General features: G+C 46.4%; 2 protein-coding genes across 2 annotated transcripts; one reads left to right on the forward strand and one right to left on the reverse strand.

The window, feature by feature from the left end:
- Positions 1–23854: 23854 nt before the first annotated feature.
- On the forward strand, positions 23855–64711 carry LOC119445234 (metabotropic glutamate receptor 4-like). The gene is given in 8 exon segments (XM_037709557.2): positions 23855–24138; positions 24200–24344; positions 26506–26779; positions 41787–42049; positions 44425–44870; positions 44872–45664; positions 48118–48252; positions 64124–64711. Coding segments are annotated over 5 exon segments (1857 nt in total). The 5' UTR covers positions 23855–24138; positions 24200–24344; positions 26506–26546; the 3' UTR covers positions 48240–48252; positions 64124–64711.
- Positions 64712–70160: 5449 nt separating this feature from the next.
- LOC119446761 (E3 ubiquitin-protein ligase RNF34-like) lies at positions 70161–93571 on the reverse strand. The gene is made up of 5 exons (XM_037711301.2): positions 93404–93571; positions 92486–92851; positions 84402–84659; positions 78839–79094; positions 70161–71975 (listed from the first exon to the last, which is right to left on the reverse strand). Exons 2-5 carry the CDS (start codon positions 92846–92848, stop codon positions 71803–71805), a joined length of 1050 nt encoding a protein of 349 aa, XP_037567229.1. The 5' UTR covers positions 92849–92851; positions 93404–93571; the 3' UTR covers positions 70161–71802.
- Between the last annotated feature and the right edge of the window lie 50608 nt (positions 93572–144179).

Here is a 144179-nt window from a genome sequence, read left to right on the forward strand (position 1 = left end):
AGTCATGGTCAGAAACGTCTTCTGTTGACGCTTGCAGTCAGTACTGCCACATACTGATGACTGCAGGTTTAAAGCTTATTTTCATACCCATAAACATCTATGTAAGCAGACGCAAGGGCCACCACTGGCGCAACTCAAGTGATGCAGCACAGCACGCGAAGTACGAAGGTTGTCTGTCCGCTTTGTACTTGTGCTATTCCCTCTTCTTTTGTCTTCGCAGAACTTGTTCTCGAGTTTGTCGGTTCATATACTATACAAGACGGACACAAGAAAGTTGACACGATAAATTTAGCACTCGTGCTGTCACCCTTCTTGTGTTTGTCGTGCTAACGCTGCGGTTCTCCTGTCTCGGTTTTATTTCAACGCAAAAAGTAACAGCGCATAATTCATTTACTTCACTTTCTTGGTGCTTGTAGCGTAGTTTGATAACATAATTGTAATTAATTATGTGGACAATTAGAAAAGAAGGGTGACAGCACCAACTCCGACAAATTACATAAGTTTTACGATTCACTGTGACCATTCAGTTCTCAAAATATCACCCGGCAAGCAGTGACCGGCGCCATACCAAGGAACAGGCATCTGAAGGAAATTATTTATTTTTATTTAGGGGGCATTCGTGCAATTAGAATTAAAGAAGCAGACACCGACTGCGGAGCGGAACAACTTCACCGCTTATATGCAACGGGGAAGAGTATAGTTGGAAGCGAAGTAAGCTGTACGGTCTACTATAATGTGTCCCACTAAAAGCGGGCAGCTTTGCCGAAGCTAGAGCTTGCATCAGACAATATGGAGGCAAATTTTCATAGCCAATCACAGGTGACTGCGCGTCGCCCACTCACAGTCCAATCACATTTGTTAGCCACGCCACTGCAGAGTACGGTCGCAAACATCCCGAAATTAGTGGGACAGTGCCGACATTTGAGTAGATGTCCCGTGTCCCGACTTGACCCCATCAGACAGCCAAATATCTCGGCTTTTGCTTTGTTTTCTATTGGATTACAATTCGATTTGATAACCAGATTTACTTTTTATAATGCCGGACTGCTAGTTTTCGCATTCTTCGTTTTTTGTGTTCTGCTTCACTGTCATACACATAAGGGTGGTTTAGTTTGTCGTAGTTCTAGTTCTGTTGTAGGCCCTAGTAACCATTCACAGTACCGTATTGGTAGCGGCGTTATTCGGGCAACTATACTACGCCTCATCATCATCATCATCATCATCATCATCATCATCATCATCATCATCATCATCATCATCATCATCATCATCATCATCATCATCATCATCATCATCATCATCATCATCATCATCCTATATCTATGTCCACTGCAGGAGGAAGGCCTCTCCCTGCGATTTCCAGTTACCCCTGTCTTGCACTAGCTGATTATAACTTGCGCCTGCAAATTTTCTAACTTCATCACCCCACCTAGTTTTCTGTCGTCCTCGACTGCGCTTCCCTTCTCTTGGTATCCATTCTGTAACTCTAATGGTCCTCCGGTTGTCCCTCCTACGCATTACATGCGTTGTAAATCGCGACATGGTAGGACTAAGAAAATGTGTTCAACTTTGTGGCACGTACAGACTGGCGGCTCCTGGCAATGACAAGATCGGTCGTCGCCCATACTTATGTCACCTACCCTAACACTAGCACATGCTGAATTTAAGTTTTATTTTTGGTAATAAATATTCTGATCGAACGCCGCAGATTTTATGAATGATGTGATATCCTGGAGCCTCACTCGTGTCAACATCAGCGTCGGCATCGTCGAACCAGCACGCATCCACTTGCTCAGGTCTGTAAACCTAGTAAAAAGGTTTGTCGAACTGGACTGCTTGCACAATAAAAAAAAAAATCACGTCGATGCTAAGCTTCTGTACCTCAAAACCTTAGACACATAAAGCGTTTTACGTTTTACAAACAATGCCGTTAATTCATGCTTAGGTTGCTTAAGGACTTTGTGAAAAACAAAGTAAAACGAATCTTTAGTTCGTGACCCTTAGCGGCCATTTCTGCTCGATGTCCAGTTACACCGTGGTGGATAGGCAGTGGTGGTGAGAAATATTAGCATGCTGAGTTCATGGAACTTCTCTGTGCCTGCCCATTGTCTTCCAGCAACTGCGAACGCGCAGTTCCGACTCCTCACGGTAGCTTAGTGGCGTTGCGCTGCTGAGGTCGAGGCGGCCGCATTTCGACGGGCACGAAATGAAAAAAAAGAAAAAGAAAAACGCTCGAGTACTTTGAGCAAGATACTCGTTAAAGAACCCCAGGTGCTCAAAATTAATCTGGATTCCCCCAATACGGCGTGCCTAATAATCGTATTGTGATTTTGGCGCGTAAAACACCGGAATTTAGTTTCAATTGTATTACAGTGACGATCACATGCCAGTGTTCACGTGTACTAGCTTACCAACATAGGTTTTGCTCCCGGCACAAGCAGTGCAAATAAATTCAACTAACGACAAAGCCGCCAGCCGGTAGCGATAACAGAAAGAGTGGTACGCAAAAACGCTTTGTTTAAACGTTATCTTATTTGCCGACACCACTGGTAGCTTTCACCACACTGCACAGTTCTAAAGGAAAAGAGGTCAATTCCAGCACATGGCGTTCACGTGGAGCTCACTTGAAGCGCTCCGCTGACTCTTGGAACTACCATGGACCATTAGGTTGTGTGCCAAAGGCGTCAGCAAATGGACCGGACAAGCCGAAAGGGCCTTGTCAAATGACCCGACTGGCCGTCTGTTTGCTGTTGGCCACTTGTGTGCACTCCCCTGCTCTTGTTTCCACAAGAGGGAGAAGTGCACATTAAGAGGAATTCGCAGTGCTTCACCCTTATAGAAGGCGCTGCTCTAGCAATGCGTTGGGAGTAGTTGGAGGTGCTTCGTATACCATAGAAGAGTTGTTACGGCATACCCGACAGCTTAGTACTTAGTTATTGATACTTCAAGATAGATAGAAGCGATGAGAGAAACCCGTTGAGTGCGCCTTCTTGGACGGCGACAAGCGAGCACCGAGCAAGTCGGAGACCATGCACAATCGACACACACGCCGAGGTATCGCACTGCGACAGGGAGCTGTTAAGGAAATGCGCCAAATTGAGTCATCTTCTTGCTTACTCTGCCTCAAATATCAGGTATTAGCATAACGTTTATTGCACGACAGTTCAGGCTCTTCTTTTTTTAATTTTCCGTTAACGTGCCTGACGGTCTCATTCTGCCGATGGTTGTTGTTGCATACATACAGGCAGATATATCTTGACAGTGTGGTCTGTTCCGGCCAGTGCAATCAGGAAATGGACCGCGGTACCGTACACGCGGACCGGATCGAAGCAACGGAAAGGTCGCTTTCTGTGCACACCAATGGAAACACAAGATGGCGCCGCCTGGAGTGACGATGCACGGTTGTGACAGCTGCGTGTCGGCTATACGGATAGAGTGCCGGTGCCGAAGGACGTCGTCACGGAGCGCTCCTTCTGCATGGCGCCACCGCAGATTAAAGGCGACCGATCTTACTCGAACCCGCCGCGGTGGCTCGTAGCTATCTATGATACTGGGATTGTGAGCGCGAGGTCGGTGGTTCGATTCTCAGCAGGCGCGGTCGCATTCAGGTGGGGAAGGAATGCAAGAACGCTCGGGCACCGTGCATCGGGTGCACATTAAGAACCCGAGGTGGCCAAAATCACTTCAGCACGGTGTCTAAATTCGCGCCCCAGCGACGGCTCCCTCTGGGTAACAAATACAGGTCTCGCAGGCCATGCTTTAGCTGACTGAATGCGGCGGAAGAGGATGTGAGAGCCTGAAAGCCTTCGTGGGCGTGAGGTTTTGCACATGTCCTATTCTCGGGGATGGCGTCCCCTAAGACCCACTGTGCAGTTTCGGGACGTTAAGCCTCATAATTTATTTTATTTCTCTTAATCGACTGATGACCAAACTTGGAGAAGTGGAAAACAATCACTGGCTTCCGTGCACGTTTACGTTAACGGAGCATGAGGTAGCCAATGTGTCCCCATTGCTCAAGTACGACGTGTGTTGAAAAAGAAAACGAACTTTTGCTATAACATCTTTGCTTATTGTACAACAATTAAGCACTGTTCCCCTCAAAGTAGTCCCCTCTACTGGCAATGCACTGTTCCCATTGTTTCTTTTCTTTTCTTTTTTTTTTTTGTGAAAGCCTCCCGGAACGCACTTTCTGGGATGGCGCGTTTCCTTTCAAGGTGGATTTAAGTTTGGGAAACAGGAAAAAGTTTCCTGCGGCTAGGCCCGGAGAATACGGTGGATGAGGCGCAACGGGAGTGTGATGTTTCGCTAGACAGCTGCGGACAAGGAGCGACGCGCGAGCCGGTGCATTGCCATGGTGCAACATCCAACTCTGATTTTTCCCACAATTCATGCCTCTTACTGTGCACAGAATCAATATCATAGCCATAAAACCACGTCTACGATGTTCTTAAGGAAGTTTTCATTCTCATTGGCAGTGGCAAGCAGTTCCTGGTTGATTTAAACATGGGTCTGTTTCTTATCGTCAGTCAACAAACCCGGCACAAATTTTTCACTGACAAGACGCATCTCAAATTTGTCACTCAAAATTTGATGACATGATCCTACGCTGATGCCCACTTCGTCAGCATCTTCTCGAACAGTTAAACGACGATTTCCACGAATCACAGCACGAATTCTCAACATGTTCCTCACCTGTTGAGGTGGAAAGTCGTGCAGGCTTGGGATCGTCACCGACCGAAATTCTACCATGATCAAGAGAGAGAGAGAGAGAACGAGAGAGGAAAGGCAGGGAGGTTAACCAGAGGCGAGTTTCCGGATTGCTACCTTGCACTGGGGTGGGGCATATCAGGGTTGGAAAGAGATCAAAGACAGAGAGATATAGATATATAACGAAACAAAAATATGAACAGGTACGAGAAAAGGCGTTCCAGTCAGAGGCGTTCACACAGGCCGGTCGATCTCAAGAAGCGCAGTAGCACTTGCACGGCCTTCTGATACGATGTTAAGTCGTGTCGATGTTGCAGCATTCCTTCTTCCGATAGAGGCTGGTCGTCCAACTGGTTCAGCACGACAAAACGCCTAAACTCCTCATGGCACTGCGTGTGACTCATACAATCCTTCTCGTATGCTTAGCTAAACAATTGAAATGTCTCTGTGAAAGTCTTGCCAAGTTTGTAGCAAAATTTCACACACACACGTTGTTCTTCAAGCACTTTTATTGTCACTTTGGCACTAATCCGACGAACAGCTTCTGCACATGCTCGCTTCAGCAGTTGTAGCTCGCCAACTAACGGTCAGAGCGAAACACGGCAAATGGCAGTTAGCTGTCTAAACCTGCCACTACTTTCGCTCAGTAGCCGCAGAGTGCTCCCTCTACCGGTTGGCGCGCTATTTATAAGTTCGGTTTCTTTTTGAACACACCTCGTATCGAAGTGCAGCAGTGAGCGACGCTCTGCTAGTTGTTGCATGGTTTCTGAAGTACGACGCAGCGCAGCAAGACGAAGACTAACAGGGAGAAGACAACACAAATGTTGTGTTGTGTTCTGCCTGTCAGATTTCGTCTTGCTGCGCTGTGTGTGTATGTGCGTGCGCGTAAGGGAGCGCGCAGATAAACTTCCGGTTTTGCCCAGAAAAATAGCCCTCCGAAAAAAAAAAAAAAAGTCCTTGAGTGGCAGGCTCACTGCTGTCACGGCGTTCGCAGTACCGTTTATAGCGTATGCGTTTATAGACCAGAACTTGCAGTGCTTCTAGGGGGCAGCCATGCTTTGCTGGTGACTGCGGTGACGGCTCTTCGCCGAAAAGAACGAACAAAAGAACAACCGTGATAACGCTCGGCCTGTTCTTATCGCACTCTTTCCGCCAGTGTTCGCTCGTCATTGCTTTGTCGTCAGCTGCCCCGTCCTTACATTGGCAACTCAGTGCGGCCTGCGCAGACAGCTGGCGACTGGGGTTGGAATTAAGTGCGCATGCTCTAAACGGGTTGGCGAGAGCAAGAGGTCTATATTCTAACCTGTTTCACGTCCTGAGTACCGTATATGTGCACGGCGTTAAATGTATTCCAGAACAGGGAAAGTAATCCAGTTCAAGTGGTAAAGCGTTCTTTCGCAACCCTTACGCTCATTTATTAGGCGGAAAACTGGTGATGAGTAGCGGAGAATATGGAGGTCTAGTTTCTTTCCTGAAGAGCATATAAACTGCGACACCGGTATTTCAGCGTTACGTCACAATTTTCAGACTACTTTCTTGCACTTGGGACATTCTAGCGAAAAACAAAATTTAACAGGACTTCTTAAGTTGAGTCTCTAATTCAATTAGTCACAATCTTATGAAGCCAATAGACTAGGAAAACCAAGGAAAGCGTAGGGTACATTACTCGTTTTTAGTGGACGAAAAAAACTAATAAAATCGGGCCGCTCGGTTCCCACGTTTAAATTAATTTAAATTACAATGCAATCCTTTCTGTCGATGAACAAATAACTAGGAAACAAGAGACTAGGGCTGCTAATATCGATGAATTATTAATTGATTTATCGATTAAATGTATCCCACAAAATGATTAATCTTCATCAATGTCCACCTTTCCTTTAATTTACTTAATGGATTAGGCCTGTTCGATTAATCGTTTTAGAGAGTTCGCGAATATTTTGAAATTGAACTAGAATAGTGACTGTGCGGCTGCGGTAGAGCGACTGTTTTCCCGAGTTCCGAGGGATGCCGAGCCGAGCGCTTCCCTTCTCTTCCCCCACACGCCACCCGAAGCCGGAGGCTTGCCCTCGCAATTCACAGTCGTTGATCGTCGTGGCCACTAAAGACGTGACACAACATGCGCGGATTTGAAGCATGTATTTCACATAGCGATAGAGTTAACGTCGGTTCCAGCAAATCTATAGCGTCCGAGCATCCATTCTCGCATGCCGGTAGTGTGGCCATTCAAAGAAAGTGTCGGTTTCACCCAAACAGCCCAGCCAATTGACATTGCTTCCATCCGTAGAAAAGAGCATGTGGTTTAAAATGCGAAGCCAGCAATTTTATTTTCCCTTGTGAATATTGCAGTTTCTCGCATATTTCAGTTAGACTTCCTTCCCCTTTCACGTTTACCATTTTTCTTATTTATTGTTTAACTGTACTGTACAGGGATTCACTAGTGCCATGTATCTTATTTAATTCTGTGCTGAGTGCTATTTTATGACATATACTGCTTATATTCTCAAAATCCACTAGTGCCAACTATATTTAGTTTTTAACAAGTTAAAGATTATCATTTATCAAAAGTTTATACACGTGTGTTTCAAACTTGGTTTCACCTCTCAAACATTAAAATAGGGTCCTAGAAAAGTAGATAACTGTGTTTCAAGGCTTTTATAAGTGCCCAGCAAATTTTTCTATTAATCAAATCATTCAATTAAAAACCCTGCATCGAAAGCGATTAATCGATTAAAGGCTAAAATGATGAATGATTAATGGTTAATCGAATAAAATTATTCATCGACCATCCCTACAAGAGACTTCAAGGTACATGACATCACGGGAAGCTAGTGCGAGAGCTATAAGAGGCAGTCGCCACCCGTTCTACGCTGTCGTTTTTTTTTTTTTTTTCTCACTTACCAAGTCACAGCTTATGGTTAGAGTGAGGTTTTCGGTATTCTACAAACGTAATTTACTAAAAAGATCCTAACCTGATATTCTCTTTATAGTCTTTTTTACAGTATTCGAACTTCACCCGAGAAATGAAACGAGGATAAGCTGACCGCTGGCTAGTAATACTTATTTTTGCTCGATAAGGTTGGTCACTGCATTTTTTTTCTTCAACCTTACTTTCGTCTTCCGAGAGTTGCACAGGTACAGCATTTCTGAGCGTATCTTGTATTTGCTGCGTATGTTTTTTGATGTCAGATTTTACGCTTACTTGTAATAATGTTATTCTAAAATGCGTCTTAACTAGAGCATTTCATATTTGCCTTACTTGGTATGTTACTGCGTCAAATAACACTGCGCTTATTGTCTCCCTATTGTTGATATTCCAAATAAGGTGTTTGTGTATATAGAACACATATTCAGTGAGCTGCATTGCCCCGCTCACTTAATGTCCTCCGCGGGCTCCATAAGGCAGAAACAAAGAAGAAAAACAAACAAATAAAGCCACCTCTCATTATTTAATCATGTTATTTTTCCCGAAGCTTCATCCAGGATGGATGACAGGCGGCACCACCCAAGCAAGCTGATTACAAGCAGCCTTGCTTTGACGTTTCTTCAAATGTGTGCTTCGAGAAATAAAAGTAAACAGATCGTTATTAAATCTACACTTGTTATCCCGCGGTGTGTGTGCGTCGCTATCAGTTTCTGAAGGCGATCTTGTTTATGGATATCAGATGCATACTGAAGAAAATGTCTGCATTTCGAGACGCCGTTTTATTTTGATTCTTTATCGAAGCCTGAGAACGAATAAAACTTTATCGATAGAAAAAAAAAAAACATATGGTGGGATTTGCGCGCACCCTATTGAAATGCAAAGGTTGGTGGCAGGGGGAGGTGGACATATTTCCCGACCATTCTAAGCGAAACACCATGTCGATGAGAGTGCGCCCGACAACGACGTCTTCTCTATCTCTCTCTCTCTCTCTCCTATTATGTGTTTCGTATATGGCGCATTTTGATTGTCATCATTTTCCTTTTTTTCTCTCTCTCTTTTTTTTTCGGGAACGATGCACGAATTGAGTCCGCAGCCGCTCTACGTATGCGGTTTTATGCGGCGGGTTTCAAACAGCTGCCGTACGTATAGCTCTGCGGTGGCGCGTTCGGCTGGCAGGGAGCCACATACAGACTCTCCAAGACTGAACCCGACGTGGGATCTTTCTTTCTTTCTTTCTTTCTTTCTTTCTTTCTTTCTTTCTTTCTTTCTTTCTTTCTTTCTTTCTTTCTTTCTTTCTTTCTTTCTTTCTTTCTTTCTTTGCTCCGGCTGATATCGTTCACGTTCAACGTCGTACATCAACTTAGAGCAGGGCCTATATAAAAGTGGGCGTCTGATCGAACTGCGTCCAGTTTATTTCTTTATGATGTAGGAAAATGGGAAGATAGGCTTCTTTAGCACCGACCATCCCGAAATCCCAGATTCATTACTCAGGCATATTGAATAACAAAGAAAAAAAATCAATGAAAAAAGATCCAAACACGCAGTAGGCGCACACAGATAGAAGTCTAGTGACACAAAAGTGTCGCTGTAGGGGCTGCATCGGGCATTTTTGTTATTTTCGTCGTCGTTGTTGTTGTTTTCAACTACTGCTCGTACCAACAAGGGGGGATTGGGCAAGGTCCGTCGGGGAAACTGTAGAAATGGCATTATCTTCGCGCTAACCTGGAGGCAAAGGATAGCACTATGCAGAAAACGCAGCATAAGTATTTGAAAAGTGATCAGGACGATTTTTGGTGGACCTATAAGAGAAAAACAGTAAATTTGTGTTTACACTGTGTCAATAATGTGTTTAACACGTCAGTCTTCCCGTATCAACAATAAGATCCTGCTCAAACTCACAGACTTCCTTTCTGGAATAACCCAGGTCGCTTGCAGAAAAAATAAAATACCGTGATGTTCATGATGATCTTCTGTGGCACCTACGCACACAAGGTTCGTTGATTGGCTGTTCCTCAGAGAACAGGCGCACCCGACTGTGTGGGATCGGCTATGAATCAGGCGGTGCATGGGTTTAAAAAAAGTAATACTAAATTTCAGGAAAATAAATTGAAACAAAACAGGTATCTTGTAATTACGAAGTTAAAGACGCCTATTGCAACTACATATTACAGCAGCGTTCACGTGCTCATTGTCGTCTTTCGATCTTCGAAGTATGACTTTCTCTTTACAAAAAGAGACTGACATGCCGGCCACACACGCACGCGCGCGCACACACACACACACACACACACACACACACACACACACACACACACACACCACACACACACACACACACACACACACACACACACACACACACACACACACACACGCACACACGCACACACGCACACACGCACACACGCACACACGCACACACGCACGCACGCACACACGCACGCACGCACGCACGCACACACGCACGCACGCACGCTTGTTACATATACTTCAACATTTATCTTGATTTTAACCCGTTAGAACTTGCCCAATATGTCTATTGGACTGCGCATGTGTCAACTGGAAAGGACTGAACTAACACTGAAATCGAGATTCTGCTGGAGCCGTTCGACTTGAAACTGTAAGTTTTGTTAGTATATATACGAAAGACAGTGACCAGTGCTTACTCCTTTTTAACGCTACACGTTCACTCAGGTCAGTGATTTACAGATTTATATTGCTTCAGGAACAGTTACGACCGATTTGTGTCGCAAAGCTTGCACAGCTTCTCGGCCCAATTTAACCACTATGCGATATGAGCCAGTATGATTAGAACGGACTGGTATGACGAAATGGCGGACTTGTATGATTAGAACAAGAGAGAGACAAAAATATAAAGTAATGTAAAAAAACAACGAGACAAAGGGAGAAAAGAAATATAGGCAGATGGACGGCGATATTCAATGGTAAAATTTCCATTGCACTGCAAGTATTCCTGTGATTGTGACCAAGAGAAACGCTATATCAAAACCTGAATGATAAGCTCACACAGTTAACATATCCATTAAGCAGAATTTCTCAATCAGTCGTCCTAGATATGAAAATTACTTATTGATTCGGATTCTTTACAGAAGGAGCCAGACCAGATCGTCAGACCAGATCTGTGCTTATGAAAATTTAGAGTGGGAACACGACGACAAAGCCTCGTGACTGTGATTTCTACATGTCATGTCCCGCAGAATATATTGCTTCAAAGGAGTAATGCAAGTTGGTAGTCGACCAAAGAGGTTAGTAAAGATTCTGGCTACTCTTTAATAACAGCAAAACTTTGAAACCTCTGTCCAAACACTGATTTCATAACTTCCTGCGAGGGAGATTGTTTGTACGGCGAGACCACCTGCTGTTTTATCGTGATCGTTGTTGTTGTAGCATCAATACGTGACGATCGTCTCTGCCGCTTCCTCTTTCTTCATCGGTACTGACACTCGCCTTCTTTCCGTGTCACGAATTAAGAGATAGAATGAGAGACATTACTTTTCACTTAAAAAAAGGAATATTTGCAGGCGTAGAAGTGTCTGTCTACGTGCTACTCTGCAAGGGAGGGATAGATGGGACAGAAAGGCTTTAGAAAAAAAAAAGAGGGTAGGAGAAATTATAAAATAAAAATGAAAAAAAAAGGAATACAAGAGCACTGCACGTTTTACAACCGGTCGTAGCTAGTCTGAAAGTATTAGGCACTGATGACCTCGTAGCCTCTGCGCTGTTCCACTACAATGCTCCTTTGGAGTGAGAGCTGCGAAGCGTGCTACGGCGTTCGAGATCGCGCTCGAGATTGGGCTCGAGAGTGAGACAGAATGAGCTTTAATCAGGAGAACGGTTCGGCTACCTAAGCAGGGGACGGTGATACTGATGAGGGCCATAAAAGAAATGAACAAACAAACATACAACCAATTTCTAACGTGGTATATACGTCGTACAGCGCGGACAAAACAAAAGGACCAAGAAAGAAAACACATGACACGTACCTCGGCCATTGTTTTGTTAGGGCTGCAGACCATGTTAGAAATAAATCTTAACTCGCCCAAACTCGCATCTTGCTTCAACATACACCAGAACCGGCCTCGCGCGCGAACTCCCATAGGATTTGCTGTCCGTAGGGCAACAGGACTAAGGCTGGCGTATACTTCATGCGTCAATTGAGGTGATGCCACGTCCTTTGTGCTTTTACCTTACACGGACATCATCCTATAGAATATTACGTTGAACTGAGTTAGTAAACTATGGTTCTCAAATAGCAAAACGGTCACTGTTATCGCGAGGGGTAGCTTGGTAAGACAGAATAGATGACAGAATGAAAAACGGGGGGCGAGTCTGGCGCCACTGCTCTGTATTTCCCGGACTACATCGTCATGACGTCATGGATTCTTGCAGAGTCTATTCGGGCCTAGTTTTCGTTTATTGGCTAAAAAGGACTACACAACATTTAGCGGACCCAAAGACTCAACCCAGCAAGTTTAAATGGCTTTTCTTGCGTCAAAATTGATCTAAGTACGAGAAAATGCTTTGCATCAAAGAGAAAACTGTCATACACCCGAAGCTACAAAGAATACCCACACGGGTTTCATTTGTAGATTCGTGGTAGACTCTGGTGGATGACATTTTTGCATCGCGTCAAACTTCATCCACCCTTGCCACTTACCGCAGGACTGATTTACCAGAATACTTTAAGGATCCGTGACGCCACATTGATTCGTGGCGCCGAGGTAGCTAGGCTACCAGACGATAACGCTAACCAGATGGTAGGTTCTCTTTGTTGACGCCTGACATTTTCCATCTAAACCGATGTCGATGATTCGCAGTGGAGTTCGTCTTGCTTTTCTAGCTAATTTTCTTGGTATCAACAGGATTTCTGACCACAATTTTCACTCCGCAATGAGTAAACAACCATCAGTAATGCACAATACTTTATTTTAGTGATCTCAACCCGTGTATATTAAATATCGCTGCCTACGAATTTTTGTAACGAGACCTTTCTTTATTGTATACATGCAGTAGCTTGATACCGGCATCCCTATAGTAATTGAATGCAAGGGGGCAATACTCTCAATTTTCGGCGACTCGGATTGTGTCTTCCAAAGCGTAATTCTTATTTATTCAGCAATTTATAAAAGCGCTTGTATACAGGCAACCAGTAAATTAACATTTGCTCTTCCCGTTATTACAGCAAGAATCTAAACAAATAAACCCGCTAGACTTTCACAAAGTTAAAGTTAATATTTGACGAATAATTAGCCCTGGTACGAAAATCGAGCCCTATACCAGTCGCACACAGGTCGCTCTATCAGCTGAGGCTAGCAGATGGGAGTGTGAGTTAGAATTAACGGCCAATGCAGGCTGCTCGAATGCAATGAGGTCCACCGGTCAGGTGCTGGATTGGATCAGAAGCTCACTACGGCGTGCACCTCGTATTATAGGAGTATATATCTTTGCAGGCTATCAGCAACATTAATGATTAAGAAGTACCGTTATTATTATTTTCTGCAGTGAGGAACAAATGCAACTCCACGATCAGCTTGCATTGAGTGCAGCAATTTATCAAAAAGCGAACTAGTCGTTGGTGAGGTTGCAGCAGGTAGGGTTTGCTTGCAGGTCGGGTTGGCTCCATCGCAAGCGACACATGCCAGTCACCTCGCGCTCGCGCGTCAACGCTACGTCGGACTATAAAGTTGCCTTCACTGTGGCAGCTTCACCCGTGAGACAGAAATGTCCTGCTCCTCGTGTGAGGTTTCGAGGGCAGGCACGAAGCGTCACGCACTCAGAACGAAACAAGGTGGCCGAGCTCGCACCGCAAGCGGAAGGCCGGCCGAGTGCTTGTGTGCCCACCCGTCCGGTTTTCTCGCTGCTGACTCGCCGTTCCCGACATCCACAGCCATCACAGCGCATGCTCGGCCGTATTAATTACGCCGATCGGCTTTTGTGGGAAAGCCAGCCTGCGGTTCCCTTCGCGTCGGCTCCTCGCGAGGATCATCCGGCGACGAGCGAACACGCCTCCGAGGCAAAATTATCGCGCTGACCCCGACATTACCACACGATTACGAGCCCATTTCGTGCGTGACGCTCCCGAGTCATCTGGCGCGAACGCTGAACGCACTCTCTTTGTGTGTGTGTGTGTGTGTGTGTGTGTGCGTGTGGTGTGTGTGTGTGTGTGTGTGTGTGTGTGCGTGTGTGTGTGGTGTGTGGTGTGTGTGTGACGTGTGTGTGTGTTGGTGTGTGTGTGTGTGTGTGTGGTGCGTGTGCGTGTGCGTGTGCGTGCGTGTGCGTGTGTGTGTGTGTGTGTGTGTGTGTGTGTGTGTGTGTGTGTGGTGTGTGTGTGTGTGTGTGTGTGTGTGTGTGTGTGTTTCGCACATGCTGTCGTTCTTTATACCCTCGTAGAGCACTGCACGGGCTCGGGCTTACCCGAAAGCCCGGGCCCGCCCCAGCCCGTGGGCCGAGCCGAGCCGGGTAGAGCAGTTATTTCACGGGCTCGGGCCGGGCTCGGGCACGGCGTGTGGTTTTTGACCCGGACCCAGGCCGGGCTCGGGTTTTTTGACAAGGGCCCGGGCCGGGCTCGGGCATTCTGGTGGTGTGCATGTAACGTGCAGCTAGTTATTCTCGGGCGGCTCAACTCTGAAAAACATGTATTTTTCGGTCTCGGGCCGGGCTCGGGCCTAAGGTAAAGGGGTGGCGGGCCGGTCCGGGCGGGTAACGTAGATTATTTCCGGGCCCGGGCCGGGACCGGGTCTCGCCATAAAAGTTTTGATCGGGCTCGGGCAGGCAGCCCAACGTAAAAACGGGCCCGGGCCGGGCAGGGGCTGAAAAAATCGGCCCGTGCGGTGCTCTATACCCTCGTGTGCTGCAGGTCTTCTGCCTCCTGCTCGGATGTTCAAAAGATTGTTGAGAATGGTCGTGCGCCGTTAGACGGACAGGAGTGCGTATAAATTTCTTCACTGTAATAAGCGATTTGACGCCTTCAGTTTCATCATAATTAGACTTCGAAATTCCAAGTAGCACACAACCTCAGCAGTAACGAACTGAGAACAATCCCTTAAGAATGCATCTAATTCCATTTGTGTCATTTTCTCTCTATATCGACAGATTACTGCCAGCACAGCCTATTGAATTTCATGCACCCATGATAAGCATTTAGATACGATACAAAAAATTTGAAATGTATCACCCTTACCGGCGTTAAATTGAGGCGGAGAAAGCGCTTGTTTGAGGCAGGCTCTTCGCACAGAAAGTCTCAAGCGGCCATACGAGTCAACGGGCAACTAGCCAGCATCTGAACTTTCAGTTAACTGCAGTAACCGTCACTACAGGCTAGATGATTTGGAGATATGCGAGAGCAAACCTGTTTAACTTCAGGTTACACAGAGTTAAGTTTAAAGCAGGTGGCATTTGAATTACGTTCTACTTGAAACAAAGATGATCACTTGTAAGCTTAGCACGATGCGCTGTTTAATGAAGTAGATGATTTATTTATGCAGAATTTTTACTTCCTACCTCCCTGTTATTAATTATCTCTTTATCTACATATATTACCTAGTTAATGTCTCCACGTGCGGAGGTATCGATTATTACACATTGTTTGTGATGAGGAAGAAAGCTTGGTGAAAACGGTGACTAAGTTCCTTATCAGTAATCTCACAAGCTTCTAGTATTTTTATCAAGATCGCGTGATATACAGTAAATTATTTTACATATTTCCTTCCGGCAAAGAAAGAATTCAAATTTATTATGGTGAACAGCTCCTCTACTGAGACAACTGCTGCTGGATCTGACCTGCATGTAACAAAGCGATGCTGTTAACGACAATATATGCGAAAATTATTGAGATATTGGCCCAGGTTGGTCGTAATTATTTTTTCTAAACACTTAATATCGATACAGCGCAGTAATTGCTTCAACTACGCCGAGGACGTCGGTTGCCTGATTTGTGCACGAGTACAACTTCAAAAATCTCCACCATGTCCGGGCAAGAGGCTATAGGGCTAATGCATGAATTGTGATAGTTGTTCGCAGAGAAAGTAGGTGTTTTTTTTTTTTTTTTTACAACTTTCATAGGGCTACATCGTCGTGACCAACCACATTATTAGATACAGGATCTGAATTATTTCTGACATACTGCCACTTGTTGCAAGCACGTGACAGGTGTTATTTCTGCGTGTCGTGAGTTTTTTCAGCGATTCAGAGCTGTTCGGGCTTAGTTTCCAAGACACGGTATTTAGATGCGACGTCTTGGCCCGTACAGCGGAGGTTACGAGCGATGTTAATATCCTATGCGCTGAAGAATATAGTGAACACACTCCGCAAAGACTCTCTCCCGTCGCGGGCCGTGATCGCGCGGTGTGTGCCCCACGCCGCGATCCATAATACCGGCCACGCGCCGACCTGTGGCGGGAGGCGCAGGAGGAGGATGCTCGCACATCCTCCGGAGTGCGGCCGCGCCGCGGCGTCTCCGGCGTCGCGGTCGGCGCGCAGGCGCTGCGCCCTGCGCCAGTCGGGGCAGCGCGCATGGCGCGGGTCGTGCTGCCGGTGCTGCTGCTGCTGCTGCTGGTGCGGCCGCCGCCTCCCGCGGTCTGCGCGGTGGCGGCGGCTGCTTCGGCGGCTTCGGCGGCGGGCGTACCCGTGTGGCCCGTGAAGCGCGCCGTGGTCATCGAGGGCGACGTGATGCTCGGCGGCCTCATGATGGTGCACGAGCGCGAGGACCGGCTCACGTGCGGACCCATCATGCCGCAGGGAGGCATTCAGGCGCTCGAGTGCATGCTCTTCACGCTGGACTGGGTGAACCGGCAAGGGTACCCGTTCTCGCTGGGCGCCTACGTGCTCGACGACTGCGACAAGGACACCTACGGGCTCGAGCAGGCCGTCGACTTCATCAAGGGTGAGCCGCCGATGTCGGGGGGAGTGGGCTTCGCCGGCCGCCGCCTCCTCCTCTTCCTCGAGTGCTCAGCGGGCCGCGCTCTCGCTTGGGCTAGGTTTGCCTTCGTGGCATCTACGCCACGGCCGCACGAAGGCGCACCTCGTCCGGGCGAGCGCCGGCCGCCGCCATCGATCGATACAACGCGGGCTGCTGCCCGCCTCCTCGGCTCCCGCGTGCACGCCGGACAGCGCGCGTGCGAGCCACCGGCCGGCGGAAGAGTCCTCGCGGCTCGGGCCCGCCTCTGCGCAAAGCCCGCATTGCTGCCTTTCCCGCCGCCGCAACGCTCATCACGGGGATGGCGCTATCACGGCAATTAAATGTGGCCGACGCGCGACAAAAGAGACAAAACGCGGCTTGTCCCCCCCTCCCCCGCGAATGGCGCGCGAATGAGCGAATGTAGTACAGCAGCCTGCATCGTGTCATGAACGCTATGCTTTCAGAGCGGACGCGCAGGCATGCAGTCGAAACCATCGACTCACCCGCACCGATACTCTATATACGCCTGCTCAGAAGAGCGCGCGTGGGCGCGATTAAGTTGGCCGTCTCGCAACAGGTGCGCGTTCCGTGCGCTACGAGTCTGCGCGCACGTTAAATGGATCCTGCGGATGTCAAGAAGGCGTAGCAGAAGATCAAAAAGAAATGAAAAAAAAAAGCGAGGGAAGAAAGGGAGGAAAAGGGGAGTGCGTGAGTTTCGCATGGTCGAAGTATAATGCGGTTCGCAATGGCTACACAAAGGCTACCGCTTGTACGAATATCGATGTACCAATCATTTTGAAACATCGTCTTTCAAGGTATTGCTAACTGCGCAGAGAGGCATCGTGATAAATGTCGTGCACAGTTACGTCCGTCTTGCCCGGTGAAAGGGAGCACAGAGAGGTCCTGGAGACGCGGGAAAGAGATACAGCACGCAGGAAGCCAAAATCTCGCTTCATTTTCCTTCTCTTTCCTGCGGCAAAACTAAAGAGTGGAGCGCAGTCAAAATTGATAAGAATGAGGCGGAAAGGAACCCTGAAAACTTTCTTAGAGCAAAACTCCAGGCGCGGCAACAGCATGGAGACAAGAAACCTGCCCGTGCCGAAATACGCATACGGCTGGTTCTCAGCGATTATAAGATTCCTGCAAGCACGACAACAGTTGTACCGAGCGTGCCGTATTTATAGTTTTAGTGCACCGTGAAACCTGTACAATTCAAAACTCTGACCACAGCTCGCTTTGTGTTTAAGGTCACAGCTGATAATTAGAGTGTACCTAGCTTGCAACGCGTGTGCTATGTAGAATCAATTCAGGTCTGCTCCAGTGCGGTATCTCTTCTTTTGTCCTTTAAGCCTTGCAATGAAATAAAGTCACCTCGTTCAGCGCGTAATGACTATATGTAAGTGGCATGGTGCCTCTGATGCCGGCGTAGCTGGACTGCATGGAGAGTAGTAGCCCTGCGCGGCGCGCTTTGCGTCATTGTGTCAAGAGTGTGTTTGGGGCGAGCGCGTGCTGGTGTGCGGTGCAGGCTCGATAAGCAACATCGACGACGGCACCTACCGCTGCCCGGACTGGCTCGAGCCCCGATCGCATCAAGCAGACCGTCATCTCGGGCGTGCTCGGCGCCGCCTCGTCGGTCACGTCCATACAGGTGGCCAACCTGCTGCGCCTTTTCAAGATACCACAGGTGCGTGCACCGGGCGCGAATTTAGGGGAGTTGCACAATGTCTCTACCAAATACCGTCGCCTTTTTGCGATAAGTCCGAGCAGCTCGAGCGCGATGCATCGCTTCTGTATTAGACATCGCGCTTTGATATCTTTACTGGGGAGAACGGGCGCTTCAGCCTGTGCTGTCTTTGACAACTGCCGTCATTTGCAGTCCTATAATAACGGGCGCAGTGGTCACCCCACAATGCGTAGTGTTGCATAGTGCATCGAACGCACACGAATTCTCTGAAGTCGAGGCTACAGATCGACAATCGCCTCCTACCCGACGATTGAGACAAGAGACACGCGATCTGCTGCTGAGGTTTTGGGTTCGACATTTTGAGGTTTATTTCAGACAACCAGACAGCAAAAAAAAAAAAAAAAAAAAAGAAAGAAGAAAGGGCGGAACCTTGTGCGGAATTTGTAATTATGAAATATTTCAGGAGCGTGCTCCTCCTCCTCGACCTGAGTTTAGTCTTTCTCTGTTGGCACTGAAGAGGCACACCGATGACGAGATTGACGGTGGAGGACTGCGCTCAGATCATAGGAAGATGTACCGGCAGTGATCTTTGTCTCACGGCTTGATGAAAACATGTCAAGCACAGGATCTGATGTAAGTGTCGCTTTCCACTTGGAGAATTATTGCTCCTGTGAGGTTTCCTAGACCAATTATTGCTTTGAGGACAGTATGGCAGGATAATTGCTACAGCAGTACAGACACGTTGAAGGCGAAACGGCCTAGATAAACCCTTACCCATCCGACGTCGAACTTGGCCTTCGAGGATGGTCTTGGTTCTCTGCGACAGCTTTCAATTTGTTCTTGTTAGGACGGAGTTTTCTGTTTTCAATGATAGGTTCCCGGTAAAACATCTTCGAGACACCGCACTAACACTTCTCTCCGTTGAGGGTGACCCTATATAGCACAGCGGATGCTTTAAATGGTTGGATGGAGTCGCTCATAGCGTTGCGTTTTTGTCGATTCCCAAATGGGCATGTCAAATGTCTAATGGAAATGGGAATGTCAAATGACAATGTCGTCCATGTGACAGGCAGTGCCGTCGAGACCTTGGAAAACGTCGGCTACGCGTCATTGTTCAGAGGCAGGGTAGATACCAAAGACCAAATGGCTGAAGCAAAACCAACCGAATGGTGTTATAACGGTGGTCAGGATCTTGCTTCTTCCGCTAAGATATATCTACCAAATTCCTCAAGTTGTATGAATTTCACCTAGCTCCGTCTTGCAGTATTCCAAGAACGCCACGACATCCGCTTTCATCGTCTCGAACAGAACTAGCGGTACGTGAAGGGGAGACGTGTGTGCAAACAGGATAGACTCAGGTTTCAGCATGATTTCGTATTCCCGCTCTGCTCTTTCAAGTCCTTGAACCACGTCTGGGGTATCCTTCTTCTCCTTTGACTGGGAAAGAAGAGAAAGATGCATGCTTTAATGATATGCTGGAGAAGTTAGCCTGGCTGTTCGCCTGACATGCTACTCCAGGGGCTGGGTGATGATTATGATATGTACACGTGAGTAACACTTAACAGCGCGCACACACACACACACACACACACACACACACACACACACACACACACACACACACACACACACACACACACACACACACACACACACACACACACACACACACACACACACATATATATATATATATATATATATATATATATATGTGTGTGTGTGTGTGCGCTGTTAAGTGTTACTCACGTGTACATATCATAATCATATATATATATATATATATATATATATATATATATATATATATATATATATATATACGCAAGAACATCAGCAGCGCTTTTGTGGCGCGGAACGCGCAGATGGTGCTCTGCCATGGGCCGAGAATGTGCCGCAGTTCCAAGCCCGAGTCACGTTGCAGGTATAGATCCGCCTTCAAAGAATACCTCTCTAACGCGCAGCGGCAGCAGTTGCACAAAACATGTTGCCGGTCTTCAGGGGCGTTACATTCAGAGCACATTGGCGAGTCTGTCAGTTGTCAGGAGTCCGTTAGGTCGGGACCTCGTTAAACTGTTCGAGCGTTTAGTCCCGTACTCCTCCTTTTCAAAGGAAATAAAATATCAATGATTTTTTCATTGAAACTTGCACTTGAAGTAGTTGGTGTAGGCCACGTTGAGTATGATGTGGTGTACGCATGTTTGGTCTTGTCTAACTAGACTCGGAAAGAAGTAAACCAGGCCGGCTGACAGGGGCTGACTTGCGAAGGAACGTAATATGTGGAGGAGGAAATGCGTAGACGTCTTCAACACTCTCTCGGCCGTTAAACTTAAATGTGAGCGGTTATTCCGGAGATGTGGACCGTCTTCCTGTCAGGTCCTTGAAGTCACCGACTATTTGACCAGCTGCTGGTACTGTCGCTCTGGAATGGCAGTCTCGCAGGCACCCGTGTGAGTCTGCTTGAGGACAAACTTCCCATTCTTAGCAAGCCTTTAAGTAGTACGGTCAGTTTGCTGTGTGGTATGTAGCATTTTTGTGGTCCGCTAGACGCTCCCTTATGCCTCTTTCTACACTTGTTGCATGTACAGGCAGGACACGAAGCCCTAGAGTGACGCCCGTTGCCTCACCAGTCATGCGAAAGAGCTTGCTTTACAGCGATGCTTTGAGGCCACGTGCTCGGTATCAAATAAAGAAGAGAAAGCAATGCAACCTGCGTCAGAGTCCCCATTCTAAAGCGAAGCTTGGGCTGCCTAGGCGCTGAAGTGTGCTGTTGGGTCGGTCGCTACCTCGGCCGATATATATATATATATATATATATATATATAGTTTAGAAAGAAGGAGCACACATACAAAACCTGCATGTTCAGTTACCAACGAAGAACGCCGATGTGCTAATAGAATGGGGAATCATATTTACCAGATTCTTTGATTTCTTTTCTTTTCTTTGATTTAACCACTCAGCGTGTGTCATTGTGTGCCTGCCACTCCTCCAGAATGGGCATTGTCCCACTATGACACAAGAGATAAAGAATCCCTAAATGTTGCTTGATACGTGTCGTACTTTTCTGTGCGCACTCCTGTCATCCACTTTGTTTCCTCGACAAGCGTATCATACATCGCCTTAGTCCTCGTGACCTCGCAGCGTCTATATATCTCGCGCTGTGCATCCGCGTGAATTGGAGTTTGCGTTTCCGCATAGCTTGTGATGAATGATGCAGCGCGTAAAAAGAAAATTCTATGATAATAAAGTTCTGACCTTCATGGCGGATAAATAAAAACATTCCATGAGATTACTCGTTACATAATATCAAAGCAAACAAAACTGTACGCATGACAGTGCGGTGACAGTGCTGTCGCAAATCTGTCTATGGACGTTGTGGGGTCTCACACATGCTCTTGGGACAAAGGAACGACAACACAGTAGTGCAAACAATCACAAGGGCATTTATTGCGCCTTTCATACACCAATGCACACTAGCCGAATTACTACCAATAGAACATTCACATGGGCGCGCGACAAATCAAGGAAGTCCAACTCACCGCGACCGGATAGCGAGCGAATATGTTAACCCCATGCTATGATACCATCGCCTAGTCGTTCACGTGTACAGTCACGCGAACGGTGGTGCGCTCGAACGATCCGGGTTCGTCCACACCGGTGTCCTGCTCTTAGTCTCGCGCGACGGTCGCGCGAAGCGGGCCGGCGCACGCGCGATGCGTTCGTGCGTGTTGGCCGCCGATCCCAAGCCCAAGAGAGAGCGCCTTCGACCTCTTTCTCCCAAGTCACCCCGCCATTCGGTGGCGTTAGCATCGCGACACTCGCGCCATCTCTCGCAATGCGCCGCAACCACCACGACCGCCGCTGGCACTTAGCCACGCGGTGAAGCCGGATTACAGGAGACGCGTGAGAGTCGCGCATCCCCACAACGTGCAGAGCCTTTATGTAAATTATTTCCTTGATTTTTGTGTAGTAGCGCTATCGCTCATTCGTGCGAACATCTTGTTTAAAAAAAGTGTCATAATATATATATGTAGTTCAAAAAATAGAAGGACGTAGGAAAAACATAACAGGACTTTACTGACGTTCCGGCCGGGGTCCGGCCTTCATCCGGACCCCGGCCGGAACGTCAGTAAAGTCCTGTTATGTTTTTCCTACGTACTTCTATTTTTTGAACTACTTCTGTGCCGGCTCCTGTGATTTTTTGCTTCACTGATATATATATATATATATATCCACCGTACTATCGACCAAAAAAGTTTACGGACTACGGGACCTCAGAAAACGCTTAATATCCGAGCAGCCTTTAAAAGTCGCCAGTAAAACTCTACATCACAATGTTGTTCGCATATACCAGTATACAGAGGCTGGAAATGGGAATACCAGGCTGCGTTTTGAGGCTGCGGAGATATTCAGCTTCTTGTCAGATCCCTTGGTCCGTAAACTTCTTTGGTCGATAGTACATCTTAGAATCTATGTGTGGTCAATTAAATGCTTTAAAGCTCCTTTCATTTTCTGCAACGCGTTTTGCAGCGTAACGATTACGCGCCGGTCTGAAAAATGAGCAGGACGTGGAAATTTCCACCATGTGGATTACACTGGCTCCGGGGTCGGCTCAGTTTACTATCGCACATATAGGGATGTTCCAATAGTGAAATATCTCAATCGAATTCGGATATCAGAGAAATACGACCAACAGGCCTATGAACATTGACGCCCATGTACGTGACCATTCAGAATTACATGTCTGGACAACTGATGAGCTTGTAAACGCCAAACAACTGCTTCCATTATCTGGGACATCATGGAAATGACCACAGTGATACAAGCGAACAGCATGCTACCAGATGCACGTACAGTGTTGTGTTCGCTGAAGGATAGAAGTATGATACATTGTTTTAAAAAGATGCAAACATGGTGAGGGTGCTCAAATAATTAATTAAATGGAAAATGAGACATCCACCCACCTATTACATCAAATAATTAATCAGCACAAATTCGCATAAAGGCTAGCTAAAAGCGAGCCACTGTTATTGAATGATTGGAAATTACTCAGCAAAAATGATCTGCCCCGTGCGTTAGCTCCGGAACTGGTGCCCCTCCACAACGATCGTAGCTCTCCTGCAGGAGAACCATTCGGAACACTCCGCACGTCCATTTTTTCCGTCTACTTTAATAAGTGTTCTTATTCATTGTACATTCCAAAGAAACGAATATTTGTTAACTTCGAATAGTGAATTGTCGAATCGTATATGGATCGAATAGCAGGGTATTTTCGATTTGCACTCGAAATTTCAAATATTGGGACACTCCTACTATTGCACTATATCCAGAGCCGGCCCACCTTTCTCGAAAAAAGCCGACCGAGCAGACACGCCAAACCCCTGGAAGGGAGGCACAGAACGATTCGCATTAATAAACTTGAAGGCGTATAGTTGTACTGAGGATATTTAGGTACCGCTTGTCTTTGGTACGTGGTACAGACAGGGATACAAGTAAGCTGGTTCGTTAAATGAGTACTTGTCCTGTGTGTGAGCCATTTCGGCAAGACAGCCGAAGCAGCAGCTACGGTCAGGAAAGTCCGGGAAGATTGGCCTAGCAAGCTCTGCTCAAAAAGGAAAAAGAAAAAAGAAACGGCGACGCTGCTTTTCCAACACCGCTTCGTGTTCGCGTCCGTAGTGGGAATACCTACACTCGGTCAGCGACAAAGCAGCACATTTGAACGCGGGTCTGCGCAGGTGAGCTTCTTCTCGACAAGCCCCGAGCTGAGCAACAAGAAACGCTTCGAGTATTTTCTGCGCACGGTGCCTTCGGACGAGAGCCAGGTGAAAGCCATCGTCGGCATCGTCACGCTGCTCAAGTGGACGTACGTGTCCATCCTCTACGAGGAATCCACCTACGGAAATTCGGTGCGTGTTTCCGTCTATCATGCCGACGAGCCGCATTTTCAGCAGCGTCCACACTCCGCAGGCGTTCGACGTGCTGGAGAAGGAGCTGACCGACCATAACGTCTGCATCGCCACCAAGGAGAAATTGACCAAGGACTCGGGCGTGGCTTCCGAACGCACGTACGACGGAATCATCGGGAGACTACTCGGCAAACCGCGAGCTCGAGGTACGACGCCAGCCAGTGCAGTGCGAGGGGGTGCTGATAAGTATTGAGTCTTACCCAGAACAAAATTGAGCGAGGAAGCTGTAACTTGTCAACGTATTCTACATATTCACACAGGAACTCACTAGAGCGATTTGCCCTGCTTCTTAAAGTCCCTGCAAATACAATTCTTCTGGCTGCCGGTGTAACCACCCATCTGCAGCATTAGTTGCCTCTAGAACACTTCCAATTTTTTGTCCTTTTACGAGTTTTACGAGATTCCGGAAAGATGATAGTCTGAAGGAGCCATAAGGGCATCCCTTCAAAGCCTGAGGAATTCAGATTTGCCTTGTTTCAGCTGCAGTGTGTGATGAAGCATCGTCATGCAGCAGGATGAGAGTTTGGAGAGCTTTTCTCGACGTTTTTCCTTAATGCATTGCCCCAACTTTGACAATAAAGCACAGTAATGTTCTGCCTTAATGGTTGAACCCAGTTGGAGGTTGTCCATTAGCACAACCCTCTTCGTATCCCAAAAGAACTACTCATGTACCGTGCACCCAGACACGAGAGTTTTTTGCATTTCGCTTCCATTGAAATGCGGCCGCCGGGGCCGGGAATGGAACCCGCGACCTCGTGTTTAGCAGCGCAACACCATAGCCGCTAAGCCACCGCGGCGGGTGATCATGTCATAGATGACTGTCAGATTTTCAGGCATAGACAGAAACAGGCTTTCCACTGGGTTCCTCACTTTCCACACCGAAGTTGCCAGTTTTAAGGTTGATAACCCAACGTTTAAATGTAGCATATGAAGTGCCACTGTCGCGCAATGTTTGTGACATTTCATGGTGGATCTACTTCACACATTCCCCTTGTAGAAACAGGAACAGGTGGTCATATGCTCTTCCACTACGAACTTTTCTGAAGGTGCTGCCATGTTCTCTATGGACCTGAAAAAAACATAATCAGCTTAAAACATCGGTAGGTGATTTTTCCCCAACTGAACGTTCACAAATAGGCCAATACATCCTGAAATTTACAGCTACGCAGCTCAATTTTCTTCTGGATAACGCTGAACTCATCAGCACCCCTTCATATACTTAACTGCACAAGTTTGCTATTACATACAGTATTCGAAACGCTAACTTTCTCGGACGCCAATAAGGAATGTGCTAAATTCTGCAAGTGCGCTTTCCCGCTCATCTAGTTTCGGCATGCACAAGATGTAGGACTTCGCCCTAAATGTGGAGATAAAGCACGAGCTGGTTCCGCCATCCCTTCCTTACTACATACTCGCTGTTTGCGAGCCTACGCTCTACTCAATGGTGCCATGAATGGTGTCGTCGGCCATCCTCTGTAGGACAGTCTATTGCCGTAGAAACGTATTTAGCATATCCACTATTGCACGGATTAGCGGTGCTTGTATTGCTCATGAAGTTTTATACTTTGTAACAACATCTCTCAGGAAAGCCAATTATGTCGTTCACCGCACTTAACTTTCTTAAGACCCATGTTGTCATGAACACTCAAGGCTTGGAAAGCCGGTTGGAGGACGAAGGACCGGAACTTTTTTTTCTCCAAGAGAAACGCAGTATCGAAAAAAGAAACTCTCGCACTTTGCGGTGTAGCAAAGCTTCGTGCACCTACGGGAAGTATGCGGAACATAATTACACTGGCCAGCGCCCACTATGTTCTGGAACGACGTTGTTCGGCGCACTTAGTGCCGAGTCAAGTCGTTGGCGCTATAGTTGACTATAGTTCTGAAAGTTTGCCATGGTAAGCCTGCAGTAGTGGCTCAGCGGTCATGACATTGTATAGTTGAGCTGGAGGTTGCTGGTTCAATTCCCAGCTACGATGGGTACGTAACACAAAAACACCCGTGCATTTAGCCTCATAAGGCATCCTACACGGCAAGAATCTGGAGTCTCCTTCTCACGAAGCAGGTGTAACATTGGGGAACAAAGCAATCTTTCTTTAGGGGCAACAAAGCATGTTTAGAGTCGATTGGTTTGTTAGCATGAACCACGGATATTAACGGCCTTAGGCGCAGCGGAAAGGTGAAATGAACGGTCTTGGTGGCACTTAACACTTGGCTTAACTTCGCAAACTTAACAATGCGTCCTGGTGGCAGCATACGCACTCCAACGCTTCTTCGCCGGTTCGCTGACGGCGCTGTCGCTCGCTGCAGGCGTGATCATCTTCGGCTCGGACCAGGAGGTGGCGGGCGTGATGCGCGCCGTGCGGCGGAACAACGCCACGGCTCACTTCGCCTGGATCGGCAGCGACGGCTGGAGCGCCAGGGAGCTTGTTTCCCACGGGAACGAGCCCCAGGTCGAAGGCACCCTGTCCGTGCAACCCACGGCGAACGCGGTCAACGGCTTCGACGAGTACTTCCGCGGGCTCACGCCGTTCGCCAACTACCGAAACCCGTGGTTCATCGAGTTCTGGGAGCACTTCTTCCGGTACGTATACGGCCTGCATTCCTCGAGCGCTCGCTTTCTTCTTTTTGTTTTAATTTCCCTCGAAGCACGCTGGAGTGAGAGTCCCACACCGGAGGCGCGTTAAGAGAACCTCTTTTTGGTGGTGGCGGTGAGAATGCGGCACCCGTTTAGCGTTGCTCAATGCTTCCTTCCCTGCTTTGTTTTTCTCTGCGTTCTTTTATTTTGTCAACACCCTAATTCCCATAAATAAACCAAGAAATAAAGAAAAAACGCACTTGCCCTAAATTTTATTGCAGTTTTACAAAAACCGAAATAATGTTTGCCTTGTCAAAAATCCTAGGCAAATAATAATTTCAAAAAAAAGTGCTAAACTATGAACGTTTTTTTTTCCCCTACTGGGGAGAGCTAGTCAAGCCATCTCGTCTGGATGGAAATAAAGTCTTCTGGTGATGATGGTGATGATGATGATGTCCTCAGCACATGGCTCGTACCCACTTCGGTTCTGCTCTTCTTCTTCTTCTTCTTCTTCTTCTTCTTCTTCTTCTTCTTCTTCTTCTTCTTCTTATTCTTCTTATTATTATTATTATTATTATTATTATTATTATTATTATTATTATTATTATTAAATACCCGTAAAGTTAACTTTCATGTCTAAATTCGAGCGTAATACGTCATATGCGCCCAGATCAAGTACACTGCCAAGCGCTCCCATTTAGAATTGCAATATAAGTATGTTTCTCTTGCGGAAGTACGGAATATCCGGGTAGCCGATATTCTAGTTGACATTAAGCGGGAAAAATGGAGCTGGGCAGGCCATGTAATGCGTAGGATAGATAACCGGTGGACCATTAGAGTTACAGAATGGATACCAAGAGAAGGGAAGCGCAGTCGAGGACGGCAGAAAACTAGGTGGGGTGATGAAGTTAGGAAATTTGCAGGCGCAAGTAGGAATCAGCTAGTGCAAGACAGGGGTAACTGGAGATCGCAGGGAGAGGCCTTCGTCCTGCAGTGGACGTAAAATATAGGCTGATGATGATGAAATATGCTGTTTTAAGGTATGCGGATTAATTAATTAATTAATTAATAAGTATTCTATTTATTTCAAAATAAAAAATCATAAATCGAAAGTCTATCACCGTGAAGAAGATGCAAGAAATGCAGCAAATAATGATAAAGCGTGCACAAAAGTAGTTCATACAATTCAAGTCAAATTCTTGCGCGCCTGAATAAAAGTTCTGCAACCATATTTAACAAGAATTTGGCGTTTTTAAATACAGCCAACATTTTAATTTATTCACGTTAACAACATTGTCCACGGTGAGTACAGAGAAGTCTACGGGCTATGTCTCGTTGCACTTTGTCTCGAAGCCTGTACTCGCTGAGAAAACTGTTGAACTACGAGTAGACATTGCGAACAACGTGTATAATGTGGATGTAATCAAGAGTTCTACGGAATGCCGTCTGGTCAGGTAAAATCACTATTAAGTAGAACAGCTGACTGACCAACGTCAATGTCAATGACCAATATCACTGGCATTGGGCAGTGACCTGTTCTACCAATGAAACGTGTACTTTGGAAACCACAAATGCTTACCAAACAGAGAGATAAACAAATATTGGCTGCTTGTAAGCAATAGTAGCAGAAGCGCATAAGGCACTGCATGCTTAAGATCATGTGTCATCTTTCGAGGGTTCGTCTCAGAGGACATGTGGGCGCACTTGTACACAAACCCTAACCTGCCTGCATTATAGGCTGCATACGCGTCTTCGCACGCTTTTGGCTTGTCTTTACGCACCGCATTTGTTCTTTTTAGTTTCCATGCTTCAGTGAAAAGAAATACGAAAGTATTAGACAAAAGCACTTTTACTAGGGTTATTCGCCGTGAAAGTTCCGAAATGTTTGCCGATACAAAATATACCAAAAGCTATCCATACAAATATACCAAACGTGTCCACACGTTGCGCCAATGTGGCACAGTAGTTAATCGAAGAAAACGGCGCTTTACGTAGAGTGTGGGCGTTTTCCAGACGTTTTTCGAAGTCCCTTCGGTGGCATTGGACTCTTCCGTTGGCAGTAATTGCGTTAAGGAAATCAAAGAGTCACTGCAGTCCGGGGATATTAGAGCGAAGCTCTTAGGCGCCCGTTCCTGCGGTGAGCGGAGGAGGGTATGACGAAAGCGTGAAAAGAAAAGCATAGTGCCGCGCATGAAGGGCTTTGCGGCGACGAGATGGCGCAAGAGTAGCGCAGGTCATGATAAGCAGTCGAGATCAACAAGATGCATTTAGAGTATTGGTGGAAAAAAAAGCAGGGAAGAGATTGATACGATCTGATTTGATCTCTTACGGTCAGAGGTAGCGGTACGAGGTAGAAATTGAGAAAAAAGAAGACTAATGAAATGTATACAAAAATGCTAGATAAAAAACATGTATAGCATACGTGATTAAATCAAGCAGGCTAGGTGTATATTTGTCAACGTCCCGTTTTAAAGGAGTTGCCATTAAATCATCATCATCGTCGTCTGTTGGAAACAAAGCGCTGCATGAGCAGAGGTTGTCTGCGGCGGCTGCTGTGAATCGCGCCCACGCGTTACCCACGCTCTCTCTCTCTCTCGCGATGTCCCGTTTAGCGAGGCAGTCGCGCCGCACTTCCTTTCACTCCGTTTGCAACGTGCCGCACGAGACAGATTGTCCGCGCCTCTCAATATATCGCGAAATGAAAACGCGTGTACAGCTGCGCTCACATTTCGCATTTAGGGGGTATCGTTATCATCCGTGAATTTCTTTTTGCAAGGAGTGCGTAAAACATCAACGTGCTAAGGAACGTGCTTGTAGCGCCAGCTTCGAAGAGCACAATTTAAATCGTTTTCACAAGCAGAATGAAAGAAACGCGGACATAAAATTTGACATAAAGACATTCGAAGAACTGAAGATAAAATGTGCAAAATAACAAGCTCACGAATTAACTTTCTATAAAGAAAGAAAAAGCGCAACGACACAGTGGTCGAAAGAAATGCGACACACGCGCTATAAATAATTATTTCGCCCACTGTCTTTTTTTTCGGGCTGTTTTTATCTAAAATGTGGACATACCAAGCCACCCGGCTCGCTGTTTTGAAGGTCCTGGGACAAAGCATAGTCAAAATTGATTGCTAAATGTGGGCTAATTCAAAGCCAGGCGAAGCGCTCGTTCGCCGCGCAGCTTTCAGCAGCGCATGCATTCTTGTGTTTCTCGGTCACAAAAGTCTTTGCTAATTTTATATATGAGTCAACGAGGTGTCGTTGTCGTCGTTGTTGCTTGGTCATGTCTGTTGTGTCAGCGTTGTGATTGTGCCGCAGCCTTCACCATCATCGTCGCATCGCCTTAGTCATAGTAGGGCCATCGTAGTATCTCCATTGTCGCGCTCTTAACCACTTTGTGCAGGAAATGACTGAATGATACCAAATGTGTTAGGTCTGTTATTAATGCATTAGCACTCTTAGGGTACTTGACCCACTTTCCGGGGGCTATGTATCTATGTATGTATCCATCTATCAATGATTGTACCTATGTATGTTTATTTGGATCTGACTGTTTTCCTGCCTACCTTGGTCTCTGAGTAGTTTCTGGTCGATGGGTAGCACATCGGGCAGCTACGCTAAAGTGACAGGGTTCGAAACCAACCATAGGACCAACTTGGGTCCCTTAGTATGTGGCAATGTGTACGTACGTGCAGCTCTTCGACGAACCTCTTTCACGCCGACAAGGGTCACTGTAGATGCGGAACTGGTGAGGTACCGCTGTTCCAAAAAAAAAAAACCTCTATAACGCACTGGGTATGTACCACTAGGTCTGTGCTAATCTTCAATGAACGTCTTTGACGCCAACTTGGGTAATTAGGTATGTGCCACTGGGAATGTGCTACTCTACAACGACGAAAAAGATCCCTTAATTATATTTATCCGATGTCGAGTGGAATCGAACACACGTCACAAGGGTTCCTCATGGAAACCGGTGACATTATCAGTCTGCGCCACAAATGCACTGGGCATGTGCCGCTCTTCAATGAATCTCTCGCCAACTTGGGTACCCGAGTATGTCGCACTAAGTGTGCGGCAGGCGAGGGTACAATTCTCAGCGTTCGCAAGCATCGGCGCGTCACGCTTCTCGGAGGCCACACGCGGGCTTATCGGCAGTGCCACTAGATGGCGCAGCGTACCCAGAAAGAAACTCGATTGCCGCATGACGCGTTTGTGAGCATTCGCACGCACCGGCGCGCCATGCATTTCGGAGGCCAAGCGCAGACGTCGCGGCGGCGGTGCTAGAGGGCGCCGAGTGATCTTAGGGAAGCGCGAAAGAGGAGTACCGCTACAGTACACGCCTCACCCATAACGAATGCAATACGTTGTGTCGCTATATTGATTCAATACTAAACACATTACCGTCGAGAGTCATCGTGAGATGGGTTCCGCCAATTTTTTTTCTCTGGTTTTAAAGCTAAGCTTTCGTTGCATCTTCCTCGTACTTTGTGTGTGCTGGCTGCTGTTCTGTTGATTATGCAACAAACTGAGAACCTGGGTATGTGCCACTGAGTGTGTGAATATTCTTGGCTAATCTCCCAGAATGTGTAGGCGCCACTGGATTAGGTCTATGCCCGAACAGGCGACTTGGGCCACAGGGCATGTGTCACTGGGTAGATAGATGCCCGAGTAAGCAAGCAGAGCAAGAGGGAGGAAGCGAAGAAGTCAGGAACAGAAAATTGAAGACGTCAGCTACAGAGAAGCGAATAAGTCGGCATCAAAAGCAACCGAGTGTGGAGCAAGAAGTAGAGTGAACAAAACGATACCAGAACGTGCATTAAGCGAGGAGCATTCAGCTACAGAGAATTGAGTGAAGGCATTTCAGAAAACATCAAAAGAAAGCTTCGCGTTATAAACCGATTTCTTCATATGCATATAACCCCCCCCCCCCTCTCTTTTTATACCTTCATATGTTTTTACAGGCCAATCTGATCACGGAGTGAACTGGAAAACAAAAACAAAAAATACACTGATTTTTTCAAAGTATAAAAGCGTTTTATTAAATGTACTACATAGTGTACTTATCTTGTACCCCACGTCCCCAGCGACATCTAGGCTACGCTTACGTGCCATGACAACAAGCATTAGCTCCAAACTCTCTTTAGCGCTACTCGTGTGTGCAGTAAGTTTGCCAAGCAAAAACATAAACTCATGTTCTGAGAAGTAGCAGCCTATCTTTTACAGGCTTTCCTTGCCTTCTGCCTGTAAGGGGCAATTTAATTTTTCGTTCGATTTAACCTTACCAACAAGAAACTCAACAACCTCGTGTCGGCGTGTGGGGCCCGGGGTGTGCAAGAAATTTCGCTGAATTGTTTACCTTCCTCTTCGAGCAGGCACTTAGCGAACACGGCACTCTTGTTTTCCTAAGGCTGCTCTTTTTCCCAGACTCTAGCGATCCGCAGGCGCCGTCTTTGAAGTTTGATTTTTCATAGCTTGATGTTGCAGCCTCAACCACCTCAGCGCTGTTGAATTTATCCCCGGACATCGAGCTAGTAGAAGTGTTTGCCGTCTTGGTGGGAATATTGTCAATTTTGTGGCAGATTACCGTTCTACTACCGAGTTATCGCGCAATATTTATTTTGCTTTCCTCTGCTGTAGTACGCGGTTTTTCTGCTCTATTCGGTGGCCATGTAAATCGTCTAATGAGGATCAGATCATCCTTATCCTCTTTTTTATTAGCCTCCCTAGTGCGCTCCTTTCTACCGAGGACGCAGCGCAGTTTGAAGATTCTGCTATAGTTTTCCGATAGATATTTAGCGCTTAATTTACGGACCAATATATTTTGGCATCATCGTGATATAAAAACGCCACATGTAGGGCACCGTTACCGGCTAGAGTGTACGTGGTTCTTGGTAATAACTGCTTCCATTTGTTGCTGATCTCGTCCGCAACAGCACCCAGGGACAATAGGAAAGTTTCAAAGACACAACTTTACAAATTCGCCGTGTTCACGTTAATGTTTTTTTTTTTTATATACGAAGAAGTGATAGAGAAAGTGCTCTCTGCTGTTACATTAGAAAACTATATCAGAAATGGGAAAAGTAGACAGGTGCGGCAATTCTTGGAGTATCGCCCAGAGCGTTCTGTGATGAGAGGTTTAAGGAAGTACACTTCACGCACCCTGCTGCACCATTCGTCCAATGCTTTCGTGCACATTGCCTTTCCGTGTTATCGTTGGCGTCTTCAACGCCTGCTTGTTCGCCGCTTTCAAAGTCATTGCTGCGCTTAGGCGATGCATAAGCGAAAAAAAAATATGCTTAAGAGTGCAGTCTTCCTTATATTCTTGAGCACCCAAACGACGAACTGGCACTATCTCTTTATCATTTGACTTAGTCATTTCGAAAGGCAATCAGCCGCCTGCGTAAATTATTCACGTGCATTTATAAAACACTTCTTTCTGCGTAGGGCACATTTCTTTCCACTAAAAAAACACAGCCAATCGTTACAGCCTCTCGTAAAATGTGTTCAGAGCCGGAGGGCTCGAAGTCTGCTAATCAAGAAAAAAATGTCAGTGAATATCTACTTGGACTACGAAAAATATTGGATTATGCAGTACAGCTCCTGAACGCGCGTTTTGTATAGAGTTACCCTCTAAAGTTTTCGTTACATCCCCATTTCAGTGCCCCTAAACGTTTATAATGTTTATCATTGTCACCTCTCCGACGTTGGTGTCCTTTTACGAGAGTTGTTCCGGCCAACGTTTCTTCCTTTCTCGCCTTCGTAAGAACGGCTAAAGGAACCGACGCGCTCACGCTTGCTCTATCTTGTGACTTTCTTCCTATCTGCATCAAATAAACAATGGTGAGAAAATTGCTGCTTATTTCTCGTTGCCAGATCCCGCACCCTCAGTTACTCCTGTAAAGGGTGCACCGCCGTAAATACAGACATGCTGAGGCAAAGCTGCCGTACGGCACACTTTTGCGAAATGGAGCGTGCTCGCTTGGACTAAGCATGGCTGGCGCGCACGAGGCGACCGTGTCTGCAAGGCGGCTTCGCTGATGCCCAAGACGGGAGCCACGACGCCCAGCAGTGCAGGACAGGAATCGCAAGCGTACACAAACTCAAGCAATCGTTCCCCACAAGCGGAGAGCCGCGCCTGGAAGGTCGAGCCATCTAGCATGCCGCGGGTCTTGCAAAATATGCTAATGCCACCTTTGGGGTAATTTGCGTCGGGTCGTCTCTACGCCGCGCGGATGGTGAAAATGCTTAAATGCCGCTGTACTCGGACCTGGGCGGCGTCATATGATATCCCGGCTGCAGTTTTTCCCCTTCGCGTGGTTTCATCGTTGCGCCATTATGATTTAGTGGGGCTACCATTTCGCGCTGTGTCTCGTCGACACCCAAGTACTGAGCTGCTGTGATTCCTTTTTTTAAAATATATTTTAGAGTTCCTTCACCCTGTAGACGAGATAAATGCCACGTATCAAATAGATGAAACGCGAGCAGTACGCGCATTAGCGCTGACTGAGTATTTCAGCCAAGGCCTAAAGTCAACGTCATTTTTTAAGAGCTTTAAACGTGAGAGTTTGTTGAAATGAAGACTTGTAACTTATTTAAGTTTATTTCTGGCCACGGCGGGCAAATTCGTAAAGAGAAACGGAAGGGTATTTCTGGTATAGTTTAATTAGTATAGTCATTATTTATTAGTTTGTTTGACTATCAACAACTCAAACCAGCGTATTAAAAACGCGGCTGTAGGCTATTCGTTAAGATCCCCGTGCTTCAACCCGGATTCTGAAGCATCAAAGTGAGCCTAGCACATATAATACGTTGGGAGTCACACGGTTAGTTCACCCTATAATTTCAGGGTGATTAATATTAACTGGCAGAAATTGTTCAGATTCGATCATTACAGTAAGAGCATCGCCAGATAAAAATTCTGCCCTATATTTGCGGTCCCCAATCCGTAATATTATCAGATGATCATTGGTGATAATTATATTGAAGTGGTAATAATGTGAGCGAGTTGGGAGTAAGTAATCAGTGGCAGGCAACAAGCTAAGAAAGCGCACTAATAAGGCTCAAAGGTACGTTTCCACAGCCTTTAAACTAATTAATTCATCTTTTCCTCGCTGCTATAGCCTCTTACCCGTATCAGTGCATATATTGTGTTTGTTAGTTTGCTTTTTGTTACTGGTTGCTTTTACCTTTTCATACTATCAATTTGCAAATGTGCGCATGATTCAAGTACAAATTGAAAGACAGCACTGCGTCTTTTGGCGTCTCTCTTGCCGTTCCTTGGTCAGCGTGCTTTTATCGCTGGTTGCATGCCACGGGTTTACTGTATTGGGCATTAGTTTAGCGCTCAGATTATCGAAACGACGCGGCTATTGGAAGTGAGAAAATCTCGTTCGCAGATTACTCGTACACACGCAAACATTGCCGCGTTCGAAATAGAAGCTCCGGAAATGACTACTATGAGCGCGCGATTTTTGGCCCCACGAGGTAAGTGCTTGTGGTGGTGACGAGGGCGATCGCCATAATGCCACCTGTGTTTGAGTTACGCGCTGGTACGGCATCTCAGAAGTGGCAATAAGAAGCTAGCTTTGCGTGCGCGTGTAGCCGTACTACCGTCATGCGCAGTGACCACATAAACCGGGTGTTTCAGCAATCACTTATTTTTTTAATTGTCTGTGGCACTATAGCACAATTCTAGTCCATGAGCTGGTCTACTCTAAGAGTTGGACATTACTTACAAGAAAAAAAATCTTTAATACACAATCTACTAATTAGGAAAAATTCACGAATTAGGTTTTTAACCAATTACCTTATGGCACATGCATATTGCAATTTACAAATTCTAGCCGGGGAGTTCGCAAAGAGGATACACTTGGAACGAATTCTCAAGATGACACCAGTTTCGAGATATTAATTTCCGAAATTTGCGGAGAAATGCATTGGCGTTCCAGTTACTTTTGTGCTTCAATTCATAAAACGACGTTTTGTTAAAGAAAGTAACTGGAACGCCAATGCATATTTACCGCAATTTTGACGGCGCATAGTAAATAGTGTCATTCACACAATTATGTTCAAGTGGATATGCCTTGCAGTCTCACCCGCTAGCATTTCTAAATTGCAATGTGTTCCATACCGTAATGATTAAAAAGTTTAATTAGTGAATTTCTGCTCATTAGTCGATTATTCATTTCAATTTTTTTGTGCAAGTAATGTCCGTCTTTTCGAGTAGACCAGTTCATGGACTAGAAATGTGCTATGTGCCACAGGCAATTAAAAAAAAATAAGTGATCGCTGAAACACCCTGTACATTGAGTGACGTCATTATGATCACCATCTTGTTAGACTTGGGCATATCAGTGTTCCGCAAGAGGAGACTCGCCCAAGACATGAAGTTCTAACGCCAATTATGCACCCTGTTGTTCAGAGTTACTTGCGTCATCATAGTTTTTAACTGCGTCAAAAGAGAGAAGAGAGAGACCGACAGATATAAAGAAAGCGAAAAGAAAAGCAAGAAAGGGAGAAGGCAACTAATACCTTGCGTGATTATTAAATTTTTTTCGGTTTTACGCTCAACATAAACCAACGCAATGCTGGAGCTTCTCTAAAGATGCGTAATTGTGTTGCATGGTCACGAAAACAGACAAACACGAACGGCATGACTGCTGATTTCGGGTTTTGTAACCGCTTCATTGTACTTTTTTTAGAATTAATGTGCGATCCCTTATTTCTTTATTTTATTTTTTACTCCCCTCGTTGCGAGGCACGAAACAAATAAATGAAGATAATTGGCTCTCCACTATCAAGAGCCCCGATGCCGGGGCGCACCTATGGGCTGTCCAGAGGGCCCACGATGCGGCGGTCGGGCATGGCCTGACTGTCCCAACGTGGGAGCGACCCGCTGCGCACTGAGTCGCGTACCTCAGGACTTTCATTAAAGTTTTACATCCATCCATCCATCATGTATTCCTGGATGGGGCGCTTAGATGCAATCGCTATGGGCCTTCAGATGGTACTGCGCCATAACCTGTACTATATTTCATCTTAGCTTGCTCCTTTAAATATGCAGTAGAATATCCTTACGCAGAGTTATATGACAAACGACTGCTTTGCATTCATATATATCCAAGATTTTCTGATACCATTTTCCAAAGTATTTCTTTGTTCTTCCCTCTTTAATTTTTGTTTTGCTTCAACCCTTCATGTCAATCGTATGGCGCGAGAATTTTTTAGTGCATATAGTTATATTAATTTAGTAGATTAATATTTCTCGCCTCTCTTGTGTACGACGTGTAAATGACGCATAGACACCCACTGGCGAACAAACGGAAATCGATGCGCGGCATTTCAATGGATGCGATGTGTTGTTTCACGTTGGCATTGTCGCCAGGATCATTAAACTACAAGAATACAATGAAATAAATTAATCAAATTATTGAAATAATCGAACGACGTAGCAGTCAGCCTCACCGTCAACCATGCAGATGAATTGTCTATTTCTACAATACAAAATGCAGTGCTGTGGCGGAAAAGTGGAGCTCTGTTAATTTTCTTGTGTTCGCGGAAAGGTTTCGCCAGCGACGCTACCGTCATCATCACCACCATCATCATCGTAGTCGTCGTCTTGCGCCAGTTGACATCTTCTTATGACTGCAAGTTTTCTAACTTCATCACACCACCTATAGTTCTCTGCCGTTCTCGACTGCGCTTCCCTACCCTTGGCACCCAATTCGTAACCCTAATGGTCCACCGGTTATCTGCCCTATACGCATTACTTGACCTGCCCAGGTCCATTGCTTCCTCTTATAATGAGAACTCGTGTATCGGCTGCCACATTTTGATTTCAAATCGACAGCGCTGTGTTCCTGTCCCAACGTTACTCCAATCAGTTTTCGTTCCAACGCTCTTTGGGAGGCCCTTAACCTCTTCTCAAGCTTCTTAGTTAACCTCCAAGTTTCTGCTCCATATGTCAGTACCGGTAGAATGCAATGATTCCACACTTTGCCATCATTGTGCCATAAGTCCAGCTAATTCTGCTCGTTTTCCGTAAGCGAATCTCGTTCAACACGGTGACTTTTCAAGTGCACTCCTGTTTCAGACAACAGGACAAACTTCCGCCGCTATAGTGGCGCTTTCCGGGTACCGCTCGTCATCGCGGCAACGCACTCATTGTGATGCGTGCACGCCAGTGCAAGACTCGCTAAGTTCGACGCAGTTAGGCGAAGTAATACCGGATGGGCAACGTCCAAATGGCGCCTATATTTACTGCCGGTGAAACGGAAATCGATGTAGCGTGAGTTTCGCTTCGCGGCAGGTGTTACTTTCGTGGAGCCCCAAGACCCGAGCAGACAAACATGGCGTGCTCTTGTTTCCCCGACTTGCGATGTGTATCAATAATTGAACGCTCCTCAGCGAGCGTTACTTCATTACTTCACCCATTAACATATCGAGCCCTTTTCTCGACGCCGCATGCTGGGGCTTCGAAAAGTATGGCCTGGAATAAATTAGTGTCTTCAACGTTTTCTTTTTCAGTATACTTATCCGCCTCGGTTATAACAACAGGCGCAGTAGTAACCGGCTCCCAAATTATTGTGACTGACCAGAAGCGTGCAAGAAGGCGGAAATTTAATATGTGGCATGTTTCTGGTTATATTATTTATATTATCTCATTGATCCTGTTCCTTGTTTTGATATCAAGTAACCTTCATTTGGGGAAACGTATATTGACCGCGCCGTGCCGTTGCGTCCAACAGAAGGATTTCATATTTAAATTTGCTTCCACGGTCTCTACTTACGCGCGGTCAGCAAAACAGTGCTGCAATGTCCAATGGAGCGTGGAAGGTTGTTGGTTATCTACGCTATGTTTCATAACCAGTCAAAAACAGAGAAAGAGCAGGGGAGGGGGGCTCAGGACGGGTCCAGAGACTCACTGCTAAGTGAAGTGCCTTATGCAGCGTCAGATTCGGCGGCCGACGATGGAAAAGTTAGCCGAATATGCTCCGATCACGTTTTCTTTTACAGGAAAAGCTATTAGTGCGACTATAGAGGCGTTCGAAAAAGTTATAAGCGCATTTTCAGACTGTCCTGGGAGAATTAATAATTTGACCTAGTTTATTTATATTCAGAAAAAAAAAGAGAGGCATATTAGGGATGATGCACAGGAAAATTTTGAAGTGTGTGGCTAATTTTGGGGGCTAAGTGAACATTCCTAAACCCTCGTATTCGGCCTGCTTTGAGGCGCTACATGATACGCTTATAAGGTTATTCCCTTCACTGGAAGAACCAAAGGTGGCAGCAATTTTACATGTAGAGGGAATGAAGTTCATGTTATAAGTGACGTGTACACAGCGTTTGAAGTGTTTAGGTTACTTAGGTGCTTTGAAAATAATCCCCGAATACTAGTTTTCTCCCTATTTTCATGCATTACATCCGAGGCACGTTCTTGGTTTTCCCGGTCTCTTCAGTACACGAAACAGGATACCTTGTTTATACATGGTTGAAACAAAGGCATACGCACTTGGGGTGATGAATAATCAACGTTTAAATTGTATAGGTTAATTGCAGCCTATGTAGAAAATTACTTATACAAGCGTTCCAGAACGTTAGAAAGCGTGTTTTACAAACCAGGTGATAAGTTTTCCCTAGAGTGAGAGGGATATGAAGAGAGAAGGACAGGGAGGTTAATCAATGACGTGCCCGGTTGGCTGCACTGCACTTGGGTAGGGAGAAGGGGGAACAATAGGTAAGAAAAGGAAAGATAACGAAGATAATAAAGAGGCAGTCAAGTGTGAACACACTCGCAGACAGTCGCAGTTCGCTAACAGCCACATGCATTCGTACAGTCCGGTCGCCTTCAGGAAGCGAAATATAGCTTTTGTGGCCTTTTGCATGCAAGAATGCCTATAAGCCAAGATGCCAGGATCTTTTCCTCCGAGAGCGACCTGTCATCTAAGCGATAAAATCAAGCTTGAGCGTCGAATGATCGACATTGGCACAGAAGGCACTCTGTTGTTTCGTCATCACAGCAAAAATTGCAAGCCTACTATTGGCCATTTCTATTAGGAATGATTGGTCATTCGTAAAGGCGACGTTCAATTACATGCGACACAATAAAGTTGTTTCGAGAATAAAGCTTTCCCAATGTCCCGAAAGACTTCAATATACCGGGAAATGGACATTTCGAGGAAACACGGAACGTTTTATAGGTGATGCGTTAAATTTCATAAATTACGTTCTTAGGTTAATTACGGCCTATGCAGAACATTTCTAATGCAACTGCTCGAAGACGTATAAGAGCCGTTATTTGAAATGTTTATCAGTGTTCTAAAGGAAGTGCACGTGACGCCGAGTTTATATTAGGTAGAAATACACGCAATGTTTAGGTTGATGTGTCGAGAAAGTTTAACGTTACTGGCTGAATTATGAGCGTTGCAAATAATTAATGAACCTTCGAATTTCCCATATCTGCGTGGTTTGCAGGAGGCGCCTACGGTGCTCTTGGTGAACTACACGATTTGCTTTGGCTACATTTGGTGAGAACGATGGGCAGGTGATGTGTTGACTACTGACTTTAGAGTAAATCATACAGGGTGTCCGAGCTAACGTTAGCCAAGCTCTTAAAAATAGAATATAGAATCTACAAGGACGCAACCAATGGTATTCTGTCAGCAGTCACGTACCACACCAGGCGGATTTTTTTCATAATTGAACTATTATGATGATGAAATAGATGATTAATTAACGAACTTTTTAATTACTGAATTGAAGGCGTGCATTTTGATAGAAAAGTAATAATTATGTTTTCAAACACCCTATTCAGATGTTTTCAGTTTGCTGTGTTTCGCGCAATTATTTTTTCGGCGTTTTAAAGGAAACTCGCAAATATGAAGATAGCCGCATGATTATGAGTCCGCGCGCCGCGACCAGCGGTCCTAGTCGTAACTCGAAAGAATTAACTCTGCTCAATGCCTTTGTCCTCAATGCCGCTGCGCACTGCTTTTGGCTTGGCGCTTCATGCGGAAAAGGCAGTTCGCGGTGACCAACGCCAATACCGATGCCTCGCCCCTTTCATGTGGCCGCCGAGCCAGGTATTGAACGTTTTCTTTAAAACGGCGAAAAAAAAATTACGCGAAACATAGCAGACTGAAAACAACTCAATAGGGTGTTTTAAAACACAATTATTACATTTCTATAAAAATACACGCCTTCAATTCAGTAATTAGAAAGTTCGTTAATGAATCATCTATTTCATCATCATAATAGTTCAATTATGAAAAAAATCCACCTGGTGCGGTACGTCACTGCTGACAGAATACTATTGGTTGCGTCCTCGTAAATTCTATATATTATTTTTAAGAGTTTGGCTAACGTTAGCTCGGACACCCTGTATATGAAAGCGCTCCGACGAGTTATGTGTTTCACCAACAGCGCAGAATGTAGCCTGCTGTCTTGCAAGAGCTACACTATCACCGAGGTCAAATTTGGTGAAAATAGGGGCAACATTACGGCTCATGTGCATTATGCGAAGTTAAATGTGTGCGGATGAAGTACGGCCTTGGCAAACATTCCTTAAGAAAGTGCTCGAAAGCGTTACATGGCGGGATACTTTCTAAGTAGGTTAGTGGTATGCGGGCAACGTTTTGAAGTGTGTGGTTTAGTAACATGCAACTGAAATTCCTAATGTAACTGCTCGGAATAAATAGCTTCACTGGAAATTAGGCTGCGGTTCCGCAAGGTCGTACAATTACGCAGGACGATCTCTTTGTATTCTTTTCGCTTTTCTTTTTTTCAGTAGCGATCGGCATTAAGGTTCACCTCATGTTAACTACAAGACGCATGCGCGAACACACGCGTTCACGTAGTTGAAGAAATTTTGACGCTATGAAGAGTATTAACGCTTAGCTCGTTACGCAACTTCTTCGCCTTTCCTTCAACTGCGTTCGTGCGTATGTAGCGGCGTTTCGCAGAGGCGTTTCGCCGAAACCGTGTGCACACGAGAATTTCCTTCTCGCTGCAGGTGCAAATGGAACGGCAGCCTCGTGACGCCGTTCAACCAGCACCACCAGAGAAGCTGCACGGGCGAGGAGCGCATCAGCGACAACAAGGCCTACAAGCTCGAGGCGCAGCTGCAGTTCGTCAGCAACGCCGTGCTCGCGTTCGCGTACGCGCTGCGCCGGATGCACGAGGAAATATGCGGAAACATCACCGGCCTCTGCGACAGCATGCGGCCCGTCAACGGCACCGACCTGCTCTCCTACCTGAAGAACGTCACATTCCAAGGTGCGCTTGTCAGTTGGCACGACCCCCCGTGCCAAGTAGTATAGGCTACACCAGCGCGCTAGCTCAGGCCGACCTCTTCCTTCAAATAAATTATCTCTCTCTGCACTTACTTGACGTGATCAAGTTTTACGTGCTAAAGCCCACAACAAACGCCGTTGTGGGCGCCATGCCGATTTAATTTATGCATCCCCGTGATTCCTTCAGCGAAATCTCAGTGCCACGGACAAGCCTTAATTCGTGCAGTCCACGACGCCACAAGCCACAGCACGCTACAGCGCCCCTAGTGTCTCCACTCAGTGCACCTGAGAATACGCGCAGGACACCATGGGTAGCAAAGGCAGAGAAAGCGATCATACAAAAATGGAGTAAAACGCAAGCGATATATAATTGCTAGCAAACACTGTAAAAATAAAATGTCCGCCCGAATTCCCTAATGGTGCTGCAAATGAAAACGGGTCTTCATTTCAACACACCCTATGTAAAAAAAAGCACAGTCGGAAGGACATTAATTGACGTCGCGAGGGCTGTTTCCGCTACACTGAGTGTGCGCAGCTGATATCCAGGAACTTGGTTATAAAAAAAACGCGAGATCACCTATGAGCACGCCCCGTACTATCGCGCTCAGTATGAGCTACAATGCGCGACCGCTTTGCCACACGCATTTGCGTTGAAGCTTATACCCCCTGAGCGCGACAGTAAATATTTTATACAGCTATTTCGTGGACATTCTTCAGAAAGTGAGGAGCCCGCCATGCAGTCATTAAATTTCTCATCTTTTAAGTAAGGCATGCATCAGACTCTCTTCGAAACCCTTGTGCACGGTTGCCTAACGAGAACGTATATCCCGTTTTCACGCACGTTTGATTAGGAGTGGCTCGACCTAAAGCTCTCTAACCATTCACCATTGCGCATGGGTATGTTGCGGGTGCACGAGAAATTTACAGCAAACCCTCCATGAAGGAGCCTCAAAACCAAAGGAAGATATAGTCACAATCTGGCAGAGAACTATGCCGCACGTTTTTTTTTTTTTTCAATCGCAAAGAGAGCAATAGAAACTTATTTCAAACAAAATAATACAATGCAAACGAAGCGCGCGTATATATATGGACACACTTGGTCCCCGATACAAATGTTTCAAAGTAAAAGAAACAGGTACATTGAAAAAGTAAGAAAGATGAGTTCACCGGACGGGAAACGAGGAGAAGCTCTATAACGAACATATAGGTATGCATGTATACAGGTGAGTACGCAAGTATACACAGCTGCCCCCAAATGTTTCCATGATATATACAGGAGACATAAAAAAAAGATGGCCCGTCTGTTGTTGTTTTTTTTTTTTTTTTTTTTTGTCTCGAAAGCGTACGTGTAACTGTATAAATATGGACATGTAGAGAAATACTCCAAGCATCTTTCCAGTGAGCGCCACGTCTATCAAACGCTATCACTACAGCAGTACTCCCAAGTAGCATAGGCCCCGTGAACGAGTGTCTGTCATCTAACGTGTCACATGGCGTGTCAAGCATTTTGCAATCCTGGGCCCGAATTCACAAAAATTACTTACGCTAGAATTTTTCGTAAGAATGAATTGTAGCCAATCCGGATGCCAGACATATCATTAGCGAAGGAGGCCAGCCAAAGCGAACTTACGAAAGAAAAGCTTCGTGAATCTGGCCCCTGATTTGGAAGAATATTCTCGAATTTCTTTAGCTTCGAGCTCTGAAGGTGACGAAGCCAGCTTCCTTATTTTCGAACATTGACGAAAACCAGTCCACTTGTTGAAACGGTTGTCATTCCTCCCTTGTTCGACCACTGTTAATTAGCTTCGAGTAGCATACATTTGTATAATTATTATTTTCTTTTTTTTTCTGTTTGCTGGGCGTCAATGCCCGAAGAACACTATGCCACCAAGAATGTGCAGAGAGGCGCCTTTCCTGAAAAGTTTCCCGCTGCGACTAGTAGGCACTTCTGGGTCTCCGCTTCATTGCATCGATTCATTTGATTAAATTATTGCATTTTGAATTTTCTTTTTTTAATGCGTTTCCAGCTTTTGTGTTTACAGTGTAGTTTTACTCGATCAATTTTCCATTTTCACTCAGGCAGTGCTTTTTTTCCTTGTTTTCATGTCATGATGTCGTGTCCATTCATATTAATTGTTTAAATAACCACTCAAAACAATTTGCGCCGAACGTTACTTTCCTGCCATTGCTCCCCGTCACGCTGCCCAGTGCAGCATCTTTTATGTAGCATCTTTCCTTTCTATAAAGGGGAAATAAAGATTGATTGATTGATTGACTGACAAAGCGCTTCGTGTTGAGTTGCGCAGGACACATGCGAAATGTCCCTTACTTAAGGGCGGCATTGTCCCCCTGGCGCAGGCCTGAGCGACGACCACTTCCGGTTCTCCGACAGCGGGGACGGTCCGGCGCGCTACAACATCCTGCACTTCAAGCAAGTTGAGCGCGGCAAGTACCGCTGGGTGCCCGTGGGCAAGTACGTGGATGGCAGGCTGGACTTGCAGCTAGCCGAGCTGCAGTTCCGGCTGGGCTCGAGCGAGCTGCCGCGTTCGGTGTGCAGCGATCCGTGCCCACGCGGCTCTGCGCAGAAGATGGTGGACAACGAGCAGTGTTGCTGGCACTGCGTGCGCTGCTCGGGCTACACGTTCGCCGCCGAGAACGGCGTGTGCGCCGACTGCGCGCCCGGCACGCTGCCGGACGTGCACCACGAGCGCTGCGTGCCGGTGCCGGAGTCGCACATGAGCCCCTCGTCGCTGCTGGCCGTGGCCACGCTGGTGCTCGCGGCCCTGGGCACCGTCTTCACGGCAGGTCACGCTTTTCATATTCCTCAAGCACATCGACACGCCCGTGGTGCGCGCCTCCGGCCGCGAGCTGTGCTTCGTGCTCCTGGGCGGCATCTGCATGTGCCAGGGCACGGCGCTGCTGCTCGTGCAGCGGCCCAGCACGGTGATGTGCGGCGCGCAGCGCGCCGCGCTGGGCCTCTGCTTCTCCGTCGTGTACTCGGCGGTGCTGGCCAAGGCGGTGCGCATCCACCGAATCTTCCACGCGGGTCGCCGGTCGGCTCAACGGCCCGGCTGCATATCGCCGCGCTCGCAGTTGGCGCTGTGCGGCGCCCTGGTGTCGGTGCAGGGCCTGGTGGCCACCGTGTGGCTCGCGCTGAACCCGCCGCGCGCCGTCCACCACCACCCGACGCGCGAGGACAACCTGCTCGTGTGCCTGGCGTCGGTGAACCTGATCGGGTACACGCTGTCGCTCATCTACCCCTTCATGCTGGTCATCGTGTGCACCTGCTACGCGGTGCTGACGCGCAAGATCCCGGAGGCGTTCAACGAGTCCAAGTACATCGGCTTCGCCATGTACGCCACGTGCGTCATCTGGCTGGCTTTCTTGCCCATCTACCTGACCACCTGGCACCACGTACTCCTCAACCTCACCACCATGGCGATGGCCGTCTCTCTGAGCGGCACCGTCACCCTCATCTGCTTCTTCTTCCCCAAGCTGTACATCATCGTGTTCCACCCGGAGAAGAACGTGCGCCAGTCCATGATGGCCAAATACGGCACGCTCAAGAACCGCGTCGAGTCGGCCACGCAGTCTGACGGTGAGCATATCTATGTCGCTGTGCACGAGCGAGCGGGCAGCGTCCACATAAATGCAGGGTCGCTGTCTTGACACTTTCCGGAATCACGGTTTGCGCCGGTAGTCCGGCGCGATGGTATAACACGATGGACGGGGGTGAACCATCAGTGGCCGCGATGCCATCTCTCATCGCTTTAAGTGCTTAATTGTGGAAAATCTCACTGAGTGTAGCATTTCTTGAGCGCTTGCTTAGTCATTGTTAAAACACAGCACAATATCATTCTACGTCTACGCTCTACGGTTGTGGCACTGCACAATGAGCTGCTCTATCTACGTTGCGATTGACAGGACGTCTGCCTGGCTAAGCGTCACTATAGCCACGCTGTTTCTTGAAGATGTAAACAGACTGCGCGAAACGGCGTTACAATCATGAACTTTATCTAGTGTCGACCAAAAGGGCTAAAATCATTACCACTCCGCTCTTTTCCCCCCTTCAGATAAACGCAACTATTCTGTGCTTGGTCACACTCACGGTTTTTTGCCACTAGCGCAGGAACTAAAGCCTACGTTTCAATCGCACGACGAGAACACCATGGCCATAAAAATAGACCTGCCAATAATTTTAAAAATCGTTCTTACAGAATAGGGATGCAGTGATGTGGCAAGCCGGCATACTTACAGAGTCAGCTCCTGTACAAGCTAGTCCGTACACCATAGCAGTGCGAAAGCGATCTTTACAGCATCTGATAGCGTTCGCGAACTAGAAGCACAATATAGAAACAACATGAAATATGCACACACAACTGATCGACACTACATCCTTTTTTTTTTTTTTGTAAGTCTCTCCTAAGTCTATTTGCAGTTTATCCTTGTATAATTAAGAGCGCTGCTGCATAACGTAAGGCGGGCCATGTACAGCAGACGTAAAACCACCAATTTTCGTTTGACCCAGTATACACTGCCACAACCACTGTGTAGAACCAAATAAGCATTGATCAGTTTGGCGCGTCCCCAACGTGCTGACCGATACCACATAAATGAACGCGGCGGCTTGTTTCAGTCTTCGTCTCATTTCCAGTTTCCATGTGCGAAACAAGAGAACACGTCAACGGGGTGTTGACGTGCTCTGTTGTTTCGCACATGGAAACTGGCAATTTGTGTGGTTAATATTACAGTGAGAAAGAAAGAACTAGAAATAAGCTACAGTAACGTATGAGACCGGGTTAGTACGCGTTTCATCTTGGTAAACATAACGAAACGAGACGAAGCACGGCAAAAGGCGGCACGAAGACAGCGCTTGTCATTGGCCCCCCTTTCGCCGTCCTTTCTCTAGTTTCGCTCTGTTTAACAAGATGGAAACCAAAGAAAAAAAACTAACTCGAGAAAGAATGTACGAAAGCAAGAACTTAAACAGAGGCAAGAGATAAGAAGGAGCTTTGAGGCTTCTAAAAAAAATAATAAAGTCGTTTCAGGTATTTTAGTTTTACTTGCTTACTCCCGGATACGTCAGGCAGACATAAGCTGCGTGGAATCCGGTGGAGTCACGAAGCCATGATAATCGGCGAGATCCGCAAGCAAGTTTTCGCGCATATCAATTTTTCCGCAACAAGATGATCACCCTCCGTCCGGCAAAACTGACAGCCGCATGTTCAGAGAGCGAGGTAGGAATTCAGGTTGACAGGCATGATGACATCAGCCCACGCGATCACGCCGCCTTGGTTTGGTCCACTGGAATCTCGGCTTACCATTAGAGCCGCGCGGTCAAACGAGAAGTGCATGAAAACGAGCTTGCGGAACTCCGTACATCGACTCTTTGTTTACGAAGTCTTCGTTCGGCGGATGATGCCATGTACGCTGCAATTATGACCACTTACTTGCTATTTTGGATGGCGCACAAAATACGCGTAGAATTTGTCAGCTGCTTGGAGCTCTAGCCACGCTGTTGCAAAATCATTTCTGTGGAAGTCTGCAAGGTGGTGGAGATAATTCACATCCGAAGGAGATAACAGTCATCCACCCGACTGTGGATGACAAGGAAACCAAACGGAAATCAACAGAAGACAATTTTGGGATATTCAAAGTGTCCATGCGCTTCGAGTTGTCGATTAATTCGCCATCGCTCTGCGATCGGCTAACGATCCTTATTAGATCAAATAGTAAATCGACAACCCCGAAAAGGCGTTGGTCGTTGGTCCCGCTTTCGCTCCCCGTATCAGGACAAATTTTTCTTCACTGCGAATCCTTTTTTCTGAGAAATCCGTATTCAGCTTCCGACGTGCTACAGTCGGTTGGGTGACAATTAGCCCTTTCAGCCACGCTGGTTGATTAACGTACGGGCGGCGTTACTTTAGTATGAAGAGCTAATCTGCCTTTAATTCTACCACACCAGTCAGTGTGTGTACAAATAAACTGGAAATCACCAAAATATGAGTTGTCCCGCTTGTCGACGCCATGCTCTCTTGCAACCCTGTGCAGTTGACTACGAGATGAGCGACAAGCAGCGTTCTGCCTGTTCGTTGGTCTCGACAAGTAGCCGAGCCAGCATTGCCACGCAGACCGACGACAACAACTTCTACGATATGGACGTCCAGCTTTGACCCACCTATGACGGTGAGTTACACACTGCGCGTGACATGCAGTGACGCGCAATTCGGCAAGCTTTTACGCATCAAACACCAGCAAAAGCAATTTAGAACGAAATCGGGGAGAAGCAAGAGGGAAGGACGACGTCTGCACCAAATTATACACAGTGGACGAGCATATCGACGACGTAACCTTAATGGCTGCCCGTGCGGGAGTGCATGCTTACGTATAGCACCGAAAATTAAAAAACAAAAAAAAAAGAAAACGTTACTAAAGCTGACTTCTCCACAGTAAGCATCACTACCGGGAGAAGCACCCTTTAATAATTGTTTGATAGCCGTCGAGGCGAAAGCTTATGGTTTATACTTATCAGGAGCGTTACCACAGGAACCGTAAGCGTCGTTACAGATAGATTAAAGCACATCAGCTGAAATAATGGCAGCACATGCGCTTTGCGCCCGCATGAAAAAGTCTGTGAAGCACGCATTTTAACACCTAGTCGGACGGGAGTTTTTGATCACCTCTCGACAGACACTTAAAGTGTCCATCGCGTTCGGCATGGACAGACGATTAAAATGTTGTCCATGCCCTGCTTCCAGCGCACACCGGTTGATGTGGTTGGCGTAGTCACGGGCTGGCACACCATACACGTCCACCCTCCCCCCCCCCCCTCCTCCCTCCATCCCCTATAAAAAAAAAAAAAAAAAAAACATTCCTGGCTAGGCCACTATATTCTGAGGGGCCCTGCACACATGTTATATCGCCTCTAAAGCGAATCTCCGAGCGCGCAGGTCTATACAGCGAAACAGTTGAGCAGTCACTTTTACAATGCACAACTTTCAACAATTGTTGCTCAAAACTTCAACAGTTTGGTTTTTCTCTAAGTACGATCACTTATTTATTACCGAAAAGTCGTGCTTCAACTTGCTTTAAAAATATTTTGTATTTTTTTTTCAATTATGGGACTAGAATCGTCTGTAATGATTCCACTCTGTGTGTCGCGGCACGCTTTTAACTTCTCATTCCTCCTTTTCTGCCTCTCTTTAAAACGGGCGGGCCGAGTGTCGCCATGTTGTTTGAGGCTAAACGTTGCTTTCACGCTGCGCACGTGTGCGCGCTCCAATCCCCCCCCCCCCCCCCCCCCGCTTACCGCTCTTTTCTTTGCGTAACCCTAATCAGTATGTGTATCGTGTACATACATGTACGTCATTTGTAAAATTATGTGCGAGTACCTAGAAAGCTGCTCAAAGCGCTGTATAATGATATTGCCCGAGACGAACGTCCACATATATATATATATATATATATATATATATATATATATATATATATATATATATATATATATATATATATATATAAGAAAAAGAAAGGAAGGACACTTTTCTTCTCGTAGTAGGCTTGTTCCGAATTTGCAAGTCAGAGATTGAAGTAGAAGAGCAAATGCTGTTAACAAGAGAAATGTAGATGTAAACTCACTTTTCTAATTAATGCGAAAATTTTGTTTATAAACGTGTGCAGAGTGAAAGTTATTTTTATTTTAATCACGGCACCTTTAGCTTTTTCACAAACACCCCTGCGAAAGAAGAACGCGAGACCGCCTATGTTACAGCGCTGCAGTGTCACCGAATATGAAAAAAATAAAAAAATAAAAAGAAAATTCGTCCTCGGATGTATCATGATTCGAGCAAGTCATGCATCAAAGACAGCGAAGCAGTATGCGACAGTTTTCACACCTTAGCAAATCCAAAAGGGCAGGGCCTGTTTTCTACCGCTTGTGGCCGTGCACCGTCAGTATAGTGACGGTGTACGGCCAACACCACCTAGGTACGGCTTAGTGACAGAGCTGTCAGTCTCTCCATGGCACATGCCCTCGCTCCACGTGTCAGCAAAAACAAAACAGGGAAAATTCCTCCAGGAGGCCGTCAACGCCCGTGTGCAAGCAACGCACGTTGAACGGTTGCCTTTTATTGTTTGCACGGCGTTCGCGTCGTGAGAACAACCTCGGCTGTCCGCGCGGCGTCACGCGATGTCCGTGGGAATCGACACCGATGACCAGCGTCGGCGTGCACGCCACGCTGGAAGACGATCTCGCGTGCCGCGCGAGCCCGGAGTGATGTTTGCACTACCGGCCGGCGTGTCGTTCCGAGCATTTGTGGCGTGGCTTGCGCGTCGTGCGTTTAGCCTGACAACTGTGTAGGGCGTAGCACTGAAAATTACTCGGCGTGCTCGGGACTCTTCTTGCAGCGAATCATATTGAAAGCGACACCTAATTGCCTATAGTTGAACTACGTTTGTGGAATACACGTCGGCGATTGCAAGTAAGTCAGTTTTATTTTCAGCGGAGGCTTGGGTATCCCGGAATAAGAACACAAAAGGCTGGTGACGCCTCATAAAAATTTCCACTGCAGTGTCCCGTGACCGTAATGGTTCTTGCAGTGTGCGTGTCGCGGCTGTCTCCTCGGGACAAGGTAATTGTACACCAATAAAGAATTCATTACACTACATTACAAAATATCAAAAGAACGCAACCTGGAAACATTTGTTGATTATTTTTGCATAACAACGACTTTTACAGTAGTCAACAAAAAGATATATTTTATTTGCATTTGCACCCCGTGAGCTAAACTGGTCAGAATGTTGGTGCTGCCTTATGCCAGACCGCTAGCCTATATGGCGATAAGTCTTTTGAAAACGCACGGCCACCGTACTTTGTTCACACTTCATAGCCAGTCCACCACGTCAATAATTTGGGTATTCCAAGAATTTATCCCAAGGAAACGGTGATATCAACCAGTAGTGAAAATACGTGCGCGCTGTTGAGATGAACTGTAATGACAGGTGGGGAGGTTAACAAAACAAGGGGTACCTGTCCTTTTGGCTGCACCACTGAAATAGATAACATTTTGTTTATTGACGGTGCCCTAAAGCTCCAACTTTTCCACTTTGTTCATTTAATGAGGCTCACTGCTGCCCCTTTACAAGTTTTAACAGCGAAGCTGTTTAAGCCAGCCGCGCCGTAGCCATGGCAACTAGCACCGCCGCAGCTGCCTGCAACTGTGTTGCCTAGCAACCACCTAGCGGAGTGTCGCGCGCTATGCTCGGGAGAGAGAAAGAGAAAATGACAGCGAGAGAGAGAGAAACAAATTGTAGCAGTACCAACGAGCCAACGCGCAGAGTCAACTGCTTACAGGCAACAGGGTCTAGCTACCTGCTGCGGTAACCAGCGGCCTCCTGTTCCCGTCGCCTCCTTAACTCCGAGTTCTCCATAGCCTCTTGGAGTTTGTGGAGTCGAACGGGAGCACGGCCCATCGCTAAGCGCTCGCCCCCAGCAGGCCATCGCCTTCATCACCGGCCTCCTCCATGATCGGATGAGACTACTGCTGCTTCTCCGTCTCTTCCCTTCCTCAGATCCTTATCTTCCCCTTCCTCTGACGCTGCGCCGTGCTCTCTATAGGGCAGCAGAAATAGGCGGCATTTTCCTTAATAAACCACTACTACTACTACTAGAGGCGCTGCCGACGCCAACCGAGCTTCACCGTTTCCCCGCATTAGCGCCGAACGCTCGCGGTGTCCGTGACTGCAGCATGCAGGCGCCTCTGACAGCGGCTGGGCTAGTACACTCACGGCCGGACTCGAGGAGAGGAGAGTCGAGTCCGGCCGTGGTACACTCTAGCTCGGCCGAGCTTCCACCAGCTGCGCGCTACTGCGCATGCGCCATGACGCCATCCCGGCGTTCAGTCTGCTGCGCGCCGCCCGTACGCTGCAACGTTGGTTACTAGAATAGTTTGTTGGTACACTTTGCCTAGCTTTCGCCCCACTTTCCCTACGTGTGCTCGGACTGCAAGTGCTTCGCGAGGCGTTCCCCGATGCCACGGACCACGAGGAAATGCTTATACACTTCGTATAGCCATGACCAGCTAGGAAGCGATCAGCTCCGCTGTGCCTTTAGCCTTGCGCCACTAGTGCAAGCTACCCCGATTTTTGTGCGAGTGGATGCGTGCGCGTTTTTTTTTTCTTTTTCTGTCGTTCTTTGATCTCATCTTATAAATGTTAAACATGTAATAGCATTCCAAGTATTCTTCGTTTGTTAACGCTTAAGTTCCGTTAACCAATATTTGCGCCAGTTAGCTATAGTTCTAAGGCCAGACTGGACGTGGCTAGCGTCATCAGCAGTAATTATTTCACGGAAGATAACACAATCATTGCACAATTATAAGCTCGATTTCGATGGTTCAAACCTGGTCGCCGTATTCCGATGGGGGCGGAATGCAGCAACGCTCGTGTACCGTGCGTTGGATGCACGTTTAATAACCCCAGGTGGTCAACAATAATCCCGAGCTTCTCCACTACGGCGTGCCTTATAATCAGATCGTGATTCTTCCACACAAAACCCCCAGAATTGATTTTTTAAAATTAGTGGTGTGCAAGTGTACAAAATTTTAAGTATGAACCAAATAGCCTTCGATATTCAATTTGTAATCGATTCAAGAATTCGCTATTCAAAATTTTCGAATATTTGTTTCTGGTAGACTAGAGCATAAGAATTTATCTGAGACTACAGGGGAGAGTCGGCGGTTCCGGGTCGCAAGAGCGAATGTGAAAGGCAGGAAGGTTAACCCGATCGCAATGTCCGATTTGCTACCCTGCGCTGGGGGAAGGGAGGATAAAAGATGAAGAGATAGAGAACAAGAACACGAGGGAGAGCAAAAGACATGCGCGAAGTCTAGCACACCAAAGTGTTTATAGTAGTTCACGGCAGTTTTCAGAAGGAAGCGCACGATCTTCTTTGCTAACAATCGTTGAGGTCACTTTTTGAATTTTTTGCGCACGAAATGAACGGTAATAACTTGAGGAGGATTCTTCTGCTCAAGGGATGCCAGTATGCATGCACTCCGTGAATTCAGTACATACATAGCACATTGAGCAGATGTAGTGTGCTAGATGGTTGCTTCAAAGTATGCGGATGATGACGTCCATTAATTACCGTACCACGGATATGACTTGTCGATCTGCAACTGGTACCTCATGAGCAGGTGTAGTGTGCGACAGAGTAGGGGCAGCACTCTGCGGCTCCTTGACAATCTGCGAATACGACAGAGTAGGTCATTCTTCTCAATAGTAAGCCTTGCCAGCTTCTGGCATTGATGTGCTATCTTCGAATGCGTGCGGCGCTTGATGGGTGTGCAAAGTACACTGCGTCCGTAGACGACGTCTTCACAGCTGCAGTATTCTGCCTGGCAGACCGTCGGTGGCGACGTCGGCAACGCCGGAAAACTTCAGTGGCTTCTCTGCACGTCGGATATTCCCTGACCATTTCTTTGAGAGTAGCTAGCTTGTTCTTAATTTGAGTAATCTTTGGAAGTGGCGTCATGAGAGCCCTGGCAGTTCGAGCACTTGAAGATCGTTGCACGACAAGTGTATCTTTTGTGTGGTTCTCCGTACACCAGCCTCACACCACTGAGCCTGTATAGACGGCCTTCTCGTGTCCAAGCTTTAGGCACTGAAGTGGCTTTGGGATAAATGGGCGAACTGAGTGCCGGAATGACCTTGTCATATGCGGGATGATGTATGTAACCTTGACGCAGCGCGTATTAATGCGACAGCGTTAAGGGCCCTGTGTCGCAGAAAATCCGGTATCGGCGTCGTAGCTGGCGTGGGTGTCCAGTGAGCGAAAAATATTCTACACGGCACTCCAGTTCTTCTTTTATCACTAGAGTTGCTCATACCTTGTCTTACATTCTTTACAAAGTTATTCCTCGTAATATTGCGAATGCCAGCCCACAAACTAATGTCATGAAACAAAACACCGACAGCGCATGCCTTCTATGTTTAATCTTCTCGGACTGAAATATTAAAACCTGGAAACAATAAAATCGGCCCACGCAAGAGGCAGCGTTTCTACGAGAATGCTCGCCTTCGAGCATAGCGTTCGCCGGCAGCGTTTCCCGGTAAACATTATGGTTACATAAGCTGCAGTTGCCGGGAAGCGTGAGAAGCAGTCAGGGATCTTTGAATGCTATCGCGTTCCACTCTTAAAGAGAGAGAGAGAGAGTAAACATTTTATTGCAAAAATAAAAGGTAGTAAGAGTGTAGGAGGGACCCCTAGTCCGGGGTCCCTAGAACGATCTCAGCGACAGCACGGGCCCGTTGAACTAGGGCCCGGCGGACCTCGGGAGGCCCGTCGCGGAGGGCATCCTCCCACAGCTCTTTGATGCGGAAGGGGTGCAAGATGACTGGCAGGGGAGGGAATAATTTTGCAGTGCACTCCACGGTGACATGGAACGCCGTGGGGGAGCTTCTACAGCCCGGGCAAGAGTCTGCGTAGCGGTCAGGGTAAAATTTATGTAGGGAGAGGAGATTGGGAAACGTGTTTGTTTGGAGTTGGCGGAGCGCCACCTCTTCCTCTCGCGAGAATGACAGCGGCGGCGGACCCATGGTGTGTCTAGCTCGTGTATAGTATTTTAATACGTCTCTGTATGTGAGTGGGGAGCCCGCCTGATCTGGACTCCGATCCTCGTCATGCCGGGCAGCTCGGAGGGTAATTTCTCGAGCGACCGCGTGTGCGCGGTCATTACCCGGCAGTGAGGCATGGCCAGGAGTCCAGAGCAAGTGGATGCGCTGTGGGGCAGATGTGTCTGTGTTTGGGGACTGGTGTAGGATGTGGAGAGCTGCCTTGGAGAAGCCGCGTCCCGTCGAAAACGCGCGGCATGCCTGCTGGTAATCGGTTAGGATATACACCTCCCCAGGAATCTGGAGAGCGTGTCGCACAGCAAGCGCTACTCCAAGGACTTCTCCGTGTCCAGGTGTAGAATTCCGTAAGGAGGCGGCCGTAATAAACGTTTCAGCGCCATCCAGCACTACCACGGAATACCCGTTGTGGCACCGAGCAGCATCCGTGTATAGGGTATTTGTCTCAGGGATGTCACCGAGCATGCGCACCAGGTACCGTACACGGGCGCGCCGGCGTCCCGCGTCATGCTCAGGATGCATGTTTCGTGGTAGTGGGTGCACCTTTAAGGCTGTACGGACCCAAGTCGGAATAGTGATGGTGATGTCTTCATCATAATTGTGCAAAACTGGATGTCCCAATCTCGAGAGCAAGTGCCGCCCAGTGGGTGTGAGCAAAAGACGTTGTCTTTGACTGGCCCACTGAGCTTCCAATAACTCACTGAGAGTGTTATGCGTCCCTAGGGCTAGCAGACGTTTCGTGGCGGTGTAGTGTGGGAGGCCGTGGGCGAGCTTGGTCGCCTTTCGCAGCATTGTGTCGACCCGTATCTGCTCCGACTGCGTAAGTCTGTGGAAGGGAAGGTGGTAAGTAATGCGACTGATCACACAGGCCTCCACCAGGCGCAGTAGGTCCCGTTCCCGTAGACCTGAGCGCCTGTTGGAGACCCGCCGAATCATGGCCAAAGTCTGTTCGGTCTGCCGGGACAAGAGAGATATAGTGTAGTTCGCCTTCCCATTCGCCTGAACGTGTAGTCCAAGAATGCGAGCACGGTCTACCTGGGGGACAGGAACGCCATCCACGTGCACCGTGATTTCGGGTGGAGGGGTAATGCTACGTGCGCGGATGAGAACAAGCTCGGACTTTTGTGGGGCACAGGACAAGCTGCCCTGTCGTGCGTAAGCGGTGACGATGTCGACGGCCTGCTGCAGTCGATCCTGAATGGTCCCGTCTGACCCTCGCGTCGTCCAAATCGTGATGTCGTCTGCGTAAATCGCATGTGCAACATGGGGGATCTGGTCGAGCTGCTGAGGTAGTCTTGCGAGGGCGATGTTAAATAGAGTGGGGGACAGAACTGATCCCTGAGGGGTGCCGCGACCTGTGAGGCGAATCGTATCTGTCCGATGTGGTCCTATTCCAATGGTGGCTGTTCGGTCCCGCAGAAAAGAGCGAATGTAGTTATACATGCGGCTGCCGCAATGTGACTCTGCGAGATTTCGAAGAATCAAATCGTGTGCCACGTTATCAAATGCTCCTTTTAGATCAAGGGCGAGGATGGCCCTCGTCTGGGCACGGGACGGGGGGCCGATAACCTCTTCCTTGAGCTGTAGAAGCACGTCCTGCGTGGAGAGATGTGCCCGGAATCCGAACTGTGAGTGAGAGAAGAATGACTGTCGTTCGAGAAAAGGTTGCAGTCGCCGCAAAAGCACGTGCTCCATTAACTTTCCGATGCATGAAGTAAGGGATATTGGCCGTAAATTTGCTATGTCTACGGGCTTTCCTGGTTTGGGTATTAGCGAAATGTCAGCATGACGCCATGCCTGTGGGAGCGTGCCCTGACGCCAGTGATCATTGAATAGCTTTGTCAGATGATGGAGGTCTGAATCACTGAGGTTACGAAGGGTGGAAAATCTGATACGATCTGCGCCTGGGGCCGTGTTTCGACGGAGATCTTGAAGTACCACGCGAACCTCATCAATTGTAATGTCCGCGTCGAGTTCCTCATTAGATTGTTCTGCGTGCGGGTAATTCAGATACTGTGGAGGTGTGCCGGTAGGGATGAATCGTTTTTCTAGCTCTTTGAGAAGAGCAGCCGGATCGTCTCGGTACTTATGTATTAAGCTGAGTAGGCGATGAAATGTTTGCGTCCTTGTATTTGAGGGATCGATGAGTGCGCGAAGTATCGACCATGTTTTCGCGGTGCCTAGGGTGCCTGAAAGATGCTCGCAAAAACCTCGCCAGTTGTTTCGGACGAGTGTCTCAGCATATTCTTGTGCCTCCTGCGAAATTTGGGCGATACGCCGGCGAAGCTTGCGATTGAGACGTTGGCGTTTCCAACGCCGCGTGAGCCCCCTACGTGCCTCCCACAGATGCAGTAGGTGCGGGTCTACGTCCGGGGTCGCAGTTGTGGTAACCAGTGTGCGCGTACACGCATCTAGGTCAGAAGAAAGGGACTCGATCCATTGCTCGTATCCTAGACCTTCAGGAGGATTCTGTCGGCGCTCCCTGAACCGCGTCCAATCCGTGATGCGCACTTTCCGCTCGGGACAGTGTGCACTCTGCAGTGGTAGGGTAGTGGCCACGATATAATGGTCACTGCCTAGATGTTCATCGAGAGGACCATGCGCAATCACTGGTCCTGTTTTTTTGGAAAAAGTAAGGTCTGGGCACGTGTCACGTGTGACGCTGTTACCCAAACGTGTTGGGTTCCCTGGGTCTGTATGTAAGGTGTATCTCAAGTTACATATGTCATCCCAGAGTCGAGTTCCTTTGGCTTCAGATTTGCGGTACCCCCAAACTGTATGCGGAGCGTTGAAGTCACCGCACACGAGAAGGGTGCGCCCAAGGCGTCCGAATTCTATTAGAAGACGATGAAACGAGTGTGTGCGTGAGCGGGGAGAACTGTACACGTTAAGTATGAAGAGACTGCAACTGTTCTTGCCCTGTGTAATGATTTCAAGAATTTGGTGTGGGATATCGATGTTTATAGTGTGGGAGTTGCACGTTAAGTGTTTTGATACTAGGGCTCCCACGAGTGGAGAGGTACCCGTAAAAGTGGTGAAGCCGGATAGGGAAGGGGGGCAGTTTGGTTCCTGTAGGAGGATAATATCAGGAGGATGTGTGGACATAGCAGCGTACTGTTGCAGGGATGCCCTTTTCCGACGGTATCCTCTGCAGTTCCACTGCCAGACCACGAGCTGCTGCTTGCTAAGGGTCGCCATCATCCTCGAGAGAGGAAGCCGCCGGGCGTGAGTATGGGTGCGATCTTCTTGCACCTGTAAGGGGTGGCTGGGGACGCGCGGATTTGGAATCCGGCAGGGGTGCGCTTATAGAATCCAAACGGGAGACTAACTCTGCGAATAGGGCGTGTGTCCGCTCTTCTGATGCGTGTATGACGCTTATGATCTCCTGCCGGAGCGCTAGAGACTCCTGCCGCGCGCTCTCTATAGCTGCCTGTATTCTGGCGTTTGTGCGCTCTATTAAAGCTTCCAGCTGCGCATGCATGTGAGCGTGGCGCGCTTCCATGTCACGGCGTAGCCGCGCGATTTCGGGGAAAGGATTACTGTGGGTGTTCGGTAGGGGAGTAGAGGGGGACATGTTGTGGGGTGAAGGTTGGGGGGGAGCGAGCTGTGGGGGATCCCGCGGGCAACTTACCTCCCGAGGTGCCGCCTTGGCATTGGTGTTCTCCGGGGCCTGGGCCTGCTGACGGTCCGGGGTAGCTGCTGAAGTTGCCAGCTTGTTTAGTAGTGCCTTCTTGTAGGGCTGCGGGGATGCCTGAGACGCCGGGGTAGTCTGACGCTTCACCTGGTTGCGGGCGGAGGACGACTGGGAGCGTGATCGGGAACGGGATTTGGAGTTTACCCGAGCCTTGGGGCGGGATCTGGACGGCGTCTTCGAACGAGACCGGCCAGCTTTCTTGAATGATGTTCCAGAAGCAGGGGTTGTCGCTGATGGAGGATCCGCATTGGTGGAGGCCTTCAGTTGTCGCTGTTCATCTTCGATGGCTTTTTTCACCCAGGCTCTGTTGAAGGGTTGTCGCTGGCGTTGCGGGCACTTCGGTTCAGTTGTAGGATGGTCCCCTCCACATGATTTGCACCGGGGAGAGCATGGGTGTGATGGGATGGGATTCTCGATGCCGCACTGTTCGCAAATAGTGACGTCTGGTGTGGGGCAGTGGTCGGCTCGGTGTCCCAATTTGAGGCACGTTTTGCAGACTGGCTGGCGGGGACGGTGTGGGTAGCAGCGGAGCTCTGCCCCAAGAAATCGGACGAAGCGTGGCACACGTAGGCCCTCGAACGTGACCAGTGCAATATTCGTCTGACCCATCATTCGAGCCTGTAGTATCTGGATTCCAGATGCTTGCATCTCTTCTACCAGCATATGTGAGGAGGTGCCTGGTTCCAGTCCCGGAACGATACCCTTGCACGAATCATCAGGGGCGGCTAGATATGCAGACACCGGGTAGGTGCGTTGGCTGATCGAAAGTTCCTGGATATTCAGCAGGGCGTCTGCGACGTGCGATGATGGGGTGCTTACTATTGCCAGGTTTTGTTCTGGCCGGGTCCTTAGGATGAGGTCTCTCCGGTCATTTGGGCTCACTCCGGCCGCTGTCCAAAGCGCAGTGGCCAACGTTGGTCTGGGCCATTTATCCAATCTCAGGCCTCCGAGAGGCCGGAGGATAACTTTTTCATCTCGGAGGGGAAGAGGAGGCAGGCGCTTTGGCCCGCTCTGCTTGGGCTCGGCGGAAGGGTGTTCAGAAGCGTTCTGACGGAGCGACGCCGTTTCGTAGGCTGCAGCGTTGCGGGCGCGTCGCTTGTTGCGGACCACCTTCCAACAGGCTCCGTTGTAGGCTTCGTCTTCTATGGTGTCCGTGTCGATGGCTAAAGGTGTGGTATCCTCGTCCATGTCCTCCCCCGGTGGCGAGTCATTCGTTTGTTCTGTGATGGGAACGCTGGCAGCGTCGCGGTCGCTCAATGCTCCGATAGCTGCTGGCTTGTCGTCGGTTGTGAGCGTCTCTTCGGCGTTGCTAAGCATTGTTGGCACCGTTTGCTCGTTAGCGCACTCCGAAACAGTGCATAATAGCGGTAATGATGTTAGACGCTGCCTTGCTGCAGGGCCGTGGTTGGCAATGTCGTCAGTAAGAGCGCGAGGTGGAGCGGTGCCCACCGTGAGCGACATGCATCGATGCAGCCGTGCCTAAGTTGGGCAGACGCCTGTTCCGTTAGGCTTATTGGGGCGTTCCCCGCGTCGAAGTCTTCAAGGCTCGTGAGATGATGGAAAATGGACTCACAGTGACCCCAGAGGTATCGGGTAGCTCCGGTCCACTAGGTGAGTCGTATGGTGTACATGAATCGGGCACCGGAGTCGATGAAAATCCAAAACACAGATCCGAAAAAACCCACTCTTAAAGGCGATGCTTAAGCGTCCTCCAAATTTTTATATCCGCGTCCATATCATAGATGACGCCGGCTTTGGTGATCTATAGTCTTATGAAACCGGACTTTGATGTTGCTCAGCTGCGTTATATTGCGCAGATCAGCGTTTGCCGCATAGAGCCACTAGTTCTTGAAGTTACGGGAGAGGGACCTTCTGTCCAACAATTTCCAGCCATTCAATAACGGTGCCTCGCATTTAGCAGCATATGATCGAATTGGTTTGAATTTAGGCACATTAAGTAATATTATTTCATCAACCTCACCACGTATAGCATCCTTTCAAAATTGCCGCGCGACTGGCCACTCGATCACTTGGCGTGTATTCCGGGGCTTCTTTCATGCTCGGAAAAAACACTTTTATGTAGCACGTATTGAGAACCCGAAAGCTGTATCGGGAGTTTCTCCTATTGCTCTACAATTTTCTCATTGACACTTTTTATCTAATTATAATATTTGAGAAGTTGATTAATGAAGACTAACTACGTCATTAGGCGGAATGCAAAAAAAATTGGAGGACGCTTAAGCTTCGCCTTTACGAGTAGAATGCGACAGCGTTGGGGACCCGTTCGCATCGCATACGGCAAGTAGGCTTCATTCACCGCAACACTGAACGTGGGAAAGCCAGCTTACAAAGGCCAAGCTTACACCGATCCGCTTAAAGTCGGCTTCACTTTTAAACAGAAATGCATTGCTAGAAAGACGTTTTTCCAGGGGCAACAGAAGTGGTCTTATATTAAAATGTGGAGGCCCCAGTAGCGCACCCAGGATCTCTGCCAGGGGGGGGGGGGGTTACAACCTCCGAATACCCCCCCCCCCTTCGGTGCGCCACTGGGAGGTCCTAGCACTTTTTTTTATTATTTCATTAATTGTTTGCCGGGTGTTTCAGCGAACACGTTCAAAAATTGCCTATTGCCCCGACCCCCGCGCGCGTCCAAAACGAATTAGCAGGCGAAGTCCCAGTTTGACCTGCCTAGGATGCGAGCGCCATCTGGATATCATTTTCGCAAGTACCCGAACGCGCGGCTGTACGTCTGGTAGAAATGCCGGAAATGGGGTTTGTGTTTGAGTTTCATCGTAGCATAATTACATTTTCTCGTACATTTATTACAATCCGACGCCGATTGGTAAACAATCTGACGGCGAATCCGACGCCGAATTGTAAAGTCGTATTTTACCATTTTTCTGACGGATTTCACTGTGATAAATTCATTTTTTGTTCACCAAAACATTGCACCACGTGGAGGGCCTGCGCGGTCGGGGATGTCCGCCACCCGCCGACATCGCACGCCAACGCCGGTTGCCGACGCCGGATTTTCTGCGATACGGGGCCCCTAACGCTATCCTGTTAATGATCTGAATATCTCCAAGAGACGGCAAAGATTACCTTGGTTCTGTCCTTTAAGAATTTCTGAAAGTGTTCGCTGAAACACCCGGTATATATGCTTCTTTACGGAATAGACTGCACGCGATTATGATTGATAGTGCTTTATAACACAAGCGCGTCTAGGCCAACGAGTGCTAAGAAATTTGTAGCCACTGTTGAACGGAGTTCAATCAATTAGAAGTCGAGTTTTATTTCAGCAAATTTAAACAGGCGTCAGTAGATTAAAGGTGTACAGGTTGTGGGGACGCTCGGCTTTCTCGCGTCCCATGTTGCTGTTTTCCCCGCTTGGGTCTCGCGTTTCCTGAAATTCGACTTCCCCGCGCAGTGGCACACACTAACAAATAATTATAGATGTTTGTTCATTAGTCGATTGTTTCGATTTTTCGTGCAATTAACGGCCGCCTCTTCGAGTAGACCAGCTCAATGACTACAACTGAGATATCTGCCACAGGCGATTTTTAATGTCTTCTCAGAAACACGTGGTAGTATATTGGCAACAGAGAACAGCTTCACACTTCACTTACTTTGCGGTATGTATGTATATGGGGTGCGGCCATTTGTATTTTACCTCTTTCAAGCCGCTCAATTAAAAATGTCGCAGTTTCACCCGAAAGGCGAAGCATCCATCGAGATAGCAAATTAGTAGAGAGCTATGCAAATTAGTAGAGAGCTAGGCGACGTGTAGCTGCGGGCGGTACCAAACGCGTAATTATATAAAAACGTTGCGAGGCGAGAAGGTGGTAAAGACTTCCGACGCTGCTCGACGAGTGTCCCGTTCTGATCTCGTCGAAAACCTCCGAGCCGCCTCCAGAGGCACTGGCAAGTCACCGACGCCGCTGCGCGTTGCTGGTGTTGCTGCATGTCCAAGTTTATACAGCTGATAAAACTACTATCCTTACTCAGTACAGCTCCCTAACTTGCTATCGCAATTGATGCTTCGCCTTTCGGGTGAAACGGCATTTTTTTTTTATATATAAATACGCATTTGGTGCCGCAGCTAAACGTCGCCTCCCTCCCTTCCCCCCACGGCCTTTCGTGCGAGGGAAGTCGCGTTTGCTCTACGTATATGGTGATTCTTTATAGGAGGCGTTGGGTGATTGTAAAGGAGGAAAGAGACGCTTAATTCTGCAGCCCTTCAGGGAGCACGGCGCAGAACGCGCGTTTGCTCTCCGCCGTGCGTTCGCTCCCCGTGAAAGCGCGCGTCCCTCGCGCGCTTTCACTCGCACATACAGCATACGGCGCGCGTCGATGATTTCATCGCCGTTGGACGTCATACGGAACCTCATCGCGACGGCGGAAATCCGCTTTGAGTGCTCATATAATTGCTATCGCAATAAAAAAGAAAATACAGCAGATCCAACGTGCCGTTGGAATCTACAGGTGTATAAATACAGCGAAGCTTGCTAGGCAATGTTTGCGCGCACCTTCTCATCTGGCTCAAGGAAGCCCCGAACGAGGTGCTCTGCACCTGTGGACGCAACCAGCGTGCGTTATATGGGTTGAAATACGCAAACTGGCTTTCTGCGCCATTTAATTCTGCTACCCATGGATGAAGGCAAAAAACTGAGGGGAGGCCCTACCCCTCACCGCGCTAGGAGAATTATTGTGGAGGAAGTCACATGGCATTTTTTTTTTTTTTTCGTTGTAGCGGCCACCGTTTTCCGCGTTACCACTTCATCATGACATTGACACGTTCATTCTGAGATGGGTTCTGCCTGAATTTTTTTTCTCAATCATGAATGGCTTATTGGGAATGTCGACCATACTTATGTCAACCAATAGGGAACTCTAGCAGCCATGAAACTCATCACCTAACATTGCATAATGATAAGCCAAATTCTGTACATACTCAGCCTCTTGGTTCACAGGAATGGTACTTCGCAGACTAAGCAACTGAATCAAAGTGCCGTGTGAAAGTGCATTCTAAGGAGCTTAGCTGCTGCAATTTAATACAAATGTGCACTACAAGCTGAAGGACAAAAGAGCAGCCTGGCAATGGAGGTGGCCAGGCGTGCAACAGTAATTATGATAGTAACTAAAATCGCCAGCATTTAATAGGGCTGGTGGCGACAATGAGCAATGGATGAAAAGGTGAACTTGCCAAATATAGGAAAATGAGATTAGCAGAATGGCTAGCTGTTTGAGCACTGCAAAGGCAATGCAAGCTGTAGATATATTTTTTTTTTTATTTCGTATATACGTTGAAGCTAGGCCTGCACCTAGCTTTAGGTACTTGTAGCTGGGCAAGCTCACAGTGCTGAACTCAATACCTACACATTAGTGCACTAAAAGACGTGAAAAGGGACGGAATAGCCACAAACTTCAACTGGTTTATTTTCAAGCAAAATAAAAGCATTATACTATACAAGAACACGTGCATGCACTCAGCACTCAAGCACCATCACAGCAACATTTCAAATGGGAATTTGTTGCTGAAAAGATAGATGTATCACCAACACAATCGTAATATAAACCAGTTGAAGTTCATGTCTGCCCTGTTTTATATGCTGTGTGTTTTTATTGCACTAAGGGTATGACTTTCTAAGTTGATTTTGTGTCATGCTAGATGCCTTCACGATTGTAACAGTGCAATATTGTCCCCCTCTCATCCTTGCCCAACATTGCCTACAGTTCTGGCCATAGCCGTCCAGCAGTAGCAGCAGTTGGCGGCCGGCCACCAAAAGTGGGACACGTGCCAACCACAGTGCGCGCGGTGCAAACTCAGCACGCGCGGGATGCCTCGGCGCAGATGTCGCTGTTGCCGCCGTCAGCGAAAGCCGGGACCAGCGGACGGCACGCCGCGACAACACACACCACACACACACAGACACATACAGGAAGCAGAACGCAAAGCCCAGTGCGGATCGCAATAACCCTGCTCCTGCTGGGACCACAAAAGAAAAGAGGGGCGCCCTTCAGCCACCAACACGATGACAACATGCCGGTGACGATGCTCTGTGATCACACTGCCGCGCAGATATGTAGCATGTCTCTATTTCTACACGATCAATCTCCTTCGCTCTCTCTCTCTGTCTTCTACATGCATAATATAAATATTCATATACCGCAAATTATATATATATATATATACACATATATATGTATATTATACATATACATGGACACAAGAATATACAAGTGGCACTCATCATATCGTCTCCTCAGTTGTTGGTGCATTTATACATGCGAAATAAAAGCCTACTGTTTATGTTTTCACAATGAGAGGCTTTGCACTCGGCCTGTCAGATGGGTGACACCAACACGTGTGACCTTCACTTGGCCTATGCATGTGTTGTCCGTGCCACTTTACTATTACACTGCAGAACCACCATACACACCGTCCACCATGTGCTCCTCCTCTTTATCACTATTACAAAAGTTGAGAGGTGAATCAACCTTTAGTTGTTGTCGATCAAAGACAATGTCTTCCTGAGCGAGTTCGCGGTGAGAAAGAGGGGGAGTCACTGTGCATAGCACTCACTCTACTTCGTCACCCCTTGCGTGAGAGGTGTAGGAGGAGTGTCAGACTGCTTCAATTTTTTTACTGCACTATCTTCTGGATCCGCCTATATTTTTAGACTGTATTATCGGTGGGATAGGCCCATAAAAGAGGCTAGAAAAACACATTCACACTATGAAAAAGTGGGGGTAACTCGATAAGAAAGACACTGTCTTTAAAAATTTTAACACAATAACTTATCCATTCTGGCCTATCAAATATTCTGTCTGATCATAAAAAACATCATTGATGTGGCCTTACAACAACCCAGTCAGAAACAATAAAGCGTTTTGCCCTCATAAAAGAAATCAAGCTATTGTGCACTCTATGTGTAGCCTGTAGGCAGCCATCTCAATAAATACCGTATTTACACGATCCTAATGACACCCAACTTTGGCAAGATTAAAGAAAACAAAAGTGCATCGTAATGTAGCAAGCACCCTATTTATAAAAGAAAAACATAGCATCCCCAGGGTTGGGACTGCCCAAAGTCAATATGGAGCAATTTTTGAAGCAATTAAAATTGCATTTTGGAGCACTCTGGAGCAGACAAAATTATATTTCGGAGCAGCTTGGAGCAGATAAAATTTCATTTTGAAGCAGTTCGGAACAGGCCAATGTGAATTTTTGTGGAATGGAATATGGCAGCGCACTTCAAAACCATGACGAAACACAGAATAAACCAACATGAAGCGTGCTGTAGTAGCGCTTTGTGTTGTTTGTAAGCGAATGTGGAGGCACTGTACAAGTGCTACTCCGGCAGCTCCTGCGTATGGCATCCTGCACGTGGCCGTATCTTGAAACCGATCTCTGATGGGGACAGAGTACGAGTGCTGATAGCTTTGTGTGTTGTGTGTTTTCGCCGCTCAGTTCGTGTTGAAACGAGAGGCAGCACGAAGGTCGATTCACTCGCCGCTGCTGCCGCGCTTCCTCACTCCAGTGTTTTGACAGTGAGTTTCCGCGGCCATCTGGAGAGATGTGTTCATGTTTACTTGTGCGTGTGTGACACCATGCTTGTTAAATTAGTAAAATTTAGCTCTTAAGCGAATGTTTACCAGTTTATACGGCCGATAAAACAACTATCCTTACTTCGTATAGCTGTCTACAAATTAGCTATCGCATTCGAAGCTTCGCCTTTCGGGCGAAACTGCGACTTTTTATTCTGAATCCGCTATTAGCCCTTCATGATAGACTGATATCGCTCAGGCGTCCCCATATGGGCATAAAAACAGATTGGAATAGTTTTGCGTTATACCGACCTTGGGGACAGAGGCGCCACTGCTGAACCCGCTGCAGCGCACCTCCCTAATATCTAGTTTGCTTGCAGCGACCTCAGCCTACTTTTCATTGTTTTGCGCCCGAGCCAGGGAGCGCTGCGCCCAGCTCAGCACACACAACCGTATTTTAGTACACTCTAAAACAGCCGCCGCAGCCGTTACAACAGCAGCGACAACAGCCGGGAGTGGCCGTGCACACGCCTGCCACTTGCCGGAAGCGCCTAAAAGTATAAAGTCCAGTGTTACAAGCGCGAAAATTACAAGAAAATGTGCGGGAGACGCCATCGCGCGGTGTGTGGAATGTGGTCGGTTGCACTCTATTTCGGAGAACGAATGCGCTTGCTGTTCGCGGGTGCTGCTGGAGCACACATGCCGAAGCCGTTCTGGCGCAGTTTGGCGCAGGAATTTGCATTTGTATCAAAATGGCGCAATTGGCGTAGGAGCCCCACCCCTGCGATCAGAAAAAACAAGACGTGTGGGCTTTGCCTTCAAAGAAAGGAAACATTTTTTTAAAAATGAGCTTTCATTATGAAAGCATATCATGATTGTCGCCATTTGCGCTTCATTGGCCACAGATAGCAAGCACACTGGGGTGGTTTTTTCGAGCTATCACTTATTACAGAGATACCACTATCAATTTTCACGTGATTTTACAGAACTCTGCATTGGACTTGTCAAACAATCCAACCAAGAGCATTCCTGGCACTGTGTGCAGATAGTGAGCCTGGCACAGCACCAGAAGCACAGGCAGTCATACGTACACACATCCGGCACCTGATGTGTCCGGTTAATTCGAACATACCGCGCACGGACAATGCTCTCAGCAGCGCGCCAAATCACGTGGCGGCGCCTCCGACCGGCATTGCTCCGACACCGCCATAGAGCAAAAGCTTAGGCGAGACCCCTCAACGCCGCGCGGAGAGAAAAAAAAAAGAACCACGGCGTCATGACAAGGTCGCCGTTTCTGCGTGTACATGCCGACGTACATGCCGAACACGCATGTACGTGCCGACGTCTCAGCGAACGCTGTGGCTGTAGCGCAGAGGTAGAGTGTACTAGAATATTCTAGAAGTTCTAGTACACTCTAGCAGAGGGATGCAACGGCGCAGGCCCAGTCCGGCCAATGCTCGCTTCAACAGTAGAAAACGAAACTTCAGGGCGCGGGCTAAGCTGGCGCCGGGCCAGCGGACACGTACGAAGACAGTCGAAAGTGAGGGGGCTACACGGGTGTTGAGAGGGAGGGCAAGGGGAGACACTGAAGCAACAGAGCTGCCGAGGCCAAATCCGCATCCCTGCCGCCCTCCTCCCTCACCTACGAAGGTCCCCGTGCGCGCCTGTCACCGTTTCGCCTCTTCCTCTTCACAACCACAATCTCTCTCGCTGTGCCTGCGCCGCCCGCTCCCGGAAGTTTCGTGTTCTGCCGTTATCGCGAAGCGAGCGTTGGCTGACGTGGGCGGTTTCGTGGCCCTCGCTCGATATGTGCTTGCACGCCGCGATATTTCACGAATGGCACCCTTCGTACGTCGTGCTATGGTGCACGAATATTTCAAAAATAAGTTTTTTTAATTCAAACAAATTTTTGGGCCCCTTCAAGTTCGAATTATCGAGATTCGACTATACATTTCCAGTAAATGAGATTTAGGTTGGGACCGCGAAAGTGCGACGTAGCAGCCGGGAAAACGCAGCAGCGAGGAAGGTATCAATGGGGTTGCACTATTAGAAATCTTTTCTGGTAAAAATAAATTCATTTTTCTTGATATTTTGATGATAAGAATTTCGGGTGATACGAATATTTCACGCAACCCCACGAGATTCGTATCATCGAGATTTTACTGTATCAACACCTCCGCAAGTGCTGTGTGCACTGTAAAGCTCTCTAAAATGTTAAATGACCCCTCCGAATAGCCGAACGCTATGGGTTGTGCCGTAGAAAAAACATAAAATTGTAACCATGTTGTACCGCCCCTGATAACTCGCTTGTCTCGCTTTTATTGGCGGTACCATGTTTTGGTTTCGATTGTAAGTTGACCACTTCAGATTTTCAAATAAAAAAAAAAAGTAGGTCGACTTACAATCCTGTAAACACGGTAGTTGCGCTTTCCTATGTCCTTAATGTAAATCACGTGTTTTTCATAGGCTCGCATACACAAAGAGTTCAAATGCAGAAATAATGTGTGCTTTTCTAAACTTTTTTTTGCCATTGCGAGGTGGCGTCACATTACGGAGGTATGTTCAAAGCGTCTTCCAGACTGGTTTGAGACGTGTCCCGTTACTTCGGCTTGAAGCTGTCTCGGCTGTCTTCTTAACTGTCTACATAGACTGTGTCTGATGCTGGCCAGAACTGAAACACACCCACTGATGGCACGGTGTTGCCAATGCCACAAATGCGGTTTTGGTTTCGTATCCGATTGGACCGCACAAGCTATTTCTGGACCCATTTTCTCTGAAAAAAGGTGCGTGTTAGGTTCACATAAGTGCAGCAACACTTAAATAAGCAACAGCCATGGCAAAATATCCATGCCTCACACAAAAAGCATAATTACACATAGATAACCTGCATCAAAATTTATAAAGAAATAAGTAAAAACATGGAGCATGCATTACATGCAAATTCACAACTTTTGGTTGCGACCTTGTGGAAATTAAAAGCACACTGCTGTGAAGCCAATCTCCAAAAGATAATATTTGCATACAAATGCATTCCCGAGTATTGTGAAGCTGCAGCGGAAGCAGTAAAGGCAAAATGTAGGTTCTTGCTGGAGCTTCACTTTGAGCTGAATCGTGCTAGCTCAAAGTTGTTAAAGTAATTGTCAATGCCACACAAGCTACCTTGTGTGGACTTATGAATTAATTTGTTTTTCATTCTTCCAGGGTTGTAAGTGAAGTACAGGTTATATGCAGATGCAGGCTTGACATGCAAAAATACAGCACTTGTTGCTAAATGAACACAGTAAAACCTCATAATTATGCACTTATGTAAAGCGCACAAACAGTTCAAGCATAGCTGCAATGAATTCCAAACCTAGTCTCCATAGAGCGTAATGAATTGGGTGACTGCTTAAGCCATAGTGGCTTGTCGTATGCATACCAGTCAGTGTGTGTCATGATCACATTTAGCCACGCAGAAGCCGACTGTGATGCAACAGATCGTCCGCCTTTTCGAAAAGTGTCCAGGTTACTCTATTGATGACTGCAGCTTTGCTGTGGGTGCAGTGATACCTTTACGTATGAGCATCGGAAATGCACAGAAGGTGTGGCGGCAGTTTCAGCAAAGAACATGACCACTGATGGGCACGCCTGTATGACCTACTGCTGCTAACCCTATTTTGATAAGCATATTCACTTATCTGCTTGGCAGTGAATGCTGCATTGTGTGTAGTTGCATTGGAAGCATACTGTGATATTTTGATAACTAAAGTGTGCCGCTGAACTTTGTAGCCTGCAGGACGCAATCGCCGTGTTGGCTAACCAAGTTATGTACCGCAATCGTGCACGGTGTGCACAAACAGACGCTCGCACATATTCGTGCGAGCGTCTGTCTCTACGCGTGTACAGACACGCACTCGCACGAATGCACACAACATGTGCCTCGGTAAAGGGACAGCATGCGCTAAGTAGGCAACGCACTGCACACAAATTGCATGGCATGATCTGCACCATGCAGCAGTGGGTACCACATTTCAAAGAAGTGTCGCCGGTTCACAATCATTGCACAAATGTGCAATACACACACACATCTTACCTTGTCTGCTCTGCCACTGTGCTCCGCTACTAAATTCGAAAGGCTGTTTTGTATCGCTTACGTTCTGTCGGATGGTCCTGCGAAGGAGCCGGAATTGTTTTTCACCACTTTGAGGAAAGAAAAAAAAAAAAAAGATACTGTCTTAGTGTGTATTTTAAGTAACAATCACTGCAGCATTTCTTTATTGGTAGCAGCACACAAAAAGAAAAAAAATTTTGTAGGTACCAGTAGGTGCATACTACCGTCAAGGGCGTAGTTATGCCACATTCTTGACAGGAATTAATGACGTTGCACTGCAATTCCCCCAGTGCGCAACTCCAATAAATGGGTGAACTTTCATGACAAAAATAATTTTCAGCCCTCCCTGTTACATGGGAGCCAGCATAATGCTGACTTAACGCACTTTTAATTTTGTAAGAAAGTGTACAAGAGCATTCCTAATGCCCTAGAGAATGCATCCATACTGCTTCAGCTTGACCAACGTTCTGTTTATGTGATGACTTCATGCCTCCAGTATTACTAACCCTTCAAATGAAACTACGCTTGTGACAAACTTGAGTTAAAATTGATTACTGAGTGACAAACACAGTAAAATGGTCATCACGACTTCACAATATTTTAGCAGCATTAACTTCACTCTTATGAGCAGCCACAGCAGATAGGAAAATCTCAAAAAGGAACTAAAGATTTGTAGAGTGCAAAGAAAACAACAGCTACTGCCTGAAGACATCTTTCTATTAAACAATTGTAGCACACATTTACACAAAGTGAATGAGTACTCAACTTTACAGGTGTACAATAACACAGGTGTTAATGTGCACCTTCAATTACCGTGATCACAATCGTTACAATACAATCTTGTCACCAAATTTTTACTGTGCAGACTAAAGAAGCAACAAAGCTAGGAAAACAAATGCTCTTGCAATCATTGCCCTTACACATCTGTGTAAAGACTCAGACACATTGTAAATAGTAATAAAATTGATGAACAAAGATTCAGTTACCTCCTGCAACTAAATACACTAGAATTGTTGATTGTTCTGTGTCGTCAGGTAGGTAGCAACACTACAATAATAATATGAAATGAAACTGCAATACCGTAAACAAAAATCTGGCCCATTTAACTCGTTTTCCAATGTCTCCTGCAGAAATGCTTATATAACTAATCTTTTTCCTTTTTAGATGAAATTACAATAAAACCAAGGAACACAGCAGTATAGCATCAGCAGCATGCAAAGGAAGTTGCCACGGAGGGCATAACACTGCACAAATTTAATATTGCAGTGTTCAGAAATGCCACCACAACCTGCTATTCTGCTGGCCGACTGACACTAGTAATCAATGAAAGATGTGTAAACAACCTTTGAAAGTCGCACAATAGATGGAAGCGTCAGGTGCTACAGCACAAAAATACGGCCAGACAACAGCCACCTCTGCCTGCCTCAACAGTGATGGTGTGTCTACTCTCGTTGCCACTAAAGAACAAATTTAAAGCACTCGTACAATTTGCTGTTTGCCTACACAGAACTGTTAGAACTGTCACTAATTATGGGTACAACTATAACTGCACCTCTGGTGGTCAGCGATCTGTGCAGTAAGAGCACATGCTGTTCCGACGCCAACTCAAGATTAAAACTGCGTACTACCACACAGTTAGTCAATTTCGGAGCTTATCACTCTGCTGCAAGTGTTCTCGCAAGTCCTTGCACTTCTGTACGTGACATTCCCTGCAGAAGAACAGCTTCTTGTCGGCCGCATTGGCCAAACAGCGTTGCTTCTCTCTCCTCAGGGGTCATGCGCGGAACACGTGCACCACGCGCACAACATATTGGCGGCAGATGGGACACTCGCTCAGCTGCTTGCCACAGCCCGTGCAGGTGCACATGTGTCCACAGTCCAGGATCACACAGTCCACGCAGCCCTCCATGCAGATTTTGCACACATCCTCTTCACATAATGCATCCCCTGCATCAGAAAAGTGCAAAGGCATTTCACTATACCTAAATGACTTAGAGGTGGAATGACCGTCTGGCCAGAACCGACACCAATTTGACGCAGCCAAGTAAGCATTGCTCTGAAAAGAATTGCACAAGGCTGGTCCAAACACTGCACTTTATTATTGTTTAAGAGCACTGCCCCAGCTATTTCTTTTTAACTAGTATTCACTCACAATGTCTGATTTCCTACTTGCATGGTCTTCACCTCCATGTTTCTTCCGAAGTATTGCTTCTCATAAAATAGGAGTGTGCGAATAGTTGAATATCACCGAATCGAATAGCTACTATTCGATTTTTTGAATATTCAATATATTCGGTGTAGAGATTCACGCGGTGCCGCAGTCACATGCGCCGCAAAGCCCTTCATGCTCAATATGTGTCTCTACCGGAGCCCGTTCGTCTCTACCTTTAGGCAAAGTACAGCACTAAAAATTTTAGTAATGAAATTAACAATGGTATATCAAGATACATACATCTATACAAGAGGAAAAACGGGAAGAGCATCGCAGTATTGTACGCTAACTTAACGAATGGGAGTATGGTGTCCCAACTGGTGTGGTCGCACAAGACGTACATTCTCAACATGTTGCCGAGTGTGCAGTTGAACTGCTTTCTGACCATTCATTCGCGGGAGCTATGTGGTTGATTTTTGTTGAATGATGTTGCACTTGGTAAAGAAGGCTTGGATTACGTCGGCAAGACGACACAACCCCGACACTAACCAATGGTCCCAACCAGCATCCATACATATGGGTGCTAACTTGCATTATTTTTATTATAAAACTGCCCTTCACCAGGTAATTCAAACTAGACTGGTCAGCATGCACATTCCTGAACGCCAATGGCAGCAGTGTCTCTTTCGACAGTGCTAGGGGCTAGTGACTGCATCAAAGGCACATTATCTCCCACTGAAAACATCGACTTTCAGCCTGGCTTTGGAAGTTTTGCAAGTGGCTCCTAGTTATACCGAGGGCTTTGCATTCCGACCCACAATGTGCATATGCAGGCGTTTTGATGACGAATAAACGCCTGTTGCACCCTTACCACTGGCGAGGAATGTTTAGCTTTGTCCAGAAGTTGGTATGCTCATGCCCGCAATGCCAACGCCGCAAATATCCGCCTCATCTGGCCCACGGTTTATTACAGCCGCTTCCGTGCCCTGCTCGTGCCTTTGACTGAGTGGGAATTGACCTGTAGGGGCTGCTACCGCTAAAACCTGCTGGTAAACGATGGATTATTGTCGCAGTTGATTACCTTACACGCTGTACTGAAACCGCTGCTCTACCTGACCCACCGCCAGTGACGCTGCGTCCTTTCTGCTCCATCGTTTCATTCTTCGTCATGGCCCACCTAGGGAACTGCTGAGCGATAGAGGCCGTGTGTTTCTGCTGCAGGTGGTCGAAGGTGCTTGCTCAATGCGGCGTTACTCACCGAACCACCACGGCATGCCATCTTCAAACTAATGGGCTTATGGAGCGTTTCAATAGAACCCTTGGTGACATGCTCGCCATGTATGTTTCATCGGATCATACAAACTGGGACATCATCCCCCATTTGTCACGTAGCATATAATATAGCCTATAATACGGCTACACAAAGTACTACAGGATTTTCGCCACACTTTCTCTTCTACGGTCGCGATCCTTCCCGTACCATCGATACAGTTTTACCTTATCAACCAAATGCATCAGAATGTGCTCCCGTTTCAGCCATCGTCCAATACGCCCGAAACTTTCACCTCCGACGACCACCAACAACAAAAAGGCAATCGTGATGGCGACACTACGAACCCGAACTTGGCTCCCAGCACACTTGTCTTGTTGTCCATGCCTCGCACCACGCCTGAACTTTTGACAAAACTTCTTGAAGTATGACTGACCATACCGCCTTGTCGAACACACCTTTCCGGTCAACTATGTCAGAGAGCCGCTTAAACTGACATCCGACAGGCGCGCTACCGTGGACAGAATGTTGTGCACGTTCACCGCCTGAAACAATACTATGACCCGCTCGTCTCCATGTCGTAAGTCGCCAGGATGGCTCCGCTTCTGCACCGGGGGTAATTGTAATGAAGAAGAGCACACGGACAACGCTAGCCAAATCGTCTGTTCGATGCCTGCAGTGCAACCAGTGGGCCAGCCAGATCGCCAGAGCTTGGCACGTGTAAGCGGCTCAGGCAACTAGCTGTTCCTGCTCTGCGTCACCCGACTTCTGGGTTACGCTTGACGCTACCAGCTGAACTGTTCAATACATCCCTTTACACTGTATTTACCAGATTTTAATGTGCACCTTTTTTTTTAAAGAATGTGGTCCTGAAGTTGCTAGCTTGTTACAATTAGTTACGAAACTGAAACCACTGTTGTGCTATTAGCAACAGCCCTTTGACACAGCCAGCTTCAGTGCTACAATAAAACCTCATTAATTCAGATTTCACAGAACCGAAGAAAATGTCTAAATTAACCGAAAGGCCAATTATCGAGTGTATCCAGAAAAAAATAAGCAAATACTTACTACGTCAACACGCTTTTATTTAGTGAATGAATGAGCAAAGCCTGTTGCTTTTTTGCACAAAAGTAATGCGGAAGCTGCAATTCTCATAATCTCGTGACTTCCTTCGCAGCACGGCCGTGGCGCGTGCCTTCATTTGCGACATGCTTAGCACTACCGCTTGCACATCCCGATTATTTTTTCGCCAGTGAGCTGATCGCCACCACATCGACCGTCCATCAAAATGTAGCCGGTGCTCTTCGTCCTCGACAGCTTTGTGCAGAGTCAAAACAAAACAAATGTTTGCCACAACTGCTGCGGAGGAAACCACGGCCGCTATCGATGTGATTATGAACGGTGACTTTGCGGTGCTGAAGTCAAGCGGCCGACACACGCACTAAGTCAGAACAAAACTACCGTTCGCTGCAACAACTGCGGACGAAACTGTGATCGCTATTGACACGATCATGGACCATAGATCGCGAAGCAGACTACTTCCTTGGTAGCACAGAAATATCTTCTGTCTCAACTTATAAGTACTTAGGAGTCATTTTTTCCACTGATTTAACATGGAATACACACGTCAATTATATCACCGCGAAAGCCAGCTGCACATTAAACCTCCTCTGATGTAACTTTAAGGATGCTCCCGTTCCGCTGAAGGAAACTTCAGCGTTTAGTCAATATAGCAATATATTTCGAGCGTTCGTCCTATACTTAAGTACGCTTGCGCGGCCTGGGACCTGCATACAAAGCTGAATGTTGAAGAACTGGAGCGCATCCAAGAACGGGCTACCAGATTCATATCTGGCGACTATAATTTTCAAAAGAGCTCTTCTGGTTTGCAAGACAAGTTGGGATTGCCGTTACTTGAAAGCAAGCGGAAATATCTCAGACTCTCTTTCTTTTATAATGTTCTTCACAATAACACTGGCATTCAAAAAGAGAATACATGAAGGAGCCCAGCTACATTTCCGCCCACACTGACCACCCACTAAAGGCACGCGAATACAGTGGCCGAATAAACGCATTCAAATATAGCTTTTTTCCACGAACAGTGCATGACTGGAACGGTTTACCTGTGCAAATTGCTACTGCCCCTCTCACATCCTTTCTAATGGCGTTACAGAACATGTTAATATGAGTGCAATATTGCTTGTCCTTGTATGTTTTATTCCTTTTGTTGATTATTCCCGAAGATGTTAGCCCAGATCACTATATTGAAATGTTCTTCTTTTGTGTGTGCGTGACATGCTTGTTCATCTTTGTATATTAGTTGTTTTCGCTTTTTACTCATATAGTGCATAGGTATTTTATACATGCTTGTCATCTTTGTGTAGTAGTTTTGTTTTTGTTTTTACTTTTTACTCAAATAGTGCATAGGTATTTTAGATGCTTTATATACTGCATCATTTGCCTAACTTATAGTACATGTCTCTTGTTACTTATTTCTGATGTTCCCCCCAACAATAATGCCCTAGAGGGCGCTGTAGGTATTGTATATAAATAAATAAATATAAATGGCGACTATGCAGTTTTTAGGCAAGCAGCCAACGCACGTACCGAGTCAAAATGAAACTACTGTTTGCCGCAACTGCTGCGTAAGAAACCGCGGCCGCTATCAACGCTATTATGGAAGACGACTACGCAATTATGAAAGCATGTGGCCAACGCGGTGTTATGCGCGGCGGTAGACGCAACAATAACGGCTTTAAAGGCACAATATCCACAACGCGTTCCGGTGTTGCTGTCATTCACATACGATTTCCTCTGATGACTATGGCTATGTGGACTCTGCCGCTTCGTTTCGTTTGGACGCTAGCGTTGTTTTTGCTCTCTTGAGTCGCACATTTGCAGCACTTCTCGCTCGCCGAGATCTAAAAGTAGTCCAAATTAACGAGAGTTCGATTACATTGAATAATGCATATGCCTGCCAGGACCAGAGGACAAGTCCGAATTATCTGATTTTCCGAATTAACGAGGGTCGAATTACCAAGGTTTTACTGTATCACAAAATGGCGAAAGAACAGGTTGTCGCGTAGGATTGTGTTGACCACAGTGGTAGAATAAGAGAGGTGGTCAAACAAATGCCGTGAGGCTTGGCCAAACAAATGCCATGAGGCAGTCTTACTGGACTAAAGATGCACTTTGCAATTTGTTGCTCCGCTGTAAATGGTCAGTGATGATTGCAATTTTTCGTCCGTTAAGATGTTGTTTATGCTCTTGATAGCATTTAGAAGCTTTTGGCCTTCTTTCTGGGGTTTTACATGCCAAAACCAGTTATGATTTGAGGCACGTCATAGTGGAGGGCTCTGGGTTAATTTTGACCACCTGGGATTACACACAAATACACCTGGGGTACAATGTCAGCTTTTGGCCGATGTTGTACACAAAAATAAGTATACCACACTGTATGGAGCTTAAAAATTACAAATAGGCACACACGATCTGGACACGATTCTCACAGGTCGCCAATCGTGAGCGACGCGCGTATATTTTTCTGAGAACGTGAAAATTCCTACTGAATGCACAGTGTAAACAATCTTTGCCTTACACATCATTATGCTTAGTATTCAGCTTATGGACAAAGTTACTTTATATAATAGCTGTAAGTAAATTGCTCAGTTGCATGATCAGCACTTGTTTAATTATTGTTGAGCTCTTAAGAAAGAGAAGAAAAATCTGCTTAAAAAGAAAAGGGCCCGAAAATTTTATTGCTGACAGGGTTTAAATTGTAAATACACTTGAATAGTTGCCAACGGATTTCTCGGACTCCAAACATTGAATGTTTGGAGATCGAAAAATTGGAGATGGATATTCCGGACTTCAAAAATGCACCGTCAGGGTTGCCAAGGAGCTAATGCATTTTCGTAACCAATTTTTCAGACTAATTATAGGCCCCAAAGTTCGATTTTCCAGACTAAATCACTCAATGCAAGCCACACTACCCGATCTTGGAAGCTGCCATGTTGCATTTTCTGCTGGTTTGGCCAGGCTTGGCTTCCAGTGGCTCATGCTATAGCCTCCAAGTTTAGCAGGCGCATGCCATCCGTAGTGAGTTCGCCATCCTCCAGTCTCGGAGGCCATGCCTGCTCTTCCTTGGCTGACAAAACGCTCCAGGGGTCGCCACTTTCTTTTCTGTCTTCTTCTGTCAGCAATATCGTCAATCACTTAATGCGGCATCCGTTTTGGTTGCCATTCTGCACATGGTGTGTCTACAGAGCAAGTGTGTCGCGGAGACATTGTCACATCTTTGTGCGTGTTTGTGTGGCTTTGCATTTGTGTGATTGGCGCCACCTCCTGTGCCTTAGCAAGAGCTTTGTGGTGCGAAGAAACATGGCTCTTTTTTTTCAATCTCCATGGCGATCTCCGTTGGCGGAGATTGCCAACGCCGTGATGCTCTTGTCGACCATATACCGAGATGACGTCACTCGTGCAAATCCAAGCAAATTTCATTGCCTCCAAGCGTAGTATGAGGCAGGGCATTATTAAATATTTTTTTTTAAGCTGCTCTAAAGCCTATAGCAATTTTATTTTTTGGGGTGAACTAATTTTTTTGGACTGTTCGATTTTTCTGACTATTTTTCGGTCCTCGCGAGGTCCGGAAAATCGGTTGGCAAATTGTACGCTAGAAATTGAATAAGTGTTTAAGGTTATAATGCTCAACTAAAACAAATGCTGTGGAAATAGCGACACTGCGATTGAGTACAGAAAAGTAAATGAACATGAACATAGTTACACCAATTGTTGCGAAGCACTAGTTTAGAGCAGTTCTGATAGCTGACTAAGTTTAATTGTTTAATCTTTGGCTTTTCGATTTTTCTTTCTTTTGCATACTGATGAATTCTACTTGACACGTAATAGTGCAACAGGTTAGCCATGATCCTTGCAATTTTCTAAGAATAACTGATACATGCAGCTCACACAGCAGCAGTAAATTACAATTCTTATTCCCCGTTGCACCCAAAAAACGACTTTGAAAATACAGGTCTTCAATTTTGTGCCTAAAATTTTGCATATAATCCCGCTACTACTTCAAGTAGAAGCACTCGGTGTGCCTGAAACCAATTGTGGATGGTTGCCACCATGCTCACAATATGTGATGTATATTATTACAAGTGACGTGCTTAATATTATCTACGATCCTTGTGTGCCCTCTAAAGAACACAAACAGGCACTTTAACATCAACAATAATAATAATGTCACATTGTAGTGGCAGTGACAAACAAGACATTAGTACAACTGCGAGTCACGGAACTCTTTTAAGTCATTTAGCTATTTTCAGAAAGGTTAGGGGTTACAATGATGCGATGGTCGAAAAGGCACTTGAGTGACTGGCATACCTTGATGCTTGCGCTTCTGTTGCCACAGCCAGCTTAGCTTCTCAAGCAGCTCAGCTTTCTCGCAGCAGCCACGGTAGTCGACAAAGTTGCGAGTCAGCATGAGCTTCATCTGCATCACCGTGAGCTGACCCAGCTCGTCCACGCTTTCATAATGTTCAAGAGCCATTTCACACTGTGGAGCCGATGGTGGTGGAGGTATGTCTGCACCATTTCCAGAGCCACTGCTGCTGTTCTCAGCGGGTTCTGGAACAGGCTCCTGCAAAGGCCAGTACCCTCTATAAGCAGTTCTTGCTCTCAGTCATTACAATTTATGCATGCAAATTCGTAATTTGCACCTCTCTGAGTGCTCTCGGACAACTAACGCCATCTAATGGGTCAAAGAGAAACTATTCTTCAGTTTAACTTTTTCTTCTTTTCTTTTTCCAGCATGTGCTAATTTTTAAAATCACACCCAGAGTTGCAGCATAGTCAGGGTGATGAGCACTCATGGTTCCCCAGATGGCACCTGCATTGCGCACTGCCCTTCCATGGAAACGTCGCATTGATAATGATTCTAATGCACCTGAACGCAAGGTTTTGAACGACAGCTGCAGCAACAACACGGAAGACAACTTCGATTCACAATATTTCAGCACGGAGCTTCGATTTCTTATTTGAACTGCCTAGTGCCGTTGAAAAGAGAATTTCTCCCTCTACAGTTTGATGCTATACACTTTTGTATGAAGCATGCTGTGCGAGAGGAAAAAAAAATATTTACCACCTGAAAAAACTGCTTTTCTTGGAGGCAGGAAAGTGTTAAGGCAATTTCTTGCTGAGGCATCTGGCAGGTTCTGGCCCTGATCACTTCAATAAAATAATGAGCTGAAGCAAACAGCAATGACAGTGAATGTGTGGATTCTTTTAATAGCTCCTTCACGCGCACTTTTATGAAGATGAAGGAGCAATGCTGACCTTTGCAGACTTATCAGATATAGGCCCCCAACAAAGGATATAAGAATGGCACACTCAATCTCTTGACTACACTAGAAATCTCCTGGCCTCAATCAAATTTCAAAAAAAATTGCCATGCTTCAGGAATAGGTGTGCAAGTACTTCACTTCAATACTTGAATTGTCCAATCTTAGTTCCTCTCTCAGTGGATGAAAGTGCGCAAAAATCACACCCATTCTGAAAGTGAGAGCATTGTGGTAACTATCAACCAATTTCCTTGAGGAATGCATGTTCCAAACTACTGCAGCATGTAATAGCTTAACACCTTCATGGAAATCTTAATAAGCATTAACTTCTTTCTCAATTTTCTCAATGCCAACATGGCTTCAGAAGTGGACTTTACACAACTAACAGAAAGTCCATGACCTCTCCCAAATTATAAACTAACATTTTCGGTTAGTAATCGATTCGGAGACACTTTTACTATTTGAACCCCCCAAAATTGTCGGATAAGTCAGCTTCGACGCTGTACACCCATGTTATGCAGCAAAGCATACAAACTGTATTGCAGTGAAGCATATCAAAAATAGGAAGGTGGCATTGTCACAGGGCCCTTCCTCGTGCTTATGGCTGCACAACACAATCAGCTCAAGCACCAAACCTACACTATTGCTGCCTCTTCACGCATCTGGACAACACCAGCCGCCAGGTGGAAACCCCTGTCTGCTACTAATCTGGCCAAATGCCTAAAAACATGGTTTCCAAACTACCAGTGTTGTCAAGTAGCAAGCTTGACAATGCTTTTAGATCCTCATTCTCTCATTTTATAATATTTCAGTACCACCAGGATGCTTCAGTGGCAAACTGGATTTAAAACCTGGCTTTAGAAGAAGAAGGGAAGTTTCAACACCAAGGAACCCAGATATGCCCTCAACAACAAAAGCTTCTGAAGAGGTTCCTTCCACATCAGCGCTGTGGAAAGACTTTATTAAGCTCATCAAACAGCAGCAATTCTCACATGCTTGTGGCAGGAATTTTGTGCAAAAGACTCACCGACGGCAGCAAAGGGCGGCGATGGCATATGCAACGTCACCACTCTCCGCTTGTGTGGCAGGAGATTTGAATTGCGACAAAGGCATCTGGATCCTTCAGATGCAATTTTCTCGTAAACTATTTTCTTGGCACGAAACAAGCGTTGCAAGGTTTTTGGAATTGTATTTAAACAGTCCAAATCGACTTTGTATTTGCCTTTAGTGCCCCTTTAAGATGCATCTCTGAATACGGTGTTAAGAATCGTAATCTATCTGCACCATTTTCATCTTACCTAAACTGCAGAGAACAATAGGGTCAGATTGAAAATTGTAAGTGAAGCTGGCATCGGTTACCTCTGATGTACCTCTGATGTCTTAGGTAATCCACTACTTTTTTTTCTATTTATGAATGATATAACATTTCTGTATCAAGTTGTTTGCCGGCAATTGCATTTATTACGGGAAAATTTCCACCAGAGATGAACAAATAGAACTGAACTTGCAAAAAAAATCGAAAAATGGTGCGACAAATGAGTTATGAATACAAATGAACTTCAATGCAACGAATGTGGATATAACGATTTGTTATGTCCAACTAAAGCTAATATTTGCAAAGAATTTACGTGCATTTAAAAATTTTTATATTTAACCTTTTCAAATGCGCATGGATATACCACATTTTCCAGGGCTGGAATACAAGCGCTCCAGGAGAGTGCGTTCAGTTTCTCCGCAGCACAGTGGCAGTTTGCAATAGCACGGCAAGCTCTTGCAACTGGCCGCCACCGTTTTTACATCCAATGCGCCTAGAGTGTCACTAGAGCGTAGTGGCATGAACGGTAGACAGCGGACAATGGTAGACATGAACAGAGACTTGGCTCGTTGCCATTTTTTTTTTTTACGCTGGTTACCATTGTGCATGTGTGTGTTGGGTGGCCAGAAGGTTGTCGGCGTTGCGTGCCGTGACCAGGGCGAAAAATGTGAAAAGTTAACTGTGCTGACATGTGTGACAAAACTCAAAACTATACAGCAGGTTGAAAGAAAAGAAGTCGGCTATTGATGAAGCGTTTGAGATACCCGAAGCACATTAAGCACGCTTCTAAAGTCTGAGAAGGAGACTGAGGGGAACGTTGAAGGCAAGCATTTCAACGCATGGTGTTCGGCCAGCTGTACTTGAAAATGCGGAAGAATGCTTGCACAGGTGGTTTGACGACATCAGGGCTCAGAATATTTCAGTGTTGGGCCAATGCTACAAGCAGAAAGCAAGAGACTTTACATTCATTCTTAATGCGAAAGATCTCAATGCCAGTGTGGGGTGGCTACAGCGCTTTAAGAACCACTATGACACTGTAGGAAAAGACGTCTTATGAGAAAGCGAGTCTGCCAACGCCAAAGCAATGGAGAAGTGGCTGAAAGAAGAGTGGCTTCAGATTCTCGTCAAGCACCAACCGAGGGACATTTTCAATGTGGACGAAACAGGCCTTTTCTGGCAGATGTCACCCGCAGGCAGAGATGTCACGGTGGCAAGCAGAACAAATCCCCACTCACGGTCCTGCTTACCACAAACATGGATGGCAGAATGAAGCTTCGTCCATACACGATAGGAAAGTTCAAAACACTGAACTGCATAAAAAACTGCCAGTACCTTTCAGTCTCCTATGCTTTGAACAGAAATCCATATACAACACATGAACGGTTTGGGAAATGGTTGGACTGGGATAGAAAGCTTGGGGATCAGGGCCGGAAAGTGTGGCCTCCTCGATCACAATTGCTCAGCCCACTATACAGATGTACCACTGAGCAACTTGGAGCTCAAGTTTCTGCTGCCAAATACTATGTCCAAGCTCCAGCTACTAGATCATAGCATCATGAAAGCATCATACATGAAAAAGTCGCAGTTTCGCCCGAAAGGCGAAGCATCAATTGCGATAGCAAATTAGTACAGAGCTATACGGAGTAAGGATAGTAGTTTTATCGGCTGCATAAACTTGGACACATTCGCTCACTAACTTAATTAACAAGCATGGTGTCAGCACGCACAAGCAAACATGAATAGATTACACTCGATGGCCGCAGACAACTACTGTCAAAACGCTGGCATGAGCAAGCGCGGGAACAGCAGCGAGCGAAGGTTCATGCGGTTTATTGCTTCAACGGAAACTGAGCGGCGAAAGCACAGCTCATACAAAGGTCAAAGCCGTGTGGAGATACAGCGCACACGACAGCCCGCAGCCGTGCAAAGTGTAGAAGTACGCAGAGTAGAAGCCGCACCCCCTCTCTCCCACGCTGCCTTACTGCTTTCCTCCTTTCGCAAGGCTGATTAAGTTAGCCAGTTCCCCTTGTGCCCGGTTGCGAGATACGCATTTGGTGCTGCAGCTAAAGGTTGCCTCCCCTCCCTCCCATTCCCCCACGACCTTTCACGCGATTGAGACGTCGCGTTTGCTCTCCGCTGTGGGCTCACTCTCCATGAAAGCGTGCGTCCCTCACGCACTTTCACTTGCATATTTCACTTGTTGATTAGAATTGGGTGCATCATTGCAATTTTTAGACAACTTGAATTTCGGTATTCGATTGTAACGTGAGGATTGACATCAGGTAGCAAAAATCTGGAAAAAACTTGCGCTACAATTGAGTTAATATGGTTGCGCTACAATTGAGTTAATACATTTACGCTCAGGGTCAAAAAGATATCAGAGAGGGGAGTGGTCAAAGCTACAAGGATTAAGTACAATACCGCATTTTGACGGCACTTTTATCGACGGTACTTTGACTTGCTGTCATAATGCCTTTCTCTTAGCAATGGTTTTAATCAGCGGCTCTATTCAGAGCTACCTCAATGATGCATTTGCAGAGTTTTAGAGGCCTGCTACTTTGTCCTTGACCATTTCCATCCTAGAGATAGTACCTATAAAGTGGCATCTTCTGCATTAATACGTTTTTTCAGACTGCCCGAAGTTTCGCTACATTTTTGCAGTCCCTAGACAGTGTGAAAAATCAAATGTTGACTGTTGACTTCAACGGTTCAAGTTAGGAACAGTTAAGATACTTTAATAAATTATCCATGGACACGTTTATATAAATGATTCCACCTATTTTGGAATTTGCACAAATGAACCCTATAAGCATTGACAGTCCCTAGTTTATTCCTTTTCCTTGTACCCAAATTAATTGTTCGAACTAAAGTTTCCTTCCGTATGCACTAAAAAATGAAATGCACTGTCTGATGCTGTTGCATGTGCCACATCATAGATATTTTGAATGATGTCAGCAATGTTGTATACGCTGATTTTCAAGTCTTCAAACATAACATACATGACAGGTGCAGTTTTATTAGGCTTGCTTAGCATCATTTTCTGAGCTGCGTCAAAAGTCTTGTGGATAATTATTTTAATACATAGCATTTCATTATATTAGGTTTGCTTGATGTTCTTATGGGTGTTGCGTGCATAGAAATCATTTGCATTTACATGTATCAATATATTTAAACTTGCTGTTATTTTCCACTTCTAATAGCCCCAAGAGACAGTAGTATTAATAAATGAATATAAATGAAAGCCCATCCACTAGTGAGTGTATATATACGGCAGTCTGAATGGCGAGCTCACCTCAGAGGACATGCCAGGGAATGGCCCACCCCATTGGGGTGGTGGAACATAAGCTGTGGGTGGTGGGTCAGGCTGTACCGGCACCTCTGCTCGCTCTTCTTGCCTTTCTGCGTGCTCTGGCACCTCTGAACATTCTCGCTGTTCTGGCCGTTCTGGACGCTGGGGCCTTTCTAGCCGCTCCGACCATGGCGGTTGCCGAGTCCAACCTGGCTGCTCTGGCCATTCTGGTTGTCCCACCCTAGCTCCTGTGGAAGCCTCCTGCACATAGTACAGTAGTCTTCCATTAATCCAATTTTTGGTTAATTTGATTCCAACCGAAAGTACCGGCTGGCACCCATACATTTCTGTGGGCCCAAACCTCTTATTTCGATCTCAAAATTGGTCTTCGCTGGATAATTCGAACTTGGCTGGCCAGCTTAGCTGCAATACCCACCACATTATACGGTGACCCATTTATTGCGGGGGAGCTTACTAAGAATGGAAAGGGGCCACTGTCACGGGACGTAGTACACATTCCTTTATTATACAAGTGCGCACGCGCCGTCTCTAGTCACAGTATGAACACCTAGATGCCTATGAGCATAATGAGCATACTGACAGCCATGCAGATCTATTTCTGACGTTTTTGTGGGAATTTCTGCCCTCGTTTTGCCCGCCATGCGTGTATCGTATACGAGACCATTAACAGGGCTTAGTATGCGCTCGTTAATTATAAGCATGCATACATACCGTGCACCGAGAATGCAGAGAAAAACTAACTATATTTTGGGAAAGTTAGCGAGATGGAAGGTGGTAAGATAAAATAAAAAGAAGTCCAGGGGACTTATAAAACCAACAAAAGAGCGGGGGGCTCTATCCAAAACTCGGAATGCCTGCCAGTAAACTTATTAGGCATCTCGGTGCTCATACTGTGACTGGAGCATGTGCATGTGTAAATTAAGGAACAGGTGCTATGTCCCCTAACAGTGGCACCTTTCCCTGCTTGATATGCTTGGCCGCATAACACAGCTGTATTGCAGCAAAGCTAACTTTAGAGCAAATGCTGCTAAGTGAAACAGCGTGTTCTGGCATTTTTTCTGTCATTTGTTCAATTCGACCCACCAGATAATTCGCTTAGTTTCGTCGGTCCCGTCAGGATCAAATTAACGGAAGTCGACTGTATCAGCGGTAGCTCAATATTGCGCACCTTTGTACAGCCACCAGAGAGTAAAAAATGAAGAAATACAAGAAGGAATATGACACCCCGGACAACCTAAAATGAACACAGCATTGTCATCTTGGCCTATATGGCAGTCAAACATCGTGTAGCTACTCCATCAGTCATGTGAGGCCCAACCTGCCAAGCCACTGAGACCTGCAGCATTGCACTCAGCATGGCCTGCTACAAGCTAGCTGTAGTTCCAGTCAACTTCAAAAAATGAGTGTAACTATGTAAAACAAAGTCCCATTTTGAATTGATGGAAATGGTGAGTCAGTAAAAAAGGCACTATGGGTCAAGGAGACTATGTTCAGTGTTACTAGAAAAATTAACATTTGATATCTAAAGCCCCTTTAGAAGAAATCTTGAGATAAATGCACTGCCATGCTGTAGTTGCAGAGATACGAAAGACCACTGAGATAAGCACGAAATACGTCCAAATCTAAATGTTCAAGATGGTAAATAGGTGACAATCTTTGCAAAAACAGAATAAGAGTCCTTATTTGGTTTAAGGCTAGTATAAGTCTTATAAAATAACAAATATAATAAAAAGAAATAGGCATTCTTTTCCACTAAGCTGTCATTTGCCCATAAGGACAGCTGCGGAGGCTACGCACTTGTACTGAGTGGAGCAAGTGTGATGAACACACTCGATGGTGAGTGCATTACTGCCCCTGCAATGTCTGAATGTTTTGGTCCATTTATTAGAATGACAAATACAATGTAAGTGGTGTTCTTTAGAATTGCAACAACAGCAATGCCAATGGCCTAAGACTCGCAAGACCTGGCAAATCACAGCTGTCTCATCAGAGTAGCTGCCATGCCTTCTAATGATGTGCACAGTTCACTACGATTCACTTTTTCAATCATTGGCAGGAACCCCAATAATTTCAAAACTTCGTTAGTTGGCACTTTTGGGAAATGCACCTCATTGCAAAAATATATATATCCAAGAAGCATGTTTCTAAAATGTGATGCAACGTTGCAACGACCACACATGAAGCACTGTATAACATGGACACAAATGTGGTTAGATGTAAAAATAAGGTTAGACAGATAAAGCATGCCAAACTAAAAGCGTAAGCTCAACACTTGATTTTAGGACTTTGCATCTGAGTGCATATTCACAAAAAGTCTCCTATGTAAGCACTGTTCATAATTGGCCATCACTGTGGCAATCACCTTGCTATCCCAATGGCTGCTATCATGCATGGCTGGCACCTAATTGCCAGCCTGTGAGTAAAAAATGCTATGCAAGAGAAGTTTTGCAAATACTTACTCCAATTCTTAAGCCTTTAGTTCCCCAAGTATTTCCTGAGAAACTGCAACTTTTATTCTACTTTACTTTCCTGAGGTATTGCACATAATGTGCTCTTTAAAAGAAACATGAACTATATACTCTGTTCCTTGTACCAATGCATGACACCGAACAAATGCAAACTACAAAATAATATGCATGAGTTCTAAAATTCAGCAGTAGGCATTGGGATGAGCAGACACGCATGACTCATTCACAGCAAATAAAGCAATGAAACTGTGGTGCAGATGAGTGGGGCTCCTCCTTAGTGATTTTAGTAGAAATTTGTAGGACAAGCTCGGGCTAGGGGTTTAAAGACATGCCAACCCCCACATAATTATTGACATTTTTCAAAGCTCACATGAAAGCGCTTGATAATAACTACATCACTAAATAAGAGCTTGCATGGCCTCTAATGTCGCAAAGCTTTTTTTTTTTTTTTCACGAATTGGCCCATGATGCCACATGGTTCTGCAAAACCTGCAGAGCTCATCATAGCAAGTGATCCAATATGTAAATTTCAGCACTTCAATCCTCAGGCATAAGCTAAACATTTTATTTATTCACTGCAGTGGCTCATTTGACTAAGCTTAATAACTGAAAGAATAGAGCGATTTTGGAAGCGCTTTACCTTTGTAGCAAGGTGGAAATGTATGGCCCATCCTCTAGCCATCAAGCACAGTACGAAAACATCCTTAAATTAAATGAGTTGGGACAAAGCTAAGTATTAAGTGCATTACTAGATACTGAGCAGTCCTTTTGAGCCTCATTTCAGAACAAATAATTTCCTTAAAGCACTACAAAATGCCTCATCAGGCTAAATCAGTCATATTGTTACCAATTCCAATGAGAACATGCCTTCGTGAATACTTATAGTTCCCACCGAAGGCACAGAGACTCGAGTAGCAGCCAGCCATGACAGCTAGATAAAATCAAGCAATCATAATGCAAGAGCTTGTGGACGAACAAAGTCAAGTGAAGGACATATTAGAACCTGCCCTTGTTTTTCTAAATGTAGTGAACACAAGAGTCAAAAATAAAGGAAGTCATGAGAGTCATGGGTGTGAACAAGCAATGAGAATGGGTTCTGAAACTTCTTGCCTGGTCATGAACAGAACTTGTTCATGTACACGAGTGCCTACAACAAATATCAGCAATAAAGCAGGCCCATTCATTGCATTTTAAGCAGATTCTTCCACTATTCTTAGAAAAGACATCACAGGTCATAGGCAAATTTTCTGGAGGCGTGTGCCTCTTGTTTGGCACATGCTCCTGTTGCACAATGTATTAGTCATCTCGAAAATGCCCCTTCCATATCGCATTTAATTATGGGCACGCCGTAGTGGGGGACTCCGGAAATTTGGACCATCTGGGGTTCTTTAACGTGCACCTAAATCTAAGTACACGGGTGTTTTCGCATTTCACCCCCATCGAAATGCAGCCATCGTGGCCGGGATTTGATCCCGCGACCTCGTGCTCAGCAGCCCAACAACATAGCCACTGAGCAACCACGGTGGGTCCTTCCATATCGTAGGTTCGTCAAGTTCAACAGTGACTGAATGCTCAACAAGAGTAGAAAACAATGTGTTGTACAGTTGGAATCGCACTTTTCTAGACTGGCGAGCGTTCGACTGCGGACTGCTCCAGCGTCGCCCAACGATAGTCGCTGGGTTCGAGTTGGGCTGGATACTGAGCGCCAAGAGCGTGCATGCGGCTGGGCTACTCGTGGCTTTATTGCAGTGTCAGCCTGCACATCATCTCTCAAGTGACAGCTACCACGTCTAAGTTTTTGCCTTGTATGCTCCATTTACAGGCAGACATCGTGCTAAGGCTACAAGTGGCCATGACGCATGCACACTTCTGGCGCTCGTATCCAAAATATCACGAACCCTGCGGCTGCCACTAGGCAACACTGGTGCAATCCCCAGCTGGCCACTCAACCACTCTAGACAATGCGACTGCGACTGTACTAGGGACATCCAGTAACTCAAATAAGTTTGAGTTCACCTTTCTTATATAAAGATCTCTTCTGATTAGTAGTGAGTGCCTTGAACGTTGTATGTCACTTGAATCCAACATAGAATTTCATCAAGGCATCACACTTTCCACATGCTTTCAATCGGAGCAGTGTCAAACAAAAAATATAAAGGCACGGTCCCATTGGCCCAGTCCCCAACCATGTGAGGTGCACGGATCTTTATCAATGCATCAGCACTGACACCTCAACACAATTCTGAATGTGCTGACCTACTTCAGTTAAAAATTAAATTTTGGGGTTTTACGAGCCAAAACCATAATGTGATAATAAGGCACGTCGTAGTGGGGTGACTGAATTAATACTGAGCACCTGGGGTTCCCTGCAGCTAAACTAAGTATGCGAAAAAACTACACAAGGACTAAAGAGAGAACCACACGACACGAGCACTGACTATGAACTGAACGTTTTATTTGAAGAAAAGGTTACGGAAAACATCAAAAACAAGATGGAGGCAAAAGGCGTAGCGCACCAGAACTAGGACACAAGAGGAACACAGACAACACACATGTTTGTGTGTGTTGTCTTCTTGTGTCTTATTTCTGATGCGCTACGCCTTTTGCCTCCATCATGTTATACCAACAAGCCCAATGTGCAACTTTAGTCAACATCAAAAACAAGGAAGCACACTTGTATTGCACACAAGTTATTGCTGTGGAAGGGCATTACGGAGGAAAATTAGGATAAGCAGTACTGGCGGGAAAAAAATATAAGTAAATAAAGCATAGACTGATAGTTATCCCTTGTCATGCAATTATAATGAGGCCTGGCTCACACATCCAGTCCCATTCTTGTTAATATGATATGCCTAACGAATTCTCGGGTGAATTGGTCATTTTGGTTGAACAGAAGCGAAGTACGATCTAAATCCGCCATGCAGCCACAGTCGCAACAGTGCATAGCCAAACATTTCTTTGCATAAAACATTCCTTTGATAGTCAGTGCTCATGTTGTGTGGTTCTCTTTAGTCCTTGCATAGATTTTTCATGCTGAAATGTTAACAATGAACACCTACCAGCTTGCTCAGTTCACCCTCCTTCGATCGTTTTTACATTTTCACCCATCAAAATGCAGACGCCACGGCTGGGATTGAACCCACAACTTCGAGCTCAGCAGTGCAATGTCATAGCTTTTGGGCCATTGTGGCGGGTGACATAGTTCTGTGTGTGTTGTTGTATTAAACTAGTAATGCTGTCATGGGCTGTTGGTGGAGCACTGTGGCATGATGTGTTACTTCACAGCATAACACTACACAGGTTTGTCAATATGTAGGAATTTTAAGCCATATGCTCTTACAGAAAATAAAACAGCTGTGAATTTGCACACTACCCTGTCTGTATCACCTTGTTGCTAAGATGTCCTCTGTTGTGCTATGAAGCATTGTGTCTGGCCACAATATTGTAATATATGCACAGGCTACCGGCGACCAAAAGTGAAAATGAAATGGGGCACAGTTAACGGGAACACCCCAGACAACACTCGACGTCCTCAGGATGTTCTCAAGTGGTACAAACGTCCTCGCAGTTTTTACGACGTCCTCGGTACGTCCTCAGGACTACATTCACTGGTTCATCCTGAAAACACCTTCTGCAGGACTTTTTAAGGATGTCTGATTGTCAAAAGAACGTCCACTGCAGGACCTTTTGAGGACATTTAGTTTTATGTCAGAAGAGACCATGAAATTGAAATTTTTGCGATTATATCTGTTGATGAACGAAAAATTAGGGGCTATATGTCATGTGAGGTCGTTATTACGCCATCGAGCTTGATTTTTATATTTTTTCTTTTTTAAGTAGAGTTAAACTCTGATCAACTGGTCTTGATGCCTTGCGACAGTGTTTGATTGAACCATTTTTTTGCAACTTGCATTGTTTTGAGTATCCGCGAGCGATAACAGTTGTGGGAGAGTGAACCAGCGAGGTATCCCTACGATATCAGCGACCAAGCCACCCCATTTACTTTCCTTGGGGCCACATTGGCACTTTTCATTTGAAAAGTCAAGCCAAGCCAGCCCAAGCGAAGCGCAGCATTGAAGAAAAACATGGCAACAGGACAGCGGGTAAGTCTCGTGTTTTTCGGGGTGGCAGAAAGTGGAACGTAGATTTGTGCGGGAAAGAAATAGACGCATTAGCACATGTTTTCACTTAGCGAACAGCGTGGACAGGACTTTCATTAATTACATTGTGGATCAGATGGCTTTCGCGTGACTTTACTGCGGAGCTCTTTGTGTCGGATGGAACGGGTGCTAGAAATCGCGATGTCGCTTTGTCTGTAGAACAAAATAATATCACCAAAGCTATCGCCATAGGTTTGTGACATTTTGTGCCTGGTCGCGATAGTGGACAGTTTCAAAGTGATGATTTCAGCGTTTCTGGCGATCGCTTCTCCATGGTTCAACGGCGCTGTAACGTCCCTCTCAGCCTCTCCGCTACCAACTGCCTTTGCACACTGCATTTACCGACAAGAGCATTGTTGCAAACACCCAAGCAGTCTGAGATTTTAGCACTGGCCAGCGGCAATTATCGCGCTATCTCGGCCTCAAAGCTAGATGTAGTTGTACTTTTTTTTTTCTAAATCTTGTCATGCTAAGAAAGTGAAAAGTATTATTTGTTATGGAAAAAACGATTTTCCGAGTGGATTGATTATGCCATAAATAGCAACATTCAATCAGCAGAGATTGCTTTGGTGCTTCGTACAATAATTTTGTGCTGCAGTGCTTCAAATTATGTGGCATAAACTGTTTTGTTGGTTATTTCTCTGTGCCTGAACGTAAGTTGTTTATTGACAATGTGCTGTTTATTATTTCTTTCAGTGTCTCTTATGGGCTCCCGTTGTTCTCTGTTTTCGGACGAAGACATTGCAAGCGGTGAAGTCTCCTGACTTTATCATGCTACTTTCAACCTTGACATGCGCCGTTATTAAGCGAAATTAATAAAATAGGTCTGTGTGCATCGCTATGGGTCTACGTTTTCATTTCGTGTGGCCATATACTGAGCCCTGTGCAACAGGGCTCAAAAGTATGCTCTCTGTCAAGGAGTAAGTGCATATTGCAGTTTTAAGCCAGAATTTCTCACTTAGCGGACGAAAAACAGTGAACTTCAGTGAACAAAATAAAAGGTTTTTTACTGGGCGAAGCGAATGCCTAGGTCTTCAAAATGTCCTGAACGCATACTGAAAGGATCCTCAAATGCTTCCTGAGGACATCCTGAGGATGTGCCGAGGCCGGACATGTGGACTTGATAGGCATGTTTTGAGGCTCATATGGGGACGTCCTGAGGACGTCGAAATGTACGCAATTGTACCTACTGAGGACGTCCTGAGGATGTCATTGTGTTGTCTGGGACAGTAATTGGCTTGCACTTTAGAGTCACGGTGACAGCTGTTGTTGATGAAAGCAGTGCCTATATACTGATCAATCACCAGAAAACGGTGTCACATACAGAAGATCTGGTACAGATGCGCAGACTAGCCACGGGGAGTAATTATTTCGCGCCAAACGCACTTCCACGTCAGCTGCAACACGCTCGTTGGCTCTGATGACTTAAGCGCCATACCGGACGGGCGGTGGACTCGAGCAGCAGCAGGTCGACGAGCTCGGCCTTCTCGCGAGCCCCCAGCGGTGGTGCTAGGCCCCGGGCGTGCAGCAGCGCGCGCAGGTCTCGAGGACGCAGCGCGAGCAGTGCGGGCCGTCCGGCTGCCAGCGCCCGGCAGCGCGGACAGCGCCGGCCACGCACGCACGCCGCGCAGAAGTCCGTGCCGCACTGGTCGCATGCGTGGCGCCGCTTGAGCAGCCCGAACTTGGTCAGGCAGCTATCACAACTGCCGAGCCGGGCCTGGGCACTGCCGCCGAACAGGCTTCCGTCGCTGTGCAGGTTCATGAACTCGCGGAATTCCTTCACGAAGGCTGGCGCGCCCATAGCCTGCGACAAATAGAGGCGCATTATTAGCACTGAGTTGCGGGCGGTTACGAAGTACGCGGAAAGAGAGACACAAATAACGGTCACAGACAACCAAATGCGAAACGGCAAAACGCAAACAATAGAACACTACAAAATGCCTGCGCTTCCGTGCCGCGACGCTGACAACGCGCTGAATTCGATACTACATTTCATCGGGCGGGAAACCGCGGCGCCCTGATATGATCAGTGCGAACCCGACAGTGCGTAGAAAGATTTCTGAAGTATTTGTCCCGTGTCACTTGCCAGATAGCACAGAGAACGGGGCGCTTCCTTGGCGAGCAATCAAGCCTCGAGAACCTCCTCAGTATGACAAGATAGTAAAGGCGTTGCTTTAGGAAGTCAGACTGAGGATAAGATGGAAGAAAAGTACTCGAGAAGAAAAAAATAAAATAATAAACTGCAGGTGCTTCCAACCATACGCCCCGTTGACAGTCTGACGAGAAACAAGTGTGCATTTCGAAACTACGAGCACTGCTTGCAAAGAAAATGGAGCTGAGGGAACGGACTACTCACCTTTCGCTTTAGATACGTTGGCACAACAGGTCACGTTTCTTTATTCAGTGCATGCTGTTACGAAGTACGTCTCTTTACACTTCCGTTCCAAAGCAACAGCTGATGAATTGCACAGACAGCGTCCGCAACAACGCCATTATCGGGCACTGGATGCGGCTGACTGAAGAACGGGCTAAACGTGACTCAAAATTAGGATCATGATGATGATGCTTAAGTTTGTGGTATACTGAAATAGGACAGTGTGTCGTACGGCAGCAGAAATGTGGCTCTTTTCGCGATGACAACCTGGAGTGCTAGAGCACGCCAGTCTACTGCAGCGCTGTCTCTCGTTGCAGCTTGAAGTCACTGCTAGCAAGCGGAGGGATAACAGAGCAGCAACACAGGGCCTCCGTGATCAACTTCTACAGATGTCGCAGAGGTCATGCATGTTTGTGTAGAGCTCCACAATAGGTGATGTCCATAACCCGACGTAAATTACGTATTTTCGCCTCTTAAATTGCTTCCGCTGCATTCAGCCAACAAAAGCATAACCTTTAAGATCTGCTTTTAAATAGAGAGAGCGGCCAACCGAGCCTAGTTCACCACTTCTCCGCATCACGACGACGCAGAAGTGGCGCTACGGACAGTATAACGGTAAAACCCCTTGATGTTAGAAAGTAGCGACACGCTTTGATCTACGCCGCATCACCCTCGCCGGCGCGTTCAACCTCCTCTTTTTCTCCCCCTCTTTCGCGGAGGCAGCGCATCCGCCACGCTGAATGGCTGCGGCGCGCGAGACTACCCCGTCAGGTGACCCTGACGTCACGAAAACGGCGCGAAACTTGCTTTCGCGCGCCTTTAGTATCTCCCGCCCGTCATGCGCAGTCCAAGTGGGGGTCGCCCTGCCGCTCCGAACGTGTGTTTCCCAAGTTTTTCCGTCCTTTCGTAGGAATCTGAGATTCGTTCTCCGTGAAAATGCCTTGCTGCTGCGCGTTTCAATGCAGCAGCAGGCCAGAGAAAGGGCAAGCCTTATTTTATATCCCCCGAGGTGAACGGAATGTCGCGCGTCGGAAGCAGTGGCTCCATAACATCGGGAGAAGGGATTTCGCCCCTTCTAAGCACGCCGTTCTTTGCGAGGTGAATGTTGCAGCTTTCCTCATATTTGTGGATGAAGTTGCATGGAGATTTTAACGCTCTTCGCATAGCCGGACTCTTCGTTCAGTTCAATACAGAGCACCGATAACTGTGCATATAGTTGGTTTTTTTTTTTTTTTTTTTTTTTTTTTTTTTTTTTTAAGTGAGTCGGGCTGAAATTTTGGTTGACTCTTCGAGCCGTGACAAAGCTTTTTGTGTTTTCCCGCGTGCGTTAGTTTTCAAATGTATGTAATTTGTGAGTTAATGCCTGTAACTCATATTTTGTACTTGTGTGCGTGTGTCTGTGCGTGTGCGTGTATGTGTGTGCATGTATGTGTGTGCGTGTGTGTGTGTGTGCGTGTGATCCTTGCGCCTGATACTTGTGAAGCCAAGGAACTATTTTACTCTTATTGCGTGCTTATTGTATCTTTGCAAAGTTTCAATACTGCGAGCATTTTTTTTTTCTTTACGTACTTTACGTTGCGAAGACATGAACCGCAATATATAGGTAGATAAGTGGTATTATGTATTATGTATTATTCGCGCATGCTCATTAAGTACAAGCCACGCGCTTCTGATAATCTCCCTCAATTCTGACAAACTTGACATCTTGAAGTCTGTAAGTTAATTATCAAGTGCCAGTCTTAGCAGTTTCCGTGTAAGCAATCAGCCTTTTTTTTTTTTTTTTTTTGAGAGAGAGAGAGAGAGACTTAGGTTACTCCCAGAGGTGATGGAATGCAATTTCTCGTCGTTTCACAGTGACGGAATACAGGCGCGTGTGTAAAGTTCTATGTTGGCTGTTTCGAAAACACAGCACGTATTTTGCACAGTGGCATTGGTACAAAGGCTCTTGGCCCACTCATTTTGGCAAATTCACTTTAAGTAAACTATCACATTTCTTCTTGGTTACCTTCTCTGAGCCTTTTAAGAGCGAAGATTGTGAACCAAATTCTCGTTTATACTCTACGCTGCTTATATTGTATGCACCCAATACACCTTCGCATTACGGACAACCCAAGTGGCGACGTAGAGGTAAACAGCTCAGCCACTGCTTGGTACTCATTTTTTCGGAGCGCTTCCGCTTGTATTTATCGAAGCGTCCTCAAAAAAAAAAAAAAATATCACGACATTCTATCGGAAACGTACCTTCATCACGACGGTTTCACAAGGGATAAATTCCCATACAACGCTTCAAAGGACCGAATAAACAAGCGCGCACATTGGTTCTAATGCGGCTGCAGCGAGCCACTGCCGGCCCGGTGAGGGGGAGAAATCCGAGGAGAATTGAGGAGGAAAGCGCGAGCGCGGGGGAGAGTGTCGCTACTTTCTAACATCAAGGGGTTTTATATAACGGTTCAGCTGTGCGCAACGTCGGCTGCGCTGTGTAGGCGAGCAGCGTGTTTGATGGTAACGCCTGCCTCTGATTTTAGCTTTGATGTATGCGTGGTAATACCGTTCTGAGCAGTGTAGGCAAAGCCAGAATGAGGAATTTGTTGTTGTCGTCTAGTCAGAAATCACGAAATGCTGATGTCAATTTTCTAGCTTGGCGATTGGTCATATTTATTGGTATAAACGCGGCACTCCAGTCAATTTGTATTCAAGACGTAGATGCATTTTTTTCCATGCATAAAACAATACTGCAATGGTTTTATACGGTACATGGAAACGTGTTTACGCGGTATTTGGCGTGTTCTAATGTTTCAATTTCGAGAAATCCAGCTATTGCGTTTTATTGCTTGGCATGGCAGCCTTTTCTCTACTTCTTCTGCAGGTTTAATTAGAAGTAGTTGCACCACCGTTCCCTAGACAGAAACATTTGCTCACACATATGACCAAATGTTTCCAGGAGGATGACTTTATTAAACGTGATGCTGTTTCCGTTTTTCACGCCAACGGAAAACGCGGCAGCCGTTGTACCTTCCACTGAATGCCGGGTCCAGCTGCCGTGAGGCAGAACACACGAGCTGACTATCTCAACAAGCGTCGGTGTATAGAAAACTGAAAGTTGTCGTCGCCATTTGCACAGGCTTCATTACCATCTCGTTCCCGGGATCTCTCCGCATTCTAAGAACAGCTTGCTGTCTTAATCACCTGTTGTGACCGCAGTCCCAAAGAATTCTTCGTTTTCCTTAATTTTTTTTTAGTTTTATTTTATTTATTTATTATTATTTCTTTTTTTGGGGGGGGGGGGGAGGGGGGCATCACTATGGAGAGGTAGTCGGGAGCACCTGGCAGAATTGGTGGCACTGCATCGTTGGTAAGCCATGGACGGAGCCTTGGAATCAGGACACCCTCTCCGTTGACAATTAACATGGGTGAAATCGCGCTAAAGGAAATGTTCTTGAAAGTGCCGCTCGCACACAACTGATGTCGGCTGCAGTTGCTTGTCCGCTCGATGAAGGGCCAGTTCCCATTTTCTCAAAAGGTCAGGGTCTGTTGGCACAGAAAACAAGGCTATTTTAGGCCTCTTTCTCAGAGATTTAGAACCCGACTTGCAGTTCGGAGCGAAGCAGTAAGTGTCCTTGGTGGTCTTCTTTGGTGGAGCAATACCGCCGCTATTCTCGTCGGTCATTTTTGCGACCAGGATCATTCCACATTTCCTTGGAATTTTCAGGCAGTCAGAGAGGCCCGGAACACTCCATCTTTTATTTATTTATTTATTTATTTATTTATTTATTTATTTATTTATTTATTTATTTATTTATTTATTTATTTATTTATTTATTTATTTATTTATTTATTTATTTATTTATTTATTTATTTATTTATTTATTTATTTATTTATTTATTTATTTCAGTACTCTCAGTGCCAGAGGGCATTACAGAGGGGAGTTCGAAAAAGTGGGAAACGAGAAACAGCAGTAAATTTATATAAAACTAAGCTCACGAAAAAAAAGAAAGATAGAAAGTTACATCAATACAATAAAGGAAATTAACAATAAATAGCGCACAGTACAAGGAGAGAAAATAACCAGCTGAACAAACAAAGCATAAAGAGATCTTTTGCAACAAAATAAATGAAACGAAATACATGACGCTCGCAGTAGTAATATGTGCCTACAAAACACAGAACTTGCGTTTTAAAAAGATTGGTGTGGTGAAAAAAAATTGCTAAGAAATAAGAAAAGAGCCGACATTAATGCTACAATTGCGTTCATGACAACAGAGGCTTGTTAAAGCAGCTTTGAACTTAGCATTAACAGATATTTCGATGACGGATTGGGAAGGTGATTCCAATTTGTTGACGTACTGGGGATGAATGAATTGAAAAAAATGGTTGGTGTGGCATGGGAAGGAATACCAACCTTATGACGATGGTCGATGCGGGCTGAAACGTAACACGAGGGGGTTATCAATTTATTCTTAAGAATGGAGTTAAGAATGCTCTTCGGAGCTCCGACCAGTCACGCCAATTTTGGGCTGTCCAGAGAGCCCACGATGCGGCGCTGGAGCTCGGTCTCCCCTAGTCTCCCCGTCCCGACGGGGGTGCGGCCCGCGGCTTCGTCGCCTCCCTGAGAGGGGGCAACGGAGCTTCTCAGGACCTTTATTAAAGTTCTTTGTCTGTCTGTCTGAAGAATGGAGTTGTCATGATATATGTATTGGAACAGTCAAAGACGGAATATTTTCCTACGTTGTGATAGCAGTGGTAACGATAAGCTTGCTTTCATAGTAGTGACGCTGGAGTTACGGTGATAATTAAAAAGAATGTATCGAGCCGCCCGGTTCTGGACAGATTCAAGTTGATAGATGAGCGTCTCTTGACTGTGGTCCCAGACAGATGCAGCATATTCCAGTTTAGTATGAACTAACGATTTGTAAAGAAGTAATTTTACTGAACTAGAAGAAAGATAAAAATTGCGGCGTAAGTAGCCCAGCATGCGATTAGCGTTGTTGGTTATATATGGTCTACATGCATCTTCCAAGAAAGATTAGAAGAAATAAATACGCCTAGATATTTGTAACAGGACACAGATTCAAGGTTACTAGTATTGAGAAGATATGAGGCCAATGTGGTATTACGACGAGAAACGCGCATGTACTTGCATTTGTTAGTGTTTAGTTCCATGTTCCACATGTTAGCCCAGTCAAAAGCATGGTTGATATCGGACTGAAAAAGACCTACATCAGAGTCGCTGTTAATTTCGCGGTATATGACGCAGTCGTCTGCAAAAAGGTTAATTGATGAACGTAATCTGTCAGGTAAGTCGTTGATGTAGATGAAAAAAAGCAATGGTCCCGGCACAGAGCCTTGTGGCACGCCCGATTCAACTGCAGAAGTGAAGGAGGAAGTGTTATTAGCTGTGATGAATTGCGCAGCCATAGAAGAACGTTAGGATCACGGATAAGTTTACTTAGTTTCAAAAAAAAAAAAAAAAAAGCAGTTGATGAGAAACCTTGTGAAACGCTTTTGAAAAATCTAGGAATATACAGTCAACAATGGAACCCCTGTCAAGGATATAATTTAAATTGGTCATGTGTATGCGATAGAAGTGGCGTTTCACAGGAAAATGACTTGCTAAATCCATGCTGGTGATGTGCAAAACGGCGTTTGACCGTAGGAATAATGCAAGGTGAGAGTAAATGACATGTTCCAAAAGTTTACATGGAATGCACGTAAGTGAAATGGGTCGATAATTAAGTAGCGAATGGCTATCCCTAGACTTGTGCGAAGGAATCACCCTCCCGACCTTCCAGTCTTGCGGAATGCAGGCTGTCTGAAGAGATTGCTGGAATAGATTAGAAAGTATTGTAGCACTGTATACTTTTGCCGTGATTAAAAACTTGGAATTTATATTATCAACGCCACATGATGAAGAAACTTTTAGTTTATCTATTATTTTTTATATGCCAGCAATATGAAAGACCATAGGGTTCATTCGTAAAAAAAAAATCAGTACCGGGATAGGTAGGGGTTACAGAACACACATTTTTTGGAAAAAGCAGAAACAAATACAGAGTTCAGAACATTTGCGCACTGATCAAGTGGGATTAGTTGATCGCTTGAGTCTTTAAGGGTGATAGCTGAATTATCTCCTTTGTTAACTATACGCTCCAAAAGTGCCTAGGGTTACTACTTAAAAGAGATGGTAATGTAGTATTGAAAAATGAATCCTTGGCGTGCTTAAGAGCTTTTTTGTATTCGGTAGCCACAGCTCCATAAGCCGTCCAATGTTCTTGAGTACCGGTTAGTTTTGCAGAGCGAAAAATGCGTTTTTTCTTATTACACAGCCTCTTTAACGATTGACTGAACCATGACGATTGCCAGTTTGACGAGATGACTATACGTGGAACGTATTTCCCCGATGAGCGATGAAACTTTTTCTTTGAATAAATTCCAGTTAGTATTCACGGAGCGATCATGAAAGTTGGGCAGTAATCATCTGAAAAAGCAGAAAGCTCATGGTTAATAGCATCACAATCAGTGTGTTTATAGTCACGGATATATTTTTGTGGTTACTCTGGTGAGGCACGGTGCAGCTCAAAGAAAAATGAAGCAGTAAGTGGTCGCTTAGCCCCGGTAAGTACGATATGGGAGGGAAAAGATCAGGAGTAGTGGTCAGCACTAAATCCAGGATGTTAGAAGTAGTAGAAGTAATTCGAGTGGCCTGCATTACAAGCTGCGACAAGTTGAAATCATTGCACAAATTCAGAAACCTGTCGCCTTCACTGGAAAAAGGATAACAATAGGAACGCACATTGGACCATACTATATTAGGGAAATTAAAATCACCTAGTAAAAGGATACCTATACAACTATTCGGATACCGCAAAGTAATCATGTGGATAACACCAGGAAGCTCGTCAGCAAACGTGGGTGAACAGGACGGCGGACGATAACAAACGTCCAATATCAATTTCTTAGAGCATGTTTGTATTTCAACAAAACAAGTTCAAAAGCGTTAGTAGGATGGATATAGAAAAGACAAAAACAGCATCAGCGACTGCCATAAGCACGCCTCCGCCACACCGAGCACCCCTGTCACACCGATAGATAACCAGGTTTCAGTAAGGCAGATTATGTCTGCGTCAGAAGCATTGACAGCAGAGCAAAGATAAAGCTGACACGAATAGACGACATGCAACTATTCCAATATGGGCTTCATTTTTTTGCGTGCCGTCTGCCACCTATAGCAGACGACGCGCGTTGAGGAACCGTTATACCATATTAAGGGACTATGGTTATACTGACCGCAGCGCAAGTGTTGTGTGTTGTGTCATGACGCGGAGAAGCGGTGAACTAGGCTCCAGACGCGCCGGTCGGCACACCTACCCATCTAGCCACCGCACTAGGGGGGGTCTGGATCACGGTGGTAGAACAGAAGAGGTGGACAAACGGCGCCGCTTCGCCAATGTGCCACACATTACGCTCTGCTCTCGAGTTGCCGCCGCTTTGCGTTAGGTGGCAGCAAGGGTAGTCTGGGCTGATTTCTTCGCTCCGCCGTACTTTTGTACAGCTGCAGCGGAAAAATTACACCATCTTCCAGGGGGAACCATGGGCTGACGCTTAAGCTTCGCCTTTAACTTGGTGTTATTACGTTTTTATTACGTGAACGCGGTACCATCACATCGCGTGAACGCCGTGCTGCTGCTCGACGTATGCTTCACGTTGCGGGCTCCATTCGAACATTCCCGTTCTCGAAGGTCGGGTTCACGTTTACGTTTTTCCCGCACCTGAGGTTCTGCTGCTCGATGAGTAAGGCTTCACGTTGCGTTTCGAAGCGGCCGCGTTCGCGAAGTGTGGAATCGTGGACGCTGACGTTTCGAAGCGGCTTCGCGTTGGCGACTGAATCTGGAGACCAACTCTTCTCTGCGCAGCCTTGTCTTCAGCTTTCTGTTACACTGAAGATGTGCCAGACAGTTCGTTGACAGATTCGTTGGCGTCCATTCAGCGCATCGGACGGCGCAGCGCGACTAAACCGAAGCAGCAACAGAGGCAGCGGCGCATGCACCGGGTTTATATAAGCAGCTGGCGCGGAGAGGCGGAGGAGAGAGAGAGAGAGGCGTACGCGCGCTATATCGCACAGGTGGCGGATGAAGACATGGAGGGAGAAGCGCGTTATCGAACAGATGGCGTGGAGAGGGGGAGAGAGGCGTTATCGCACAGCTGGCGTGGAGAGAATGAGGAGAGGTGCGGACGGACGCCGACGCCAACGACACCGCGGGACAGGCCGCCGCTATAAGATGCTCCGTATCTAAAATTGGAGGACGATAAAGCTTCGCCTTTAAGAGTGGAACGCGATAGCGTTATCGGGCTCCATTCGCATAACATTTTTTTATGAGTAGGCTTCCCTGCAACACATAACGTGGGAAAGCCAGCTTACAAAGACCAAGCTTACACTGATCTCCTTAAATTCGGCTTCACATTTAAACACAAATGCATTGCTGGGAAGATACTTTTACAGGATCAATTTAGGCCGTCTTATATCAAAATTTGAAGGCCCTAGGACCCTTTTTTTATTATCTTATTAATCGTTTGCCGTTGCCCCGAGGCACGCACGTGTCCAGAATTTAGAAAGGCTCGGTTTTCAACAATCCCCTCAATGTTTCCTATAACCAAAGTACAGCGAAACACCATCAGAATTGGAGGACGCTTAAGCTTCGCCTTTAAGAGTGGAACGCGATAGCATTCAAAGATCACTGGCTGCTTATTAGGCTTTTTCCTCGTATATTCAAATTACATTCCGACGCTATCACGCCTGTAGGCGTACTTTATGATTTTTCTGACGGATTTCACTTCGAGAAATTAAAATTTTGTTCACTAACGCCTTGCGCCATGCGGAGGACTTGTGTGGTTGGGGTGGTTCGGGATGATGTGGTTCGGCATGATTATTTCCGCCAGAAGCCGATGCTTAACGCCGACGCCGGATTTTCTGCGACACGGGGCCCTTATCGCTGTCGCGTTAAAAGATTAGCACAAGTGGCCGATGACCTGAGCAGGGAAATTGCGGTACGTGCATGGCGCTCTTATTCCCATCCACACTGGAGTCCATATGATTCATATTTCAAAGTGGGGGTACGCCTGGCACTCTCGGTTTCGGCGTGCTAGGGAACAACAGCGTCGCGTGCCGCAATTTATCTGATCGGGTGATCGGTCACTTGTGCTAATCATTTTCCGCTGCAGCTGTACAGTCTAGCGCGATTTGAAGGTTATCGCGCGAGCGTCGACCAAGAACAAGAACAGGGCCACGGCCCAGAATCCTCTTTCAAGGAGAGGGAATTATCAGGCCAGTTTCCCTCACTCTTTTTTTGCTGTTCCTTAGGCTGCGGTTACTCCCGTCCAAGGAAAGCGCTTTCTCGTTTTATTGCGATAGTAATTATATGGACACTCCAAGCCGTCGGTGCCGTCGCCGTCGTCGTCGCCGTCACCGTGAGGGTCCGTATGAAGTCCAAGGACGATAAAATCATCGCCGCGCGCCGTATACTGTATATGCGAGTGAAAGAGCGCGAGGGACGCCCGCTTTCACGGAGAGCGAACACACGGCGGAGAGCAAGCGCGACGTCTTCCGTCGTGCGAAAGGCCGCGGGGGATGGGAGGGAAGGAGGGAGGGAGGCACCGTTTAGCTGCGACACCAATTATGTATCTTGCGGCCAAGCACAAGGGGAACTGGCGACTCAATCTCCCACGTGAAAGGAGGAGAGCGGGAAGACAGCGTGGGAGGGAAGGAGTACGGCTTCTACTCTGCCAGAAACTGCGTACTTGTACTTAGCGCGGCTGCGGGCTGTCGCGTGCACCGAATCTTGAAAGGGATCTCCACACGGCTCTGACCTTTGTATGCTCTTGCTTTCGCCACCCAGTTTCCGTTGAAGCGATAGACCGCACGAACCTTCGCTCGCTGCTGCTCCCGCAGCTTGCTGACCCAGCGTTTTGACAGTGGTTGCCTGCGGTCAACGAGTGTGATCTATTCATGTTTTCTTGTGCGCGCTGACACCATGCTTGTTAATTCAGTTAGTAAGCGAATGTGTCCAAGTTTATGCAGCCGATAAAACTACTATCTGTTATGTCGTCATGCACCGCGCGTGCCTATGAATCTGGGCACCTGATGTAATCACTTTCTACCCTCGTTCTCTATTTTGTCCCTTCCCCTCTTTCTTGCTGTGTGCTATATATTGCACGCGATACCCGCAATAAACGTTCTTTGCTCGGTTGCTCTGCTTGGGATTCCGTGGTCACTTCACCATCCTTACTGCGTATAGCTCTCTAATAATTTGCTATCGCAATTGATGCTTCGCCTTTCGGTGAAACTGCGACTTTTTTATTTATAATATCTTGCTGGCGTTTCAAACCGCGGAGTGTACTTTGTTTAGGCAGGTGCTTTGATATATTACAGTGATGTACGCTTATAGTTTCATTGGTTTTGTTCGTTTATCTATTTTCTGTAGCAGAAAATGCTTTAAGCACCAGGAATATTCTCGCTAATGTACACCCGTGAGCAAAAATATACGGACTAGAGATTGCGCCGAGAAATCCGATTTTTCCCCCCTCTGCCTGTGAATGTAACACGAAATGAAAGACTGCAGCCCAAACTTGGCATTGCGAAATTTCCACCACAGTCGTCAATTTCAGTTTATGCATCTTAATGACGAAGAAATTCAGTTTTTTGGGCGGCCCTGTGTCCCGTATACTTTTGCTCACGGGTGTACTTTTGTCTGCACGCAAGGTAGCAGGAATGATAACCACCTCGGAAGGTCTGAAGTTGATCATGACACATGTTATGCCGCGAGGCGACTCATCGTTTTCATAACATGCTCCAGTTTAGCGGTGCAAGCTGAAGATGCTCTTTTCTCATTCAACGCGGTGAGTTGTCGGTTTATTTGTTCGCCAGAAATTTGGAAGCAACTGCAAGCAGCGCTCGTTACTTCTTTGCAGCTTTCGACCTGCGCACAGCGCCGCTAGTTTGCTTTCTGACACTGTGCACGCAGCTAAATTCCATTACAAGTGGTTCAATTCGTTTTCAAGTCATGCATTTACACTATTACAACTGACTTTGTCTAAAGCAACCCTCGCTAAATTTTGGAAACCTGCTTGACGATTGGTTGTTATTCACTTCTCACGGTACGTTGCACCGTGTTTGATAAGTTCTACGGGCGGTAGGTGTCTGCTAAGTTCCCAAGCCCAGACCCTACCTCGAACACTGCGTACTGCGAGCATGAACAAGCGCCAGTCGTCGGACACAGACGACCTTAATTATCACACGCATCAGTTAAATATAAAATAAAGGTGCACCCCGACTCACAAACGGAACTTCCACTTGTATCCCAAGACACTCTGACTAGGCAACTTTACAGTCTTTATCCTCGTTCTATCAGTGCAGAATATCAGTATTTAGCTTCTGCACGCACGACAGACGTTACTGCCTACATATATTGTCACGTGCCTTGCGAGAGAACTGGCGACGTGACGTTTATTGAGGGTAGCAGGCTCCTGAAAAACACGGCGGTGGGACCTGGCTAGCTAGCACGCGCACTTCTTTCTTCTTGTCCGTGCTTGCTTCTTAGCACTGTACCCACTACTGCCGGTGGCATTTTCTCCCCTTCCTCCGAAAGAGCATCGTCTGGATGCTCAAAATCCTGCGGAATTTGTTATAGATGGCACAGCGAATTCTCGCAGCATCATTTGCCTCCGAAATGTTGCAGCTATGATGAAGTGTGATGTAGGAGTGAATTGCTGGGCCAGGCTATCGACGCCTTCGTCAATGCACCTGCCGTTTCATTTAGAAATAGGCCTGTATGCCCAGGTACTCAGACTAAATGAATATTAGTCAAGTGTTGCAGGTGCTAATTATTTAAACACTCGCAACACCTGAAATTCCGTAGGTTTGCTTTTGTCCTAAAGCTGCTGGACATTATTTTTCTTCTTTTTTACTTTTTTATTTTCGAAAGTTTGCCAAATGGCATAAACGATTAAATATTCAATCGTTGGGCCCGTGAATCCATGTATCTAAGTCCGGTGTTCTCGTCGAAACTGAATTTATCGCCTGTCGGGACACGTGCTGCGTGCGACGTGCTGCGTGCATCAGTATAGGAGAGGAAGAAGAATCGCTATCTCGCTGCAGTGTTCCTGCACGAATGGCGCAATCTGCAAAATCGATAAACCTGACCCAGGAGTGCGCTGACGAAGCGAGGCTGGAGAAATCACGGGCTAGCGGTGCACAACGGGCAGCTCGGGTTGGAAATCTTCGTCAACGCTCTTCGCGGCACGCTGTCAGTGTCCAGCAGCCGGACGCGGCGACCACGGACCATGTGAACCCCTCGGGCTCGGCAACTGCTGTGCCGACGCACCTCGCAATGGACTGCGCCAGTGGCTTGCCAGATTCAACACCGGTGACACGAGGGAAGGGGACACCAGGCAATGGTATATACCGACAGCTTTATCCGTGGTTCAGCCGGCATCAGCTATGTTCGCAGCTGATGATGACATGTGGGCTTTGTCCGCGCAAGGGCCAGGGATATGTTCACAGCTGAAACTGGTATTTGTAGATCACATCGGTGTTTTCACCCGTTTGACGAAAAAAAAAAAATGCATCCCGTCTCGTTGCTGTAGGGGTGTGCGGAAAGTAATTTTTGATACCGAATCGAATCAAATATCGAATACCTTTCGTATAGTTTCCGAATAAAAAACAGTCGTTCTCACCGTTACTATAGAACGATGTTCCTATTTTGGTCTTTAGAGTATTAGCAAGTCGCTGTAATGAAATTGTACGTTATGTAGCGTTCCTTATTCCAAGTGTAAATAGTATTCGGAACGAACACGTAGTTTGTTCAAATACCCAGAATTCTTCGGAGAGGGCGGATGATTGCGGTTTAGAATGTAAAGTGTGGCTCCCTTTGGCGATGTATAACTTGCTCCAATACGTAACTTCTCGTGTTTTACGTTGACTATGGTGGCGGGGATTAACTTTATCACTCGTTTGCTGCAATTTTATGCTTGATTGCACGCACTATAGAGTATTAGACTGCTAGAAAAGTACCAGAAGAAATTTGGTACCTACTAATATCGGCCATTCGATTCAAAAGTTGACTCGAATATGATGACATTATTCAATTCAAAAGCGATTGCCGTGGTGACAACACTTACGTAAATTAAGCTTTGTGAACCACGGTTCGGCAGTCTTCTACAGGCACAGGGAAAAAGAAAATACATTGAAGGGTTACCGACAAGAGCGTTTGTCTGATCGTAGTGCGAACAGCTGTCCGCTACCTATGCAGACGAAAGAACAACTGCTGAGGCGAGACCTCCACCGGGCCCTTGCACAGAGGACGGCCATCGGCCCTCTGGTCTCGCTTGTGCCGTGTCCCAGCCCCCGGCAATCACGACGTTCAGCGCGGACAACGCCTTTTCGTCACCGAACACCTTGGCTTTCGCCCCGTACACCAAGGTGAGCAACGTATGGGCACGGGCTTTGGCCTGTGCCCATACGCTTTGGCCAAGCCCGTGCCCAATGGTATCTTGTATTTCGCATTACTATTTCGTGAACAAAACTTTATCCAGCTGAACGGGATCCATCACTAGAGGGAACCGCTCGGGACTTCTCTCGCACCACCGTTTGCACTTATTAACAAGTCACTGTCACGTAGTGCTTGCGGGGCTTAGATCTGTGCCTTGGTTTAACGCAGGCACTGGCAAAATGTTGAAGAAAGAAAGAGAAACACGACTTCTGGGCACGTCCTTACTGATTTTTTACGCATCGTGGAGATGAGAACGTAAGGTTATGCTATAGTGCTCAGTGCGCATCTGTGGTGGAATGGTGGAGCTGCCTCTCGTATTTGGGCACGAAGCAGCTGATAAACGCGAAATTTGAGATATAAAGGGCGAGACAACAGCGGCTGACGTCAAAGAAAGACAATGTCTTCTTGGACACATTTGTGTACAATGTGGTTTGTAGTTTAGACAACACTGCCTTCGGGATGGGCGCAAATTTTTAGACTGCACTATCTCCGAAATCGGCCTATTATTTTTGCTGAGGAAAAACACAGTTCCGATAGTGGTTTTAGGTGCGCACAGTTTGAACGAGCTCATCTGGGTATAATTTCTGCCTTTTTGCACTAATTACGCATTATTACTGCTCCACGTACACACAGCTCTACGCTAACTTGGTGCGTCTTTCTTGTTCTAAGCTTCATTTTGACGCACTTTATTGCGATAACAATTATATGGACACTCCAAGCGCATTTCTGCCGTCGTCGTCGCCGTGATGTGCCTCATAAAGTCCAAACAAGATAACATCGTCGCCGCGCGCCGTAAGCTGTACGTGCGAGTGAAAGCTTGCGAAGGTCAGCCGACGATCGCGGCTCAATCTCGCCCGCGCTAGGGAGGAAGGTGGGGCGGAAACGCGCCGTCTTCTGTCGCGCGCGGCACGGGGGGGGGGGGGGGCGGTGATCTACTCCGGCTGCTGCTGCTGCTTACGGCGCTGCCGCGCGGGCGCCGTATCTTGAAAGCGATCTGCGACGTGGACAAAGGGTGCACCCGCGTGGGCCTCATCTTCAAAGCAATCTGCGATGTGGAAAAAGTACGCCGAGTGCCGGTAGCTTCGCATGCGCTGTGCTATCGACGTTCACATTGAAGCGAGAGAGAGCACGAAGGTCAATTCGTTCGCTGCTGCTGTCGCGCTTCCTGACTCCAGCGTTTTGACAGCGAGTTTCCGCGGTCATCGACCGAGCTGTGTTCATGTTTATCTGTGCGCGCGTGACACCGTGCTTGTTAATTTGATTAGTAAGCGAATGCTTAAAAGTTTACATGGCTGATAAAGCTACAAGTATGGCTTTTTGGGCTAGTTGGTTAGATACATCAGAGGTGGTCATAGCGCTAGAAGACACGGACAAGAACGAGAGAACAGTTAGAACGAGAGAACGAGAGAACAGTTTGCGCTCGTCCTGTTCTCTCGTTCTTATGCGTGTCTTCTAGCGCTATGACCATCTCTGATGATAAAGCTACTATACTTACTTCGTATAGCTGTCTACTAATTTGCTATTGCAATCGATGCTTCGCCTTTCGGGCAATACTGCGACTTTCTTTTCATTGTCCAACCTCAAATCGTCGAATTTGACGAGACGAAAGTGGCCACCATGCTCAGATTCCACGAACTCCAGATCGATCTGAAGTCTCCAAAGACCTTATTTTAAAAAGAAATCCCGCTTTGTCTGTAACGTTCTAACTCGCCTCAGAGTGCGCCTGATATTAAGATGAGCGCTGCTAAAATCGCTTTGCAGCCTAGGCGTATAGCCATTTCTCTCATGAATACAGGTGGACCACCTGCTATCGTCAATGTCTACCGTGCCAGAGTCCAACCTGTCACCCACCCGAAAAGGAATTGTTCGATGTGAGTGCTCCCTCTGATGACGTCAACAATGCTATGTGCTTGTCATATGCTCACACGTTTCGATTCAAGGTGCTCGCTTAGCCGGTTTATTTCGTCATCTGGAAAACCATTATATATATATGGGGGAGTGGGGAATGCAGGAATCTATGCGAAGAAACGCTCTAGTCAAGCGGTTATTTAAATGTAATGATCCATTGTAATGAAGAAGAACGCCGGGACATGGGCAACAGGATTGGCAGGCGCCTGGGTGAAGGGTACCAGGGACTGCTGTCGTGCGACTTCTTTGCGAACAAAAGCTTTGATGTGCGTGATCAGCGACGCTTGGTAGGAATCAATGGCCAGGCTAGCGATCAACGCATAAGTTGTAGGCGGAAGCCTCGTCAAAGCTCGCTGCTTGCGTAGCTCGTCGTGGTTCCGACAGAGGGTAATAACGTCGGCGACAGTGTTTGCGTTCTTAGCCAGTAGCATTTGGAAGGCATCATCATCAATGCCTTTCATGATGTGCTTAATTCGGTCCGCTTCCGACATGGTTGCGTTGGCGCATTTACACAGATCGACAACGTCCTCTATGCATAACTGGTGAATATTTCACCCGTCCTGTGCGCGTGTGCGCAAACGCTGCTCGGCTCGCAGTTTGCGGACGGCGGCGGGGTTAAATACTTCGGTAAACACTGTCTTAAACGTAGACTACGTTCGGAAATCCACCTCATGGTTCTTGAACCAGAGATTCGCCATATACCCGCGAGATACAAAACGACGTTGGTTAGCTTGGTCGAGTCGTCCCATTTGCTATGAGCGCTTACCCTCTCGTAGGACGCAAGCCAATCTTCAACGTCCGTCCCGCTGAAGATGATAGGATCCTGGTGGCGGATAGTGCCAGCGCAGAAAACGGGTGGTTATGGGAGCGACTGTTGGTCGGTGTGGTGGAAGGTGGCGTCCGTGCGCGCAGTTCCAGTTGAAGGGTACCCCGCATCTCCACCAATTATAAAGCAGGTTTATTCAACGAAGGGCCGATGACGGTCATCGCACTTCACCGAGCGCAGTCTCAAAGCTCGAGCCTCCGCGGCGCGCGACGCTGTTGGCAATCCTACTGCCTATGTCCCGGTGTTCTTTTTCATTACACTATGCAGATCTAATGAAGGGGAAAAGAAGCGCAGTCATGGACGGCAGAAAATCAGGTGGGGTTCTTCTTTCTGGGGTTTTACGTGCCAAAACCAGTTCTGATTATGAGGCACGCCATATTGGAGGGCTCCGGATTAATTTTGACCACCTGGGGTTCTTTAACGTGCACTACAACTCAAGCACACGGGCGTTTTTGCATTTCGCCTCCATCTAAATGCGGCCGCCGCGGCCCGGATTCGATCCCGCGATCTCGTGCTCAGCAGCCCAACGCCTTAGCTGACTGAGCCACCCCGGCGGGTAAAATTAGGTGGGGTGATGAAATGAGAGAACTTGTAGGCGCAAGTTGGAATCAGCTAGCGCAAGACAGGAGTAATTGGAGATCGCTGGGAGAGATCTTCCTCCTGCAGAAGACATTAAAATAGGCTGATGATGATGATGAACTAATGACTGTGCGCATTGTGTTTACTTTCATCCAATACATCATTTAATCACATACAATGTTTACGTTTATCCACCGCGAAGGTCCCCACCTTATTCTCATGCAATGTCTATGTTTATGCCATATATACTACGCTCACGAGCTGTATGCCGAAATGCAAACACCAAAGAGGCGGATGTGCACAGTGTGCGACGACTACGCAGCGAAGACGCGAGTGCGTAGTCGGTGTGTGATGTTTCACGAGGGATCGCTGGTCATGACAGGTGTGAGCTAAAGACAAGCCTTTAGCTAGATTTGTGGATTCTGTAGCTCTAATGTCTCAGTGACTCATACCCATTCTGCAGGATTGGCCAAGAATAGGCGCACACCCAGTGGCATATATATATATATATATATATATATATATATATATATAGCCTCAATGGCTAAATTAAGAAAAATCAAGTCAATCAAAGAATTATTTGCAGTCAATCGGCTATTGGTGTGTGTGTGTGTCATTGAGCTGACATCATATGTTCAGGTCCTACCTAGGAATGAAATTATTACGCAGAACGGAGAGAGCTTGTGGCTCTACTTCACCGGGTCAGCATACAAGGGTTGCACTGGGCGCACAAATATAACTTTCGTATGTATATATCAACAAATACATCCGACAAGACCTCGGCAGACCAAGCAGCAGGCAGCAGCAGCCGCGCCGAACCCGGTAGTGTGCAAGCAAAGAATGCTTTGCTTTAAAAAATATTTTCGCTGTTGCAAGCGACGAGTACATCAACTGCGACAGTCGGCTCTTCACCGACATTTTAATCACAAACAAGCCGTTTATTTTTGCAGTGCCCGAATGCGGCACACATGCATATGAGGCGCGTGCGTGTGTGCGCCGTGCGATTTCATGGCAATGACAATCCGTCCAAAAAAAAAGAACGCCTCACGCTTCTTCTCGCTACCCTGTGGTTAAGTACACAGTGTTGTTCTCACTGGTCTACACTCTACCGCTGGTGAGGACTTCGAGAGTACTGTCCTAACAATTGAATTTAGTTGTAGCACATTTGGCGTCCCGCCAGATGGATTTTTGCCTTAATTCTCTCAAAAAATGCGCTGAAGTGCTGCCGTTTACGTGATGTAAAGACAAATGCTGCTGTTTAGGCTGCAACATTTCTTAAACTTGTTTAACAAATTCTGCTGTTCTACTTGCGATAACCACGATATAACTATGAGGCAAGCCATAGCAGAGGACTCCGGAATAATTTCGATCATCTGGGGTTCATAACGTGCACCTAAATCTATGTACACGAGCGCTTTCGTATTTCGCCCCCATTGAAATGTGGGCGCTGCGGCCGGAGTCGTACCCGCGACCTCGATCTCAGCGACGCAATGCCATAGCCACTTAGCCACCACGGCGGGTACCCTAAATTTTTAAATCGCTTCGTCGTAAGACACAGTTCTAAGGATTTCCATACGACAGCTCATACTCGTCACTATTTTTTTTCTCTCTCTCTTTTCACTTGACCGCGTCAGAAGAACACCTTTGTTTTAATGAGCACAGTAGAAAAATCTATAGACGATCCATGGCGGTGTTCGTTTGGCATGCCGTCGTGGGGAGTGAATGGACTATTCCGCCTCCGTATCTCCTAATTCTCAGAGCTCGCGTGGCTAATTAAGTCAGTGCATGCTAAGTTTTATAGCATGTACTCTGGTGTGTGTTTAATTAGGTGGTAAGCGCGTTGTCATTCCAGTGCACATATGCGTCATACCTTATATGCTTCATGACACTGCCGCTTTGGAGAAGACTGATACGTTTATGCAGCGCCCAGCATTTATGCTGGGCGCAGGCGATACGTTCAGAAGCCCCACGCCATTTTTTGTCCTACCACGTTGAACAGTAAAATCGGCATAGATGTTCAGCATGCGGGGCGCGCACGGCGCTATGGGTTTAAGTGGTTTACAGTCTCTTAGCATACAGCCTATGAATGTTCGATCATCTGTAATACGGCCGCCTGTGATAACTGCATAAGCGGGCTTCTCCTCACGAAGTCAGTTACTGCGGTGAAGCCCACACGTTATGACGCTCCCGCGCGCTTTCGAGGCTACTACCTTTTAACCAATTTGATGGAAATTCATTCCATTTAAAAGAAAGACTACTTCTAGTGACTCTGAATACATAATGTTTTTTTATGTAATGGCTTAACTTTTTACGAAAGTTGATGCAACTTAAGAAAAAAAAAAAGAAAATAATAATAATTCCTTCTTCTTTCTGGGGTTTTACGTGTCAAAACTAGTTCTGATTATGAGGCATGCCGTAGTGGAGGGCTCCAGATTAATTTTGACCACCTGGGATTCTTTAACGTGCACTACAACGCAAGCACACGGGCGTTCTTGCATTTCGCCTTCATCGACTTGGGGCCGCCGCCAAAATATTCCTGAAGAATGGAAGCATGCAGTTTACAAGTGACATAAGAATTTGGGAGATAGCACTTCAAGCAGAGTTTTAAGAAAAGATCAATTTTTATGTTACACATGGCTCAACAAACTATTACTATTTGATGAGAAAGGCTATTGAAAACCGCCACGCTTAGTAGTTTACGTAAACTGTAAGCGTACGTGTTAAAGTTTAAAGGTGCCATGGTCGTTGTTTTAGACTTGATCAGCGACTATGGCCTTTGAAAGCTGGTCTGCTAGTGTAGTTTGTTGCTGAGATAGTCTACAGTAGTAGTCATCCTCCGGTGTCCTGAAAGCTCCCAACTTGCAAAGTTACTACTTTAGAACAAGACGTGCCGTCTATTCCTCAATTACTATAGCCATAATAATCGCACAGATCTAGAATACTGCGCACTAAGCTTTGATAAGACGTATCTGCGGGGTTATCAATGCTATCATCTGATTTTAAAATAGTAATCGATATGGAAACGCCCTTTTCTCAGCAATAACGACCACTAGCAGCTTGTGTCACCATGTCGATGGTATCGATACTGCGATGCAACGCTTCTGGGCACCGCCTGTTTTGTTAGGATATATATATATATATATATATATATATATATATATATATATATATATATATATATATATTGCAATCTTGGTTAAGGGTGACACGCATGTAAGTATACCAGTACAAGAAAATCAGTGAAAGAATTTATATGAGACAAAAGCAAATGATGCCGTACGTAACAAACTTAAGAGGCCGAATAGACGCATGCATATTATGGTATATAAGTTATAACGTGTACATGCAACATGACCGTTAATACTAATATAGATAGTTGTATTTCCAGCAGTCATAATTTCTGTCTGGCATGCCTGCCTACATACAGCTAATGGGGTAAATTTCGCAGCTCATGTGAACCCGAAGTTTTCACGACGTAAATGAAAAGCACAGATAAATGTTGACGGGAAAAAAAGAAGGAAAAAAAAAACGCTATCTGCTACTTGAGCACTCGTACATTCTCATAAAGAGAGCAACAACAGCGAAAATACGTCATGAATGATGTGGAATTATATTAGTTGAAGTACCATAACGCGAGCAATAAAACGAGTATTTCAATCCCGGCCACGGCGGCCGCATTTCGATGGGGGCGAAATGCGAAAACACCCGTGTACTTAGATTTAGGTGCACGTTAAAGAACCCCAGGTCAAAACTATTCCGGAGTCCCCAACTACGGCGTGCCTCATAATCAGATCGTGGTTTTGGCACGTAAAACCCCATAATTTTTAGAACGAGTCTTTCGGGGCATTATAGTGTCGTGACAATCTCGTTTTCTGCGCGACGCAGTCGGCGGCGCGACGCTGCGCGAGTTCATCCCGCTCACCACACTCACCGAGAAGTTAACGCGCTCGCCCACCTTCTACGGCAGCCTCGGATTCGTGGCGGTGCTGATTTCCGTCACTGTCGCGGTCGTGATCCTGTCATCGAGCCCCAAGCAGCGCCACTGGAACCAGTGCGACAACGAGGAGTGTCACGACGCGCACGACTACCTGCACTCGTTTCTCGACGCGAGCGTGGACCCCTGCGACGACTTCTACCGGCACGTCTGCCACCGCTGGCACATTGACAACGTCGACGGGGCCACCCTGGCCGAAAGAGCGGCGCGGGACCTCGCCAGCGCGCTCCACTCGTCGCTTCTACGAATGGCGGCGGTGCCGGGTGACGCCGTGGGGACTTCGCGCACCGAGGCGCTCCTGGTACGCTTCTATTCGGCCTGCAGCAGCTTTGTGATGACATCCACGCATAGCGACGTCGCAAAACGACTTGTGAGAGCCTACCGAGGCGACGCTGACGTTCTGCAGCTCACCGACACGGCGGCAGCCGTAAGGCACGTCGTCCGGTTGTCGTTGCAGAGAGGAATATCCACGCTCTTCAAAGTCAGGGTGGTTTGGCACGGTGGAATCGCCTTGTACGTCTCGAGAGGGAAGACGCTGGCTGAGAAGCTGTCCGATCACGTTCCAAGCTCGGCACTCGTGGAGTTCTTCAGGGAAGCACTCGAGGAAGTAAGCGCGGTTCGAGAAGCCGGCATACAGAAGTCGGACGTCAATGCCACTCTGTTCGAACTATTAAAGTACGATCAAAGAACTGCCCAAAGTGAAGCCAACCTGACGACAGCAGAGACGGTCACAGCGTCGCAGTTTGGTATGCTCGTATATCAGACAGATCCTCGGCTTTGGCTGGAGTATGTCAACTCGATGCTTCCCCGGAATTTGGGAATTAGCGAAGCGTCACCCGTCATGTGCCACGAACTAACCCTCGTTAAGGCAGCCGTGGAGTCTCTTGCAACAAATCACAGAATCGGGCTCATTTACATTTTCTTTCACATCTTAACCGAGATTGGCCGTCTTTATTACAGAAGCAAATTTCTCTACGACAAGCCCGGAGAAACCGATGTCGTGTGCTTTACTGCGAGCCTCGATGTAATGGGGTCCAGCTGGCTCGACGTTTATGCCAACCTGACGCGCTTGCTTCTGTCGGCACCGTCGCGCGCCGGGAGCGTTTTCTCTTGGGTCCGGAACGTGTCGTCGACGCATCTGCTTGACAGTGGCATGGACGAGGCGGACAAGAGGGGTGCCAGAACAGCACTGGAGCACGTCACACTGCTTGTACACTCCTCGCGTCCACTTTCAGCGTTCAACGACTCGGCCCGAAGTCACAACGATACGGCCGGATTTGCCGCGTACTACGCGTCCCTCGAAGCTTTGGAAGCGACGAGGCGTCTTCAAGACCCACCTTCTCTCGAAGACGTTCTCGTCGAGGAAACAGTCTTCGCGGGAGTGACAACTTACACGCGCCTGCTTAACGCCGTCGTGCTTCCACTGGCCATGCGACGGCCACCTCTGATGTATTCGACAAAAGTGCCGCTGGAGTTCGACATGGGCACCACCGGCGTTGTCTTGGCCAAGGCGCTCTTCGAAGCCGGCCTCCCTTCTGCCAGAAACGTAGAGACCTGGTACGAGCTTAACGTGAAGCAGTTTGTTGACTGCGTCCAGCGTTCGAGTAGCTTCGCCTCCGTCCTAGGTGCGGTCAACCTGACCTTCCGGCAAGGTGTGGAGTTGTTCGCGTGGGCTCGCGCCGTCAGGATCGCCCACAGCGTTATGAGGAACAGCTATTATCTCAAGAACGGCGCTGGGGAGGGATCCGAGGAGGTTTGGGCCGTGGCTCAGCGGACGTTCTTCCAGCGGTTCTGCCTGCTCACCTGCAGCGCCGTCAACGCTGGTCAGGAGGCCCGACTGCGCTGCCTAGTTCCGCTGTTGAACATGGCCGAGTTCGCCAGCGCTTTTCAGTGCCGCGGAACGGAGGTGATGCGCGCGAGACCGTGCTTGCTGTTGATGCAATAGTGCAGCATTTCTCAGTGCGCTATACACTGCCTCCTTGCGACTCTTCTTGTGCCGTCGCGCAGGCAAAAGTAACGATTATCCCTACATGACTATACTTTCGAAATAATAATTTCACCCACTGCATAATTGCTTCAGAGCAGAATTATGAGAGAGCGCTCGGTATAAGCCGGGACATAAGGGAGAACCTTCTTCAACCTAACAAAATGTTTACACCCATTGAGGCGTATCTTTGCCCCCAAAACAATAATCATCATCTGTCCTGCTTGGGTTTCCTTACTTGAAAACAGTGCGATGGCGACTTTCCTTTCAGGAACGCTATATACGTCACGCTGATAACACGCGTGCCATTCGTGACATGGAAGTACAGTGCGCGCAGGGTTGAAGGAAGGAAAGCATTGAGTGCAATAGTTGTATGGGTGCAAGACCCAAATGATGCATGGCTTTTCTTAGAATACTCGTGCCTTCATACCATCTGGATGCCTCGTAGGCAATGCGTCCTGTCATACCAGCGAACTGCACTTTATTTTGTCTGATGACCATCAGGTAGGATGAACTATTGTCACCTAGTATTGTTTTAGTAGTATTCTAGTATTGTTTTTCATAATGCACTGCACAATAGTCAATGCTTTCTCGGGTTATGCGTTGTCCTTGCGAATGTTTACGCTTGAAAAATTTATAATTTTATTAATGTTATTCATCCCCATTTTGCTGAGAGGCATTAAATTGCGAAGCAAACAAACATTACCTGTTTGCTCTCTTACAGTAGTATGGTCCCTGCACCTCAGAGCAATATGATATACCGTAAAAACCGGAATATAGGTCGAACTTTTTTTCAAAAAACCATTGCGAAAAGTCGACCCTCGTCTTATATACCGGACATTGGCGGAAAAACTACGGAAGTCTTGAAACCATGGGCAGATGAAGTAAACAGCCGCCTTCGCCGTCGCATTCAGGCTGCTTTTACACATTTGGTTTCAAAATGAGCGGAAGCCGACGGCAATTCACCGTCGCCTTCAAGAAAAGGGGCGAATGAGTACGCGGAAGCCCACGGCAACGTTGCCGTGGGCTTCGTATCGCGCGACCATCGACCCGCGTGTTTGTCAGCACCTTATCATCACGGCACGGAGCAGCATTTAAATAAATACTGTCACCATTGTGCAACCGGCTGAGTCGCATTTGTTTAAAGGTAAGGGTGTCTTTCGGCACTTTTGCCATTGAAAAATATTTTTTTTTCAATTTTAGAATTGGTTAGTTGGGGGGTCGACCTATATTCCGGTTCGACCTATAGTACGGTTTTTACGGTACTAACAAAGTCTACCTGTATTTGGCCATTAGCCCCGAGAACGAACAAAAGCGGCGCTGCGAGCGCCGTTCGCATGACGTCATGGCAAGGATTTGCGCTTGTCTGCTACAGTTCGGACATGCATCCGGTCGCCTCCTGCAACGTTTGCGTTTGATCGCTCGTGTTCCGTGTGCTGGTACACTTATGACAGTCCTCTCAAATATATTTTGGCGATGTCTTGGTTTGTCAAAATTTATTGAAAGAGCTCATTTTCTAGGCAATATATTTCTCAAAAGCAACGTTACAGTGCCGGCCAACGGAGGTCAATCCGGAGCAGTGTGGGTTTTTCATGCGCAGTTCTACACTCTGCAGCGTTAGCTCACGTGGATAATAAAAACATAAACGCTGAGAACATAGGATAGAACAATCTAGTTAAGGAACCATACTTGCTGTGGTGCAACAATTATGTAAGAAACGCTTGCTTTATATGACTTCTGCAACATTTATCTTGATTTTAACCAGCTAAGTATTGTTTGCTCACGACGAGCTGTTCATTGGCAAAATATTGAATTTTCACATTTATTCACAGAAAAATTCAGCAGTAGCACGAGGACTAAACAACGCATCAGTATATATTCTGCCAGTACCGTTTGCTTTTTGAACTGCTTCTCGAAATTAAGCCGTTCTTAACTAGGTCATTTTAAGCGGCGGTAATTTTAAGTAAGGCTAATTGAGGCTTTATAAGCTGTTTGCCACTCACAAAAAGGGATGGACCAATGTTTGTTCTTTTTTCAGTGCTACACGCTAGCTCTTATTCAGTTGAACAATTTAGCACTGCTTGCTTGGGGAACCGTTCTGACCAATCTGCTTGGCGAAACTGACACAGCTGCTCGGCGCAACTTTTTGGACGAAATATCCTTTTTAGACCATATGGCTGCAGCCAGCAAGAAGTCGAAGCTTCAATCTTTAGTGGCATGGGACAAATATAAAATATCAGCACTCACAGAAGGATATCAAAAATCAAGTGAATTCATTTGAGGCTTGCAAATATAGTGTCTTGTTTATGAGGCTGGTATACGAGGGGGTCTTTTATGGGCTGACTCAGCGCATCGTTCTCAGCTCGTATTATTAAACACCATTGTGGTTCGAGACATCGTCATGCAGACGGTAGTTGCGTGACGATGTTGCCATGACGAAGCTGCCTGGAAGAGGTAGCTTCGGCTGATCCTTCCAGGCAGCCGAAGCTGCACTCTAGTGCCTCGAGTATGTTATAGCCATTCCAATTGGAGCTGTAAAAGACTCCTTCATGGTTTCAATTAGAAGTTGCAGTGAACGAAAGGGTTTCGCGAACACTGCGCGCCTCGTCATAACGTCATAATGATTGTCGGTTGCTTCCATTGCGGGAGGTGTCTACCATATTGTCCATAAAGACCACTTCAGGCCATTATAAAACATTGAATGGCATGTAATGGCTTTGCTCTTGATCTTAACCACGAACCTTTTCTTTCGGGTGATTGCTATACATACATGAAGCGCAGTCATGTTAACAGCCATGTAGAATGCTTTATTTGGGTGGCTGTTTCGGAGAAAGGCGAAAGTTTTTGTTTGAATGCATAAAATGCATAAATTTTCTGAAATGCATAATGCATAAAAACTTTTGTTTGTACGCATTCATGCAGTACCCACTTTGAGTAGAACAACTCAACAGAGCAATAAGAAGCTTGACGAAAGCTTCGTAGGCAGTATCCTATTCTAACATACTGATTTATAAAGTTGACACCAAATACCAATATTGCTGTTCCGTGGAAAACGATATGTCTACATTACTAAGTACTAAAGAAATGTTAAGTTTGGAGCGAAGCGTCGTACATTCAAAATTTACCACTATAGGCGTGACAGCAGAAAGCAGCCAAAACATCCTTCAGAAAGTGCGGCTGGCGCACCCCATACATCGAGCATGCACGAAGCGAACGAGTGCGCTCGGCAGGCGAGCGAGCCGGAGCGAGCGGCGTCCTGGCCGTGACGTCACTCGAGAGAGGGCGCCACTTCAACTTCTCGCCGCTAATAGCTAGCCTGACTTGTGGCGGGCGTTTACTTTCACCAATATGCACATGTGCTGTGCTGAACTTGACCGCGCAGAGATTAGCCGGAAAGTAACACATAATAAATCGGCTTTGTGTTGTCTCTCATTCACTAACAAAATGAAATTATGAAATTATGGGGTTTTACGTGCCAAAACCACGATCTGATTATGAGGCACGCCGTAGTGGGGGACTCCGGAAATTTGGACAGCCTGGGGTTCTTTAACGTGCACCTAAATCTAAATACACGGGTGTTTTCGCATTTCGCCCCCATCGAAATGCGGCCGCCGTGGACTGGATATGTATGACAGAAATATGTCCATTTACAAGGCCTATCTTGCAAGGCATATCTTCCTAAATTTATGGACCTCCCAAGTCAAATTTCTTATGCATTGTATGCTTTGAATGTGGAATAAATAAATAAATCATTAAACGACAAGATTTTGCGGTTAACAAGGTGGAACACACTACATCCGGTATCACTGTCGATTCTTTTATATATAAGGCATTATTCGAGAATTCCTTTGAGGAATACTGACACAAAACTCTGTCTCAGTTTTATTTCTTTATTGGATAGCTGTCGACTCGGCAATTAAACAATGAAGCCTCACTCTCTCGAAAGAGCAACAAGTAAATTCATCGCATCACCTTTTAGCGCGACCGATTCAACATGCACGCCAAGTGCAGCTTGACTTCGACGTAAAGCAGGACACTAATCACGTCACCGAAACCAGAGGCGGTGGTCACGTGGTGGCAGACACCACTGACGCGTGCACACACTATGACCGTGCTGCCGAAAGTCAAGTCCACTTAGCGCTCGACATGAGAACGGATTATTACCATGAAGAAGAGGCTTCATAAGTCAGGAAAGGTAGTAAGAACTAAAGACGATTGACGTCGCGATGCGCCTTGAAGTTCCCTCTCAGCCAACGCCTCCTAGGTAGCAGGCCTGTGCACTCTGCTTTATGACGTCATGCTACTTGGACCGAAATTTCCACTGTCAAGCTCAGCGTGACGAAAGCGGTGACGTCAAAATCACCGCGGCTTATTCGGGAGCATCCCCATTAGATTCTATGGCAGTCGGGGGCGGTAGCATAATGTCATGGATTGAAGTCTTTTGCTATTTATTTATTTATTTATTTATTTATTTATTTATTTATTATTTATTTATTTATTTATTTATTTATTTATTTATTAGTTTATTTATTGTTATTTATTATTTATTTATTTATTTATTTATTTATTTATTTATTTATTTATTTATTTATTTATTTATTTATTTATTTATTTTTATTATACTGTCGATCCCATCAGGAATCATAACAGAAGGGCATGTACATAGTTGTCTTACAATATTACGATAACAATTAATACAATATTTAGTTTACATACAATATATTGACAATTAGCAAAGACAAACAGTAAGGTTGGCAGAAATAACAAAGCAAATAAATCGTATAAAAAAATGAACGAGGAGTACAAAAAAAGGGAGACAATTGTCAAAGGTGAACGAAATCGTAGCATTAATTACAACATATACATTGCATATGCTTTGGAATAGCAAGAGGTAATGAAATAGGATAACAATTATAAGCGGTAAAGAATGGTAGTTAGTAATAACAGAATAATACAAGGCAAAAAACTTTATAATAAACAACTGGTAAAGAGGTAAAAGTTAGCATAAATAAACAAAGGAACTCAGCTATGACAAAGTACAAGGTATTAATATTAGGTTTACACAAGAGGTGATAATCAATAAATAAATTGGAATATTATATACAATAAAATAGAATAAAATGGCACAGAAATGAATGGTAACACATGTAGGTCAGAATTGTGAAGCATGCAATTTGTTTTCGACTAATGTTAAAAAAGCAGATAAGGTTGGGCTGTTTGTAATGGTAGGGTCCAGCTTGTTCCATTCACGCGTCATTAAAGGAAAAAAGGAATGCTTATGACTTTCCGTATGAATTGGGTGTTCGTTTAATGTTAGAGTGTGTTTATGTCGGGTGGGTCGGGTTTGTATTGTGGATAAGTATTTTGAGCTGTCTATTTTTATTTCGTTATGAATAAGTTGGTACATCATTTTAAACCGCGCAAGCTTTGCTCGGTTTTGTAAGGTAAGAATACCGGCCTGTTTTAGCAATTCCGTGGGTGAGTCTGTTAACTTATATTTATTGTAAATACATCTTAGTGCCTTCCTTTGAACTGCTTACAGTTTGTTAATGAGTTCTTTAGTGAAAGGAAACCAAACGACATTAGCATATTCTAATACTGATCTCACAAATGTGTTATATGCTAGTAGCTTTGTGTTTGGGGGTGCTAGAGTGAGACGTCTGTTTAGAAAGAACAATTTTTTTTGTGCGGTCGAGGTAACGTTGTTAACATGGCGTTCCCATCTAAAGTCGTGTGTTAATGTCAAGCCAAGGTACTTGTACTCCTTCACTGTGTTAAGTGTGGCGTTATTTATAGTGTAGTTGAATTCTGATCTGTGTTTTTTCCTCGTAATTGATAGTGTAGCCGATTTCTTAATGTTCAAAGTCATTTGCCATTCGTAACACCATTTGTGTACTAATGATAAAGCGTCATTCAAAGCTAGATGATCCTTATACGAATTAATTACCTGATACAGAACACAACCGTCAGCAAAAAGTTTAACATTGACAGAAATATTAAATGGCAGGTCATTAATGTATATAAAAAATAAAACTGGAGCGAGAACACTTCCTTGTGGAACGCCGGATATGACCCTTCTTTTAATTGAATGTTGCTGATTTACTTCTACAAATTGTGTGCGATTAGTAAGATAGTCTTTGATCCAATCGAGAATAGGTCCTTTTCCCAAGGTAAGTTCGAGTTTATAAATTAATTTCTTATGTGTTACGCGATCGAAAGCTTTTGAAAAATCTAGAAAGATTAGGTCTATTTGTTTCTGTTGATCAATGCTTGATGATACATCGTGAACAAGCTCAATGAGTTGAGTGACCGTGGAAACTCCTCTGCGAAAACCATGCTGACAAGCTGTTAGTATTTGTTCCTGTTCAAGATGTTTGGTTATGTGCTTTAATATAATGTGTTCCAGTAGTTTACAGACTGTAGATGTTAGTGAGATTGGCCTGAAGTTAGAGGGTTCTGTTTTGCTTCCTGATTTATGGATTGGTTTTATTTTAGATGTTTTCCAATCCTTAGGGAGGGCGCCTGAGGACAGTGATTTGTTAAAAATTATTAATAAGTACTTGGCCATCCAGCTAGCGTATCTGCGAAGGAATGCATTTGGTATACTATCAGGTCCAGGTGATTTCTTTGGGTCTAAGTTCAGTAGTAGGTTAAGTATGCCTGTTTCGGTTAGTGTAAGCGGCTCTAGTGGCTCATTTCTAGTAGATCCTGCTTGTGATATTGTGCCGTCGTCCTCTGTGAAAACGGAGCAGAAGTAGTCGTTAAGCACGTTAGCAGAGTTTCTGTTTTCTTCAATTGAGGCTCCATTGTCGTTACGATTCTTTGGGTTAATGTAGTTCCAAAACTTGGTTGGAGCAGTTTTTAAAAAGTTTGTCAATGTATTAGTGAAGTAGAACTGTTTGGCTGTCTTAATTTTTGATTTCATACATTGGATAGCTGTGCTGAGATCGTGATGCGTGAACTTGAATGGTTTAGTTTAGGAGGCGTTGGCTCAGCTCGCCTTGACATCATAAATTTGGACGGCGGCTTCTTGGGCAAAGTTGGTTTTTAACAAATTGCGACGGGACAACATTGTTTTCAAAAAGAGTCAGAGACTGAACTTAGGAAGATTGGAGAACTTACAGCGGGAAGTTACAGTGGTCTATATACGAGGAAATAGTTTGGACTCCGTGACACACATCGACGTACCGGTGCTCTGGTTTTGGCGCGAAAAAGAAATTGAACTTTGGCCTTCAGTTTCTCTTCTAATAGTCAAGCTCTTACCGACAAATTAACGAAGAGGGAGTTTTGAAAGTATGCCTTATCAGTCTAAACTGATTAAGTGTTTCTCTTCAGCGTCCCTTTAAAGCCAAACTCTAGACTTGGCGGAATAAGGTTGATCAATAGTGGAAGAAATGAGCCAACCATTCCTTTTCTTGAATTTAGAGGCCATTTCGCAGAGCCGGTAAATCGACCTGGCTTCACTGATTTTATCTTCGCATGTTAGAACCGTTTTTGTGCGGTAAAGTTTTCGAAATACGCTAGGTACAACGTTTCGTTCCTTTAGTGTGAGACGTAATACTTTCACAAATGATCGGCTAATGTCTTGAGCAGGGCGCTGTCAATATCCACGTCGTCACGGAGGGCCGCTGCAGGAACTTGAACATGCATGGCGACGGGGCCCGTTTTTCGTTATTGCGATTTATTTATTTATATACAATACCTACAGCGCCCTCTAGGGCTTTAGTGTAGGGGGGAACATCAGAAATAAATAACAAGAGACATATACTATAAGTTAGGCAAATGATGCAGTACATATTGCTTCTAAAATACACATGCACTATTTGAGTAAAAAGCAAAAACAAAAACTATTAAACAATTGTGTGTTGTTTGTGTTGTCCTGCCAAAAGAAACCGTGGCCCCGGCGGCTACCTGTCGCGTCACCACCAACATCTACAGTCGCGAGCAAACGTAAGGAGACCACGGCATCGGCTAAAAATTTAAACATATTCTAACGCAACTCCGCGGTCTGCAATTGGTTTAATAGATTGTAATGGAGCCCACGCAGGCGTACGTGCGCTCTTGATTTCAGCCGGAATGCCCAGGCTGCGAAGAAGGAAAAAAAAAAATAGAGAGAGAGAGAGAGAGAGAATCGCCGCACCTTTGGTCCCCAAACCTTTGCTCGCTTCGACGCACCTCTTTCACCCCGACATGTGACACTGGGAAGGTGCCGCTGTTGGAAGAAACTCTTTGACGCCGACTTGGAGCGCTGGGTATATATGTACCACGTGGTCTGTGCTTGTCTCCAATGAACCTCTTTGACGCAAACTTTGGTAACTATATATATGTATGTACCACTATTGGGCTCTATACAATGATTCCTCAAGCTTCTCCGATGATGAGCGAAGTAGAAACCTCGTCACAAGGGTTCTTCAAGGACAGCAACCCAATGCATTAACGGGCTGCGCCACAAATGCGCTACACCCGCCGCAGTGGCGTAGTGACTTCGATGTTGCGCTGCTATGCCCTAGGGTGCGGGATCGAATCCCGGCCGCGGGGGCCGCATTTTGATGGTGGGCGAAATGCAGAAACATCCGTGTACCGTGCGTTGCGTGAACGTTAAAGAACCCCACATGGTCAAAACTTACACGGAGTCCCTCACTACGGCGTGCCTCAGAATCATATCCTGCTGTTGCAGCGTAAAACCCCAGAATTAAATTAATAATATTGTTACGTGGGAAGACGCCGACGACAAGCTATATACAAGTATATTTACAAGCGAATACGCTGCGCTCGGCCAAAAACCAACAGCCCGCATTAGCCTCCAATCGTCATCGTCTTCTTCACAGCACTGGCCTCTTCCTCGTAACTACTGTTCCGTAGCACTACCCCCGGCGGTAAAAGCGCCGTCCTGGTGCAACTAAAGGCCGAGCTCCGAAGCCGTGTAGTAGGACTTGAGCCTACTGACGTGCACGACATGGCTGGATGACCGACTAGAGGTTGACGTAGAAGTGACGATATTAACAAATGCACTAGGTATATGTGCCGCTTTCAAATAACCCCTTTCACGCCAACGCTTTAGTGAGCTGCGCCATGAATGTACTGGGTGCGCTCTTCCATAAACCTCTTGGGACCACTTCTTTTTTAAAATATATTTATTAATATTGTTCTTTCCGCCATTCGTCATTCTTTATTCCTTCTATATGCCAATGACAAAGATTTTTTAAAGCAATTCACACTGTTGATGACTGCCGGATCCTGCAGTCTGACCTGTTTTCTTTTTCTAAATGGTGCACAGATAATAACTTAACCTTGAATGCTGCTAAGATCAAAGTCATTACTTTCACCCACAAAACAGCAAGCACTTCTTTTTCTTACGGTTGATTCTGTACCATTGTGTAAGGTGCGTGAATCAATCATCTCGGTGTACTTTTTGATACAACCTTGCACTTTTCAGCTCACACTAAACGCGCTGCTATACGACCCTTATCCTATAACTCATATCGGTCGTTAATAACTTTATCAAAATTGCTCCGACCATTATAAGCCTTTATCGCTCCTTAGCACCTTATCTATTCAGCGTCGAACCATTATCAACCGTAAGGAGATAATCCATATAACCCTTCATCACTCCTTATCATTCTTATCAACTCATTGACTGCTTACCTGTCTGTAAGTCTTTGATGGGCGACCTGAAGCGCATGAGCCCTCAGACATCGGTGGCATTTCGGTCTAGCGGGGGCGCGCTCATAGAGGCTCCCTATTTCGCTCGGTGAAGGAGCGCCCCAGTGGAAGGCGTATCCCGCGACCATGGAAACCCATCGGGGATGTGGCGTGTTTGGCATAAACTTTGGCAAAACCGCAATTTTCCCGATGTTTACAATGCTCAAGTCGGCTCTACATGTAATCCTAGAGGTGTCTTTTATTCCACCATAATCAAATCATTCAACAAAGGGTTCATAGAAACTATTCTCCTCTGGTATTTGTTTTCTACTACCGGTACAACCCATTCACACAGTTCAGATTTTTTAATCTTCTGCAAGCGTGGGCTCAAGCTTAGTGGGTAAGACACTCGTCTTCTGAGCGTAGGGTCGTTGCTAGGTTCGAAACTCACCACAGTCAACGTTCTTCCTTTGGAATTTTTCCTTCAGATTTTATTCTGTTTTTTTTCATTTATGAAGCACATCGTGCTTCATAAATGAAAAACAGAATCGCCACGCCGAAATTCTCTACGCAAGACGAAACAAACAAAACTGCGCCAAACTGCTGGTTTCCGAGGCCGCTGCTCTGGCCGCACGTTTGCAAACGATGATGGTTAAGCAGGAAGAGGCACTTCAAGGTGGCCATGAAGGAAGGAAAGAAGGGAAGTTTACTTTCTTCCTCCATGAACATCATGGACGTGACACGCAGTGCGGTGCTCTACATCTCCGAGGCCGGCGATTGCGCACAGCACGTTTCCATCGCGTCTCAATGGGTGACGCCACCGCTCTGCAGCATGGCTTTTCTTACTTTCGACCAACTCTACTCGACGGGCAAGATCGAATGCAAGGCAAAACCATGGCGACAATTACAAGCACCGTTTCTTACATAAAATGTTGTAATCGTGATTCCACTCTTGCCATTTCATGTGTGAAATGATCGCGAAGTGGCGCTTGTTGCCACTCTATTCAATGTCAATTACAATTGTGAAACTCAAGTTCACGGAATTAAAATCTAACGATTTTCGAACGGACACAAGCACTAACTTCCCACTAGGAGTTTATAGAAAAGGGCACATATTTATTTATTTATTTATTTATTTATTTATTTATTTATTTATTTATTTATTTATTTATTTATTTAATGACACCTCAAGTACCCCTTTTGGGGTTTTACACGAGGGTTGGGCATATCTAGTAGGTAATATTTTCGATGAATGCCTTGAAAGATGAATGACTTTAGTGGCGCACCGCTTCAGTAGGAAGAGGATTCCAGTCTTTCGCTGTTTCAACGAAGAAAAAAAGTTGTGCATCCTGCGCTTGCGTAGTTCAAATGCAGCGCTAATGCAGCTCCACTAACGTGAAACCTCGGGAAGTGCGAAGCAGTGGTGCGCCGGGGCTGCAGTAGCGCTCATAGTCGCGGCACACTGCACGGCAGCTTCATGCAGGATCCTGTGCGATCTCTCCCGCTCCTGCTCTCGGCGGCTCATACCCACATATCCTTCTTTCTTTCGCTGATGATTGACACGTGATTTATTTCTTACCTTCCTTCTTTATTTCGTTCTCTCTTTCTTAATTATTCCCTTTCTTTCTTTCTTTACTTCTTGCCCTCCTTCCTTTCTTCTTTCTTTCTTGTCCCTGGCTCATACCCGCATATCCAACGTGAGTACGCTATTTTAACGAGTTTCTGCTCATTAATGCGCTTATTGCTTGATTATTGCTGTCTTTTAAATTATTATGAATCATGTTAGTTTATTTTGAACCGGTTTTGATCAATTCTGCACTTGTTTTGACCATGTTTTGGGCCCGTGTTCTTTAGCGTGATCATGACATATCACACGAGACGGACGCCGCCGACAGCCCGAGCCCTTAAAGTTTCGCACTTAAAAGTTGAGATGAGCGATGGTGCGAGCTGGAGGGGGACAAACAGCCTTTGAATGTCGATAAAATAATATAAAATAAACTACGGGGGTTCTTACGTGCCAAAACCGCGATCTGATTATGAGGCACGCCGTAGTAGGCGACTCCGGTATAATTTTAACCACCCGGGGTTCTTTAACGTGCACCTAAATCTAAGTACGCGGGCGTTTTTGCACTTCGCCCCCATCGAAATGCGGCCCCGTGGCCGCTATTAATCCCGCTACCTCGTGCTTAGCAGCGCAACTCTATATAGCCACTTATCAACCCCGACGGTTTATTTATTTATTTATTTATTTATTTATTTATTTATTTATTTATTTATTTATTTATTTATTTATTTATTTATTTATTTATTTATTTATTTATTTATTTATTTATTTATTTATTTATTATACCCTCAGGTTCAATAGACATTACGGAGGGGAGTGGTATAAAATACAAAAAAAAATTTAACTATTAGAAGCAGCACAATGTTTCTAGTTATGCGATAATAGTTATGAAGAGGCAGAATACATGTTACAAAAAATACTATAAATACAAAGAAGCAGCCCAGTGTTTCTAATTATACAATAATTGCTATAAAGAGGCAGAATACAACAAAATGTTACAATGCATTAGTTAATAAAGTCACAAATTTTTCATGATCTGAGATTGTTACTACAAATTTGGGAAGGCAATTCCAATCATTTGATGTGCGTGGTATGTACGACTGTAGGAATGATTCTGTTTTACACAACGGAATGCCAACTTTATGAGCATGATCCAGACGGCGCGAAACGTAATGGGGAGGAAGTATTAGTAAATCGCGCAAGTAGGAATGATGATACAGTTTGTGAAAAAGGCTTAAGCGAAGCATCACACGCCGAGAAGCAAGCGTAGGTAGTTTAAGGTTAGCTTTCATTACCGTGATGCTCGCGATTCAATTGTAATTAGAGAGTATAAAACAGACCAAATTATTTTGCACCATTTCAAGCGAATGTACCAAATTATTATAATGCGGATCCCAAACCGAAGTGGCATATTCTAACTTAGGGCGAATGAGAGTTTTATATAGCATTAGTTTGAGAGACGAAGGCGATTTTGCAAACTTACGACGAAGATATCCGAGCATGCGATTAGCGTTGCAGACAACATGAGAGATGTGAGTATCCCATGTTAGATTGCTACTGATGTGAACTCCGAGGTACTTATACGAAGATACGCTGTCGAGTAGTGTATTATTTAAGTGATAAATGGGTAAACTAGTAATCTTTCTAGACACTCACATGAATTTTCCTTTTTTAGTGTTTAGTTCCATAAGCCAGGTATTGCACCACTCAAAGACGGCGTTAATGTCAGCTTGAAGAAGAACGGCGTCGTTTGGGCCTGTTATTTCTCGGGAAATTACGCAGTCATCGGCAAACAAATGAATGGATGAGGAAATGCAAGATGGTAAATCTTTAATATAAATGAGGAAAAGAAGAGGACCGAGGACTGAGCCCTGCATGCGGTACACAAGAATGGACTGTGCATTCTTCAGAATTCACGCCGTTAGGTGAAACAAACTGAGGACGCTTAGCAAAAAAACTTTCAATTCAGATTAAAATGCAGGGATCGAGGTTAAGTAGTCGTAATTTATAAATGAGCAGTTTGTGACACACTTTGTCAAAGGCTTTAGAAAAGTCAAGAAAAATGCAGTCAGCCAAGGACCTATTGTCAAGAATGCTGTTTAGTTTGTATACAAAAAGTGTTAATTGAATTTCACTCGAGTATGATTTGCGAAGTCCATGCTGCGATGGTGCGAAAAAGGAATGTGATTCCAAGAACGTAGCTAGGTGAGAAGCAAAGATATGCTCTAATATCTTGCAAGCTATACTTGTGAGTGAAATTGGTCTGTAATTTCGAGGGGAATGCTTATTGCCTGATTTATGGATTGGAATTACCTTCCCGACCTTCCAATTGGATGGAAGATACCATCGTGCAATGATTGCTGGAAAATTTTTAGTTAAGATTATTGATGTGTAGCAAACTGTGCTTTGTAGGAACTTCACATTAATCTGATCACAACCCGGCGCAGAGGATGATTTTAGGGACCTAATGATGCTTACGACACCATCATAGCTGATAATGAGAGGGAACATTATATCATGGTCATATGGTCGTAGGTGTGGCGGAGTGGAATTGCTGGGTACCGAAAAATGTTTGGCGAAAACTTCATTTGGTACTCCGGGACACTGGTTGGCCGGTATAGCGTCACCATTAAGGTCACTGAGCGCTATTATATTATCGTCTTTAAAATTAACCATGCGCTAAAATTGTTTAGGGTTAGTTTTAAGCATAGAAGGTAATGTGCTGCTTAGGAAGTTATCTTTGGCGTCTTTTAGGGCCTGCGCGTACTCATCGGCGCTTTGTTTGTAGGCTGACCAACGAGCATTGGTTCGGCTTAGTTTAGCTGACTTAAACAGGCGATTTTTTTTATTAGACAAGCGTTTTAGCTGACGATTATACCATGATTTTTTTTTTTTTAGAATAGAGGTGATCGTGTAAACAAGGATTTGCCTATCTGTTAATTCAGTTACTTTATTAACAAAGATACACCACGCAGTTTGACTGAACATTGCGGCATTCAAATTCACTTAAGTATTCATCGGGGAACACTGCGAGTTCATTATTAATTGAAAGAAAGTCAGCCTTGTTATAATTTCTTAATGTCTTGAACTTTTTAATCGGTTTAGGTCGCTCGAGGCAAACTTTAAATGAAAGTAGGCAATGATCACTGATACCTGGCAAGCATGTTATGTCGCAAATAAGATCGGGTCGATAACAAGGCCAAGTGTATTGGAAACAGACGTGGTTATTCTTGTTGGTTCCTTAACGATCCGGGTCAGCGAAAAGGTATTGCACAATTCCAAGAAATCTTGCGCCATAGAGGAGTTAGGATACACTGTGGGGGATCATTTTTCCGCATAATATCACCAAGCAAGAAAATTGGCACTGTGGTATGACGAGAGCAAACACTATGAATGACATCGTGCAAATCGCTCACAAATGTTGCAGTGAAGTTTGGGAGGGTGATAGAAGACACCCAAATTATTTTTTGATATGCTAGTTTTACGACTGCCCATACAGTCTCCAAACTGGATGTAATTTTAAATGCAATCTGAAGGTAGCCTTTATTATCGCCAGCAGTACACCGCCACCTTGGCGTGTATCGCGGTCACAGCGGTAAACAGAAAAATCGCACGAGTTCATGAATAATTCATGGTCCCCGATTTGTGGATGAAGCCATGTTTCGGTTAACGCGATAATGTCAGGTCCGCATGTGTCGATGGCCGATTCCAGTGCAACGTCTTTGTTGATAATGCTCCGGATGTTACTAAAAAGAAATGAGGTATTCGATAGGTTGCGTTTGCTGACCCTGTCGCGTTCTTATCTCACAGAGCGAGCAGTGGACATCGACTGCCCGGTAACAGGTGCGCGCCCAGGCGCATGCTCTGTATTGTCTGCAGCTCTGCGTGTTCGTGACGACTCTTTTTTTTTTGACACATTGACTTATCGGGTCGTAGACATGCTGTTTATTATTTATATTTACTTTTTGTAACGCACTTGGTAGGCGGGTGCGCCAGGTTGATCTTCAGCAAACTGGAATAGTTTTCGCCTCACTTCACGTGTGGCTACACAAAAGTCTTCGCTAACGCTTATATTTTTCTCTTTCAGTATTGCTCTTGCAGAAAGCACTTTTTCTTTTGATTTGAGATCAGAAAATTTGACGATCATAGGACGGAATTTGTTTTGCTAATATGTTCCTAAGCGATGTGCGCGTTTGATCGCGTTGTCTGACAGGGCGTCAAGCGCACCTGTTAAGATGGGCCTTATCTTGGACTCGGATTGTTCCCACAATTCTTGAGAATCTGGAATGCCTCGAACAATTATGTTGTTGCGCCGGGAACGGTCCTCTTGCTCGTTCAGACAGGATTCTAAATGGCCAAGATGGGTGTCAACCGACTTGACTGAGTCCTCTACGTGATCAACAGCATGCTCTAGGAGCTCAATCGATTTAGTTTTTGTTTCAAGCTCATCAAGCCTGTTCTGGATTGATGTAACTTGAGCTTCGATTTTCTTTTGGCTTCTATTTATATCTTTAACATCAGTTGCCAACTTGTTCTGGACCTTTGCGGAATGAGTTGAGCGCGTATGGAGGTCTTTAATGAGGGTAAATAGGACTGTCATCTTTTTGGAGGGATTATCAGGCAATGAATCCATATCGAGCAGGGCTTTAGTTCGCCTGTCAGGGCCCGGATTAACTTCCACATCACCAGCACGAAGTAAAAAAAAACATCGAAAAACAATCACAGGCAATGTCAGCAAGCACTTCCGGGCACGGAAGCAGGACCAAACAACGATTATCACTTTTATTAGCGTACAAAGAGTATGGCTTACACACCTGTAAAAGGCAGAAGCGTGGAAACTGACGCGTACTGCTCCTGGCCGTGCCTCCGTGCCCACTGAAGGGACCGTCGCACCGCTATCCATTTAAGTCCGTTCCTGGCTGTGACGTCATCGTGCAAGAAGACCATGCGCAGAAGGATGGGACGATAGCGCTTGCATCTGGGCTTGATTTCTTTTTCGGCTGAAAGTCAGGCAGTTGGTAACTGCAGTTGCGGGACGGGAACGGCCATGCACGTGTGGACCATGGCGAGGCTTGCACCGACGACGCTTGCAGCAGCAGAAAAGAAGCCAGGTAAGCCTGTAAAAGGCAGAAGCGCGGAAACTGAAGCATACTGCTCCTGGCCGTGCCTCCGTGCCCACTCGGAGGGATAATCAGGCAATGATGATCCTGATCATCAGGCAATGATGATGGTATCTGAATGGTGATAACGGATTGAAGCGTGATGTACAGGCGTGATGTCGGTCTGGTGAAGTAGCGTATGAATTACGTGGTCTGATGAATCACGTGTTCGAGTATATGTATACTCGAACACGTGATCACATTTGAACTGACACTTTGCCAAGTTGCTAACAGAGGTAAAACTAAATTATGGGGTTTTACGTGCCAAAACCACGATATGATTATTAGGCACGCCGTAGTGGGGGACTCAGGAAATTTGGACCACCTGGGGTTCTTTAACGTGCACCTAAATGTAAGTAGACGGGTGTTTTCGCATTTCGCCCCCATCGAAATGCGGCCGCCGTGGCCGGGATTCGATCCCTCGACCTCGTGCTCAGCAGCCCAACACCATAGCCACTGAGACAGAGGTAAAACTAGAAAGGGACTAAAAAAACTAGCAGTGAACAAAAATTTCTCGTCAAACATTTATGAAGGACCAAGATAGATTAACCCGTTAAGGACGAGAACTTTAAAATCCCCCCCCCCCCCCGCCTTAAATGTTTCATTTTCCATCGAAATGGGCAAAGTACATCTAGAATAAGCATAATAAACAAAACGACAAAATAGGTTGCGGGGACGTTTTTCAGTACTATAGCTGTGCAACACCAGGCAGACAACTAGAAGTGGGCTTCACCCTAAGCCACCTATGGCTTCGTTTGCAACTTTTACAGATAGCTCTCGCCATATGCCAACCATAGGGGTATCTGACTGCCACTTCTTGCTCTTCTCTATCCCTTGGTATCTCCTGTGCTCTTGTTCCTTTTCTTTCACGAGTGTTGCACGGGCTTCCCCTCTGTCTTCAACCCTCCAGGGCTGATATGGTGCCACGTTGTTCCCAGACGTCGTCTCACTAACATCTTGCGATCCACTATAGCGCGGAGTACTCTAAAATGCCTTGCTGGTGGGTGGTCTTCACGACCTTTAGGGTCCTATAAAAGGAGCCTTTGATCCTTGCGGACCCTTCCAATTAAGCACGTAATTTCTCACTAGTATGACCGGTGATTTGACTGAATATCGGCGCTCGTAATTTCTCATCATGGAGGACATGTATGAGTGTAGTCTTTTATAAAAGTCCTAAAATGTCCAGCGAGACCCAGGAACACTCGAACAAAATGCACATCATACGGTTTGGTCAGCAGGGTAATGCGCGTCGCCGACTTTTTTTTTTTTTCGTGCTTTTTGTTTGTCCGTCAAATACTCTCCCTAGGAAGACAACGTTGTCCTTAAAGAATGTGCTCTTCTTAAATTAATCTTTAGCCTAGCTTTGCTAAGTGCTTATAGTACCCAGGAACACATGCGGCCAGTGATCATCCCGAGTCTTCGAATAAATGATGATGTCATCCACACGCACGTTGCAGAAGATACCGGTATATTCGCTATGCACGCTGTTCATGATCTTCTGAAACCATGCACCGGAATTTTTTCCCACCGAAAGGGAGTCGGTTGTATTCGAAAATGTCGAAAGGAGCAACAAACGCCGTCATTTGTTTGAAGTCTTGTTGCAACGGAATCTGGCAATACCCTTTGGAAAGTTCGACGCAGTAAAACCATGTACATCCACCTGTGTGGTCAATAATATCGCCTATTCGTAGCATCGAGTATGAAAATAAATGCGTCTGACGATTTACTAGTCTACAGTCAGTGCGCACCCTGAAAGTTCTATCATCTTTGGGCAAAATTGTAATCGCAGATGCAAAGGTAGATATGTTGATGGTCAAATAATTTCAGCATCTAGCAAGTACCTGCCGTAGTGGCGTTGTGGCTAAAGCGTTACGCTAAGCCTGAGGGCGCGGGATCGAATCCCGGCCGCAGCGGCCGCATGGGGGTGAAATGCAAAAAGGCCCGTGTCCCGTGCATTGGGGGCACGTTGAAGAACCCCAGGTGGTCAAAATTATTCCCAAGTCTCCCACAACGGCGTGCCTCATAATCAGATCGTGGGTTTGACACGTAAAACCCCATAATTTAATTTAATTTTTGACAAGAATTTATCAACGGCAGTCAGCCTTTAAAATCTGCGCAAGAATACATTTATCTAAGTCAGTTACTCACAGAGGACACTGATCAAGAGAAGAAATTTTACAGAATAATAAACGTGGGTTGTAGTGTATGCGGCAAGGTATTATCATATCGTGCATGACAACTTACCGCTATCTTAGAAAAGAAATGTATACAATTATTGCATTCTACCGGGCAGAAACTTGAAGGTTAACAAAGAAGGAGAAGAAATGAAGGAATGCGCAACGAGCGATGGAACGAAAAATGTTAGGCGCAACGTTAAGAGACCGGAAGACAGCGGTGTGGAGAAGAGAGAGCAAACGGGGTAGCCGATAATCTAGTTTAAATTAAGAGGAAGAAACGAAGCTGGGCAGGCCATGTAATGTGTACGGCAGATGACCGGTGGACCATTACAATTGCGGAATGGGTGCCAAGGGAACAAAAAATTCACAGCCCTTCCCCTGTCGAGAAAATGGGGGTAAGCGGAACTTGTGGCAAGACGACACTGTCGCAGGCATTCCGCTTCGTTTGCCCTTAACTCCGGGTCGGCGGCTCTTCGCTAACGTTTGGCCTCAACATCGCGCTCCCGCTACTCGGGGTCCGCGGCTCTTCGCTGACGTTTCGCCTGGGCTTCAGAAGCCCTCACGCTAGAACCGGACGATTACCGCCATTTTCTCGACAGGAGAAGGGCGGGTGATTTTATCTATTTGGATCCCACGTGTGACAAGGGTAGTTCAAGAGCGCGTTACAGGTCCCCGAGCCCACATGGGTATGTGCCATTGAGTTTGGACCCTTTCTGCACTATCACCAGGACACCACTATCACCAGGACACCAGCGTGACACCACCACCACCACCGCCGCCGACACTTGTGAACCTATAAAGCTTCGCTTAAAAAGTCGCAGTTTCGTCCGAAAAGCGAAGCATCGAATGCGATAGCAAATCAGAAGAGAGCTATACGAAGCAAGGATAGTAGTTTAATGGCCCGTATAAAGTTGTAAACATTCGCTTACTAACTAAATAGACAAGCACGGTGTCGCGCGCTGCACAGGTAAACATCAACACATCTCGCTCGATGACCGCGGAAGCTCACTGTGAAAACGCCGGAGTGAGAAAGCGCACCAGCACCCGCGGGCAAATTGACCTTCGCGCTGTCTCTTGTCTCACTTCAGCGCTAACTAAACGTTGAAAGCACAGCGCATACGAAGATACCGGCACTCGGCGCATGAATTTTGTCCCCGTCGAGATCGCTGTGAAGATGAGGCCCGCGCGGGCGCACACTTCGCCTACATCGCAGATCCCTCTCAAGATACGGCTCCCGCGCGACCGGACTATGAGCTGCAGCCAACGTACCTCCCCCCTCCCTCTCCCTCTGTGTCACCTAGCCCCCGTGCCTCGCGCCGAAAGACCGCGCGCTGCCGGCCTGCCTACCTCCTGTCGCGTGCGCTACATTGAGCCGCGATTGCCGGTTGAACCTCGCACGCTTTCACTCGCACACACAGCGTACGGCGACAATTTTATCGCCGTTGGACTTCATACGGAACCTCACGGCGACAGCGACGATGACGAAGACGGCACCGGCAGAAATGTGCTTGGAGTATCCATATAATTGCTGTTGTAATAAAACGCATTCGGCCATGGTGGAGAATTAGGTGGTGTGATGAAATTAGGAAATTTGCAGGCATAACTTGGAATCAGCTAGCGCAAGACAGGTGTAATTGCAGATAGAGCTGGGAGAGGCGTTCGTCCTGCAGTGGACATAAATATGGGATCATGATGATGAGGTGAAAGACGGAGTGGAAGCAGTACTTGAGAGGAAGAAAACAAATGTCCGCGTTTTTCAAAGCAGCGAATAGTCACAGAAGCAGAGGCTCTAACGTTAGAAATTCCCGCGGTGGGACAAGCAGCGATGCTGCGGATCACCGAGTGCGACAAATCGGCGAGCGTACCAGTGATCACTCAATATAAAAAGAAAGAAAAAAGAAGATAATGCTGGTACCGGAAACAATCTTTAGTACGGCTCTAACATCAGTTAGTTTCATTGCATAATTTCAACCCATCTGTTTAACCGCCGGCTTCTTGGCCAATACCCCGTGGTGGGTATGCGCCATGGCATAGGAAGCAAGCAAGCAAACAATCTTTAGTGTCAAAACCACTCTCGCGGGCGATTCTCGGCGAGGATCTGCTTAAATTCGCAATTCGCAACGTGTGCCTAAATCTAAGAGCATGAGTGTTTTCGCATTTCGCCCCCATCAAAATACGGGCGCCTGGGGCGGGATTTGATCCCGCGACTTCGTGCTTAGCAGCCCAGCACCATAGCCACTAAGTGACCACGGCGGGTTGAATTCTTGTTCTCTTGCCAGAGCACTGAGCGTTACTTTTGTCTTCTGCATATTAATCTTCGACCCTACTCTTGCGTTTTCTCGCTTAAGGTCGTCAATCATTTGTTGCGATTCATCCATCCCCAGCTACGTTGAACAGGACAATGTCAACTGCAAACCGTAGGTTGCTGAGATAGCTTTCTGTATAGCGGCGTCAAAAGGCTGGCTCGTTGTTACATGTTAAGTGTTCACGGGCAATCTAAGCAATCGTCTGGGCAGAAATGCGAACAATAATTACTCTTAGGCACACGAATTGCGGTGCAAGTGCGCGAAAATGGGCTATTCAGTTCATTAGGAGCAATGCTACTTGAATAACATCACGCGAGAGAGAGACACGACGCGGGGCTATTAATGCTGTTGAAGGACGCTCTTGAGGAGTGATTCGTGTAGGCGCCGCACTCCTTTTTTTAACAGCGGAGCTGTTTAAGCCGGCCGTAATGTGTGCAGCCTGCCACTGCGTTGCCTAGCAACCACCTCGCGGAGCGTCGCGCGCTATGCTCGGGAAAGAGAAAATGAGAGCGAGAGAGAAGCAAATTGTAGCAGCACCAACGAGGCAACGCGCAGAGGTGCTGCCGACGCCATCCACACTTCTTCGTTTCCCCGCTTAAAGCTCGACCCACATGGAGCGATTTTCTCGCGAAAAACTCGCGAACGGCCACGCGCGGCGTCCACCCGGCGGCCAGCGGCTGCTCGCCGACGATCAAGCCGGGCTAGATATTGTTCGCCGACGATCCACCGCTCGCCGGAAGCGGCGAGTGGCGCGGACCAATCAGGGCGCGGTCGCGTCCGACTTCCGGCCGCCGCATTTGACTACTTGAGGAAACGTTGGTTCAGTCCCTCAAAGTTCTTAATCTGCGACAGCGGGTAGTCAACTGGTACCAGCAGGTACAGCGACAGCTCGTCCTGTGCCTCGACTGGAAGGGTTTGGTTCTCGAACGAGAATAATTCTTCGGTCGCGGACGAGGTGGCAACATCTTCGCTGGCTGGTTTGGTCACCGCAGCCAGCTCTGTCTTTATGTTGATGGTCGCCTGGTCTCGCATAGAACTGTCTGGGATCTATGATAGCTTCAACCTTGGGATTAAGGAACTGGCGACAACGAGTTCGTGCTTTCTTTTGAGAAAAAGACTCACGAAAAAAAAAAGCGCCATAATCACGTGACAGGCAAGCGGTAGTTCTTTGCGCCTCACGGGGTCGCCCGTCCGCCGTGCATGATGTGCTGCGTACGTGCGTGCATCTGTTTAATGCAGTGGAACGTTTACAGAAGGAACGCCGTTCCCTCTGCCGTTCCTGTGACGTAGCGATAACGCTGTGCAAAGCCACGCACACGCTCAAGTGCAGCAACATACGCCCCCTTGCTCGGAGCTATATAATCTGCGGCTTTCTGGAATAAACGTTCTTTCCCGCACCCGTCTCGAGCGTGCTACAGTTCCTTCGTAAACATAACGAGTTACCGTTACAGTTACACCGACCCTTAACGGAATGGTGGCGTTCCTCCGTTCCTCCCAAAAGGAACTAGTTCCAGGAACGCCGTTTCTTGGAACGCCGTTCCGTACAGCCGAACGTGCGTGTAACCTTATTAAGAACCACAAAGATGTAGCCAATAATTGAGAAAGACTTTAATGTACCGTCGAGATTAACCCAGTGATAAATGCCGGGGCCGCACGTTTCAGCTTCGCTGGTTAACCATCTGTACGGAGTACTTGGGCGGTGATTTTTTTTAAATATTTCGAATAATTATATTAGTAGTTCACAATAACTAACCAACTTCTCACTCACTCACTCACTCACTCACTCACTCACTCACTCACTCACTCACTCACTCACTCACTCACTCACTCACTCACTCACTCACTCACTCACTCACTCACTCACTCACTCACTCACTCACTCACTCACTCACTCACTCACTCACTCACTCACTCACCTGAGCTAGACTGTGTTGCAACTACACGTGTATCTTCGAAGTGCGCGCACCTTTTATCGCCTCATCTGGCGATCTTTCAGAGTTCGGACTATCACTACTAACACGTGCTCCTTCCTATCTGCTTGCCACTCGGCTACTTATAAATACGCTATACACCTTTGAATAAACGCTCATTTTGTTCTACTGACTACGCTGATGCTTCACTGGCCTGGCGTTACTACGAGCACGCCATGGCTATGCTACAGTGGCGACGAGGATGAACATCGCCCATGCTGTGAAAGTCGACACTGATCCGGAACCCACGCAGAACCGAGAAATCAAGGCCATCAGAATTTGTTTAGACAAAAGCTAAAGGACAGGCAGTGAGCAGTCGTGAAGGAAGCCGCTACATTTTTTCGCTAGTTCCGTGGAGTCCTCGTTCCTTCAGAACTAAATTTCTCGACTTAATTATCGCGACGCAGAATGCCGGCTCGTGCGGGGTGGCGTATAGCGCGCATACGCCGCCGCCACCTCGGGTGAGGCACCAACGCATCGGCTGCTGCAGCCCGAGCACGCACACATCCCTCTCTCGGGTGGAGCTGGCGAAATGAGCCGAGCAGGAAGAATGCTCTGGTCAGCGCCGGCAGGGCGTGCCTCCTCGGACAGGCGCCGCTTCTGCTGCTGCTGCTCCATTTCGCGCTGCGGCTGCTGACCGGTAGCCGCCGGCGCGCAAATGAGGCACGCCGCTCGTTGCAGCACGTGCCCGTGCCGCGTTCTGCTGAGACAACGCCTGCGGCGGCGACGCCGAAGAGGAACATCGCCTGCGCTCACTTGCGGCAGTATAAGAACTGGCGTAAGACCAAACATGTATTCTGTTTTTTTTTTCTTTTACTCTATCACTCATCTTTAGAGAGCGTTGTAAGAATAGTTGATTTGTTGACTGACACACGCTGCCTGCCACGGCGGAGAGCGCGATCAGATAGGGTTCGCTGTAATACAGGAATGCAACTGCGCTCCTGATGGGAACCCTTGCTGCATATTTTCTTTTTTCTTTTTTCTCGTTTTTTTTTTTTTTTTGTTCTTGCTTCTGCGTCGCTCGCAGTTTGGTACCACGGTGTTCGAAGCTTCAGTGATGGCGTGGGCCGAGTCTTTGAGTGGTTGTCGTCGCCTATGCGCATGGGTGCTGTGATGTGATCATTATTATTTCGGCAAACCTGCGAAGGCCAGCCAGACACAGAATCTGGTTCGACGTTACTATGGGCAAGAAATGCTTCTTTCAGAAATGCAATTCGGGCTGCCGGAGTTGCTCGGATTTTCTTTTCCTTTAGGGAAGGGTAGCAAACCAGAATCTTTTCGGGTTAACCTCCCTGCCTTTCCCACTCCGTTTTTCTCTCTCTCTTTTCCTTTAGGAAGTGGTGTAATTAACTACGCGCTCAGCAGTCGCTCAGGTGTGCCAAAAAAAGCTTGTAATAAGCCGCAGTTCGATAACGAGTTCTTATGGACGAGGAGACCGCGCGTACTCGTTGCTCTTTCACCCATTCACGCGATTCCAGTAATTGGAACACGAACTGAAGTGAGGCGACGCGGAGTACTATTCTAGACACTGTCAAATTGCGTCATATTGTTAACTGCGCCATCTTGTCAGCTCTGATTGGTCCACGGGGCTGCTACGTTATCTCTGATTGGCTTGAAATGCCGCCATTGCAGATTTTGACGGTGTCTAGAATAACACCCCTAGATTCGAATGCAGCCGGAATACTGTTTTCACTTGCGCCACACCTAAATATGAGCACGTACAAGCCATTGCGCCGAACGATCTCCCAGCACCTGCAGTACAGGTATATGACCACCACGGTTTGCTGGGAGCCTTTGCTATGGCACCACCTGTCGTTGCTTGAAGGAATGCTCGAGGAAACGGTGAAAAATATCTGGTCGCGTCGTCGGGTGGAGTGTCAACGCCTAAATTATTTTAAATACAAAGTCTTTCTTGGCGAGTTATCCCCGCTCTTCCGTATCGGGTATATAGCGGTGCCTCTTTCGTGGGCCGATTCCGGTGGATAGCGCAGTTTTAAAATGTGGACCGATATGTGCTAATGAGTATGGGCCCGTGGGGCTATTGGTCGCCGGGATGTTCCAAATATAGATATGTAGCCTATGATCGAATTAAAGCACATCAGGCGTCACAAAAGACTCGCTACGACACTCGCCACCGGAACATTCAATTCTCTCCCGGAAGTATCATTCTTCTGTGGTCTCCAAGTCGCCACGTTGGCTGTCCAAAAAACTGCTGTCATGCTATACCGGGCCCTATCGGGTTGCGAAGATTAAGTGACTTAAATTACGAAATCGCCGCTGTTGTAGACATCCCGCCCTCATCCCAGCTACGAAGTGACGTCCTCTACGTGTACCGTGTAAAACCACATACTATTAATCTAGTTCGCTATCATCCTAACCCCCCCCCCCCCCCCCCCCCCCGTTATGTATTTGGACAGGACCATGCTGGCAAGAGAGAGACGAAGAAGTGGTAGACTCTACTGGAGCTGTGATGTGTGTACCAGCCAGCATGACGTTCCCAGCCAGCACGACTTTCCCCCGGTATCTGTTCATCCACTCAACACTCGACTGAATAAAATGGATGGCAGCATCGCCCTTCGACAGAAGTGGTCACTGCGCTACACTGACACTCCACGAAAATTCTTGATAAGCGTACAGCGCGCCTTTTGCATTCGAGGAGCGGCGTTTTGCTCAACTCGGTGGAATTGAGGAAAATCTTCTAGTCGAGGATCGTCTGCGAATGCGAGGGTTTGTCGTTCATGGACTTCACCTGGAGGTTCTTTCTTACACCGTGGTTTAGAGCAAGCATACTTATTATCGAACCCAGTTATTATCTATTGGAGTGCTCCACGTAAGGACGGCGGGATTGATAACGGGGCAATTGACGACCAATGTTTTAACGAGCGAACGCTGTCCGCCAGCACGCGAGAGTAACAGGTTCAGTTATCTCGGCCGTGTCCTTCCGCCAATTCCCGCTTGCCCATGCAGGCAAAGGATGTCTGCCACTTACAAGTGCTATTTCTTTTCACCACGCCTTTCCTTCCTCTCTCTCGCTCTGTCTATTTCTCATCTTTCCTTTCTCCATTTCCCTTCCCTTGTGTTAGCCAATCAGATGCTTTTATAATTAACATCCCTGCACTTCTCCCTGTCTTTTCTCCTCAACCTCCTGGTTTTACTTAGAAGGCACGTGCATTGCACGCTGACAAGCATGGTTGACCGTCTGGGTGGACTTAAAAGGCCACTAAACAGCAGGAGTTAGTCAGTTTAGGCTGGTAAACAATAATGTTTAATATCACTATTTTCATATGCTTAGCAGAGAAATAACAGTTCATTTTTACCGGAGAAAGTGAAGACGAACTTCCCGTAATTAAATTTGACACCAAAGCTAGAGCGCTGGCGCATCACGGATTTGTAAGCAGTTTCGGATGTCTGGGTCGTTTTCGCGCAGGGAAAGCCCTCGAAACTTGCTAGGTCTAGGACACGGCGAGCTGAACCGCGGGGACTTCAGGGCTGTGTCACGACCAATCTTTCGTTTTTGGGTTGCAGGCCAAACCTGCTTTCATGATAACAATGGACATATTGCTGTTCCAGAAACGCAATGTACTTGTGCACCAAACCTGAACAACCTATATTTGATTACCCTTAACCATCCCAATGTGTAGCGCCGTGGACTGTCTATACGTCAGCAGTGGAAGGCTCCGTATTCATTTTGACCAAGTTCTTTTGTTAATGTGCGCGTAATTGTAGCGCGTTCCGCCACCATGTTATCGTTAGCATCGTCCGTCAACTGTCGGTGACCCTCTGTTTCCCTCAGTGAACGTTCTCTATAGTGAGTAATATAACAGGTAATGGTTGACTTGTGGAGCTTGGCGTCCCAAATCAACACTAGGGTAACTGGGGTTGCAGACTCCGTAGTGGAGGGATCCGGGTTAATTTTGACACGCTATAGCTTTCTTAACGTGCACTTAAATATAAGTGCACGACCGTTCTTGCATTTCGCTTCCATCAAAATGCGGTCGCTAGGCTGGGAATCAAAAGCGCGACCTTTTGCTCAGCAGAAGATTGCCGTAGCTACTGCAACCAGCTATTAAAAGGGGAAACATTGGGCGGGTATAACGCAACGATTCCTTTCGCTCTATTCTATTCCTCTCTCATCACTCACCGCTTACTACCGGCCGATTCACTGGCGATAACATGGGCGGATCGAGCGCCGTTCATACCATTGACGCTGAGTGAAACGGAAAAAGAATTGGAACAGAATGATTACATTATTCGTTCCCTGAATTTGTTTTCAGCTAAGTATGCCTCGTGATGGTACGGATTGAAATCTGGCACCTCAATATGCATAAAGCATATAGCTTTCCCACCCATCGAGCACTTTTATTCGAGCATGTGCGTTTATCCACTGCGGCCACCTGAAGCCAGTCTGTCTGTCCTCTTTCACATTGCTCGAGGGGCTATAATTTATTTCTCACATTCAGTATACTATATGGCTTCGGGGAAACGTGGGATTGCCGCGATCGCGGACTGTTATTTCGTTGCCTTTTGAAGCTCCAGTGAGTGACGCGCGTAAACTGCCGCTGATTTGTAATCGCGTAATAGTTGTACAGGCGCGTCCACCGTTACACGAGCGCGTTAACTAGACGTCGTCGTCCCGCTCAAAATCCGATAAAATATACGTATATGTATCATGGCGCGAGATGGGAGCCGACGCCCATGCACGGAAGCTAATCTCGTTTAGCGGACGTTGTGTGTGCGCTCCGTGTAAGACAGTGGCAAGTGGGCTGTCTGCGCATATATGCACGACTTGGCGTGTATTGATTATAACCACTGTGGCTGCCACTCCAAGCAACACCACTCTCCCGTTCCTCCTCAAATACTCGAGTACTCACTCTGTGCACGGCTGCTGCTTTCCCGTTCCCTTCTATAACTGATCGCGGCCGACGCGTTTCGAGATTTCCTCTTGAGATGGTATCTCTGATGGTACAAAAGATAGCGAGCTGGCCATCGTCAAGGGGTGTTTGCGAGCTGAGGAATGCGTAGAGGCTTTTGGCTTAAGAGATACTCAGATTTCGTACTAGATTTATTGCCGCTATAGGCGGAGGCCGGCCATTGTGGTATACGGCGT

The sequence above is a fragment of the Dermacentor silvarum genome, chromosome 3 (assembly GCF_013339745.2).
Source record: "Dermacentor silvarum isolate Dsil-2018 chromosome 3, BIME_Dsil_1.4, whole genome shotgun sequence".
In the NCBI taxonomy this organism is placed as follows: Eukaryota; Metazoa; Arthropoda; class Arachnida; order Ixodida; family Ixodidae; genus Dermacentor; species Dermacentor silvarum.

Bases quoted from the DNA above. Each gene is read 5' to 3' on its own strand.
- LOC119446761 (XM_037711301.2), bottom strand. From the start codon at position 92,848: ATGGGCGCGCCAGCCTTCGTGAAGGAATTCCGCGAGTTCATGAACCTG. The intron at 79,095-84,401 runs GTGAGCTCGCCA...TGGCCTTTGCAG, and splicing joins TCCCTGGCATGTCCTCTGAG to GAGCCTGTTCCAGAACCCGC. The intron at 71,976-78,838 runs GTATGCCAGTCA...TTTCTGATGCAG, and splicing joins ACAGAAGCGCAAGCATCAAG to GGGATGCATTATGTGAAGAG.